Below are 106292 nucleotides of genomic sequence, written 5' to 3' on the forward strand. Positions count from 1 at the left end.
GTTTTTTTCATCTAACTATGAAATTTTTTTTATCTTTAGAGAATGTGTTTCTTCTGTTAATGCAATAGAGACGATCTTCACTATGTCTAAGGAATTTGCACCAGTGCCTGGGCAGAGGTTCATTAACATAGGCAATTCTGAGTCTTACATGTCTCTCATTTCCGGTGCTCGGTTCAAACTCTCTCAACAAAACTGACAGAAATTCTTGTTTGAAATAATCAGTAACAATTTGTCCAGGAAAAGCATGAAAAAGATAAATTCTATTTGAGGAACATGATTTCATTACTTAGTGTTGCAGCTAGGTTTTAAATTATGCTAAGTTTAGCTGGATACTTTTCTCACTCATAAGATCTCGTTTTGCCTTTTGACTTGCACAAACCATATTAAAGTTCTTAAGCTCGAGGCATTTCTGGGCTATATTGCAACACCAGGAACTGTGGTTTCTTTTTGTCACGTTAGGGTGACATACTCTCCCCTTTAGGAAGCGGAAGGAAGAAGCAGGATGGGTGAGAATGGGATTTTATAACAAATGTAGACTGATATGATGTAACAATATTGATGAGCTTCTTTTTTGTTAATCCTCACCTGAGGATATTTTTTCCATTGACATTTAGCAAGAGTGGAAGGAAGGGAGGGAGGAAGGGGGAGAGAGAGAGAGAGAGAGAGAGCCCTGGACATGCTTTGCTGGGAAAGTTTTTGCTCCAAAGCTTGGTCCTTGGGGAATGTTCCTCCACCACAACATAGGTACAGTGGTCAATGAGTCTGGGTAATGTTTCACACTACCTAACTCCTCTTGGACTTTCAAATGCACATTTATACCAGTATATTAAAGACTGAGAAGTTCTACAGTAAGCCTGCTAAACTTTGTAACAGTTGTCCACGACTCTTTATATTTTCCATGGAACACAGCTCTGGCCAAGGGAGTTAGGAATGCTGCCATGAGTCTATGCAATTGACCATTTTCTGCTCATAAGTTGCCGGTTTGACTCTGCTGGATTTGGATACAACTGCCGATCAAGGTCTTGCAGGGCTAAGATGATCAAACTAACATATAAGCGAGTTTCTTGGTCCAAATAGTCTATGGAGAAGTGATGGTCCATGAGGAGGAATAAGCTTTTCCTTAGCTGAAAGGTTGCAAGAATAGTATTTAAAAAACAAACAAACTCCTATATCCTTCATCCAGAGTCCTCAATTGTTATCATTTTACCATATTTGAATTATCATACTCTCTTTGTAGACAGACAATAGATAGATATAGATTGAATTCTTTTCTAAAATCTTTGAGAATAATTTGAACAAGTTGAAGACATCTAACAATATTCATCAAAATTCTCAAATATTTATAATTATTAAATAAAAATTCTCAAAAATATACAATTATTACATCTGTAATTGCACTTATGGTAACTTATTGTGAGGGGCTATTTATAGGTATGAAACAGTTTTAATTATAAGAATGTTAATCATAGCAATGTTTATCATATTGAAAAACTGGAAATGGCCAGTATAGCCAACAATAAGCATTTGGTTGAGCAAATTGTATCAGGCAACTAGATACCGCTTGTAAACATCCTCCTGTCTGCCACTCCTCACTGGCCGCTGTAGCCATTAGGAGAAAGTTCAAAACCCCGAATACGTCTGCCGCTGTTGACTGTACCACTCCTCTCACTCCCAGGACTCCTCTGATCCTGGTTGATACTCTTCAGAGAAACTGATCACTCAAGACACCCTTAACCTCACAGGGCCTTGAAGAATATTGGTTTCATCACACATAGGTCTCTCCCACCCTACCTGCTTTAACAATCACACTGCGGACCATTGTATGAGGAGACTCCATTTTCCCTCAGGACCCAGGCACTCCCAGCCCAGGACAGATCATGTGACTTGATCCGGGGCAGCAATGACAAACCTGGGCTGTTCAGGAAGGTCTTTCAATGTAAGAGCAAACTAACGTAGAATATAATCAGAATCCTACCCAGTCTTCAATAGATAACCTATTCCAATTTCAAATAGAGTCAATTTCTCAAAATTATATATATTCATAAAATTTGTAGCAGAACAATGTCAGCTTTATTCTTAGTAACATCAACTGAAAAAATAGATTCCCATTTCTCCAAAATTGCAAGTCTCCAAAAGCTGTGTATCCTTTTTTAGCCAGTATGTTTTTACCTTCTTCACCAAGAACAATGAAAACAGATAATATTACATAATTTCCAAAGGAAATCATTTTACTTTGACATCTCAGATTCAGATGTCCTGAAGGAAAAATAAACATAAAATTTCAGATAGGGAATGTCTGGGATTATCATATTTCTTATATAAATATTTGTATGGAAAAATAATAAAGGCTGATATAGCAGTTATGAAATAAAAAGAAGAAAAGCTAACTATAATATATACCTCATAAATATTACAGACATTTCATTATGTGGACAAAAGTCTTAGAATCAGGAAGGAAACACACCAAAACATAGCATTTATTTAAAAGACAATATAGTTAGTATTGAAGACATTGTTTGCTGGGGAGAAAGGGCTTAAACACAGGATAGAAAATGCAAAGTGCTGAATTGATTTGACTGGAAACATCAGTACAGAATCACTTCTCTCAAGGAGTGTACAAGTTGCCACACAAAAATTTACTTTCATTTGGTTTATTCGTAGGATCCAAACGTAAGAAATGAGGAAAGGACACTTAACAAGATTTAGCTGAACTATACAAAGAGAACCCAAAAACTCACAAGATTTTCATTTGGTAGCAATTGTATTATGGAAAGTTAGTCTGTTACTTAATATAAAAATAAATCTACAATAGCAAGTGTGACTCGAATTGAGCCAATAGGCAACATTTGTGACCCCGACCGTGGCCAGTGAGGTGCTACGTGGACCTCACACCCTCCTCGGCTGGCTCACACTGTCTGGCCTTTGACCTGGAACCCCAAAAAGGGCTCCTGACAGCACAGGGTTGCAGCCAACTACATTTTTTTCCTCAGCCTACAATCAGTTAGGTACCATTTCTCTGTTTCCCATAGCCTCATTCTTTTCTTTCTTTTTAGTGCCAGAGCTCACGAAAACACTCACCTGGCCAGGACTGAGCAGGATGCAGAAGTACTCTGAGATGGGTTAGGGGTTGTACCAATAGACTCAGATAGATGAAGAGATGAAAATGGGCATCATCAAAAAGCACAGAGGTATGGGACCCTCGGGGAATTCACAGAAAAAGACAGAACTGGGTAACACTGAAAGGTGGGGGACCGTTGTTTATGCTTGGGAAGTCACACCCAACGAGCAATAAAGAGGAAGGAAACTGGAGTGGAGAGTACTTCCTTTGACATCTTTACGAGGAAAGCGGTTTTAAAAAGGAATATAGAAGCCAAACCAACATTTAAACATTAAAATAGGCAATGACAAGTGTTTAAATAAAATGTAATGCAGAAGGAAATAAAGAATTCTTTTACTTCCACTTGACTTGGTCCACATTTTGATACAGGTTCTAAGTCAGGCCAGTTTTGCTTTATTGGTAATTGATACATTTTATCAGCCATTTCTGAGGAACAGAAGAGAACCCATGACATCTCTCAGGGAGACTGGGAGAGTGGGGAGGGAGGGAGTACATGAAAGGGAAGTCTCCGCGATCTTCACACTCCTCACGCCCGAAGTGTCTTTAACCTGCACATTAAACGAGTTTCCAATCACAGAAAACATCGTCACCGAGGACAACAGAACTAGGACCAGGAGTGCAGGCGGCTCAGGATGCTGCCCAGGCCTGGGAAGCACACCAGCAGCTGGAGAGAGAGGCTTGTGTGCAGGGAAGAGGAAGAAGAGGGGCACATCAAGGGTTCTGCTTTGTACGGTCTTTCTATATCTGGAGGCAAGGCCGTCATCCCTTGGATCTGAGAGTGAAAGAGCAGAAACGCCAATGAGTGTGTGATCAAGAGCAGACTGTGGCCACGCTTGCTCAGTCCCTGCACTTCTGCAGGAATCGAAGGGGCGGGGGCGGGGCACAGATCGCTGCTGAGGTTGTCAAACATGAGGACAGTCACAAGCTCAAGGATTCTGAGGGAAGTGGGGAAGCGGGCCAGGCAGGCCGCCGGGACAGGGGAGAAACAAAACAGGCTCCATCGCTTTTTGAAATTCTCATCTCATCCTGTTCCTGCTTCACTACAACTTGAGTGTTAGAATAAATCTCCTCTTTAAAAGGAAAGAAATCAGGAGTGTTTGGTCCACCCCAGGTAATCATTAAGCAAATTATCGGATGGGTCGTTGGATTTATAGGTATTCATCTGTTCCCTAGATTTCACCTGTTGTGGATTCAGGTAAAATGTAACATCTGGTTTTCCCCGAAGATGAAAACCAAGCAGGGCTTACCGACCACTCGGCATTATCAGTCTTGGAGCACCTCACGTTCACCGGCAGGCTCAGGACAAGCTTGTTGAAGGACAGACCTTCCTTTTTGGTCCACTTAAACTTATTCATCGCATCCATGAAGGAAAGGTTTTTATATTGCTTGGGGCTTTTGATAATGAAAGGCCAGGTCCTGAATTTAAAATTAAAAAAAAAAAACAACACAATTAGTAATATTCAGAATAAAGGCATTACATGTTTCCATTACTTTTCAGCAGACATCATACTTGTTCATTTTTACAAACAATGATGACCTAATGCAACACATTGATGAACTCATCAGCAGTTACTGGAGGAAATACATACCAAATAAGGAGGATGGCATTTTTAAAAAAATGAAATTCCTTGTTTTATTGGCAGATGGGTATTACTTTTAAACAATTTTAGCTCTGAAAGCTTCCCCAGAGTCTCACAATTCCTCATTTATTTGTTTTGGCTCTAGTTAACAATATAACTGCTAAGCCAACAGTTCTAAATATTGAAATGCTAATCGTGAAATAAAGAAATGTGTTGGGCCCGGCCAGCATGGCTCAGTGATTGAATGTTGACCTATGAACCGGGAGGTCACTGTTCGATTCCCCGTCAGGGTACAGGCGGACTTGTGGGTTCCATCCCCCAGTGGGGGTTGTGCAGGAGGCAGCCTATCAATGATTCTCTCTCATCATTGATGTTTCTGTCTCTCTCTCCCTCTCCCTTCCTCTCTGAAATCAATAGATTTGAAAGGAAGGAAGGAAGGAAGGAAGGAAGGAAGGAAGGAAGGAAGGAAGGAAGAAAGAAAGAAAGAAAGAAAGAAAGAAAGAAAGAAAGAAAGAAAGAAAGAAAGAAAGAAAGAAAGAAAGATGTGTAGGATCTTAAAACGTCCTGTAACTGAGATGGACATTTCAGTTCCATACAATTGAGAAGCCTGACCCCTAGTGGCTGCCCTATTCTGGCTTGCTGACATGGAGATAAATTCAAAAGATTTGAAATTGAAACGTTTTTACAGTTTTACTGAGAAAAGAAATATTCTTCAGACTATGAGCTTTGCTTCTACTTGCTGCTCTAATAAAACAAACCTGTTAAGTGTCCAAGAAAGAAAGAACAAATCACAGAAGAATGACAAGACCTGCTTGAAAAATTACTCTTCGTTAAATATTATTGATTCCTGAAAAAAGGAAAAGTATAAGTGCTGATATATATAAAAATTTACGTAAATGAATCCATGGGCCTTCCAGTAGATTATCATGGTAACCATCAGGTATCTGGCTCCCATGAGACACCAAGATGTTCCAATAATTACCAAATAATTAACCTCTGAGGAATCTATATTTTCATATTTTATCTTCACAATTTCTTCTTTTAAACACATAACATATTTAGGCACATTGGATATTCTCTTATTAAGTAAATTAAACATCTTTTATTAATTTTTTAGATTTATAAAGATAAATTCTTAATGTCTAAATTAAAATTATTTCCTCCATACTCTAGTAAATTATACAATAAAAAACAACGCATACCATACAATGATGTTTCTATTCTTCAGTCCTAACTTCCTTTTTACCTTTAATTAAAGTCAATATAACTTTGTTGAGTTTTAAATGCACTATTTTGTAGAGACTCTAAGGTTAAATGCTATAAAGGAAAAGCAGTCAGCATCACTCTACATTAAGCATATCTATCAATGACCTAGAATCCATTGCATTTTAATATTTAAACATGCTGTGAAGATTTGTAGAGCTGCAATTCAGAATCAGTATAAAGTAAAGACTTGAAAGGTGCTATGGTGTTTATGTACAATGTCCTTTTAAATACAACATAGGTTTCATTAAATATATAATAATTTTTAAATCAAATACTGAAAATGAAATTTACTCTTCAGAAAAGTAAGGTATCTAGCTGGAAAAAAAGAAAATCACCTTCATAGCTAGGGAAATACTGGGAGGAGAAGGGAAATCATCAGCCTGTGGTCACCTAACACACCACAAGGTGGCACTGGAATCTCTGCTAACGATCTGAGGTGGCCTAAACCCTCCGTTTCCAGCAGACTTGCTGATGAGAATGAATACTGTATTATTGTACGTAGATAAAATCTTAAAAAGCTTTGCTGCTAGACTATATCAGCAAACTAGTATTTTTTGACATGATGTATAAACACATCTGTTAACTTACTATTAATAAGTGAAAAGGGTTTTAAAGGAAAAGCCCAGTGGTTCATATGTGGGAAACAGCATAGCCTGACTGAGGAACCTGGGGATGGAGTCACCCACCTCTCTGAGATGGCATCCCTGGCTCATGTTTACTGTCTCCTTTCCATTCCTACTAACTGTGTTCAGGCCCCTACTCTATGACAACATCACACCGTCACTTTCAGCCTATCCTACACCACACTTTCAGGTTACCTCTGGAGAAAAGAGGACAAAGCAGAAAGAGAAGAAATCCTGAAAAAGTGAACATTTATCTTGAGTACTTTTCCTTATAAGACTAAGCTTTAAACCAGAAATAGTTGACCTTGAAATAGCAAGTTCTTCTGCTATCACTGGGACTGGGAATTAGTTAGGAAGACTAGGAATGTTCTAGAAATTAAAACAATTACATTTCTACACATCTAGGCATACTGCAAATGTCTACCTGGATAAACATTTTTAAAAGGGTATTATTTATATATTACTGTAGTTGATAAAAATAAATCATGTTAATATTGTATAATAATGAGTAATTTTTCTTCGTAAGTTTAATCTAATTGATAAGTTGATTAAAAATATATACAAAAAAGAAATAAACTTAGACTATCCATAACAATTTGGAGGAAGAAAAAAATGACAATGTTTAGGGATTTACATCCTCTTATTTAAAGATATACTATTATAAAACTATAATAATTGAATGTGATATTATATGAAGGCTAAACATGTACAACCATGATACAGAATTCAGAGTCCAGAAATAGTCAGTTCATGGTCAAATGATTTTCAACAAACATTCCAGTGTAATTCAATGGGAAACGGGTGGGTTTTTTCATCAAATGGTTCTTAACTTGATATCCATAGGAAAAACAATAAACCTCAGCATTTAACTCATACCACACACAGATATTTATTTAAAATATATCATCAACCAAAATGTAAAACCTAAAACTATAAACTTCTTAGGGAAATAAAACACAGGAGAAAATCTTCATGACCTTGGGTAGGCAAAGATTTCTTACACAGGATACCAAAAGCACAAAACAAACCATAAATGATTAAATTGACTTCAAAAATAGAGCTAAAAAAAAGGAAAATCAAACCACAGAATGGGGGATATTACTTGCAAAAATATATCTGACGAAGGACTTATATCCAAAGTATAAAGAACTCTTTAAAAATACAAAAAATTCTTACAAGTCAATAATAAAATAAATAACCCAACTAAACAATAGACAAAAATTTGAAAAATTAAAGAGGATCATATATAAAAGACCAATAATCATGTGAAAAGAGGCTTAACGTTGTTAGTCACGAGGGAAATGGAAAATAAAACCACAATAAGATATCACACTACATGCACATTAAAATAGATGAAATTTAAAATATTGTAAATATAAAACATTGAAAGAATGTTAAGCCATAGGAGTTCTTGTATATTACTGGTGAGAACGTAAAAAGGTCCACCATTTTGGAGAAAATGATGAAGGTCTTATTAAATAAGTGTAAACTTTGTATACAATCCAGTGGTTCCACCACTAGGTATTAACTCAGAAAATTGAAGACATATGTCCATGCAAAGATGAATACAATAAGGTTCACAGCAGCTTTCTTCATAATAGCCACAAACAGGAAACAATACAAATGTCTTTTAACTGCTGAACTGATAAACAAACTTGGGTGTTTCCACACAGGGGAATACTGCTCAGCCACAAACAGGAATGGACTGCTGATACATGTACCAGCATAGATGAATCTCAGAGACCTCTAGGTCAAAACAACAACAACAACAAACAAACAAAACACAGGCATAAAAGAGCACATACTATATGATCACATTTTCATAAAATCTAGAAAAGATCAAACTAGTATAGTGACATAAAGCATATTCACAGTTCCATGGGATTGTCTCCACACGGGCCTAGGAGAACCGATGGGCGTGATGGAAATCACTATATCTTATTTGTGATGGGGTTACATAGGTGTACGCAGCTGAGAAAACTTCCTAACAAAAATGGGTGCATTTTATTGCATGTAAGTTTGGCCCCAAGCAATTTGACTTTTAAAATAAAGAATAAAAAAGAAATAAGAATATACCAACAAGCGAATGAAAAAGGATACAACATAATGCCACAAACTTTGCAATCTAACTGTTAAAGACTAAAGCCAGGACATTTGACTGGACAAGGTTCAAGTCCTAACCCTCTTGGCACTCTCTAGGGAAATGCATGTTGGGAAGTACCCCGTGAGGCAGTCTCCCTAGTAAGAAGTGAAGGCTTTGGGGCTGCAGCCGCTTTGACAACATGATGGAAGGCCTGGGACATTCCTCCAGGGAGAGGGATGCAGTCCTTACCAGTTAGAAAACTTCCTCAAATAGATTTTTAACAAAATCTGAGGGAGGGTGAATCCATGCATTGTAATATAGAGTATACCCACAGCCCTTTACCATCAAAATATATAAAAGTAGGCACATAAAATATATCACCTAAACCTCTAACTGTGGTGTGGCAAGAAAGAAAGCTACTCTCAGATTTTCTTAGAAGAAAGTCAAGAATTCACCTACATTGTGTCAAAGACAAGTTTTAAGAAAAACTGACTCCTCAAAAGTAAGAAATGACATAACCATGCAAACACAGGGAGAAAAGGGAAGTATTTCACACTTCATGTAAAGAGACAGGAAAAAAACTGACACTAGAAGAAAATATAAACCGATTATACTGGAGAGAATTCCCACACGTGTTTCATGTTATTAGCTCAGTTAACAAGAACATGAATTCGATTAAACAAGAGCTCAAATAAAAGATGAAACAACAGAGTGAGATGAACAGGAAGATAGCAGAACAAAGGAAATAAATTTAGGACAAAACAACTTTTGTAGCAAATACATTTTTAAAAAGCAAGATGCGAAAGATCACTTCTGAAAAATTATAAAATTCTTGAAAAAAATCTAAAGTAAATCTAATCTAAAGATTAGAAAAAAATGTGTAGCTACACTAAAACTTCCCTGAAATGCAAAAAAAAAAAAAAAAAAAAAAGGGGGTGGGGAGTGAATGTATGTACTGAAAGAACACTTTGTGTCTCAGGAAAATTTGATTCAGATGCTCAACACTGGAATATGTTCAAGTTAACTTACATGTTCTACAGGTAAAGGACGAATGCTCCCATTCATTCCAAGAGATCTTCTAAGGGGGAGAGAAGTGAACCCAAAATATCTCCACCCAAATGCTGTCTAAATATAAGTGCAGGAATTCAAAAAATGTAAAAGAACTCAAGGCACAAAGCACCTGGAAACCCTTCTTGATTAAACATCTTGAGAAAAAAATATGATGAATCAAATTAAAGAACTCATAAATGTAGAATGATATAAAGGTTTTGAATTATCACTGACTCTTATTTTAAAAGTATAGTTGCCTTAAATGTCATTAGAATTGGCTTTTAAAGTTAAATGTGAAAATTAAAAATCTTCAAAATACAAAAATTATAATATGAATAATAAATATTTGGAGTTATAGAAAAGGGTGGTCGGAGACAATGTGAAAGTATGAGTGTCCTTATTTTTTATGATCTACAATTAAAGCATGTAGTTTGAGGGAGAGGGAGAGAAAGAAAAAAAAAGAATAACAAAACAAATATAAGAAAATAATCAACAACAAAACTCAAAATTTAAACATAAGGAAAAAAATGTCAAAAGACCCAATCATGTAGTTTTTAAAAAGTGAGTGTGACATCTTAATGTTTTTACAATCTATTTTCTCAACATTTGTGAGCTCGTTTATTAAATACTGCCTCTTGTGGTTAAAAACAACAGCAACATTTATTTGAAGTTCAACAACTGTTCAGTATTTTTTTCTTCTGATAAATTAAAACAAAATTAAATGTTAATGTTTTGTTTAAAACACTGAAAAAGTTATAATCTTGATAATAATAATGTACTCATCTTTATATCAATACCTACATAGAAAGATTCTGCAATAATTTTCAATTAATGTTAGTATTTAGTGTGTTTTTTCTACCAGAAGTTGAGGTGATGGCTTTTATCTTCTTTTTGAAACTTTTTCTGCATTACCTAAACTCTTTATAATAAGCATTTGTGATTTTTACACTTTATAAACATAAAGTGATTTTTCCTATAAAGAAAAAGAGAAACACCTCTCTCGATTCTTTTACAGAAACAGAACAAATAACACAGGAACTTTCCATCACATGAACTTGCCTGGAACTGCATGGATGTGTGGTGTTGCAGAAAACAGAGAATTCATATAAACTCATTATCTATTCTGTTATCTAATCTTTGTAACTTTTTGTTCTTCTTTAAGCCTTGCCAGATCTGTAGGAGGCAAAGAAAAACTGCATCCTCCAGAACAGACAAATCCTGTAACAGGATATAGTTGTCTCTATTTTTCTACCAAGTCATCCTCTAATCTTAGGATTGCTATGGAATGTTTAAAATGAAATAGGGCACCTAATTATTATATTAAAAGCACAAAATAAAAGATTTGGGGTTACATGTTATATGATATTCCTTTTTAGTACTGTGTCCTAAAACCAAATTAGCAATTTTCTTTTAAGCAAAACAGAAAAATCACCCAGACCATTCCTCTCTTTCTGATCTTTTAACCAGTACCTTGTTAGTTTGGCCTTCAATAATATTTATATCACTGTGATGATGAAAAATACTTGAAAGTTTGATTTAAAGTCCAAACATGTATTTTATAACAGAGGCCTTTTTTCACTCAGATTTTTGAAGAATATTTAAAATGATTTTGTAGTTAAATGATTTTAGGTGGGCAATGACATCTCAAAAGTGGCCTTGCTCTGTGAAGCAATTTTCCTGTCTCTCTAAGTGATGAAAAACCCCACTTCCTGGGGGTAACCTAAGGCATGGGCATGACAGAGCTCACTGGTACATGGAAAGGGGGCATTTTCAGAGTCTTTACACAGATAAACACTAAAGAAAATATAAGACTATATCCCAGTGTTTTTATGTGTTGTTTTGATTTTTACTATATCATTTATATACTAGAGGCCCAGTGCACGAATTCGTGCATAGGTGGGATTTGTCTGGCCCACCCCAGTGGGGGGCCCATTGGGCTGGGCTGTGGGTTGTTGGCCAGCCGGCCTCACCCTAGATCTGGGTGTTAGGGGCTGATCAGGAGCTGGGCCAACTAAGGGGAGGGGCTACGGGCAGTTGGCCACCAGCCCCACCCTCAATCAGGGTGTTGGGGACTGATCGAGGGCCTGGCCAGCCAGGGGCGGGCAGCCGATTGGGGCCCAGATCAGGCTGGTTGGCTGCCACAGTGCACATCACAGCCACTGGTCATTCTGGTCATTCTGCCGTTCTGGTTGCTGGGCTTTTACATATACAGATATACTAGAGGCCCGGTGCACGAATTCCTGCACAGGTGGGGTCCCTCGGCATGGCCTGCGGGGATTGGGCTGAAACCGGCAGTCCAATGCCACCTGCCACTCCTGCCTGCCACCCCCGCTCATCCTGGCCCCACTGCACCTCCCATGGGCTTGCGCCCAGTCAGTCCTGATCAGGAGAGGCTTGCGCCGCCACAGCCATGCTCGCCAGCCAGGAGCCCTGTGTCTGGCACCCATCCCAAGGGGCTGGGGTGGAGGGAGGCCAGGATGCAATCAGCCCTCTGGGCAGTCAGTGGGATGCCCTTGCTGGCCTGGGATCTGGACCCATCCCTCTGACGTTCACGCAGGAGCCACCTGGCGACCACTTTTATATTGTTTCTTCCTTGTGGAGCATCTAGGGAGGAGAAGTGGCCATGGTGCCCGAGGTCAACTTCCAGGAGGCCGGCAGCACTGTTGGGAGCCTGCCGGCAGCACTGGTCCGTTGGTGCCTGGCCCGTTCTCCGAAGATTGGACTAGCAAGACTACTGGGGAAGTGAGTGGCTGCCGCCTGGCTGGTAGGCCACTGGGATGGGTCGGTCAGCTGAGTGGCATTCTCGCTGTGGGAACGCACTGACCACCAGGGGGCAGCTCCTGCATTGAGCCTCTGCCCCTTGGTGGTCAGCGTGTATCATAGTGACCGGTCAACCGGTCGTTTGGTCATTTAGTCATTCAGTCGCTTAGGCTTTTACATATATAAATTTCTTTTTAACAAAAGGTGATCCTATATAATAAAAGCCTAATATGCAAATAGACCAAATGGCAAAACGACCAGTGGAATGAAGGGGAGCGGGCCTAAGCCAGCAGTCGGACATCCCCCAAGGGCTCCCGGACTGTGAGAGGGTGCAGGCCTGTAGTGGGCCCCCTGGGAAGGCACATGGGCATTTCTTTAATTATTTTCAGCTGAACTCAGGGCGACAGGCAGAGCCACGCCCTGGGAACATGCTTCCCCAAAAAGGCTGGACATGTTATCAGTACTGACTTTTAACCTTGCCCAGGTGTCGGTGATTGTGACTTTGATATGTAAATCCAGTCAAGCACCAGGAATGCTCGGGCCTACTCAAGAATGCAAATAATCTCCTTTGATCCTAACTTTTGGTGAAACCCCCTGGTATTTGGAGGTATAAATAAACACACTGCATCCGCTCTGGGTCTCTGTCCCTCCATCAGAGGAGGCAGCATCCCACCCAGCTCCCAGCTTTATAAAGCTATCTCTGTGTCTTCTTGCTTTCTTGCTTGCTTGCTTTCTTTCTTTCTTGCTTTCTTGCTTTCTTGCTTTCTTTTACTTCTCAATCCCTGGCTGCCTCCACTCAGAACCGGTTCATCTCTCTTTCCGTGCTGGATGCAGAAAAGGGAGATCCCCGCCATATCTGGCCCCTGCCACACAGGCCGGGCTGAGGGACCACCTGAGTGCATGAATTTCATGCAATGGGCCTCTAGTATATACACTGAGTGGCCAGATTATTATGATCTCTGAATGCATAATAATCTGGCCACTCAGTGTATATCCTATATAATAAAAGGCTAATATGCAAAATGTCCCCTCAACCAGGAGTTTGACCAGCAGGCAGGCCGGCCAACTGCCCATGTTCCCTCCCCCTGGCCAGGCTGGCTGGACCCCACCCATGCACGAATTCATGCACCGGGCCTCTAATATATATATACTGAGTGGCCAGATATTATACATTCAGAGATCATAATAATCTGGCCACTCAGTGTATATAAAATCATAGACCACAATACAAACCATTTATTGTGAATTACAAAATGTCTTAATCTCTCAGTTTCCATTTCCTGCTCTATAAAACTAGGATTGCCAAGTCCTGCTCTACCTATTGGAATTGTATGAAAATAACTTACATGAAATCATGCATTTAAAAATATTTCATAGCTACAAACTAATTTAAATAAGCATTTTGTTATTTGTATTTTAGTAGATCCAGATTTCTGTTTTGATGGTCACTGGGTTAGGTAGATAGGAACTCAGTACAACACATCTACAAATGATAAGTTTAATTTTTAAAACAAGAGTCTTTTTAGTTCATAATTTCTAATCCCTATAATACTTAGAAACAAAAAGTAGATCATAATTGTCGTCTTCATCAGCATCTGAATTGTACCACATCTTCATTGTTTTTTTACCCTCTTCTTAACTATACCCCCTAAAAATCTATGCATAACTTTTGCCTAATTATATCAGTCTCTTTTGAAAAGTCCTAATCATTAGAAAATCCTTCCTTATATTTAATAAATTATACACTCCAAAATTTCCACTAGGCACCCTAATTCTTTTCCATTATTTTTTTCTACATCTACCTTAATATACCCAAAACAAAATTTTCAATTTTTTCTTCAAACAAGTTTCCCTACACCTATACCAAGACACCATTCACACATCATCATGTTTCCTTCACTCTTCTCTTTCTCTAACCAATTCCTTGTGATGCAATCAATCAATTCCAGTGAGTGCTACCTTCAAAAGGTAATCTGAAGGTAACCATTTCTCACTAACTCCCAGTACTTTGGTCCAAGGTACCCTTACCTCTCACCTGAACAATCACAATAGTCCCTTGATTGGTATTATTCTTTACAATCTTTTCTCAACACAGTAGCCAACTTCACTTTTTAAAAACACACTGCAATGGCTTCTTTTTGCACTTAAGACCTTAAGTTCTTACGTTGCCTATAAAGTCCTACATGATCTGGTCCCACTTGCTGTCAGACCTCCTCACTCTTTCCCTACCATATATCATCCGCTCCAGCCAAACCCACCTTCTCATTGCTCTTTGAACATGTTAGCTTCATACCCACCATAAGGTCATTACACTGACAATTCTCTTTGCATAGAGTATACTTGGGTATCTTTGCATGGCTGGTTTCCCATCACTTAGGTTTCTGCTCAAATATCACTTCCAACCATAGATTGAATGTGTGTGTCCACCCAAAATCCATATGTTGAAATCCTAACACCCAAGGTGATGTTATTAGGAGATGAGGCCTTTGGAGTCTCTGCCCTCATTTATGGGATTAGTGCCCCTATAAAAGCAGCCTGAGAAAGCCCTCTTGCTCCTGCTGCCCCATGAGGTTCCTATGAGAGGATGACTGTCCATGAGGAAGTGGGGCTTCACCAGACACCGATTCTGCCCCAGCTTTGATCTTGGACTTCCCAGCTTCCTGAACTGTGAGAAATCAATTTCTGGAGTTGATAAGCCACCCTATTCAGACCTAGACTGCTTGTTCAAATGGTGTAGTTTATATTGAACACTGTTTTCCTCCTGGGAGTCTGGAATTTAGGTAATTTGCTAAGGAGTCTAGCCCCGAATAAAAACTCTGAGCACCGAGTCTCTAGTGAGCATACATGTTGTCATAATTTTTTTTTGTTAATCCTCATCCAAGGATATTTTTCCATTGACTTTTTAGAGAGAGTGGAAGGGAGAGAGAAAGAGACAGAGAGAAACATTGATGTGAGAGAGACACATCGGTTGGTTGCCTTCTGCATGCACCCTGACCAGAGCCAGGGAACCTGCAATCAAAGTACGTGCTCTTGACCAGAATAGAACCCGGGACCCTTCAGTCCACGGGCCGTGTTGTCATAATTTGATGCTGGTGGAATTAAGCACATTCTGTGTGACTCTACTGGGAGGAGTTTCTTGGGAACTTGCTCCTGTTTTCCTGTTGACTTTGCCCCATATGCCTTTTTCCTTTTGTTAACTTTCCTTTATACGATTTCACTGTAATTAATATTAGCCATGAGTACAACTATAAATATCTCTGAACCTGGGGGTAGTCTTGGGGACCCTGGACAAAGCAACCAAGAAGCTCACCTGGTTTTCCCAGTTGAAAACACTCAAATAGAACAACACGTAAAGGAATTCCATAACGTGGTGATAGATCCAGTATAAAATAATGTCATCCTGTTCTGACCTGTCATATTGCCCCAACCATGAACTTCATTTATTACTTACGTGACTGGCCTATAGATCTCCTTAACACCAATGAACTGAAGTTGCTCCATAATGTCTGGAATACTTGCACATCGAGCAAGATTAATTCTTGGGTAATAAAGAAGGTATGAAAGACACATTTCATTCCTGGTGCTTAGTCCTCCCTGCAAATGGAGATGTTTTATTTAGAAAAGTATTCGACTAATAGACACTTAGAGCACACAAACCACCAAGGTCATACAGTTCCTTCCAGTGTTAAAATGTAATAAATCTTAAAGCTAAAAAATAATCTAAGTGACAATTTACTTATAAATTAATGTAGTGGCTAATATACAATGACTTTACAAATTGCAAAAATATAATGTCTTACTTGAGGAGCAAGGCAGGATTGAGTAAAGGGAGAAGCCATTCTACAAGGGAGGCTGCAACTGATGCCTCAGTAAATATCATATTTAAATTATTCTTGAGCTGAGGTGACTATTCAGAGTTTTACCAAATTGTAGGAAGAAAGCTGGGTCTTTGTAACTTCACATCAACCAGTCATTAGCTGCTGGCCGCCCCACTGGAGGGAGTGTAACTTTAAGTGAGGCATTCCCTGACACCGAGGGCAAGGCCCAATGAGGGATACAGTCGTGAGCTCTTATCATCTGATAATTTCAGTGGCTGAGGTGTAGCTATCTTGGCCCTGAAAAGGGAGAGTATCTAAGCAGAGCACCAAAATATACACTAAAATAATAATGTATTATATACTTAGTAAAATATGTTATGAAAACAAAATTATATACAAGGAATACCTTCTGTATGCTAATCTTCAATTCTCCTCTTCCCCACACTAAACAAAGATATGATCATCTTGATATTTTGTTTATTATTTTATTGCTTTTCATCACACTTTACATTCAGTTCACTGATGTATGCATCCCAAACAATATAATGTTTACTTTCGTATGTTCTTGAACTTTAGATACATGATATCATAACTACAGATAGTCTGGTGCAAATTTGCTCTTTTCAAGCAACATTATGTCCTTCAGAATGGTTTTAGTTCATTAATTTTCATAACTATATACTATTCATATATTATATAAACATATAATATATTCCTTTGTTTTCCTTTTGATAAATAACTAAGCTGTTCCCCAGTTTTTGTTCCTGGGTTGTTGCATGTTACTATGAATATTTTATATATTCTTCTCCTGTAACACTTCCCACAAAAGTAACCTCAAGGTTAAGTCCACATAGGAATGGAACTGGTTAGAGCATATAACAATCTTCAATTTTACTAGAGAATGCCATGTTTTTCCCCAAAGTGGTTTTATAAATTTATATTCATCAGCATATGAGGGTCCAGTTTCAGTACATTGGAATTACAATTTTAAATATTGCCAAACTGGTAAGTATAAAATATCTCATTCTGGTTTATATTTGCATGACCTTGGTTTCAAATGCAATAGAGGATCCTTTCATATGTTTATTATCTGTTTGAGCTTTTATTTTTTTGTTTTTTTTCTATTGTATATTTGTTTTATGTTACAGATTAATGAAATTCCTTTCAAATGCTGGATAGTAATGCTGTTTTAATCTATGTATTGTAAATACTTTTTTTTCAGTTTAAAACGTCTTTTAACTTACTTAACCATGTTTTTTATAACCAAAAGCTTTAATGTAGTCAAATTAATCAATGTTTTAATTCATAGTTTGTGCTTTTTATGTTTTGTTAAAGAGTTCTTACCTACACCAAAGTCATAATGATATCCTACCTAATAATAGACAAATATGCAAATTGACCATACCTTCGCTATGCCCGCGATTGGCCAGGAGGCACGGGGGTGTGGGACTAGGGGTGGCCGGGGTGGCCGATTGGGCTGGCGGGACGCTGAGCTCGTGTTGCCAGCAGCAGCTCGAGCTCAGCGTCTGCTCCATGGCTGTGCTGCGGCACAGAAGGGGCCTCTGGGGCAGCGAGCTCACGTCCCACCGAGGACCATCAAAAGCGGGGGAGCTGGGTGCCTGTCCGCTCAGGCACCAGGCCTTTCAGAAGCCTCTGGCGGGGCAGAGGCTTCTGAAAGGCCTGGTACACCAGCGGACAGGCACCCAGCTCCCCCACGATCGAAAGCAAAAGTGTGGGAGCTGGGTGCCTGTCCACTCAGGCACCAGGCCTTCCAGAAGCCTCCAGTGGGTGCCTGTCCACTCAGGCACCAGGCCTTTCAGAAGCCTTCGCCACGCCGGAGGCTTCTGAAAGGCCTGGTGCACCAGCGGACAGGCACCCAGCTCCCCCACGATCGAAAGCAAAAGTGTGGGAGCTGGGTGCCTGTCCACTCAGGCACCAGGCCTTCCAGAAGCCTTTGCCATGTCGGAGGCTTCTGAAAGGCCTGGTGCACCAGTGGACAGATACCCAGCTCCCCTGTGATCGAAAGCAAAAGCGTGGGAGCTGGGTGCCTGTCTGCTCAGGCACCAGGCCTTTCAGAAGCCTCCAGTGGGTGCCTGTCCACTCAGGCACCAGGCCTTTCAGAAGCCTTCGCCACGCCAGAGGCTTCTGAAAGGCCTGGTGCACCAGCGGACAGGCACCCAGCTCCCCCACGATCGAAAGCGAAAGCGTGTAGGAGACCCTACACGTGCATGATTCAATCATGCACTGGGCCTCTAGTATTTATATATTTTTCTCCTAAAGGTTTTTAAATTTTGCTCTTCACATTTAAATATTTTTAATCTACCCAGAATTGATTTTCTGTGTATTGTGCAAGACAAAGACATAATTTTATTTTTGTCATTTGGATACCTAATTGTGTCAGTATTCTTTAGTGAGAAGTCCATCCTTTTTCACTTACCTGGATGCCATGTCTATCTTAAACCAAGTTTCCATATAAAGGATTTGTAGGTCTGTTTCCAGGACCCCTACTCTGTTCCACTCTTCTAACTCTGGACCCAAAACACATTACGAGTCACCATAGCTTTAAAATACACCTTCGTCTCCAGTAGTTTGTTTCTCATCTTGTTCTTTTCAGTACTGTCCTGCCTGTTATTAACACTTTGCTATTCTATGTAGATTTTAGAATCAACTTTCTTCATGTAAATGCTAAAACTGTAAAATATTTAGAAAATGAAACTATAGGAGAATAACTTTGCTGCTATGGCTAGTTGAAGATTTCTTAATACCAAAATCCCAAATCATAAAATCTCTCTGAACTTTTTATTGAAATTATGTCAAATTTATAGACAAATTAGAAGAATTATTTTTATTTTTAAAGGGATGATGTTCTTTAAAAAAATATTTTTATTGACTTCTGAGAGGAAGGGAGAGGGAGAGAGAGAGAGAGAAACACCAATGAAAAGAGGTAAGAGAGAACCATTGTTTGGCTGCCTCCTGCATGCCCCCTCCACCCCTTCGGGGTCGAGCCCACCACCCAGGCATGTGCCCTGACCAGGAATTGGATTGTGACCTCCTGGTTCATAGGTCAACAATCAACCACGGAGCCACCGAGGATGGGAAAGAATTATTTTTATTTTACTAAGTTTTTCTATCCATGGACACAGTACCTCTTAATTTCTTTAGGTGTTTCTTTAATGTCTTGCAATACAGATTTACAATTTTTTCCATAGTGATCAAACATAGCTAATGTTAGATCTTATTTCTATAGAACTTAAGAGTTTTTAATCATATTTTCTTATATACTAAAGTATAATTAATTTTAGATATTACTAAGTTTGAGATTTTTTATGTAGAAAATTACATATCTGTGAATAAAGTGTTTTCACCTCTTGGCTTCTTTTCTAGCCTTGTCTCTCTTTTTTTTCTTTCTTAGTGCAATTTTGAATAGAAACAGTGATAATGAATATCCTTGTCTTCCTGATTTGCAACAAATACTTCATCTAATACTTCATTTAGTTTGGTATTTGCTATATATTTTTCATAACCAATTTTTATCTTAAGAAAATTCTCTCTTACTCTTGGTTTGCTAAATGTTCCTCTCTCCCCCAGGGTTGACTTAAATTTTAAACTGAGGCATCTTTTTCCTTCAATATCTTAATTGAAGCATGGCACTAATACGTTTTCTAATTTAAAACAATTTGATATTTGTTAGCAAAACCCAAATTGGTCCTAACATTATATTTTTATATAATGCATTTTTTATAATGCAAGATTTGACAATACTTTGTCAAAGAGATTTCCATCAGGTGCATATTGTTGACCTCATACTGCCATTCTTAGGTTTAAGTTTAAGATTATGCTAACTTCATAAAATGAGTTGGTGAGAGATGATTCCCCAGAAAAGATAAGTAAACCATGAATGATCTAATTATATAATGTTTAGCAGAACTCCCCAGTAAATCTGTTGGGATGAAATTTCTCTTTGTGTCAGAAACCCCAAGGTCATGCAATTCGTTCTTACTTTCAAAGTCTTGATTCATCTAAGTCCAGACTCATGTAGATGGCCATTAGTAACCACAGGACTTTTATTAATAATATTTGGTGAGGAAAAACGAAAAGACTAAGGGTAGCTTTTCATGAAAGAATCAATAAATTACAATACAAATATTACCATAGTATCATTAGTTATTCTGATAAAATGCTAAAACAAGTCTGATTTCGCTTTTATGATGTTTCATGTTTAAGACATTCAGGAATTTTGCTTCCCAATGGGAATGTTTTTAGCTCTTTTCCTTCTAAAACCAAAGTTTATTTCTCCCTCTCTCTCCACAGATAAATTTTAATAATAAAAATTTTCTTACCCAAGTCATCCGGGCTCTATCTTTTGTGTTGTACCGACATTCGGTAATTAGATTATCTCCCTAAAACATAAAAGTATGAGCTTTCAGATTGCAGTTTTAGGCTGTTTCATTTATCTAATACATTTGTAGGCCAACAGTTTAATTTGCTATATGAAGGGATGCATTAAATAATTTGATTCAAAAGAAGACCCTTGATTATTAAATTCTAGAATAATAAGCAAGCAAACAAGCAAGGTACTCTGGGTTCAGGCCGGGCTCCCCCATGTTCTAGCTGCATGATGATCTTAGGTCAGGAAATGAGTCACTGGGTATAATGTGCTCATCTAAAAAATAATAATAAAAATAGCACTTGTTTTGCACAGCTGTTGCAAGGGGATTAAATGACAAAATACACATTTAATTCTTAGTAGAGATTAAACACTTCATAAGTGTTAGCTATAGCTACTAGCTATGGTGATTATCTCTTCATTTACATTATTTTCTTTAAAGGTCTTTAGTCATATACTTCCTTACAACAGAATTATGAGGCAAATTAATAGTAATTTACTTTTCCAGCGTTTTTCAATCTTTTGGACAATTCAGCACACATGGAAAAGAGTAATTTTTTAGGCCGCCCACTCAGCTAAGTGAACAGGCTATTTATGAACCAAACACAGCTAGCTCTGTGTGCTGGCCCTCAGGTCTGCTCTCCTCGCCCTGCTCCTCAGAAGGACCAGGGATCAGTATTCCAACACACTTATACCCTACTCCCAGCACACCAGTTGGGAAGCTCTGAGACAACACAGTAAAACTGGTTGGAAAATCCTGAGACAAAACAACACAATAAGGGCGTGTAGGATCCTGATAATATCAGTGTTTCTCACACTGCATCCTTCTATCTTCAGGGTGTATGTAGCAAGGAATCTCTGCATGCAGAAATCTCTCATTTCAAAAATAGTATATAAGAACTTGTACTTTCAAGAATGAAATAAGGGTAGAAAATTCTATGATGATCTTGATGGTCACGGGTTAAAAATTTTTTTTAAAAAAATGAAGGATTGCAAAAAAAAAAATTTTTTTTTAAGCCTTCATTATTGTAGGGCATAAAATTCTCTTCTGTGTCCTCCCGCCATGACCCCAAGTATTATTGCAAGCAGATTACACAGCACAGCATAATTAGCTATGTCCAAACACCTTTGCCAAATGAATTATCCTTATGATGATGTTTACTAAAATGAAAATTCTAAAAAAAATATCCTATGGGGTAAGGAAACCCCTGATTTTCTCTTCACCATAATTGCAGCCAAAAGATTCAACTGGGGAGTCAAATAAGAAAAGAGCAACGCTAATGCTCAAAACCTGCTTTTTATATTCTTTTTAAATCAACTTGAAGCGCCCCTGGGAATAGTAAGAAAAATGAGTTTTAATTTTGGAAAACAGATCAAACACATTCCATCCGGGTTGTGCAACACCCGTGGTGGGTGGCTTTAGGACTAAGGATACCATGCACAATTCATTTCACCACTAGAAACCTTGCTAATTCTCAGCAGATATATGTCTCATGACTTTTATAACATTCAGTGAAAAAGAAAAAGCATTCATACTGGTAAGATGGTTCGTTCTTCCTTTAGGTACTGAAACTCCTGGAAATTGAAGTCAAAATTGTCATCATAAGCAAGTAATTTCATTTCTTCTCCTTTGCGGAAGTGACGGAGCCTGATGCCTCTGCCAGCCAGGTGAGCGTGGAGCAGAACAGCAAACACGTGGATCCCGCTTGGCTTTTCAGCTTCCAGAGCCTGTGGGGTGGGGAGTGAGGAGTGGGGAGAGTGGAAGACTTGATTAGCCCAAATAAGTGTGTATCCAGACAGTTCTCATTCAACGAGACTTGGAGGGACAACTGAGAAGAAAAGCTAAAACAATGTAAGTGAATGCTTGAGCCACCAAACATGTTGAATTTGGATTTTTCATGACATTCCTATCAGTATTGTCATTATGAAGCAATATTTGCTGGAAGAAAAGTAAAGCTGCCCGGCTGGCATAGCTCAGTGGTTGAGTGTTGACCTATGAACTAGGAGGTCACAGTTCGATTCCCAGTCAGGGCACATGTCCAGGTTATGGGCTTGATCTTCAGTGTGGGGCATGCAAGAGGCAGCCCATCAGTGATTCTCTCTCACCATTGATGTTTCTATTTCTCTTTCCCTCTCTAAAATCAATAAAAATATCCTATATAATAAAATGCTAATATGCAAATCAACCGAACGGCGGAATGACCGGTCTCTATGATGTGCACTGACCACCAGGCGGCAGATGTTCAACGCAGGAGCTACCCCCTTGTGGTCAGTGAGCTCCCACAGGGGATGCGTTGCTCAGCCAGAAGCTGGGCTCATGGCTGGCGAGAGCAGCAGCGATGGCGGGAGCCTCTCCCGCCTCCATGGCAAAGCTAAGGACCCCTCGGCGGGGCCCCGGGACTGCAAGAGGGTGCAGGCTGGGCTGAGGGACCACCCCCACCCCCTAGTGCATGAATGTTGTGCACTGGGCCTCTAGTATTTAATAACAAAAAGAACTAATGCTGAATGAGGATTTACTGGATGACTCCTAAATGTTATCTTTCTTTTTCCTTCTTTTAGGAGGTAAAGAGGAAGTCAAGGCTCCTGGCAAAAATATCCCAGTATGTTAGTAGCCTGAAAATTCAAACTCTTAAAAGAAGAAATTATTCCACACTAACAGATAAGAAAACCAAGCGGGAAAGGGCCATTAAATGACTTGCCCATGGTCCTACAGCTAGTAAGTGATGCCATGGCTATCTGAATTCTAGTCAAAATAACTCAGAAGAGTATGTTTTGACTTCACCAGCCTGCCACACTCCCTACAACCATGCCAGCTTTTAATTCATAAAGAATACGATCCATCTTGAAAACTTTCATTGAAAAGAACTATACATGGAAGCAACCATTGTTAAATATTTATACACTAGAGGCCTAGTGCATGAAATTTGTGCACAGGTAGGGTCCCTAGCGGCTGCCAGCTGCCGGCCAGGGCCTCCCTTCATTCCGCGCTGCCCCCTGGTGGTCAGTGCACATCATAGCGAGCGATCGAACTCCTGGTCAGTCAAACTCCCGAGGTGTGCTTTTCATATTAGGCTTTTATATATAAAGATGTACTTATCTTGTCCAATATGTATTTTATATTAGTTATTCTTGCTCTTTGGATAAAGAAGGGAAGAAAACTATGAAGCAAAGAAAAGGAGAAAAAAATTGAAAATGGATAATGAAAAAACAAATAGAGATGAAAGGTGAAGTTGACAAAGGAAACTACACAAATGGAGAAAGAAATTTTAAAGGATAAAGTAAAGTGTCCAATATTAAAGAAACAAAGGAGGTGGGGCTAGGAAGGAAAACATGCTGAAAGTTATTCTTGTCTTTAGAATTCTACTCCTGTAGCCTTCAAGATTTAAAAAAAGCAATCAAAGGTCTTGCTAGAATGGTAAGTAAATGGTTTTACAGTGTGACAACAAGAAAAACATTAATAATGAACAAGCATGGAATTTTCCAGTTTTCTAAGAGCATCGATTAATCTGTAAATAGCAGCACATAGATGGAGATGAAGCATACCTCTTCCAGGCATTCCAGAGTGCAGTGACCCTCGGACTGGAACTCGGGCATGCCGGGAGGGATGGTGTGGAAGAGGCTTACCCAGAGGCCAGCTTCTATCACCCCGGCATCATATTTCCTTATATCTGTTGTGTGAAAAAACCTCAGTCCAGAATTATCTATTAAGCCTAGAACAAGAGCAAATAAATAAAAGTGAGTTTTTGTCCTTAAAAATAATTCTCTATATTCAGTTGAAGTGGTTCATTCATTTTCCCTAAAAATCTCACAAGGAAAAGGAATATAAGCAAAGGTTGATGGAAGACAACATTCAGCTTCACAAATGGAAGTTGAAAGTCAAGTTGCCATATTGCCTGCATACCACAGGAGAAATATTTGTGTTGTCTAGCTGACATATTCCACAATTATCTAACATGAAGACAGAATCCTAAAGTCATTCATTAAAATGTGGAAGAACTCAATAAAAGTCTTATATTGTTTTCAGGTACAGCTCAGTGATATTTACCTAAAGGTGAAAATCACTTGGTCCAGAAACCATCTGCTGATGGAGAAAATTATTAATTGCTAACTTTCTTTATAATGTGTCATCATTCAACAGTTATTCAATCAATATTAATGGAGACTTTACTATGTAAAAAGCACTACAATAAGCATTGTGGAATGAAAGATGAATAATGCACATTCCTTGCTGTGACATACTTATAAGGAGGGAAATTATGAATCCCAAACTTCATAAATCTGTTCCACTAATTTTGAAATTAGTTGACTCCTTTCTGTGGTGACAACTTACCTACCTATGAGTACTAAATTGACCCTTTGGATCAAATTAGCATATATGTAATTTAATATTAATTGGTATGATTATTTTATTATTTTTCTTTATACTATAATTTCCACAAATGAAAACAGTGTATGTTTTTCACAAACATTATATCATTAAGCACAGACCCAGCACATAGTTGGTGTTCAGTATTTGCTGAATAATTGCTGAATCAATGTAAAATGAAAACTTTATTATCTTTCATTTTTTGGTTTTGGAAAATTACATAAGTGAATTCAGAAATCAGATGTAAATAATTACTGCTCTTCATTTTGATATCCTATTACACAGTGTTTCTGTATAATTACTTTTTGAGTATACTTATGGTTTCCTATCACATAAAAAATACTATTTTCTAGTCTGATGAATGTTAGTTTTACATATGTATAGCTAGAAAATGTTTCATAAGTATCCTGTATTTGGAGCTAATTTACATGACAAAGGGGGGAAGGTCTTTTCTTCTACTTCCTGGTAAGCAGTATGAAAATGATTTTTTAAGATTAATGACCACAAGGCCCATCTGCCTTGTTCATCACTAGTAATGACTATTGTCGCAGTTTAATTATTAATAGTACCCCCTTTTACTCTAAAAAGTACGCTAATTGGAATCACAAACATATAGGTTAATTCTTTCTAACAATGGATGCTATTTTATTTCAACTCTAAGACAGAATTTACAAAACTTTGTAAAAATCATAGGTAGAATATATAAAAAGTAAACTCACCTTCCTCATATGTTGGATTGTCATAATGAACTTCCAGGAGCACATAACGAGGATCTAACGGAGTGCCGAGGGACAACCCAACATGAGGTGGATAGGAAAAAGCCTAAATTAGGAAAATTTCATGAGACAGTGCCCTGTGAAAGTCCCTGACAGTTCTACTCTTCTCAAAAATCAACCATTCCCAAAGAGATTTCAACATACCGAAACTCTAACAATCAATAGTTGATAAAATAAAATGGCTTAAGAAAAAAATTACTTTCCTTGGAAAGAAAAATAAGCCACCCTCATATCAAAAATAGTGTATAGAGCCCTAGCCAGTTTTGCTCAGGGGATAGAGCATCAGCCTGCAGACTGAAGGGTCCCGGGTTGGCGGGCTTGATCCCCAGTAGGGAATGTGCAGGAGACAGTCCATCAATGATTCTCTCTCATTATTGATGTTTCTATCTCTCTCCCCTTCTCCCTTCCTCTCTGAAATCAATAAAAATATATATTTAAAAAATAATAGTGTATAAAGCTTTAATTATAAGTATATATTGGAATCATAGGGGAAAAAATGATCACTTAAGTGTGTTACATCTCATTAATCATTAACCCCACCTCTCCACCAATGGCCCAGGCAAAAATCACGGTCTCGCAGGTGTGGAAGGCATCGGGCATGTTAGGGTGGTAGCACTCATGGCCGTAGTCCAGAACGCTGTCGTTCAAGTTGCTGTTGCACTGATAGAGCAGGATGTGATGGATCAGACTCTCATGGCCTCTCTGTATCACTGGCTCAACCTACACATGCACAAAGCAGAGGGAGGATGGGATGAATTAAATCTGTAGTACTACCAACAGTAAAAAGTATATACCATTTGCAACAGCACGGATGGAACTGGAGAGCATTATGTTAAGTGAAATAAGCCAGTCAGAGAAAGATAAATATCACATGATCTCACTCATTTGTGGATTATAATGAACAACATAAATTGATGAACAAAAACAGATCCAGAGACACAGAAGCATCGATCAGACCTTCAAACCTCAGAGGGAAGGTAGGGGAGGGTGGGGATAAGGGGGAGAGATCAACCAAAGGACTTGTATGCATGCATATAAGCCTAACCAATGGACACAAACACCAGGGGGGTGAGGGCATGAGTGGGGCGGTGGGGGGCAATGGGGGGATAAGGACACATATACAATACCTTAATCAATAAAGAAAAAAAAATAATAAAATAAAATAATAAAAAATATATGGAAACTCTCTGTACTTTCTGTGTAATTTTCTGTAAACCTAAGCTCTAAGAAATAAAGTCTATTAATTAAAGCAAAAAATAAATAAATAAATAAATAAATCTGCCTTCTACACCACACAAGCATCAAACTAGCATAAATGATTATCACTTTCCAAGAAATGGTTTTCTCAAGCATGTAAAGGTTATGTGGTTCAGGTATAATTTGTTGTGAAGATGATGATGACAATGATGATGATGATGATGACAACCATGGCAACAGCACAGAGGAGATAACCGTTTGTCCAAGAATCATAGGACTTGATTCATCTGTTGTTCTTTAACTCACTTTTGTTTCCCTTGCCATTCTGCATAACAGATGTTTCAAAACTTGCTTTCCCTCTTCTAGGTTATACTTTTTCCTGGCTCTTCTTCCCTCTTTTTTTTCAAGTAGAAAAAAAAAATCAAGGCTCTATAGGCATAAACTGCCTCAGCCTCCCTCTCTCCCACCTCAAAATGTTGTCTTCACTAATCCCTACTGGAGGTGATAGATGATATCTCATTCATCTATTTATCTATCTATCTTTCTGATGCTGAGCATAGAGCTGGACACAAAGTAAAGCTCAATAATGGATATTTTCATTTTAGGGTTTAGAAACAAATTCTATTTTCTCTAATAGTAAAGTTAGAATTTGGGAGAGAGGAAAAAGAAAACATTGTAGTGATGCGCTCCTGTGATACCTCTAGAAATAGAATAGGGGAGGTAGAAACCAGTGAAAGCACGGTCCATGAGAGCAGGCTCCTTCCATCCTCCCTTCTGTGAGTTCCCTTCATAACACTCTTCCACTGCAGTCCAGGAGCTGAGAGAGAGCTAAACATATCCTCCCATCACAAAGAGCCTTCTATCCAGAGCAAGTGCGTGACCCTGTACTTAGCCTAGCTGGGTCATTGGTGTTGCCATCGGTCACATGGTTCTTTAAACCTTCTGTGTATCTGACACAGAATCCCTGATGTGCTCCTAAATTTCCAAAAGGTTAGCTGTGTTAGGGCTCATCCACATTTATGCTTTTAGCCTCCACTACTCAAATGCAGGTAATGCATTTTGAAACTCTTGCTTGTTCTCTGCTTCAGATATGCATGCAAAGATGAAGTGTTTTCAGCTATTTTCTCCTAAGGCTTTCCATTTTTATTTTCTACAGAATTTTACCATTTTTTAAAAATAGTAAAATCTAAGCAGCAGAAGAGGGAAATGGTACATAGTAGGTAGAGATCTGAATAGGCAGTCAGGGACTTGAGTTTTTAAATTCAACTTTATTTTGTGTTGCAAGTGAGTCATGCCTTACTTACCATATGCACATTTTTAACATCACATACACAGGAATGACATTGCGCATGGCTTTGTCTGCACTTGTCTTTAAAACACTGTGTGCCCCGAAGGCAGAAACAATTTTTTTTGCTTGGAAATGACAGTTATGATTCAAGCATGGTTGCATAATATACAATGATTACACAAAAGGGTAACCCAGAATGTCTATTAGATTTTAGTTTCCGCATGTAGTTTAAGCTTTCTTGTGAGACTTGGTTTATTTGGGAACCTCAGTACTCCAAGGGGGACAGGGCACTGCTAATATGTACACAGTAAAATATTTAAGCACATGCGAGCTTTTTGCTAAGTCTCTTATAAGTTCAGGAAGAACCTGTAGGTTGTACTGAGCTCTACAAAGTAGGTCTTGGAAAGGAGTTGTTAGGACAAAATAGTTGGCTGTTGCCAAGGCACCCACAGAAACTAGTAGCCTTCATTGAAGCATAGCAAGAGTGAGCTAAGAGTGTGCATGCAGAAATGTGAGGATGGGTGTTGCCTGGCATTAACGTGCTTAAAAAATGGGCGAGGAACCTGAATAGGCACTTCTCCAAAGAGGACATACAGGTGGCCAATAGGCATATGAAAAGATGCTCAATGTCACTAATCATCAGAGAAATGCAAATTTAAAGCACAATGAGATACTACCTCATACCTGTCAGAATGGCTACCATCAATAAATCAACCAACAACAAGTACTGGCGAGAATGTGGAGAAAAGGGAACGCTTGTGCACTGTTGGTGGGAATGCAGATTGGTGTAGCCACTGTGGAAAGCAGTACAGAGTTACCTCAAAAAATTAAAAATGGAACCACCTTATGACCCAATGATTCCACTACTGGATATTTATCCTAAGAAACTCAAAACACTAATTCAAATTAATATATGCATCCCTATGTTCATTGCAGTGTTATCTACAATAACCAAGATTTGGAAGCAGCCCAAGCACCCATCAGCAGATGAGTGGATAAAAAAGCACCCATCAGCAGATGAGTGGATAAAAAAGCTATGGTACATCTGCACAGTGGAATGCTACTTGGCCATAAAAAGAAGGAAATCTTACCCTTTGCAATAGCAGGGATGGACCTGGAGAGCATTATGCTAAGTGAAATAAGCCAGTGAGAGAAAGACAAGTACCATATAATTTCACTCATATGTGGAATCTAATGAACAAAATGAACTAAGAAGACAAACAGTGACAGTCTCATAGAAGACAGGGTGACAGGTGTTGGGGGTTGGGGGCAGGCAAGCAGAGGGAAAGAGAGAGAGAAAAAAAGAGAAAATTCATGGACATGAATAACAGTGTGGTGATTTCCAGGGGGAAAAGGGGAGGAAGATGGAGGAGGTTATAGGGGGCTAAATGGTAGTGTATGGAGACTTGACTTGGGATGTTGAACACACAATACAGTGTACAGATGATGTGTTGTAGAATTGTGCACCTGAAACCTGTATAATTTTGTTAACCAATGCCCCCCCCCCGCCCCAGTAAATTCAAAGAAAAAAAAAGATGCCTCAAATAAACTTCTTCTTCTTCTTTTTTTTTTTTTTAAGAGAAAAGCTTCTCTTATTCATGAAAGATGGAGAAAACATAGATGAAATGTTCCATAAACACCAATAAAGAGGAAAAAAGTATTCTGTCCCTATTACGTTACTCTGGCTTCATCTCTTTTCTCTCATTACTCCGAATGACAGCTTGAATTTCACTGAACAATCATAATACAATGCTTGAAGATTAACATATACCATAGCTGCAAAATTAATACTTATTCATTTCAGCCCCAGGTAAAAAACTGCAAAAATACAAAGCAAACTTACATGTAATGACAGTGCAAGATAAGAGCTTCAACACCCTTTATAAGATCTTGCTAATTCTTTTAACTCTAAATAACTGCATAGAAGAGTAAATAAATTAAAGAGTAAATAAATTAAATTACATTTATATAAGAGACTATCTTAAGTGTTATCTAAACTTACATATATAGAGTTCAAATGTGTAAGACTATTTAATTTTGATTTATATAAATGCAAAAATAGTAAATATATTTGGGAGAAAAAGAAGCTTTCACTAAGTACCAACATAATGGACTAAATCAACCAGATTGCATATAAAAGAGTTTCTTAGAAAAGTTCCATTAAAAGTAAAGGCAGAAGTAACCTTATTAAATAAGAGGCATCCAATCCCACAGAGCTTCCTTCCATGCCTACAGCCTGGGGATGCCAGTGGATCACTCCCAGTCCCCAAATGATGGCTGCTAGTTACCTTCTGCTTCCTCAGCCAGTTCCACAAACATCGGAAGCAGTCCTGGCCCTGTGTGATATTCTTCTTCAGCTCAAGTAACGTTGAGCACTGTCTGAGGAAGGAGAGGTTGGCACACACATGCTCCCAACACATCCCACTCGTTGGCTGCATGCAGGTGTTAAACACTATTCTCTCTTGTCTATTCAGTAACTGTCTGTGGGAAACGGACTTTTCCTTTCACATCACTGTGGTGTTTGAAACAATGGCGCAGCTATGCATTTTTGTATTAAAAATATTTCTGAGAAAAATAAGGCTGCAACGAATCCTTGCTATAAGGAGCAGCACTTGGCTCACTTCGCAGATGTCACATTATTATCACAAGCAAGTATGAATGCCAAGGGTGACCTCTATTCAAAAAATACTAAACTTACAGAAATTGTCAAAGAAGGTATGGCAACATAAAGTATAAAAATATAGATAAACTGGTCTTTCTGAGGCTGAAATGCACATTTAAATTTTGTTTTAGGCTGCCTCTAGGATTGCAGAAGAAATAAAAACCAATGAATATAAAGCAGTGCATGTGGAAGTGGGTGTCAATGACACAAACACCTGATGACATATTAAAGCAGGTTACTCATCACTGTGTTCTTGATCACGTAAGTGGTATTTACAGACCCACCTTCATATGCAATAGACGCCAGGCGAGGATGGCCTGGTGGCTGGAGGTTAGCTATTAACCGCGGTGCATAGTAAAGGAACAGCCCAGGAAACAAAACACAGATGAAAGGAGAGAAAAGAAGAGCTGCTAAGCATAGCCACGGCCAAGGTGGAAATTAACAGTGACCATAAAACTGAGCCTGTAAAGTGAAAAGCTCCAATATGTATACTGTTCCCTGTGACCCGTCCTCTTCTCTTACCCTCTTTATCCAGGTCGAGTGTGTCTAGCACACTCCCTGCAACACAAACCCTGCTTAATAACTGTTATTGAATGGAAGTGAATAAATAATCCCCTTTCTCTGAAGCCTTCATCAATATGCCGAGTCATCAAATTCAAATTAATTCATTTCTTGATTGTCTCAATTCCTTAGACTGACCCTGCGTTGCACTTCAGCAACCCCACTGTCACTGTCCCACCTGGGGCTACACTCCCTCTGAAATCCTCTTTTCATCCCGCTTCCCTGCTCTTTTAGTTCTTTCACCCCTTCCAGTCACTCATCCCACCACTTTTCCCCAGGAGACAACTTGAACTACTTACTCACCAGGTCCTCACAATTGACCCAGGTGCTCACAACTGTCAATCAGTCCTGTAATCTGCCCCTTCTGAAGGGATACTAAAGATACTTTCACAACCATTCATCTAAGACCTCAAAATTCCTGACTCGAACCTTTGCCTCCATGCATCAGTCTTTCTTTCTTTTGCTCTGCATTCTGCTCCTTGGCTATGAATGGGCATAACCTGTTTGGTGCAGGGTACAATTTCCAGGAAATGGGAGAACTTTGTTCCCATTGCAAGCCTTTACAAATCTGTACATGCTTCCTAATAATGAATCAATTATTTTGGTGAGAGAGGAAGGGATGTCTATCTACTCTAGCTACATGAGACTAGTTGGGTCCGCAGGCCAATGCTCTAAACACTGAGCCAAACCAGCCAGTGCCAAATACGTACATTTTATACCTAGGTCATAACTGTCCCTCCATTTGTTTGTGACATGAACTTATCACAAATATCCATGCTCCCCTTTAAATGATTGAGATGAAGTAGGTTTCATTATCTATAGCTAAATACATGTGTACTAGTATTTTGCTTTTGTTTTTATTTTGTGGAACAAAAAAAAGGGAAAATCCCCTTCTTGACTTATTTAAATACACTAAGCTCAGCGTGAGAAAAACAGGAGGTTATTAGAGGTCTTACAAATAATTTCCCTATACTTATTTTCCCAGGTCTACCCATTTAAGATGTTGCTTGTTGAGACATGAGTGGAACATAGCTCTCTACAAACATCTTGCAATTCAATAACTTGAAGTTAAAACAAAAGAAGAGAAGCGATGGGTGGACTCTGTAATGAGCTGGAAATTTTGTAAATTCCCATCACTTTTATTCCTGTCTGTTCTTGTTCCTGGCATCAGGCTTTACACAGTCACCTGAGGCACAGGTTGCTGTCCAAGTAAGAGCCAGTAAACCATCTCCGACAGAGGTTATCCAAAGAGCAGCTGGCTCATAAAGAGATGCTGCCTCGGAGACATTTCAGCCAGAACTAGCAGTGTGGACAGATGATGATAAGACCATGCTGATGCATAGCAGGGTAGGGGTATCCAATTTATAAGAAGCAATCAAATTGAGTAAAAGAATGAGTGTCCCACAGCTAATCCACTCTGAAAAAAGTCAGGCTCCAAGTAAAACCTGACTTGCTGATTTGATGTCAGGGGCCACAGCTTGAGTGGATTTGGCAGCTACAGCTCAGGATGTGATGGTCAAGTGGGATAGAAATGAAGAAAAGGAATGAAGAAACGGGGAGAGCTGGGAGGGAGTTCATTATGCTGGGAAATAATTAACCCCCTGCTGCAACCCTGCGTTTTCCTGGGAGGTACCATCCACAAGCATGAGCAGGCCCTGCCAGCCACTATTGACCAGTTCAGGGATGGGGTCCCAGCACAAGGATCTTTTCTTGGGATTTTCAAACTATGAAAACAAAAATAAAACAAAACAAAAAAATCACCCTCCAGAAGCTGGAGACTGTAGAAGCCAGTGTGTAGTGAGATACAAGACAGCACACAGAAAAATTCCAAAGACAAGACAAGACAGTCCTGGCAGGGCTTGAGCACCTAAGTTGTCTCTGAAGCCAGCTGCATCTGCCATTCTGGGGCTTATTTAATCAATCTTTCCTCTTCTGTCATTAGTCGATACATCCCTTTCTATGCCCTAAGCTAGATCAGGTTGGGTTTCTGTTACTTGCAACCAAGAGCCCTCACTAATACCCAAACACAAGTAACTATCTAATCAATTCATCAAGCTGTATGTGTGATCTGAAATTACCCATTTTTTTCCTCAGGAAATTTGCCATATAAAACAGCTTTTGTTTTACTCGTCCATCTTAATTGGATCTGGATGAGTTAGTAACAACATTACTTCAATAAATGCCCTTGAAAAGCAATATGGGGTGAGGCGGGAAATCACCCCCTTTCACCCACACAAATGTCTTTCTCCCAGGCTTATGGATTCCTGAAGTTCCATTATAGGTACATAGTATAAATGCTGTTTTCTTTACAAATACGCAAGGACCGTCGAGAGAGGTAAAACATTATGATTTACAGTCATTTATTTGAAATGTAAGTTAATTTGGTTCTTTTGCTGAACACGTCAAGAATAGAAAAACAAACAGAACAGAACAGCAAATGATGTTTACGAAAGTGTATAACACAGTATGCTTACTGTATATATTGTTCTTTGAATTTTTAACAGACTACTCATGAACTCTAAGGTGGCTTCTGGGACTATTTTAACAAACACATTAATTTTCAGTTAACTGAGATATTCAGTAAACTGGAGATCACCTAGATACTCTTAAGAAATTTTAAATTAACACCTATATGGCCAGAAAGGAATAGTGGAAAGACCAGGCAGTCAGGAGACCTCGTTCACTTCTTAGCTGTGTCACTAACCAGCTGTGTGTTTGTGTCCACCCCAAAAAAATTTGTATTGAAATTCTAACCCTCAAGGTGATGGTATTAGAAGATGAAGCCAGTGGTAGGGCATGAAGGCAGATCCCTCATAAGTGGGGTTAGTATCTTTACAAAAGAGAGTCCAGAGAGCTCCCTCACCCCTTCTACCATGTGAGGAGCCGGTGAGAAGACAGCCATCCATGAAGAAGCAGTCCTCACTTGACACCAAATCTGCAGGTGCCTTGATCTTGGGCCCCAGTCTCCAGAGCTCTGAGAAATCAATTTCTGTTGTTTATAAGCCAAGTCTGTCCTACTCAGTTTTAGCAGCCTGAACAGACTAAGACAATGAGATTAGATTGAAGCCGAAACTACCATGCCATCACACCCTTGCTCTACATTCTTCCCTTCCCTGGCCTTTCCCTCCCCACAAGTATTTTCTCCTGGCACTTCCTTAATCAATCATTTGTACATAAATCCTTGTCTCGAGGGACCGTATCTGGGAACCCAACCTGAGACAAGTAACTTCATGAAAAAGCATTTTTTTAATGACATTTTCTTGGGTTTCAATCTTGCTCCATTTCATTCATTCATTCACTCACTCATTTAAGCATTTATATGTTCTCAAGAAATATGTCTGCAAATATTATTATTACAAGTTGGATTCTGGATTTATTAATACATTTTTGTAGCACTGTGTGCATATAGATAACAAACACGTCTAGACAAGTAATCCATTCACAAGTTCCAGTGTTTAAAAATCTAATGTTAAGGTATGAATGTTACATTCAGACAAAAAAAAAATATTGCCATGATCAAATATTTTATTGCCAAACATGAAATATATATTTATGTGTGCCATGTCAATTTATTTCAGATTTGATTTTCAAATTTGTATGTATAAGACTGAGATATATTTTCCCTAGAGATCTTTTCCTGAATATGACCCTTTCTCCAAAAGAAATTTAGCTACATTGACACTTCTTATGCGTGTGTACAATTCTAAATATCTCCTTATCGTTTTGATCTGAAAATATTCTCTCTCAGTAAATGTCATTCATTCATGCACTCAACTAACAAATAAAAAACAAAACAAACAGTAACACCTATATATGTACCTACAATGTGTTCTTTGTTAGGTGCCAAGGGGGGAAACAAAAATGCATCCACCTGACAGTCATACAGTTCACATTCTAGAAGAGTAGAAAAGCTAATGGTAGTTTCTGGTCGCCTTTCAGCATCAATTCCCCTAGAAAGCCTTCCTACCAGGATCCCAAATTTCTTAGTCATATCATTTGACTAAGCATGATTCCCCCTTTTCTTGATTGGCCTAAACCCATCGATGTGAGTCCATTCTTGACATGAACTTAAATTGGTCCAATCACAGGACTTTTACGTGGTGGCTCACAGGAGAGCTGCCCTCTCCTGGCCCCCTGGATGTGAAAGATAGTTGGGGCTGCCATTTCTCTACCATGAGAGAAGACAAATTAACGGTGAAGAAAACACAATGTGAAGGGCAAAGCTGAAAATGAACTTGCAGCTCTTGAAATATGTAAACCTCTGGACAAATAGATTTGTTTGAAATAAACCCAAGCAACACTCAGGTGAAATAAAAATGGGTTTGATGCTGATAGTAATTACCAACAATTATCTTCTTTAGTCACCTTTTGCTTCTTTCATCTCTTTAGACAAATAATGAAAACTGAGATAAGTACCCAAATTTGGATCATGTTAAAAGCTTTGTTATTTCAGACTTTTGAAAATAATATAAAAAGGAGTTCCCAAAAGAATAAATACCTAAGTTCTATAATGTGTTTCAACACTGAATTTTTTTTCTTGAGAACACTGACTATTTAGAACATGCCAAAGCAATATGACTCATTCTGTTTCATACTTTTCACCTTCAAAATGTCCTCAGGTTACTCTCCAGTCATAGCAATCAACTAGTCCACACCTCCTATTCATCCTACCTGAATCATACTAAGAGCCACCTGCTTATCTCCTTGGGTGTTTAGATGCTCCATTTGGACAATACTCCATATTCCAAACAGACAACTTCCCCAAATCAGCACTTTTCACCTTGTTAATCTGACTGGTAATATTCAATGGCTCCACACCACACATCCTGTAGTTAATCAAGTCCATACTTTTTTCTGAGACTCAGGACCCCCTGCCACTGGCTGTGTGTAACCTACACAGTCCCATATGCATGAATTCTCAGTCACAGGGATCCTTTCCCTTTATGCACCATGTTCAGTCTGACCTCCATGATTTCTTTCACACTGTTTCTCCACCCAATACATCCTCTTATTCAACTATGCTTATTAAAATCCTACTCATTCTTGAAATCCCAGGTTTTGTTTTCACTGGATGCCCTCTCTGATTATTTTGGCTCACATTTGCCTTGCTTCTCTGAACTTCTTTCAGGAGGCAGTACTATGTGGTAGCTTGAAACCACAGACTTGGTTTGGAATCCAACCTCTGGTGCTCACAAGCTGTGTGACCTGAGGCAAATTGCTTAACCTTACTGAAACTCTGTTGTTCTTTAAAATTTATAAGATGGAAATACAAATCAACTCAATCTATTATAAAAAATAAAGGAGAAAATGTGTCCAGCATGTAATAATTTATAGTAAGCAGTTGAAAACTATACTTAGTTCTATACAAGTTAGCACATATATATTTTTTATTGAACGCAATTATTTCATATGTGAATTTTTTCTCCTTAATTGGAATAGCAACTCATTGTTTCACCACTTGCTGACAACTCATTATATGAAGCAGACTTTTTCAAAGCCTTTATTATTTGTGTGTTATAATTAGGAATATAGAATATCAAGACTAGATCTTGCTCGTTATTCTTTGGCATGCAATTGCTTACATCTTTATAGTTGCAAGCTGTTTTTAAATTAAAAATTGAATTATTTTTGCCCAGCCTCGGTGGCTCAGTGGTTGAGCATCAACCTAAGAACCAAGAGGTCAAAGTTTGATTCCTGGTCAGGGCATATGCCTGGGTTGCGGGCTCAATCAGTAGACAACCAATCAATGATTCTCTCTCATCACTGATGTCTCTCTTTCTCTCTCTTTCACTCCCTCTCTCTCTCTCTTTCTCCCCTCTCTGAAATCAATAAAAATATATTTTAAAAATTTCAATTCTTTTTAAGGTTAACCTGCATGTCAAAATCTGGTAACTCGTGGCATTAGAAGTACATACAGTTCAAAAGCATATAAAGTATGCATGACTTTGCTGTTTCATACTGCAGAGAAATGGTTCAGAGAACTTCCCCAATAGTTTTATTGGTCACATGCTCTTTAATCCAACAACACCTACCTCAAAGGCGTAAGTATATCTGGATTTCTGCCAGTCCTATGCAAGGTACAGAGACTGCATGGACCAACATGTTTTATGGAGAATAAAAACTGCAGAAATGGGAAACATCTTACAGGATTATTGTTCCACATCTCAGAATAACAGGCAAGACAGACTGTGCAGTAAAATGCCTGCACACTTCAACTTCATTTTATGTGACCCATTCTCCTATCCTAGAGAAGTGATATAAAAGTTAATAGAGAAAAGAACTAGAAGCAACACTCTGCTGAGCTAAGAAAAGTAAATACTAAATTACCAAAACAGTGGAGAAAATATTTGCAATATTTTTGTCAAACAAAGGGCTAATACCCTTACTACAAAAAAACCAACAGTGAAAATGGACAAAGTACATGAACAAAAAGCTCATAGCAAAGAGATTACAGAGAAAAGGATGTTAAAAGTCATTCATAATCAAATAAATGAAAATGAAAAGGACTTGGCATTTTTCCACTTATCAGATTGACAACATTTTAAAAGTTTGTTAATAGGCAATGTTGGCTATTGTTATGGACAGAAGGTTGTATCCCTCAGATTTATATATTGAATTCCCAACCATTTACAAGCCAAGAGAAGAGACCTCAAAATGAAACGTATCTTACTGGCACGTTGAGCTTGGACTTCCCAGCCTCCAAAACCATGGGAAATAAATTTCTGTTGTTTAAAGCCACCTAGTCTTTGGGATTTTGTTACGGCAGCCTAAGCAAACTAACAGAGAGAGAAAGTATGTATTGGCATAAAACTTGAAATTAAGGGGTGCTGGTTAAATTATGCTTACATTCAGATAACGGACTACCACACAATCATAAAAGAATAAGATAGATCTATACATAATGAAGTAGAACATTTTCCAAGAGATACTGCTAAGTAAAAGGAAGTATAAAAATATATAGTGTAATCCCATTATGGGTCTAAAAACCAAACAAGAAATAAACAGACATAGACATAAAGGTATGTGATTGCATATATATAGAAAATTTCAGAAAAAAAATATGTTTATGGGAAGTGAAATGTGAGTGCTGTTAGAGATATTTGCTTTTCGATTTGTGGCTGTCTATATTTGAATTTTTTTTACAGTGAAAAAATATTAATTTTAGAATATATTTTTAAATTCTGGTTTCATCACTTACTAGTTGACTGGCTCCTGACAAGTTAATTAAACATATGAGTCTCTATTTCCTACCTCACAGTGTGATCATAAGAATTACATGAGATATTGGAAAACCCCAAACAGTGCATGGTATATACGAAGCATTCATCAAATATAGTTCTTCTATTTCCCATCTATAATGATGCTATCATACTTAATTTTATAATACAGTCTCCAAAATCTTTGAAATTTTTTATTTCCCTATATAGTGTAACATGATCTCTTTTCTTTCATAATATTTTAAATTAAAATTTGTTATTTAGAGCAATCATTGACCAAGATGGATTTGGTACTAGGTTTCCAGAACAACATGTTGTTACTCTGAAAACTCAATTATATCCTTTGAGTTTTTAGGCCCTTAGAATAATTTTAAACGTTTTCTTCCCAAACTGCTCTCAAGACTTCACAGCCAATGGCAACGTCACCACGTGTGGCTTTACCCCTGAGCAGGCACAGCTCCTGCTGGGAGGGTCGCAGCAATGACACCCAGACCTTTCCTTGGTTCTGCATCAAACATTTTCTCTCTCTGGATTGTTTTTTGCTTTTTTTGGTCTCCTTTGAAGTTACAGTCTGCTTTTGTTGTTGTTGTGTATGAGGTTCTTCTTTTTTTATATGGTTTAAAGGCCTAATAATTCCATCTATGAAAGGACAGAAACTCAATTACTAACAGATGATCCTCATGATAAAACTCCACAGCCCAAATTTGAGAAAGAAAAAATAGTTTTTAATTTAGCCCAATACCACTTACATATAAAAATAGCCAATTTAATCTTGCGTATTTTAAAACTAACTTTATAAAACTTATTTTCACATCCTGAAACTTCTAGTGCCTGTGTTTACATATAATTTATCATAATAATTTTGGCAGTTTAAAATGAAGCATGTTACTTTAGCATTTATTCATTATAATTTAAGAGTTGTATTTCCTGATGAAATTTAATAAATGGGCCATCTTCTTTTTCTTCTGAGAGAAGGAAAATAATCATTCTCTAAGCCACAACATAGCATTGCTTTAGAACTGGTAATAAACCCAGGTCTTCAAATCATAATTTACTTCACTGAATTCTGTATCCTTCTATGAAGTGTCTACAAGTAGCACAGCAAAACTATTCTGTTCAGTCCTTGAATTAGACACCTAATCCACAGTGCCACAAGTTCAAAGTTCATTTGTTCCAGGGATAAGTTAGATGTTTCTGAACATTGTTTACAACTCACCATCATTGACTTGAGTCTAGATTTGAGTCATTCATTCAACAAACATTCAGTAAGCAGTACTGTTAGGAACTGTGCCCAGGGCTGAAGACCCAAGGCTGAGTGGGACACAAGTGTAAGGGGGCTTAAGTTTTATGGTCAGGTAGAAAGATGAGTCCCATGGAAAATGTAGGGGTGCTATGGTATCAGTAAGTATATTTGATGAATGCTTCGTATATACCATTTGTATTTATATGTACCATGCCCGTTACACATGCTATTACATTTCATTTCATCTCATCTTTATACACTCCTAAGGCAGGTATCACTGCCTTCTTTTCACAGACAAGAAAATTGAAACACAGTTAAGTACACTGAGCATACTCACACAGCTGCGAGTAGCAGACTTGAGTTTGCACTTACAGCTAACTGGCTTCAGTCCCATTCTCTGGGCAACTTTCTTATCTGTACCAGCTATCGTGGGAGTATAAAGATGGGAGGTATGATTAAAAAAGGATTGGAATAAGGCTCAAAATAACTTGGCACTTTAATGATATAGTGTTTTTACGGGAGTTTTGCCCTCTGGTTGGAAAAGGAATGATAAAGAGATGAGAAAAACTATGCTTGATCTCACAGAATTTGTGACTAACCGTTACTCCAGTTAAGAAATACTGTCTTTTAGCGCTGCCCACGTGGCTCAGTGGTTGAGCGTTGACCTATGGTTCAATTCCCAGTTAGGGCACATGCCCGGGTTGCAGGCTCAATCCCCAAGATTGCAGGAGGCAGCTGATCAATGATTCTCTCTCATCATTGATATTTCTAACTCTCTCTCCTTCTCCCTTCCTCTCTGAAATCAATAAAAATATATTATTTAAAATTTATATATATAAAAAAATAAATAATGTCTTTTATACTTCAGGAAAGTTAAACAAATAAATGAATACTAGTAGATGGCTTTTGTAATTCTATCTCCACTCTTTTTATCTGTATATTTAAACACTAAGCGGCACAGTGCATGAATTCATGCATGGGTGGGGTCCAGCCGGCCCAGCCCCAAGCAGGGAGGATCAGGGCTAGGCCTGTTGGGAGGAGGAGATGGCGGGAGGTTGGCCGACTGGCCCGCCCTGATAGGGGCCCAATTAGGGCTGGGATGACTGGGAGGAAGGGCCAAGGGCAATTGGCCAGCAGGCCCTGCCCCCAATTGGGGCTGGGGGCAATTGGGGGTGGGGCCATCCATAGGGAGGGGCTGGCAGTAGGTCGGCCAGCCCCTCCCCTGAATGGAGTGGGGGTTGCTGATCGGGGCCAGTGGCCTGGGGGAGGGGCCATGGGTGGTTGGCCAGCTGGCCCTGTCCCTGATCGGGGTGGGGTGGCTGATCTGGGGTGGGGCCAGATGGGGGAGGTGCTTCAGGAGATTGGCTGACTGGCCCTGCCCCCTATTGGGGTGGGAGGGCGATCAGGGGTGGGCTGGCCAGTGGGAAGGGCGTTTGGCTGGCTGGCCCCACCCTTCATTGGGTGGGAGAGTCTGATCAAGGGCGGGCAGGCCAGGGGGAGGGGCTGTGGGAGGTTGGCCGGCCAGCCCCACCCCCTGATCGGGCAGGTTCGCTGGCCACAGTGGGTGTCATAGCGACCGGTTGTTCCGGTAGTTACGGTGTTATGGTCACTGGCTTTTTATATATATAGATGAGGCCTCCATAAAAAGAAGACCTCATTTGTAAGGCAATTCCATGAAAAAGTGCAAACAATAAACTGAACTCTGTCTGAGGCTATGACTGAGTTAAACCCTGGTCTTCTGTGGGTGAATCTCATTATCGGTGGATAACCCCATTCAAGGAAGCCTTTACTTGGCTTCATAAACAGGTTCACATCTAATTCACCTTTCTAAGCCCTAGTCTCCTGCTGCCTTCCAGCTATTTGAATAAGTAAGTCTTCTCTAGATGTAGGTTTCTGGAGAACAAAGCAAATGTCTTATTAAGCATTGGGGTTATTTGTTTGCTTTTGATTTAATTTGAAAAGTCCACAGCAAGAGAAAATAACATAACACCATATATCAACTGCACAGAATTAATTAGCATCTTGTCCTTTTTACTCTGTTTTTCAACTTTGCCCCCACTAACCCAGCACATTTCTCTGTTCCCACTAGGTACTCAATGGTGACCAGAATTGCCAAACTCCTACATGAAGGTGGGTCTCAAGGACAAACTCATGGGTCATTAGTCTGAATAGGTTTAATCTGTTATTGCTTTTCCCTAAATATGTCAGCCATCACCTCTAAATTAAACTTCAAATGACTTTTGTGATTAATATTTTTTATCAGAGTTTAAATACTGAGAATATGCAGTCACAGAAATCACACTAAAAATGGATTTACTTATGAAGGAAATATAAGAAACATGGATGATTTATTTCAGATTTTTCTCCATCAGATAAAAGTTACACTCAATCTAAACTTTCTAATTTACAACCTTCATAGGTATTCAAAGAGAAATTTGCAGTTTCCGAAATGTGGCCAATCTCTTTTCTTGGCAGTTGAAAGAAGAAACCTACAGATGATCTGATAAATTGAGTTATGAAATGGTTCCAAAAGAGACCTCATCATCCTCTCTACTCCATGAACCATTACTTCTTTTAGATTTTTATTAAAGTCCTAACCCCTAAAATCAAATGTTTGCCAAGTGTTTGAACTTCTACCTCCAGAACAACCCTGTGTGCATTCTCTCCTTTCTTCCAAGGCCACTGTTCTAGTTGAGACTGCCTTTTCCTCTCACACTGTCCTAATATGTTCTGGCTAACGTCTTGGCTCTAATTTTCTGTACCCTTAACTCTGCAATGAATCATGCCATTCCTCCCACAAAACCCAATAGTTCTACTTTGCCTCAAGAGAAACTTACTTTTTGGCCTACTATCCATGCTTTCAGCAATCCTGTCACAAGACCCCTTCATCCCCCCCTCCCCAAACACACACACACACACACACACACACACACACACACACACACACACACCCCAAATTAACAAGAGTATCTGTTCTCTGTGCCTTTGGTCATGGCATTCCAGGCTTCTCAGGTCTGAATGTGGCAAAACTAAACTGTCTGTATCAGAACTTGAGCTGTCACCAGAAGGATAGCTAGATGTTCTGAACGCCCCTTACTTGGAAAACACCTGGATTCTCAAAACTTAAAACAAATATGCCTTGAAATGTATTGATCAGTTCAGTAAGAAAGTAAGTAAAATTTCCCGAACTAAAAATAAAAATATATATAAAATTGAAATCAAAGTGATAAACAAAAACAAAAATTAATAAGGCTCCTGTGAGAATGTGTTATCTACTGGTCACAAGGATAGGTTAATCCAATGATGCGGGGGAGACTTAACTTGACACACATCCCTTCTCCCTGCACCCTTCATTTACACATAGAACCTGGGTCCTCCAAGTTGATACAACTCCAGTGAAGTGGTGGACTAAACAACAACAAAAAATACACAACTGCTAGTAAAGGTAACCAATGAAAAAAATCTGTCTGTCTCTGCCACAGTTCTCAGTTACTGTGGACTGAATATTTATGCCCCCTCCCCTAATCCATATGTTGAAGCCCTAGCTTCCAATGTGATAGTATTTAAAGATGGAGGAAAATAAATAAAGATGGGGCCTTTGAGAGGTAATTAAGATTAGATGAGGTCATAAGGGTGGGGCCCTCATGATGGGATTTATGCCTTAATAAGAAACCAGACAGCTTGCTCTCCCTACTCCCGGCCCTCCACTCTCACACAAAGAGGTCATATAGGCACACAGTGAAATGGCAGCCTGTGAAGAGGCCTCAGAATGAAACCTATCTGGCCAGCACCTTGATCTTGGTTCCAACATAGGTTAATCTGAAAATAATTATGCTGAATGAAACCAGCCAGACAATACAAAGTATATATAATATTATTTCACTTTTTAAATAAAATTCTGTCTAGCCTACAGAACAGTAAGATATATTTTCTGTTGTTTACCAGTCTATGGTATTTTGTTATGGTAACCAAGCTGACTAAGAGCTGGGTAGAAAAAAATAATAACAAAATTCTCCCCTGGAGATGTGTAAACATAGGTCCACCCTATGTGACAGTAGGATTTGAATTCATAGGCCTGAAAGGTTAGGGAAATTCAAACCAAGAAAATAAAGAATCCCTCATGGGTTACCTCCCCTGGCTTCTGGCAAAAGTATATACAAATATAATACTTCCTGGAAGAAGCATTCTCAGTCCAGTACCTTGTGATCCCCATAATTTAGGTTAATTTGGTAAAATGTATCAAGCACTTGGAGAAACTGGAGACTATCTACAACATATTTAAATTCCCAAGGACTTGAGTTATTGAAATTATCAAACATAAAATAGACAATAACTATGTATATATTATAAATGTTCTTTTCTTTAAATGTTTTTAAAAAGGTGGATTTGGAAAGATAAGCAAGAAATATGAAGACTGACGGCATATTTTAAAAAAAACAGAATATAATTTCTAGAAATACAAAATGATTGAAATGTAAAACTCTATGAGTTGAATATCATATTAAAAGCAATTTCAGGAAAAATTAGTGGATACGAAAGTAGCATTCTGACCTCAAAGTTCTCCAAGACAGTAGAACTAGCAGAATGGCTAAAATTTTAGAAGACTGACTATTCCAAGTGTTGAGGAGAACAAAAGCACCTGAAACAACCCTACATCATTGCTGGGAATGTAAAATGGTGCGACTACTTTGGAAAACAGTTTGGCAGTTTTTAAAAATGTTAAAAACATTGAATACCCTATGACCCAGCAGTTCTATTCCTAGGTATACGCCCAAGAGAAAAGAAAGCATACAGTCATAGAAAGACTTGTACACAAATGTTCACAGCAGCTTTATTATAATAGCTCCAAAGTAAAAACCACATATTCAGTCCAAAGTAAAAACCAAGTGAATGGATAAACAAATTGTGCTATATCCATATAATGGAATGCTACTCAACAATAAAAGAATAAACTATTAAAACATATGAGCATGCTGTTACATTGTTTTGAATAAACTTCAAAACAATTATACTGAGTAAAAGGAAGCAGACTAGACAAAGTACATTATGATTCTATTATATAAAATTATACAAAACTAATCTATAGTGACAGAAAGCAGATATATGGTTATGTGGGAATAGAGGGAGGGAAGGAATGAGAGAGATTACAGAGCCATGGTGAAATTTGGGGGACATGCTTACATTTTTAGTGTGATGATAATTTCAGAAGTGAGCACATAGATCAGAATTTATCAATTATACATTTAAATATGTACAATTTGTAATCCATATACTTTAACAAAACTGTTAAAAAATAACACTGTATACTAACACTATGCTCCCTTTAGAATGCCTAAAATATAAAATACTGATAATATCAAGGACAGGGCAACTCAAACTGTTGGAAAACTCTATTGTTTCTGGGCTTGAACTGTTTCTTGAGCCAATCCCAAGACCAGGCCTCAATCGGCCTCATAGTTTCTATCCTCTCATTTGGAACCTTGCTACCACCATTTGAACGAGCTCAATCTAGGCTTCTGGAAAATGAGATACTATACAGGAGAACCCACTTCCCAGGGAGGCCTCCTAGACCAGCTTACAAAGGGCTGACTCCCAACCATATGACAGAGCTCAGCCATCAGTAAAGAGCTGCCTACACAACCCAAGTTGATTACAGACCTACTAGAGGCCAGGTGCATGAAATTCGAGCATGGGGGTGGGGGAAGGCGTCTGTCAGCCCGGCCTGCACCCTCTTGAAATCCGGGACCCCTTGGGAGATGTCTGACTGCCGGTTTAGGCCCAATTTCGCAGGGATCCCTGCAGATCAGGCCTAAACCCGCAGTTGGTCATCCCTCTCACAATCCGGGACACTGGCCCCTAACTGCTCGCCTGCCTGCCTGATCACCCCTACCCACTCACCTGCCTGCCTGATCGCCCCTAACCACCTCTGCCTGCCTAATTGTTCCTAACTGCCTCTGCCTGCCTGTTTACCCCTAACCACTCTGCCTGCCTGATCACCCCTAAATGCCTCTGCCTGCCTGATCTCCCCTAATAGCCTCTGCCTGCTTGATTGTTCCCAAGCACTCTGCCTGCCTGCCTAATTGCCCTTAACCACTCTGTCTGCCTCCCTGATCACCCCTAACTGCTCGCTGGAGGGCTGCTGGCCAGGATGAGGGGCCGTGGTCATTCTGGTCTCTGGTTGTTCCCCCGTTTCGGTCGCTGGGCTTTTATTATATAGTATGAGTAAGCAAAGCAATAAACAGAACCCCCTGGCCAATCTGTAAACTATAATACATGTGCATTTACTTAAAGCCTTTAAATTTGGGGTGGTTTGGTACATAGCAATAACTCACTGATATAAATGAATAAAAAATTATGGTATAATCATTATACAAAGATGAAAATGCACACAAAAGAGCACTACTGTCTGATTCTCTCTATTTAAAGTTCACAACTGGCAAAATTAATAAAAGGATTTTTTTAAAATGAATTGGTAAAGGATTAACAGTAAATTCTCCAAAGAGGAAATATAAATGAAAAGAGCCCCAGTCTCACTGGCAGTCTGCAAAAACCAAAACTACTTTAAATATTTGTTTCACCTATCAGTAAGCAATAAGTTGAAAATACTGAAATATTCAGTATTTGAGAGGGAATGAGGAAATATGTACACATTTGCTAGAGTGTGAGTTTTAGAAAGTAATCTGATGAATACATTAAAATTTGGAATGTATATAACCTTTACTCAATGCATTTATGAATCTATCCTACAGAAATGAAACCACTAATACATTAGAGCATACATACAAGAATATTTACTGTTTACAGAAGCAAAAAAATAAAATCACCAATATGTGTATCAGTGTGGATGGCTGCTAAAATTGTGCTTTTTATACATAATAAGGGATTTAATTATGCAAATATTAAAATAAATGTGTTATTATGTTTTGACCTATAATGATAGGAGTGGTAATTTGAAAAAGCAAATTTCAAAGTAATGTATGTAGTGATCTTACTTTTGTTTTTTTAAAAAGAATGGAGATTTACTCAATAAAATTTTATAAATGTTTTCTTGAGCGTAAAGTTGTAAAAGATTACAAATACATCTGTTGACATTGGTTACCTCAGGGAAGGAGGATGCCATAATTTATTTTATACACTTTTTACTTTTTTTCTTGTAGCAAGTACCTATTACATTGAAAATTAAAGAAAAACACGTTACCAAGTGCTTTTTAAAAATTCCCAGCATTTTAAATAAAATAAAAATAAGAATATCAACCACTTGATTAAACAGTTTTCAAATCTTATGTCAAATCAGCACAGGTAGACACACACATCATACAAAATAGACCAAAGAAAAGGAGGGAAAAAATAAGCGTTCTCTTGAGAAACAGTGTTCAGAACAAATTCCTTAATCTCTCAAATGATGAGACAGACAAATTTAACCGCTGTGATCTCTTTTCAAGATAATTGAAAGCCAGGTCAGGAGCCTATCATATCACATATGAATTTCATGATTATAAATTCAAGCTGAAGAAGAAATGAATTATTACATAAAATAATTTTTAGCACTTGGAATAAATATACTTTAAAATTATGTGGCCAAACCAACAATCTGTTGGAAAATTTAATCTGCTATATGAGTGGAAAATATTACTCAGAGTACTGACATTTCCTGTTTATCATAAAAAAAGAACTTAGTTCTCTAACCCTATAAATTTAATTCAATTGTGTCTCTTATGACTTCTTGCAATGAGAGCTTGCCTTACATAACAAATAAGACAAATTTGGCAAGTCAGCTTAAAAGAACTAAAGCTTTATCTTAAAGGTGAATCTTATCTAATAAAGAGGGAATATGCTAATTGACTGCCACACCCTCACAAAGATGGCGGTGCCCACAGCCACAAGATGGCAGCACCCAGTCCCCTCAGCCCCGCTGGGGCGGCAGGCACGTGGAGTCCTCCAGTCTCCTCAGTCCCCCAGCTGCCCAGGGCCAGCCCTAGGTGCAGGCAAGCCTCAGATGGCAGCTGCCCAGCCAATGCCCAAGGCACAGGCAAGCCTCGGATGGTGGCTGCCCAGCTGCCCAGGGCCGCCCGAGGCTCAGGTAACCAGGCCAGCCAAGGCTTGTGCTGTCAGCAGTGGCAGCAGCAGAGGTGTGATGGGGGCGTTGCCTTCCCCTGATTGCCAGGTCACCTCCCGCCCCTAAGGGCTCCCGCACTGTGAGAGGGGGCAGGCCGGGCTGAGGGACCCCCCATCCAGTGCATGAATTTTCATGCACCGGGCCTCTAGTATAGAAATTAAAAGCTAAGGTAGTGAAAATAGTTAAAGTTATAAAGGAACTATTATGGCATATAAAACCCTGTTGGATATAAACAAATATATTTCTATGTTTCCCTCTCTTTAATGTCTCAAAAAAAAATCAATGAAATCAAAGTGAGTTTCACAACTGCTTTAAATTACTAGATAATTACAAAAACTCTAAACATTCTTTCATTGTAGATTATTAGAAGATGACAGAGTAGAAAGGATATAAAGTTTGTGTAAGTTATTTGCCTTGATATTGCTTTACATTTCATATGTTGTAAGAGAGGTACAGACAGGTAACAGCAACTTGGAATTTATGACCTAAACTTGAATCCCAATTTTAATTAATTAACTGGATAAAAAGGGCAGTTTTTTCAATAGCCCTCATTTTCTGTAGCAATGGAATCAAGTTGACAAAAGCAAACAGAAGGTTTAGAGTATCAGAGTAAAAACAAAAAAAGTTACTATTGAATGATAATATTTCACATCTATCTTGCCTCGGTGCCTTATAACCATTTTCAAATAATTTTCACAGTAATCTTATGAATGGAATAGATAGTATCTCCATTTTGCCAATAAGAAAATAGAGAATCCAAGTTATACTGAGTATTTAAGTTGCTCAAGGTCAAATATGTGGTAAATGACAGAGCCAGGATTTACTAGTAAAACCAGCTCTAAGTGACCAGAAAGACAGGGCTCTCCGAACTTAGGCTCATGGAAGTTAAGTAAATTGTGCAAGTCCCCACTGCTAGACTAAGAAAATGATGTTTTATAATACTAAATCCTCTGTGGCATGAGGAAAGACTTAATTTTCTGAGCCTCCGTTTCCTCATCTGCGAAATGGCATTAGTAGTGAATAAAGCACATACATAATGAGCAATCAGCAAATATTTGCTTTCTAAAATTCAAATTTTTAAACTATTTTCAGAGTAATTTTGTTATTTCCATTTTCTGTGGATATATGCTGATACCAAGATCACAACTATCAATACCTGTTATTGAATGTGCATTGTTATGATCAAAACCCTGTGTTCAGTTTCCACCCAAAAGAACTGATTTTTGCCTTGAAGTCAAAATTGGCTATTATGGAGAAGATGCCCAATTTCATTAATAAAGATGGTTTTAGAAAACCTATGGAATTGTTTTGTAATTACAAAAGCCATACATCTTTGGAGGGTGGTTTTTAAAGCAGCTTTTTTTTTTTTTTTCAAATCTTGGGCCATAAATAAATGATATCTTGAGATAGATCTTTATTAGGTCCGTGATTCAATAAACCGAAAAGCTACATGATACAAACCTCTTCTATAAAGAATCCCACATACATTACATATATTTAAACTATTAAGAAAACATGACTGACATTGACAATGGGAATGGACATCCAACAAACTCAACAGTCAAATCACTTCTAGAGAAGACACCTTCATTGCCACCAGGACTGTGAGGCCATCTCTCTCTTCGGAGGAACTGCTTGCAGCTTTTCTTTAAAGAACTAAATGGTTACATGCATATGTGTGCAATTAAGAGGTAGCCTGGATTTCTATTTCGGACAGTATGACGCAACTTGCCAGAGTATTAACGTGAAGGAAAACTGGTAAATTCATGTCTAGGGATAAAGCTACACAATGGTATCATTCAAGATAAAAATCAGTGACCCCATTTAGGTACTAAACGCCACAGTCTGCAGTCCCTTTCAATATTTCACACTAGGGGCTTTGGTATGGATAAGGCATTCTCCCATCAAAAAATGCAGTTGCCCTGACAACAAGTCACTGCAGGGATTCTGCATTCTCATCTGACATAACTAGACTGTGGATTTAAAGTCCAGCCGGCAGCTGCTGGCTGGCTCTAGCACGAGCAGATGCTGGTCGTAGCATCAAGTATTCTTTGCCACATGTGCGACCAGATGGAACTTCCGCACACACCAATGTGTAATACTTCCGAACTTTAACAAGGAAGCCAGATTCCTATTTGTTCATGTTTTCCACGTACCTGAAAGTCATATTTTGAGGTTAAGCCAGCAAACATGCTCATTTGTGTTTATTTTTTAAATATGCAACATTCCTTGGGGAAAAGTATACAAACAAGAAACTACCAACATTGGGCAAGTGACTTAACCTCCCTGGGCTTCAGTGTCCTTGTCTGCAAAGTGAGGATAATACCACCTGCTTCCTGTGGGTTTTATCAAGATCGACGGTGCACAAAACATACAGGGCTCTCAATAAACGTTGTCTTATCATGTAATTTTACTTTTGCACTTAAGTGCATAAACAGAGAGTTTGCCTCCTAGCCACCCTCACCGCACGCCTCAGATCCATCTAGTAGTACTTTTCCCAAATTATTTTTTCCATGTGGCACGGGACTGCCTTTCACTGTTCTCTCCTTTCTTTTTGCCTATACTATGTACTTTCATGCCACTGTCTGCTCTCTAGCTTTAGGGTTTCTCTGTTATTTGGTGTACCTCTTCTCCCCATCTAGATTAAAAGGTCCTCAGGGGCGAAAGCCTATGTCTTATATTGCCTTATATACGACAAAAGACATAGCACTGAGCACTCTCCAAAGCAGGCCCTCACTAGACCCTGATTCACTCTTCCTTGTCATTTAGAGGTAGTGTGAGGGGATATTTCCAGCAGCTTTAGCTAAATAGTGTATTAAGTGCACATCTGATTTCTGAAACATACCACAAAGCAAGTGCTTTTCCTATAGTCTCAGGATTCCCTCACCCTAAGCTAAAGGCTGAGAGGCTATGGGTAGCATTTATATTCTGATGAACAGTTATTTACATGGTTTTGCCTTCACTTAATATTTAAAATTCCACACAGAGCAATTCAGTGAGACTCTTTATTGGTAATGGAATGCATTTAAAGTGAGCAAGGTGGCCTTCAGTATACAATTTCTAAAATGGGTCCATTACATTATAAGCATTAACGTATAGAGTTAACTTTGATGTATATATTTCACCAGAACACAAATCTTTTTCCTTTCATAAAAGAAAGTATCCCTTATATCTGAATTAGTTCATGGTGAAATTTTATAATGAAAGTCAGCTGCAGCTCCAGGAAACAGCTGGTGTTTTGCCTCTTCACTTCCACAAAGAAATATGCAATGCATCAAGGAATAAATTGCCTCAAAACCATAAATTGCTTAAATCTTCTTCACGTGCAGACAACTAACAGTGAATCTTATGGTCGATGTTCAATTTTACAATATTTGTTAAAAAAAAAAAACACAATGTATTACTCAAAAAATGTGTATTCATGCTACTAAAAATATAAACAGTGTTTTTCTAGATGCTATAAAATAGAACTTAAATTCAGTATCCTGGGAAATTTTAGTAAATATAAAACAGTGATTCTCAACAAGGGTGTTCGTAATAAAATCACTTGGGGAACTTTTCCAAAAGACAGCAACAACCAACACCAATAGAAGGGCTTTGACCTCACTCCTAAAGATTCTTTTCAGATGAGTGTGATGTGCATCCTAGGTTAAGAATCAAGAAAAATAGCCTGGCTGTCATGGCTCAGTGGTTGAGCATTGGGCTATGAACCAAAAGGTCTCGGTTCGATTCCCGGTCAGGGCTCATTCCTGGGTTGCGCTCCATCCCCAGAAGGGGACGTGCAGGAGGCAGCTGGTCAATGATTCTCTCTCATCACTTATGTTTCTATCTCTCTCTCCCGCTCCCTTCCTATCTGAAATCAATAAAAATGTATTTAAAAAAAGAATCAAGAAAAATACAATGACTCAAAAAAGCAAGACTCAACCATAACATTTTTGACATGTGAGTGTAATATTTCTCTTCATAAAATAGATATCCAAGGTGTCCCCCCAAAAAATGTTTTCACACTTAACAGCTGATGGCTCAATTGATGTTTATTTTCAGATTTAACCCATTGGAATTAATAATTATTCAAAGTGTGTTTACATTGGGGACACCTGTATTGTTAAATTCACATATAATATGAACTTTTTATGTAGAAATCCATTCATTTTAAATGCACCAAGATAGGCTTGATATTCTAAAAATTACAACTTTTCAGCTTTATGTAACTTGACTAGGGCGTATAAAACTATCCTTTGATTTATGAGTTCTATAAACTTGAATAGTAATCATCTTTTATTTCAAGTGAGTTTCTACTACATCCATATTTTCTGCCAATTACTGAAATATCCATTCATAAAAACTATTAAGTATTTCATCGTTGCAACAAACAGGAAACAATGGATGTCATCTTGTTTTAATAAGTATATATATTTTTACCTTGAAAACAGACATCAAAATAAAATTGGCGCATTATATCCTATGGGAACACACACCAAAGTGATCTTCATTTCTCTTACAACTTTATAGAACAGACTTTTATTATGGTTTATTTTATAAATGTTATAAATTTCTAGTTTTGTCCATTCCCATATTTAACTAAAGTCATGAAATTTTAAGGGTTAAAGATCACTTAGAACAGCCTCTCAGTTATACAGATTTGTAGTCTGAACTGTGTTATTAACATAAATTGAATTCAATCTCCCGAGAAGCGCTATGGAGGGGACACATTCATGTTGGGCAGACCAATGGTCAGTGTAAGATTAGAACCCGCACCCTCAGTCTGGTTCTTTGGCCACTCTGAGATGCCAACACTTCTAGTTCCCTTTCCAACAACATGGTTCTTGTTTTTATGGTACTTTCTCAGGAATTTTGCCAAAAAATAACTTCCAAGTGAAAATGCTAGTATGTCTTCTCAAAATTCCCTTTTTATAGACCCTTATGGTGAAGGGGAACAAAATAGGTCATGACTATTATTTTCACTTAACTCCAAAGAGGATTATAATTCAGTTTAAATAGAAGGCTATGGATTGTTTCCAATGACATGTCCAATACAAGACGTGTTTTTAGCAGGCTACCTTCTTGCCACTGAAATTATTTCCAAATCCTTTCTCCCTCATGTCTTCTCTGAGATTTAACATTTTGTAGCCATATGTATAATTTTTGGCCTAATCGTCCTAATTCTAATTGTATTTAACTGACTTTCTAAATCACAAATGAAACAGTATGTATCATCCCTTGTTAACAAGCATTTTCTATCCCCAAGAGTGAAGACAGCAGGTCTCTGTGTACTCAAATGCCATCTGACTAGATTTAAGTTTAATTCCCAGTATCTCTGAACTGGATATATCCCTGCAAGGATCTGTTCATGTAGCCATTGGTCTATGTGTAGGACACACAGCAGCCTGGATTCTGAGAAGCATATTCAAAGGGCCAGTGGCTGTATATACTAGTAAGCTGTCAGACATTTCTCACATAAATTATTTTTCATTGTAGTATATATCATATGGAAAAATCATAAGGCTTGAGCTAGTAGAAATTGTATAGAGAAAGGTCCAGCAGTTTTGCTAAGAAGATCTGTGTCCACTCTTAGCTCTGCTTCACATAATTTGTGTAATACTAAGCAATTCACTTACTCATGCCATGTCTCAGTGTGGGCATCTGGAAAGTGGTGGTAATTCAACTGACCTCATGGGAGGCTGTGAAAATCTAACAAGATAATGTATTAAAGTAGCAAAAAATGGGTATTTTACCTATATACGTCCCTGTACAAAAGTAAAAGTCATTCATATCTTAATATTACCAAACTTCTCTATTACACCATCAATATCTAGAATTCAACATAAATGTCTTAGTACTCTTTCAATAAAATTGTTAATAAAATTATTTACCAATTTTTATACTTAATAATTATTAATAAATGTGCTAATGCTTTTCAATATTGTCATCCAACCTTTGGACTACTTTAAAAAGATGTACTAAATTAGGGAGAAAGTTCAATGGTAAAAGAAGAACAAACAAAAGTAAATATATTTTTATGTCTGTTGAAAATGGCATTATGAAAGGCCATAGAATGGAAGGCTAATGGGTGATCTTGGAATGAAAAAGAATATTTCCCAGAGGATAGTCACCAGCTGGGTTTTATCCTCACTTAGACAAGAACAGGAGGAAATTAGCTTAAATTTCATTTGGTTTATAACAATGGACGCAAGCTATGAAATCTAATTCCCAGGGAATCGTTTCTTCAAAATAAAATAGAGACTTACTGCCTACCATAGTTTGAGTGCAGTCCTACTCAAAGTATGAGAAAATACTAGATGGAGTTTAAGTTGTCCATCTCTATAATCCCCATCAAGAGAAGAAAACAAGCAATTACAAGCCTATTATGTAACAGGTGTTTTCACTTGTATTCATTTCATCTTCACTAGAAATTATTTTTCATACTTCACAAAGGAACACACAAACTCTGAGAATTTAGCTTGCCCAGGGTAATTGAGCTAATAGAAAGCAGAGTTAGACTACAACCCCTACCTATCTCCAGAGCTCATCCTGGACACTGTACCAACCTGGAAGCCTTGCTCACCCTGGCACTCTTAATTTCTATCCAATTAAAATTACATTATTTTGAAGATTTAGATTATTTACTTATTTATTTAGATTTATGTTATTTAAATTATTTCCAATATTTAGAGGTACATGAAGCCAACATAAATTGGGAATATGGCTACTGCTTATTGAGCTATCTAATAATATATGCCAAACATAGAACTCTACAAGCTATCTCATTTAATGATGACTGCCACCAGTTGAGACAAGTTATTACTATTATTATTATTCCCATTTTCAGGTGGAAACAAAAGCCTCAGAACATATGCTAAGAAAGCCCATGCCCAAGAGACTAAAGAAGGGGGCCTTTTAACTCAAGGGAGGCAGTGGGGTCCTATGCGTTTTACCCTGCCATGCCCTGGGACAGTGAAAAGCAAGCATATCAGGAACTCAGACCACAGGGCATCCAAACCCCAGCGCAGAGTTCACTTCTAGTTTGTAGCAAGTCGTAAATATTTACAAGTAAAAAGAGCCAATGGAAATCATCTGGTCCAGTCCCTTTATTTTACAGACAGGGAATTTGAGAACCAGTGTGAGGTTAAGCACTTTCTCTAAGGTCAGAAAGATAATTAGTGACAGAGTTAACAATAAATCACTTCCATGAAAAGACATGCTTTCAAAGTGAATTCAATTACCTTGTACCCTCAAGTGGTTATTAAGAACACCCATGTAGCTAGACAATCTCCAGTATTTCTGTGAAGTAGATGTAACCCAAGAGGATCTGAAAAGAACTTTGCAAAACTGAGCAAGCTAAGTCAACCATTTTTAAAATGTGCTAATTTGAGTCAAACCAAAGTTACAGTATTAGCCATGTAAATGCCCAAGTATTTTCATCTCTTGTCTAGAAGATAAAAGAAATATAAAATTTCATACACACTTGGATATAAGGGTATAATTATTTTTGTTTTTATAAACTGTGGATGACAAATTCCCACAGAAGAGGATTCTTTTGCATTTATAGCATAACTTTTCCTAGAGGTCAAGAATGACAAAATCACAGGTGCCAGTGGTAATGAACTGGTATTAAGAATTCAATAACCAAATAGAGTGTTACAAAATGCTTAAAAGGAGTGGAAAGTATTTTCACATGGGTCCTCTTTGAAAGTTAATTTCTTTCAACAAACTAAATAAATCTGCCTAAAGATTCACAGATTTGCTTTTAGGAAATACTAAATTAGTAAAAGACAGAGAGGAAATGTCAGTAAGCCAAAAGAAGTTATACAAAGTTAGAATGGAAATGGGTAAAAATACAAACAACCATTCAGCCAATAGTCAATAGAAAACACCTACTAATCTGCCACATAATAAAGTGAAACAGAAGGTGAACACATGAAAAAACAATGAGAACTAAAGAGGAGAGTCTGTGGAAATGCATCCTGATGACAAACCAAAAAGCTATTTCCATCAGGGGAAAAGCACATCAATTAAAATATATTTTGCAGAGTTTCATGGGGGTGGGGAGGAAGAAGATATACTGACAGAGAAGAGATAATTCTAACAGTTGTCAAATCATGTAGTCTGAAATTTAGAATTCCCACAACTTACTAAGTTTAACCCTGAAATCTTACACATTTTCAGAAATAGAAACCCTCTCTCATACTTGACATTTCAGAATGTGTCAATGCTAAAATTTGGCATTTGATGGTGTCATTTTAGTAAAAAGAAGAGAAACTGGGCAAGGCTGCAATGCCCATTTAACATAGCATATAAAGTCAACTGTTCATACTATGAGTCTAGTATAGGAAAATCAATTTTTGAATGACTATTTCATGGATATACAGTACCCTGCTTCAAGGACATTTCATGGTTATTCAATGACAATTATGCTTAGATTTCCTTGTCCTAGGAACCATTCCCCAATTAAATCATTCAGATTTATGAATGCCACCAACAGAAAAGAATAGTAGCATCTAATTTCGTGGCAAGAAAGATGTTCTGTTCAGTAGCAAGTAGAAAGCATAGCAATTTCTTTCCTTCCTGCATCTATTGATGAGGATCATTGACAGTATTTGTTCACTTCAACTTCAGATTTCTCCACAACAGGCCATTCTCAAGATGATCTCCCTAAATGAAATGAGTGACATTCTAGGTTTTATTTGAAACTCTGACTGTCTGGAAAGTGTTGGCTTGTTTGGGATTCCTCAGCAACCAGAGACCTAACAAGATGATCAACAGATTAACAATTGTGCGTTGTTAGTGATTTAGATAAATTTATTTAATTACTTTATTTAACCAACACTGTGTACCAGACACTGTTCTAAATACTTACAAACATTAAACTCCTTTGATTCATTAGTAGTCATAAGAACTCTATTGGGTAAGAACTATTATGCCCATTTTCCAGATGAGAAAAACTGAGGTTCAGGGAAGTAAATAATTTTCCCGAGAGCACAACAGATAAAAGTAACCCAGTCTTAAAACTCAGTAATGGTCAACCTTTTTGCATGATGCTCTATCCTTTTCTGGGCCTCCTCACTAAATAGTAGCTCTCAATGAAAAATCATTCAGCATGCAACACTGAAAACAAATGGCCTAATAATAATAGTTGGAATTATTAAGAGCTTTCTATGTGTCAGATAATGTGCTTAGTGTTAACAATTTTAAAAAAAGAACTGATGTTTATTTTTCAGTATAAACAATCATATAAGGAAGGTACCATTACCCATTTAAATGACAAAGTTAAGCTGTGGATGACAGTTAACTTTCCACAGTTAAACAACTAATAAAGGGAAGGATTCAAACCTGGCCCTTTGGGATGAAGAACCCACCTACTTACCATGAATCTGGTCCGTTAAGAAGAAATGACTAAGAAATGATGATTCAGTCTGGCTATTTTTCCTTTTTTCCTCTTTAACATCATAGGCCATGAACAACTATTTATTATTATTGAATAGGACATATCATGTTTAAACAGATGAGTTAGGTGTTTAATTTATCTATGAGAATTTCCTGACAATTATCTTCAAAAAAAGGAGTGTGTTAAACAAATTGATAACTCCAGCTTCTATCAGAGTATACCCAATCCTTACTGGTAGGTGATAACAATAATACTATTACTAAAGAAAGTGGAAATAATCACTTCCCCCCTAAAATTTTAAATTTAGGGTAAAGTCCCCTATTTGGCAAAGGTAACTAGGGTCATGTTTATTGTGTATGAAGAGATCAGCTGGATAGTGGGTCTCAAGACAGAGAGACAGAGATGAGCTCTTATGAGAAGTGTGGTTTTAATATAAATTACCAAGAATTTTCTTTTTTATATCTACATCTGTGTGCAAGTGGTCTGTGCTGTCATTTGATGATACAAACATTTTCAAGTCACAATTTTAAACATTTGTACAAGATCAAAATACAAATCAAAAACTGGAATCACAAGTAAATAGAAACCACCAATAATTTTTATTATAATACTATCTTTAGTGAAGATGAAAGTATTTATCTTTGTCATTTTGTAATTTTAGATATTATTTACCATATATCATACTTTTAGTAGTAAATATTTATATCATTACATGATTAAAATTTAAATTAATAATGTAACGAATATTTTGAATTTCAGTCATTTAATTAAATATATTCATGATCAAGGCACTGATTTTTTAAATCTGCTTAGCTTTATAATTTTTATTACAACTACAAAGTGTACTATCAACATTAAACTGCAATTATAAACTTTTCCTTGGTTTGAAATAGAGTGCAGACAATAAAATTGATTTCTCACAATACTACTCTAATGAGAATGTTCTTAAAACTCACTTCAAATGACATACAACATAATACAATATGAAAACAATATTCTTTTTTCTGAGAAAGTACCTTGGTTTGTATCAGAGAAGGACGGAGGCTTTTGGATATAGCGATTTGTAAGACATAAGCTAAGAAATAATTAGCATTTAGCGAATGGCTTTTCAAAACATAGGAGTCTTTGATTCTATGAAAAAGATATACTTTTCTTATATTTTAGAAATCATCTCTGCTAAGGAAAAGAGATTGAAAACGAGATGTTCTTAAGATAAGTTCTAAGTCTATGAATGCTACTATAGAAATTCATTAAAATTATTGTCAACTGCCATATGCTACAAGTTAAAACTCAAAAGTTACACAACCTAAATGTTGGAATTTACTTTTCCAGTAAACCTTCTTGGTCTTTTTGTATATTAGCCTACTTGAATTCATTTTTAAGTTAAATGTTTCATAATACTTAATGAACTTTAAGATATTTTAGGGTTTAACAAGCTCAGGAATTTATTATAAGTAGTATTCTTGGATAATAGTAGAATTTTAAAATCTGGCCACCAACCCTCTGCCCTGCAAAAATGAAAGCTCGTCTCTGACCTGTTGCCCTCCCCTCAAATCCCCTTTGCTGGGGTAAAGAACTTCTGCCCTTTTATAGACTTCCAAACACTGCAAAAGATGCTCCAAAGCCTTTCAAGTCACTGAGAGCCCTCTTGATACCTAGTAAAGACAGCAATGTAGACCAAAACATACTTAATTCTAAGCACACCCTTTGATAGAGATGCCCACACATCTATTACTAGGATGTGCTTGTCAAGGGAAATCTAAGAATTCTTAGATGAGATACCAAGCAAATGTCCTACGTGGAGGGTCAGAACACATGCTCCTTTAAATGTAGACAATTATTTTTATTTCATTCAACTTAATCATTAGCATTAATAAGGAAAGGATAAAAAATGAATTAGTATAAGTGATTAAGGGCTTTGCATCCTATCAAATGAATCAAGGACCTAGTTTGTGAAACATTTGTTCTTATTTCTGAACCTATGGTTTTTTATATGTCCCTTAAGCCAGGTTCCAGTTAAATTTACTGCAAATGACACACAGTAGTATATGCTCAGTTTATAAAGAGTGGGGCAAAAATAAGTTTATAGTCATTCATATGGAAAATAACACAATAATTAATAAATAATAATATAAGAATACATCTGTGTTTTGTATATTCACAACTATAAGCCTACTTTCGCCCCACACTGCATAACTATAGCATTCTCTTTTCTGAGAAAGACTTTTCCTTGGTGTCAGGAAAGAACTTATGCACTGTATTTATATGTAAAGCTAGAATCTGCATTTCCTTTTTACAAGTAAGAAACAGAAAATTACATTGCACAGAGGTAAATGACTCATCTGCAGTCATATTAATGCTGTCTTCTGATTGCAAAAATATTCTACAAATATTTAGATCAACTTACTAATTCAGTAAACATTTCTCAACCTGCTCCTCTTGCTTCTCTAAGTAGTTATGAATCATTCTGTAAATGAAAAGCAGGTATGTGCCACTGGAATATATTAGAAAATGACAAATTCATGTCATTTCTTAGAATACACTCAGTATTTCCATTTCTACCAAAATGCTTTGAGGTTGGTAGGGAAAGTGTTAGGACTGACCACCTTTTGCAGATGAAGAAATCAGGTCCTACAACGCACATTACCTCAGGGCGAATTACCTGAGACACAGTTAATTAAAGAGTCGACCTGCGAATCCTACCTATATATTTCCCTCTAGATTCCAGAATCGACAAGTTTGGTCCTTTCTCACATCCACACTATTTCATTACCCAGTCTGAGGGCTGGCAAAAAGTTGGCAATGTCTGGCCTCCCAAATGTTTACAGTGTTTGATATGCATTATTTTATTCTATCTTATTCCTTCCTATGTCTTGGTCCTGACTCCTACAATCTCATTTCGGTTGAGACCATGGATATCTTCAGCCACCGTGGAACAGCCAAATAGTTACCTAGCACAGAGCCAAGGACCTGTGAGGGTTTTTAAATACTTGTTCATTCACCAACTACAGGCAAAAGTTTTGGGAGATCTATCCCTGAGGGAGTGGGGGGAATTATATGCCACAGGCAAACTGGGCTTATTTACTACACAATTCTGTATTTTTTATCTTCTGTATAAATTCACTAATTTTCTTGTTTTCCTAGTTTCAAAAATAGTGTAACTATTATCTTTATGAGAATATTCAGTATTTTCAATGACAGATATTCTCAAACAATTTTGGTGGGGAATGTAACCTTCCTGGATATAATTCACCAATGCATAAATATATTATTTTAAATTGTAATTCCAACAATTCAAATTTTAGAAGTGTTGTCTAAGATAAACTAGAGCTGTTCAAATGCATCCAAAAACTTTTACCTTTAACATGTAAAACTAGGGACAAAAATCCAGAAGACTAGCTACAATCCAAGCATTCTCCTTAAATTCGGTGTCTCTCAAGACAGTATGTGTGTCAGATAAGCCAGTTCTTGTTCTCTAAATAACTTTCATAAAATGGAAAATCATTTCTATGTATGTTTTACCATTTTCATTTTTAGAACAAGTTCTAGTCCATTCAAACAAATTAAGTTTAGCCTGTGAGTGAGTCACATACCTTTATTACATGTTGCTTTTCCTGAAACACAGGAATCTTAAACATTTGGCACCAATATGTTGTACCTTTGTTTGGGACGGGGACCTGTCTTAATAAAAAGGGGAGGAGAACACAAAGTCACATTCTCTTGACAAGAGATTAAGTACAAGTAAAAACTCTTATACACTTTCAATAATCGCACTCCTGCAGTCCTAAAACCTGAAGAAACTTACGTTCTGATTTACCAGCTCAAAGTATGGTATGGCTGTAGGCAACACATTGGTTTTCTCAGGATTCAGCAGCCGCAGGCTCTTGGTGCCACGATTGGAGTTGTGGTACTTGGGACCGTCTTCTCCCACGTCTTCATGGTGGTAGGCCCAGATCACTTTCACAGTGCTCTCCTGGTGATCAGACATGGACACAATTATCTCAGGAGAAGTGAAGAAAAGAGAACAATAACATTTGGAATTCTCTAACATTAATTGTGTAAATCTGATTTGATCATTAAGTATCCAAATAGACAAGTTTGTGTGTGTGTGTGTGTGTGTGTGTGTGTGTGTGTGTGTGTGTGGTGCGTTTCGGGTGGCGGGGGAGGCAGAAATTGTCTCTCTCAACAGGCAAGATTATGTGTTCCAAAGCACAGTGAAGGACAACTGACAAATAGGTATGCTTTCACGCATTCAAAAACAACAAATCATTGTCATACTAAACCTCCAAACCAGCAACTGGTAGTTACCCAGCAAATATTCTTGTTAAACAGCAGAGATTTTGGAAAATTAAAAGCTGTTTTGATGACACAGACATTTTAGGGAAAATAAATAAGTAGAATGGAAATTAAAATTATTTTCCAGATCAGAAGTTTTTCCTTTCATATGCACTAAGGAAGGAAATCCCAATTCAATCCCAGTTATATGTGTGAATTTACATAAAATGCAAATACAGGAGGAACTTCTGATTCTGGGTTTGTTTGTTAACCTTGAATCTATTTAATAGTCACTTTATGAATCTTGGGACTTTCTAAGGAATCAGTCCATTATTCATTTTGATTTTAGAAGTTCACGAAGGTGAATCAGTTACAAATCAGATGAACTGCTGTCTTCCAACTAGGGGAAGTACTGTCATATGACATTGGTTTCCATTTAGCAACCAAGAGAGATTGCCCAAAAAGTGGTAGGACTGGAGGGAGGGTTTGCTGGGTATAAAGGAATTGTTTAGTCCCCTCATAGATAAAGGTGTCTTTGTCAGATCTTCGTAATAAGAACTTTTAAAATAAATAATACAGTAAATGCTATTTATTTTAAAAGTTATATTCTTGCGCTAGCCGCTTTGCCTCAGAGATAGAACATCCGTCTGCAGACTGAAGGGCCCCGGGTTCGATTCCAGTCAAGGGCATATACCTCAGTTGCAGGCTTAATCCCAGGCCCTGGTGGGGTACCTGGGCACCTGCAGGAGGCAACCAATCTATGTGTCTCTCTCACATCGATGTTTCTCTTTCTGTCTCTCCCACTCTCTTCCAGTCTCTCTAGAAATCAACAGAAAAATATCCTTGGGTGAGGATAAATAAAAAGCTATATTCTTTCTTAGTAAGTCAAATGACTATAGTAGTTATTCCATTAAAGTACAAAAAGTGATCCATGTCTTTGCATGTGTTTTTTCTTCCTCTTTTACTCTGTAAGCTGGATGTTAATCAAAACAGCTTCAGATCTTAACATTCCTATTTTAAAAGCTTTGATTTACCAAATAAAAGAGATAATTTTACTGGTCCTTACAAAGTGAAATTGATCTAAGATATTTGTGGAAACTCCCAAAGTACCACATGAATTATATAGCCTCTAAATATTTAATTTGCATATGTATAAAGATATTACTTTTTGCATGAGGTCTGCCAATAAGAAATCTGGTATAATATGTTGATAGACAATTTTAATCAGTTTACTATTCATCTTGATTTTAGAAGTTTACTAAGATGAACCAATTACAAATCAGAGGAATTATATTCAGGATCATACTTCTCTCTCCTGTAATACATTTCTCACAATCTTTATTGTCTATTTTCAAAGCAAAAACTCTTTTGAAAGTCAGTACACTATACAGCTCTTCAATGTTTGCGATTCACACAAAAATTGCCTTTATTGATATTTATAGTCTTAGATTGTTTTTTGTGGCTTAGAAAGAGAATTCAAGAACATTCCCCCAAAGACGATGTGACTTTGTTATCAAATATAATTTTTAAATACTTGTTCCTTTTATTCTGTAAAGGGTTTTACAACTGTAAGTGTACAATTTATTCATGCATGCATTCCCTTGGAGACTCCTTACCGTTATGGTCTTGTCATTGATGTCACATGTATGCAGTTCTCTGGTAAATTCAATTACTGTGTGTGTGCTATTTTCCATGGCATAGTCTAGGTGGTAATCTTGCTGTGCATCTTTTTTCAACTCTCTATTTTCATTTGTAAAATAATCCTGTAGAAAATATGGAGGGAAAGTCAGTATATCCTAACTTCAGAAGGAAACGAGTTTAGATTAAGAGGACCTTAAAAAACTGATTCTGGGTTTGCTTATTACATAATCCTGTATTTCTAGTCATTTTGTAAGCCCTGGAATTTTCTAAGCGTCTGGGGGTCCCAGTTAAGAGAATCAATTCCCTAGGGAATTGGCCCATTTTCAGCTTCTGGACCTTCAGGAAAAGGCAGTGTGGATGTATAATACCATAAAGCATCCAAAGAGATGGAACATTTGAGATCACTAAGTGTGAAATTGTTTGCCTCAAAGTGAAATAACTAGTTTGTGGCAAAGCAAGAACTAGCCTCACTATTTTCCTGGATGGAGTATCCCTTCTGCACTTAAGCAAGGAGACCCATCCTTACAGTGTTTTAGTATGAGCTTTAACGGTATATGCTTATTAAAATGAAATATAATAAAAGTAAGAAAAGAAACTAACTGAATTATAAGATATAGAAAAACTAGGGAAGTTTTGTTTTTGTGGATCAGCTGTAACTTTTGTACTAAACTTCTTCAATGGTATACAGTTCACTTCTAGGAGGCAGACAGATGCATCAGAGAGGGCATGAACTTTGAAAACAAATTACTAGGAGTTGACCCCAGGCCTCCCCTAAATGCCCTGAAGAACTGTTGAAGTCTAACTGTGGGCTTTTATTCTAACATTAGTAAAATGGGGATAATATAGAATATACCCTACTTTATGGATTTTGAAAGATAAATAAATGAAATAGCATATGGGGGTGTATGTGAATGCCTACCATGGTTAGTGCTCATTTAATGACATTTCCTTCCCTCTTCTAAATTGTAATTTTTTCCAAAATATTTCCCTATGCCTTTTACCATTAGCTTACTATATTGAGAGTTATGAAGATCATGTTTTTAATTTTCATCATTTATAGACACAAATTTTGCCTTAACTATTCTGGTTTTTCAGTACATAATGATTATTTTTGGTAAATCGCAAAGAATTTTTTTAGAATATACATGCTAAAACATAATTATACTAACCTTAGAAACACTAAAATTACATTTGAAGAAATGATTGCTATGTTTGGGAGAGAAGATACAGTATACAAAAAAAAAAAACACACCTTAAACCACCAATAAATGTCATACTTAAATGGATGGCATTTGGAACTTTTATTCCTAGTACCTTATAATCATGTGTGTGTGTGTGTAAATTTGACATCCAGGATCCCAGATCTAGACATTGTTCAAATCCCACATTATTGGCAATGCTCAGAGCCTAACTTTTTCACTCTAGTAACAACTACAATTTATTGAGAACATACTATGCCCTAAGCCCACTTTAAGCATTTTACATGTATTAACTCATTTAATCTTCATATCAAGTCTATAAGATAAAACTCTATTTCACAAACGAAGACACTGAAGCACAAAGAGGTGAAGCATCTTGCCCAGGACCACATGGCGGGTAAGTGGTAGTAAAGCCAGTATTCAAACACAGGCAGCCTGTTCTAACTGTAGTAACCACTTTAGGAAAAGTATGACTTAGTTCATTTTTCTATGAAAAAAAAAATGTATACATCAGGTTTTTCACATAAAATCTTACTTTTCCTACTGTTAAAGTTGGGGTTTGTAAAAAAAATATATTTTGAGAACTAGTTGTAATTGTGAAAGCAATTCAAATGAAATATTTCTATAAAACTGTGATTTCTCCCAATTTTAATTACACAGATTTTCAACATGTAAATGAAACAACAGTGTCAATAGGCAACAGGGAATTTAGATAAATGAACTGTGCTTTATACTAAGCTCACATTTCATTACATGAATCAAGCAATCACAGTTTCGCAAACAAAAAGAATACAGTACAAAATGTAATCAGTTCGAAGAGTAGAATAATTACCCTAGTCTTACAGACATGTTTCCAAAACCATTAGTCTCTCTAACTATCCAGCTGGCTTGCCAGTTCTCCATTCGTTCTATTTCCATTCACCAAGACCAATTCCTTCCAGCTATTCTACTTTTTCTGGCTTTTCAGATAACCTAGCTCTGAGAAAGAAAATGGAAGAAACTTCCCTCGGGACTCACTAAAAATCCTACGGTTCATCTGCCCTGTGTACACTGCTAAGTTTACATTTTTTGTAAATGTTCAATATATAGAAAAGACAGCTGCCAATTATGTTGAGATTCCAGATCCTGGAAAAAATGTGATTGTCTAAAAGAGCTAATATCTCTAACCTTCATGAGGGAAAACATGAATGGATTTGATTAACACTAAAATTGAAATGCAAAACATTCCCATTACAATTTTGTTCCCATTTTTCAAATTTTAAGGCTTATTTGGAAACATATCTTCAGATTAGCTGTCCAACTAGTATTATTAGTTACATGTCTACTTCAGTGGGGCCCTTATTAATGAGGAAATCCATGTTACTCTCTTGCTGTTCTCTCAGGAAACCGCCCAAGACAAATATCATAAACCTTCTCTATATCAGATGCCAACACTTCCCCACCCTCAGTTTATGATCAAACATCTCATTTTATTGAGAGAATTTCGGTGAGAACACACAGCGTACCTTCTTTCTATCCTAAGTAATATCTACTTTATGAAATCATAAAACATACTTAATCTAAATGAAATCCTGCCCAGCTGACGTGGTTCAGTGGTTGACCAACAACCTATGAACCAGGAGGTCACGGTTCAATTCCCAATAAAGGCATATGTCCAGGTTGTGGGCTTGGTCCGCAGTGTGGGGCCTGCAGGAGGGAAATGATCAATGATTTGCTCTCATCATTGATGTCTCTACCTTTCTCTCCCTTTCTCTCTGAAATCAGTAAAAATATATTTTAAAAAATAATAAGAAGAAAAGAAATCCTAAATAGAGAAAATTAAAACAAGGAGCAGATGGGACAAGTAGAAAACAAATAGATGTAAATGAAATGAAAAAGAAACATTAAAATAGATCCTACATACATAAAAAAGTTAATAATATTATGCACACCTTGATACATAAAACTTGGATAATTTAGATGAGAAACAAACTCCGCAAAAGACGCAAACCAGCAACTTAATCAGAAAAAGAGATACTCTAAATAGCCCTATAATCTACTCATGAGTAAAAGCCTTCCTACAAAGAAAATTCTAAGCCAAAGTGCTTTTACTTGATATTTTAACCAAATATTATTTAAGGAAGCGATAATATCAATCCTTCACAAACTCTTCTAGGAAATAAAAAGGAAAGGGCACTTCTCAACTCATTTTTTGATGCTAGCATTACCCTGATACCAGAACAAAAGCGTTACAGGAAAATTTACAGATCACTTTCTTTCATGAGCCTACCTGCACATTTTTTAAAAATGTATATTAGCAAATAGTTATATATAAAAAAGGATACTATATCATGACCATGCAGAGTTGGTTCAACATTAGAAAATGAATCAATGCAACTCATTGTATCAAAAGTCTAAAAAAGAAAACCATATGATCATCTTGATAATGCAGAAAAGCCATTTGAAACATTCATCCATGGTTAAATCTCTCAGTAAACTACCAACAGAAGGTAGTTTAAACTTATAGATGCCCTTAAACTTACAAAGGGCATCTATAAAAACCTTACAGCTAACATTATACATAATGATGAAAGACTGAATTCTTCCCCCTCTAAATTTGGGACAAGTAAATCCTAGAAACAAGGTAAGAATGTCCACATTCTCCACTTCTAGAAGCCTCTACTGTTGATTGCCCACCTCTGATATCTGTCTCTGTCATTCCCATCCCCTAACTTGGACATTAAAGTTCTCTCTTTGACATTATACTCGTCTGTGTTCATATTCTACTCCAAGAGTTTCACATCATCACCTTTATTTAATCACATTTCCAAAAGTCTATTAGAGACCTTCACCTAGAAGTCTTTTTGTCATCTCAAATGCAATATATCCAAAATTATATTCACCTTCAATCTGTAAGCTTATTTTCTTTATTTATACTGCTCTTCTCCCAGCCATCCAAATTCAAAACCACAGTCTTCTTTAACTTCTTCCTCTTTACAACTTCACGGATAGCCCCTGCTCCTATCATGCCTTCCTTTGAAAAAATAACCCACCTTTTACTTCCACTCCATTACAGCTTCTCCTGTCTCAGTTCAGACTCTACTACCTACATATTTCTGTCAGGTTCTTCCTTCAAACTCATTCTCAGTGTGTCAATAGATCTAATTCGACAGTATATAGTACAAAGTCCTATAACTTAGATGAAGTTTCTCTAAAATTTAGTCTCACCTGATTTTCCAGGATGACTATCACTAATCTTACCACATGATCTTTATTATCTATTTTTTATTCCCCTTAAATACCGTATTTTCCGGCGTATAAGACGACTGGGCATATAGAAGATTTTCCTGGGTTAAAAAGTCGTCTTATACGCCAGAAAATACGGTACTCTGCCTTTCCCCAGCTCTTTGTTTTGTTCACATTGTTCCTCTCTATCTCCCCTGCTCTCCTCCCCCCACTGAGATTGCTCTCCACTAACTCCACCCACTGAAGTACTTGCTTCTCTTGAGACCCATGACTCTATCTCCTCTATAAAGTTTTCTTTGATCATTCCAACTGGAAGTGACCATTCCTTCTCTGAATCCCTATTCTTCTACCTGCACTCCCATGTAGGATGCAATATATTCTAGACACAGCACTATCTTCTCAGCCATGAGACAACTACCCAGAAATAGATACCTAATCTTGTTAACCCAGTTACTAATTTGTAACTTTAGAGTAGTTGTTTACATTGTAAATAGAACAAAAAGAGGGAGACAACAGATTATTTTTTCACTTGCTTTCAATTATATTTACATATGGTTAAGATCTGAAGTGGAATGTGTTTAACCAGATGCTAGAATGAGTTTGGGTCTGCATGATCTGCCATGCAAACACATCTGGCACTGAACTCTGGGGATCTTGTTACAACCTTTTAGGCCCTAAATGAACATGAATCTTATGAGACTGACATCAGCATTTAGGAATAAAAAAGTTCATGCATGCAAACAGTCTTTGAAATACTTTTACACTGAATGGCATTCCCTACTTATTGTAAAGGAAAGAAAAAATAGATCTGAGAGAGAGAAACCATGTTTTAGAATGTTTTCTAATGTTAATTTATATCCTCAGTGCCTAACAGAGTGACTTGCACAGAGCAGAGGCTAATTAAATATGCATGATTTTAAAAGGAGTATCCTGCCTTTCCTTTTGCTAATTGTAAATGAAAATAAAAAATAAGCACCATATTCCAATATTCACATCTTTGTGATAAAGGAATAACTTGGTGGGAGCAAAATGTTCCCCAGTAGCACCTCTTTTCTTCCTTCACTCTGTATTAATAAAATACATGGTCTATAATCAAACACAGTCTTAAGGAAGTCCATATTATACAATAAAAAATGGCATATTGGCAAACCTTAGAAGAACAATTAAGTGAGGCAAGAGGAGAGAAAAAAAGCCAGGTCCCAAATTTCCTATCATTCAACTATTATTGCTTGGAGGAAGAAAAGAAGTAGGGGAGGGAGGGGAAGAAGGGAAAAGAAAATAAGTCACTCAAAGACCTGTCAATCTTAAAAATCCTCATGCAAACTGGCTAAACCTTCAAAAGTATGTTTAGTGAGCTTAAGAGTTTCCTGACAGTGTGACAAAGGGATAAAGTTAGTCAAATAAATCATTAAGTGGAATAGTTATTTGTAACTATCATCCTGTAAGGTGAAAAAATAGAGAATGAATTGACAGTAAAACATCAACCAACTAAGAGTTTGAATATCGATAACATCACCTATAAATTTATATTCACAAAACCATACTAGTACTTATGAAATATTTTTTTAAAAATCTCCCAAGTCAGTTTTACTGATTTTCACCTTTAGAATTAGAACCGAATAGTGTCTCTCACCCCCACTTTCAGTCCCATTTAGCAAATGGACCCAGATGCAGCTCTACTGTAAATCCATGGTGAAGGCCATTCCTCTGCTATCTTCCTATTGTGCTTGATTCTCCAGGACTTTTCACATAAAAATAGGAATTTAATCACAGTGAACTCTCATTGTCATGGCACAGCAGCCATTATAAAAATCCAATTGTATGATATATGTATTAAATATATTGTATATTTTATAAATATCACATAAAACACTGATACATAAAAGTAGGCTCCAATAAAGTGCCATTAAAAAACAAACTCTGAAGGCAAGAGCATTGAGGAGGAGTTGGAAAGTCATGATTCTGTAGGGATTTTGTAAGAGTTTAAGATACTTTAATTATGTAAATATAAAAGCTGGTACACAGAAGCCCTTCTTCTTTGTACTTATTCAGTTGTAATGTTCTGTGAAGTGGAATGTGAAGTAATACTACCCGAGATCAATGGCTTTTATGTGGAGGTCAATCATTCCAACACAAATATCTGCATTAAGATCAGCTTCAATATGAATCATCATTGAGATAGTTTTGTTTTTATTGTGGATTATCACATTAATTAAAAAGTATAAGTGCTGTTTATACTTTTTAAAGATAAACTATTACCTATTACCCTTGAAAATCTGAGTTAATAATTAAAATCTGGCAATAAAGTTAGTCTATAGTTGTGTCATAAAAAATGTTACTCCTGAAACATGTTCTCACAGGATATTTTTTTTCTTTTGAACATTTTGTGCTTTGAAAAAATTATGAAATATATCATTAAGGTTTCAAACTGCTGGGTGGCAACTGTAAAGTCGGCATTAGCAGAAGTTGGCATTTATCATTAAGCATGAGAGCACTACTACTGGCTGCCACTTTCCAGCTAACATAACAGCCCCCCAAAAGCTAGCTTTTATATTCTACAAGATTGCTATGACCTCTTGTTAAAAAAAAACACATGATTGCACAGATGTTAAATGATTCTCACTCATTGTCAGTCTTTTTTTCTCTCTTGAATACAATCTCTGTAACAGAAGAGAGCTTTGACTGGTGCTATGTTAAACAACATAAAGTGAAAACTCAATGGTGTAATAAAAGATAGGAATAAACTGCTGGTCAGCCTGGAGAACTGAGTGTAAGCACAGCTGCGGGGAAAACCTTGAGAAAAATGTTGCCATCTGTCATCATTTTCTTCAACAGGTGCTTGCAGTTTTTCTTCTTTTTCTACGTCTCAAAAGCCTGTTCCTTCAAACATTTGCTTGTTTAATAGCAATTTCTATAATAAGTATCATGGTGATTCAATAATATTGATAGTAAAATGATAAATATTTTTGTGCTAGAGGGAATCTTTGGTCCTAAAAAATCATAAGACTATAAACAAACTATACACCAGTAGACAATCTTCAGAATTTCAAGATCAACTGATTTTAATAAGTTATTTCTTCACTAATCTTAGAAATTTGGGAAAAAAAAGTCAAAATGGAAGGGGCTTGCCTCCTAAAACCACTTCAGATAAAACTGATCAGTTAAACAGCTACCAGAATGCCAAAACCTGAGCACTGTTAGCTTGCGTTCCATGCAGGGGCCCACCTGAGCAATCTGTTTGTTCTGTAAGTGCCACCTTTGAAAATACACATCCTTACTTCTCTCCCACAATAATCTCATCTTCATTTTATTGTAACTTGATATTGTTCTAAAATTATAGAAGTATCAGAGACACAGTGAAAAATTAAAATTTGACTCTTTAACAGTAAACTTCAATGAAAAAGCAACTTCAGACCTTACTATTGAAGTAAAATATTATTTTACCTTCGTCCTATCCTATCACCATATTTTTTAGAAAATTTTAGATGACATCTCTTAATTGTCTATGACCAGTTTATGTGAGGAATAAATTTTGAGAAGAAAGCTCTTCTCTTCCTTCATCACTCCTTCCCTCTTCTTTCTTCCAACACATATTTTATTGAGTGACTACTATTCCTCAGCCTGTTTTGTAAGGCTAAAGGCACATGATTGTACAGGATAGTAGACAAAGTCCCTACCATAATAAAACATATTGTTTAGTTGGGGGAGAGTGCAGGTTAAGAACAAGACAGTTTCACAGCTCCTAATGTCTTCCCTTCTATTAATTTATTGAATAACCTAAAAGCATGAATGTGGAGTAAAATTATTTTCAGCATCATACTCAAGTTGGAAGACAACCTGAAGGCTACCTAAATCTTAGCTCCCACCAAAGGAGGATTTCTCTCAAAAATATTTCTTTTTTTTAATATATTTTATTGTTTGTTTACAGAGAGGAAGGGAGAGGGATAGAAAGTCAGAAACATCGATGAGAGAGAAACATCGATCAGCTGCCTCCTGCACACCCCCTACTGGGGATGTGCCCGCAACCAAGGTACATGCCCTTGACTGGAATCGAACCTGGGACCCTTCAGTCCACAGGTCGCCCTCTATCCACTGAGCCAAACCAGTCAGGGCTCAAAAATATTTCTTAAGAGATGATCACAGTATTTAATGCCTCCAGTGACGAAGTTCATAAACTTACAATCTCGCAAAGCAAATCCTTTAAGTTAAATACCTCTGATTGTCAGAAATGTATTTCTCATATAAAGCTAATATCTTCTACTCTTTCGTGTATATTAACTGGGTCTTTTTTCTTCCTTGTAGGCTTAAGGAAAACTGTCCACTCTTTCAAACAATCATCGTGTCTTTCCTAATTGTTATTTCTCCAGGTACAACATTGCCAGCCTTTTCCCATTACTCAGGTACCTAATTTCCAGAGATTTCAACCACCCTTGTAACCCCCCTATAGACTTCTCCAGTTCACCCACACATCCTTTAAAAATGTTATTCTAGAAGGTTTCTTCTGGTGTGATTAACCTGGTACAGAATCAATATTATCAGTATTATAGTATCAATATTACTTCCCTTGATATAAGAAGTAGAGTTTACAGGCTAATATTGCATCTCTGGGTTTAGCATGCACATCTTTTGACTTTAAAATGAACTAATAGTTATTTCTTTTTCATATAAAAAATGAATTCCAATTAAGTCCAATTTTACACTTTCTGTACATACACAACCATTTTTAACCAAGTGTTTAACTTCATTTGTATTCTCATTGTAACTTAGTTGCCTTTCATTATTTTAATATATTATTTTCTTTTTGGTCCTCATTCTGTAGCCTAATGTAGCCAGGTTGTTATCAACATATTTGGGGTATGCATGTTTAAATACCTATGATTGTAACTAATTCAACTTTATTAGTCCATCTTCTACAAGGACATCATTAGAAACCCTGATAATTATCTATCATTAGATGCACCATTTATTTAATACCCAATTATTGGCCCCGCAAATCAAATGCAAAAGAAAGTGCAATCTTGTCAGTATAATCTATGATTACTGAAACTCTAGTTGTTAGAGATTGCAAAGTATTCACAAACCAATTGCTTAAAGTTAGTCCTCAAATTTTCCCCAAATTTTCTATCAATCTCCCCCATGTATACATTTAACAGACACCTTTCCCCATGTTGAAAAGCTGGAACACTTGTCTCCATGTTATCACTTTTACTAAGTGATTGATTCATTATATTATATCTTGTATTTATTGAGTACTCTCAATGTGCCAATATTTCATTTATTTTATTTCATTTATTCCTCACAAATCCCCCATGCATGATGTTACATTATCTCCCCAGTTATTAAATAACTGGAACTACACAGGGAATATAGTCAATGTTATTGTAATAACTTTGGTCATTGATAGCTTTTAGACCTATGGTGATTGCATTGTAAGCTATATACATGTTGAATCACTATGTTGTACACCGGAAACCAATATAACATTGTATGTCAACTATACTTTAATAAATAAGAAAATAAAATGGGCAAGAGGGTCAGGTTTAAAACAACAACAACAAAAACCATGCATTAGATATCATGATTCCCTTCTTCATAAAGGAAACTGTCACTTATGGAGGTTAAGGAATTTGCTGAGGGCAACATAATGAATGAGCAGCAAGCTGTGCTGGGATTTCAACAACGACCTCCTGCTTTTAACCACTCAGTAGTTATCCAGCAGGTGTTTTGGGGGGACCTGCCAAGCACATGGACTTGTTCCTGGTACCTCGGAAGATGTGGCAGCCATCACCTTGTAAAAAATACTAATTATATACTGCTTCTGCTACTTTGCCTCTTTCTCCCTCCTGCAACTATAGCTGTGGGCATTTCGCTGCTTATTAGTAACCTTTAGAGAATGTGGGAAGGGAAAGGCTAGGTGTTTATATAACTGGAGAAACACTTGAGGAGAGTTTTTTCCAAATACAAATGGAGTCCATTTTGTTATTGTTAATTCTAATAAAAGATTTTAGAGCAGAACACTTTTCTTGGCTTCAATACAGGCTGAGAATTATCTGGGACATCCCTTTATTAATGTTCCACTGATGCCTTGTGATCATATATAACATATATTTTAGCCTCGGTGTGGGCAAATATTCCTGTTGCTTAGAAATACAGCAGCTTGTACCAACTGACTAAAGGTGTGCAAGAATGGTAGAGGGCTAGGAGGAGGAGAGAGATTTCTGGTTCAGCCTCTTTTGAAATACCTCACTACCCACAGTTCTTCCATCGCTACTCATTTATGTAGAATTATCAATCAATTCATTAAACTCATCTCACAATTATTTCCATTCTAGGAAAACCACTTTATTTTTGTTTTTACAAAATAATCTTAAATGCCAAATATTAGCTCTTGCTTCGAACATCAAATGGTCTCTCTGGCTTGCTTTGCATGGAGTCCTGCTTTGCATCCCCATGACCCATGCCTGGGATCTTCCAAGCTTCTCCACGTGGACCACAAAGGAATCACCTTATTCCTACCAAAGAGCCTGGCCACACAAGGTCAGTAGTTCCTGGACTTGTATGTACACTAGAATCACTGGGGAAACTTACAAATATATTAATGTCTGTGTCCTCCCCCGTAACAAGAGATTGTGATTTAATTGGCATGGGGGAGAGAAAGGATTTTCTGGACCTTAAAAAAGTTAAAAGACACCAAGTGATTCTAATGTGCAGACAAATTTCAGAGCACCTGACATAAGCAGTATCTTCCCCAGATCTCAGTTCACTGTTAGCTCTGACTACCCATCACTAGACTTGAATCTGCCACAGCATAAATCTATCTTGGCCTTGACCAAAGGTATCCAAAGTACCAGGAGGCCTAGCTTCTATAGGGTTTTATCTACCATGAGTTTCCTTGTATGAGTGAGTTTCAGTGCATGGACTTTGCCAGGGGAGGGGGAAAAAAGAAACTAGCAATTTATTTTTATCTAAGAAACTAATATTTGAAAATTTTAGTTTAAAAATGGCCTAAAAGATGGAAATCTTCCCCCAGACACATGTGGTTTTGTTGGTCTAGCTTCTCAAAATCTATAAGCTCTCTAAGATTATGGAAGATGAGAAAGAACACAGGGTAGAAGAGAAAAACATTCACACCTAGTATTAAAAACTTCTATAAAATCACCAAGTCTCTAGATCAAAGCTTGACAGACTCTCGCTGAGCTTACTAAACATTTGTGTAACAATGCCACAGAAATAGAAAAGAGAGCTCATGCGGTTCAGACACATTTGAAAAGTATTAATTATATTTCCTTCAGGTAGGCAGTTTCCTATATTCAAGGTCTACTGAGTTCTTTGATGCCCATGCCAGACAATCTTCTGCATAGTACATAACATTTTGAATTGTAAACACTATGGTTAATCTTGAAAATAACCTTAAAAACTCAGGATACTTATTTTCCTTCATGTTTTGATTATAAGCACCTTATCTGAAATAGCCACACTGGCCCTTAACATATTACCCTATTCTAATTCTTGGCACAGCACTTACCACTTTCTGATATTTTTGTTGCCCATTTATTTATTTGTTTGCCCCTACCCCCCACCAAAATATAAGCTCCACAATACCACTAACTTCATCTCACTCAATGCTATGTCTGCAGCATCTAGAACTTGTTCAATAAACCTTCAGTAAATATTGATGAAATAAACGAATGAGCATTCCAACATTCATTGTCTATAGGTGAGTACTTTACTGAAATAGCAAAAGTCACAAATGATCGCCAAGCTGTGTGACCTAGAGGCTAAGGATTATACATCTACAAAATGGAAGAAATAAGACATCACAGGGCTACTGTGAGAATTACATGAGATAACACACTTTAAGGACTTACCATCATGTTTGGTTGGTTACATTAAGAACTCAATGATGAAAAATTGTATCATAGAAATGTACATCTATGACATTTATAGTGAAACAAAAGTAGCAAAAAATACTATGATTTTTTAATCAATCTCTTTAAAAATGTATTTTACTACACATGTTCTTTCACTATTCAAGAAGAAAATTGGGATATGTTTTTTGTAAGCTACAGTTTGCTTGCAGGAGAAGAAAGAACATTAAACTGGAACTCAGTGGGCAACAAGCCATTTACTTAATTGCTACCCTAAACTTGGTTTTGTCACCTTTAAAATGGGAGGGAGGTCATTGGGAGATTTGAGGGTAATATTTTATGGAACTCCAATCAACCAAACTCTGAGCTCTTGATAGGCAGTGAATCTTACTAATAAAAGCCTAGGTGGTCCTCATGCCATCATGCCGTGATGCCCTCGTGCTGTCACAAGATGGCTGTGCACAAAGCAGAGGCAGGGCCTGGTGGCCGCTCTGGCCTACCTCTTTGGGGCAATCCATCAAGGAGCCCCGGATGGGTGTGCGGGGCCTACCTCTTTGGGGCGATCAATCACAGGGTTCCCGCACTATGAGTGGCCACAGGCCAGGCTGGGGGACCGCCCCCCTCTGAGTGCACAAATTTTGTGCACCAGGCCTCTAGTAAATACATAAAACATCAATATTTTACCTGTAAAAGCAAGAACTGTTTGAAGGTTTTCTCATAATTTTTGCTTACATTAGATCAATAAGAAGACTTCAATAGTAAACTAAATTGGTCTATTCATTATTTGTATAGCACTCAGCTATATAATCCCAAATTTAGAATTAGCAAAAATCATCTACTTGAAATTATTTTGCAAAATTCTCTGCTTAATGTGCAATACACTGTCCTTAGGAGTAGCTTTTGTGTTTTTTGTCGACGCTAGAATTTAACAAGTTACAAAGACATGGGTTTGGAAGAGGCTTCCTGGAGAAATATTTTTCTTTTTAAATGTTCTGTATTGGTTATTGTTTTAAAGTTACAATAAACAGCATTGTGTGGCATCTGCAGGCAGTTTTTGTAACATATGGATCAAACATTTCCAGAAACATGATGATGTGTAATGAATTCGTCCCTTTTGCCAGCAACTTCATTTTAATGGGGCTCTATTACAAATGATGAATCAATAAACTACCATTTACTTTCTTTGAAGTGGAATCTTGCATCTCCTTTCAAGAATTCAAAAATTGCCGTTGGTTGCCCGAAGCCTTGAACTCTGCCAGTCAATGCAGGTGCATTGTTCCCTTGGCTCTTAGGTCTGCGGGTGTCCTCGGGCTGGCATGAAACCATCTGCTCTGCCAGGGAGAACCACACGCTGAAGACCATCGCCCTGTGTCAAGCATTGCGCTAGCCATGTGTCCATATTACTAATGCACAAAGCACGAGGTCGGGAGAAGTCCCTTTGTCACCTGGTTGTTTGGAGGGCGGCGGGGGCATAATCCAAAGACTTACAAATATCTCTTTACAAAGCACCCCCCGACCCCCTGAGCTGTGGCAGGGTTGCACACTCTCTTCATCTTTCCCTACAGCTTTTCAATTTGCTTTCGAAACATTTCTTTGTTGCCCTTGGCTGGGGCGCACTTAAAAGAAGCACATCGTTAATCACAAAGAGCGCTCACTGTTTTCTGTGATTTCAAATCAGTTCCAAGCACTTCCTCAAGCCCCTCAGCGAACAGCCGGGCAGCAATTACCCTGCTGCTGAATGAAGACTTACTTCTCATCACAGAGAGGCTTCAGTGTGAGACACAGCCAACAAGCAAGGCTGTAACAAATGATGACACATATTTCGGCCTCCATACCGATGTACCCCCCCAAAGGAAGAGTGAATCAATTTTTGTGCAAATTCAATAGCACATCCGACAATGCTGCCCTCTTCTCTAACTCGCACAAACTGGGCATTCATCAACCCAGATCACTTGCCTCAAACGGGAACTTACAGTTGCTAAGTGGCTCCGGTGGGTGGGATTGCTCTGTGTCAAAGAGGGGCAAAGTACACGGAAAGGACACCATCCATCAGGGAAGTGAGCACTGAGTTAACTCATTGAGACAAAATCGTGAGGTTTTCAAGAGCCAATGCCAAAAGAAGGACTGCTTCCCTCCCCCACCCCCGGCGATTCTGTGAAAGATGGTGCAGAAAGTGACCTCAGCAGCAGCCCAGGAGTAACGTTTCCCCAAGTGTAAGCCGCTCCAGAACAATTTATCTGATAGCATACACTGAGACAGGCTTCCCTTCACAGCCACATTTCTCTCTTCTCTTCCCCATTCTGATAGGACCCGGTTATACACCATTTCAGGAAATATCTCCAGACAGGGTCCGAGGGTTACAAAATGGGCAGGGCAAATTCTCATAATGTCTCCTCTCTGGGGATAGTTAAGTCTGTTACCCTTTAAGGAATTTACTAAATCTGGGTTTTCATCCCACCAACCCACAAGCAAATGTCACACTGCCCTCTGGAGGTGGTTTCATTGGGTGATTGGCAACCATTGAACTAGATGGGTTGTGGAGATTCAGAACTCATTTGGGGGGTGCGGTGTGGGGGGTGAGTGGAAGGAGTATGGAACAGAAGGACAATGGAGAAATTATCAACTGTTCACTAATTTCTTATAGTAGTGGAGTAGTGTGTGGGTGGGAGGGTGGTGGGGGAGAGGCAGAGAGAGAGAGATAGGAAAAGGAAAAAAGGTGAATAAGTAAACATTGCCTCCAAATCTCGGCAGTGTCAAGAGAGTACATACATGTAGACAGGTGGCAAGTCTGTAGGATGGGTGTGGGAGAATGTCTATCCCAAAGATGGCCACACTCATATGTTTCATTCCCATGTGACCTCCATACAATGTGATGTTGAGATGGAGTCTCTGTCCCCTCTTGAATCCTGTAGGACTGTGACTACAGCAGAAGACACTCTACAGGACTCAAAGAGTAAGTTGAAAAGGCTGTACAGTTTCCACAGGGCCTCTAGGGATGCTCACTCTTGTGACCCAGCCCCTGTGCTGTGAGGAAGCCCAGAAGCTGCACGCAGAGGCACGTTCCCACCATGGTACCGGCTGACAATAGCCAACATCAACTGCCAGTCAAGCAAGCGAGTGAAGCAAGCCTTCAGATGATTCCAACCACTCACTTGGAGGTGACACCAAGTGGAGCAGAGATCTGTCCCCACTAAAACCTGCTCACGCTGCAGATCTGTGAGCAAAGTAAGTGTTATCCTTGGATTAAGCCAGTATTTTAGGGTGGTTTGTTATACACCAATAAATAACCAACACAATAGGTGAGGGCCCCTCTGACATTGGACAGAATGTTCTTAGAACAGAATAAACCTGGCCTGAAAGGAAATGGAACCCACCTCTTTGCCTCTCATGGAATCTCCTAATTGAGGCTGATTCTTTATTAACATTAGCTTTTTCCTCGTGGTCGCAGACTAAGTTGTCCACAGGATCTATCTGAATGGAAACCATGTATGCATATGAACATTACATGGTGCTTTGTGCAAACTTGAATTGTGGCCAGTATTTAGCAGTCAGAAGATTTTATTGCACAGACACACAATTAAATTTATGTCTTGTCTCAAAAAAAAAAAATAACATAAAACAAACCAACAACCCAGTAGAACTAGCAATACTTTATTTGCATTCACACATAACAGTAATTTGCTTGCAAAAACTCTGGTTTCCTCAATCACTTCTACTCTGTGGCATTACATCCTGCTTGTTCCATTCAAGCCCATCACTCTTCTACATTTGCTCTCTGACCTCTACAGGCATTTGGATTTGTAACATCTACTTAGCCAACAATTCTTTACCTGGTTGGTTGGAATTTATTCTTATGCAGTTACCATTCCACTGAAAAGAAGTTAAAATAATCAGAAAAATAAAATTCAGAATAATAAAAGAACAAAAAAAAATCTAAAAGTCAAGTCTGTAAAACTTGACAGCATGGCCCTGGCTGTGTTGCTCAGTGAGTTGAGAATCGTTCCATGGACCAAAAGGTTGCTGGTTTGATTCCCAGTTAGGCACATACTCAGGTTGCTGATTCAATACCTGGTCAAGGTGTGTGTACAGGAGGCAACTAACAATGTTTCTCTCTCTCTCTCTCTTCCTCTCTCTCTCTCTTTCTGTCTCTCTAAAATCGAGTTTAAAAAGCATATTTAAAAAAAATAAAGGATGAAATCAAATAATAAGCCACAAGGGGAGGTGACTGGGATGTCATCTTAGGTTAACATACAGCCTGATACCATCTCCCACTACCAGTAGCTGCTGCACATGCAAAGATGCCCCAAAAGCCAGTGATTTTGTTTCATTGTTTCACATAAAGTCTGTTCTTCCTGGAAGTAATATTACACAAAATCCAAAGTCTACTATTGGAATTGCATATATTATGATTAGGAACACTATTTACCTTGAGTATAGTTACAAAGAATACCCTTATCACACGTCTGCATGAAGACTCAAATAATTTATACAGAGTAGATTTAATGCCAACTGTTAGAAAATGGAATCACCCAGCTTGGTCTTTAATGTCTTTAATTTTATTAGAGGTTTTTAATAAATTGTCTTTGAACTTAATTGATTAGCATAATTCTATTGTAACTTATATGTCCTAAAATGATTAGGTTGTTTAAAGAAATGAAATAGTAAAAAATGTCAGGCAACTAAGAAAATTATTATCTTTATACATGAAAATAAAGATTTTTTTCCCCTTAGGAATAAAAATGGAGGGAAAAAATCCTATTTCTTGCTCATTAAATATATTGGAAAAGTGTTCATTTTGTTTATCTCACAGTGATACGTATTCACTAATTATTTTAAGTAAAGTTCTATGGTTCAAAATCAACCTAAATAGCACTTAATTAATTCTTATGCAATCTTTATAAAAGAACCACCAGCAGTGTGAAAATACTCTTTAGTTTAACAAAGTCTATGCTTGTGGTGGGCCCATTATGGCATGTTGAAACAGGATTCTACTCTTGGCCTTTCATTTAATATCTAATTGAGTGGGTTTTCTAGAAATGCTACTCATTTGAGAAAAACAATATCAAGTTATCTTTGATAGTACATCCTGTTTTATATTAACTTAGTAAGATTTACTATGTCCCCTTGAATAAAACATGCAAGGATAATTAAGGGGCCTTTAAACCCTTATCGCCCTGAAAAAAAACACACACAACAACATAAAGCTTTGACTCAGATAGCATATCGGGTACCATCTCTCTACTCCTATTATAAGAGAGTTAAGTTATTCAGCTAGTGAAGCCTGTGTTTGGGGTCAAATTTGTGGTTTACAAATTTAATGTCTGAGATGCTGCAGCAGAAGAAAATTTATACATCAATGACTTCAACAGCGTGTAGTCCTCATAAAACTTTATTTTATTGGCGCTGTAGAGTACTTAGTTTGGGAAGAAAGGATTAATTTATGGGGAAAAAATTAGAGAAGAGGGTGGTTATGAAGTTTTAATTGCTATCATTTTCTTTATTTCCGGCCAACGTGAGTAGCTCAGCGCCAGAATTAGGGTTCAAATTTGATGGCATGTCGGTCAGAACATTGTAGAACTCAAACTTAGAAGCCAGGAATCCGATTACTGAGAAACGCACATTGAAATTTATGGGGTGCATTGATTTTTAACATCATCAAAGCTTAACACAATGCCAAAACAACCAGGAGTTTTTTATCTGAATCAAGAGACTTTTAGCAAAGGGCAGTATCTTCGGATAAACTTTGATAAGTAACAACGGGTGTGTATATTCACTACGCTGTTAGGTCATCGTGGAAAAATGTCCACTTGTTGGTCAAGATCAAATAAACAAAGATTTCCAGAGAACCTAACTTAACTACGTACTCACTCCAGTCATCTCACAATTCTTTCCTCCTGTTTATAAAGACATCCATGAACAGGCAACGTCTCCCCGTGGGCTCTTTGGAAACAATTCGCCAGTTGTCGAATTAGCTTTATTAGCTACTTAAGTAAGCGGAAAAAAAGTTTTGCCACTTAACAGGGGGTTTCGCCTGGGGCTCCAGGTTGTGCAGATCTTTAAAAGCGGCTCTCAGACTAGCAAGATCCTAAAGGAATCTTGGAGACGTACCTTCATCCCTCCGAAGAAGCAGCTGGCACCACGCCGCGCCCGGGATTTCCCAAATAGCCCTGATTTGGGAAGTTCTCTCAGACACCCCGACCCCAGGCAGCGAGTCAGCCAAGTGCTTCAAACCCTCTGGCCCCCCCTAACCCTGAGCGCCGTCAGTGAGGTCCCCCAAGCCGGGGTCCCTCTCCTTTCCCCATCAGCAATAGAGGGGGGGTGCGCGGCAGGTGGCATGTGCAGGTCTACTCGGTGGGGCGCTGGGGACAGGGACGTGTTCCGAAACGGAAAACTGCCCGGAGTCACCCGCGCTCAGCTCCGCGGGGCGAAAGCCGGGAGCCGGCGGCGGAGGCGGGGAGCGGGGCGGCGGGCTTGGGCTCCGGGGTGCGGGAGCTGAGCGCGACGGGGGGCGTGCGCGGGGCTGCGCGGCCGTCTCGGTGGCCCGGGTGGTCCCGGCACCCGCGCCCGCTCCGGGGACGGGACGGGACGGGGCGGGGATCGGGAGGCGCGCTTACCTGGCGGGGGCGGGGGGGGGCGCTTACCTGGAGGTAGGGTCGCCCCTGGGCTACCCCGCCCACCACGATGTCGGCCGCGGCCATGGCCCCAGTGGGCGAGAAGCCGAAGCCCACGTAGCCGGCTGTGCGCACCTCGAGGCGGAAGGCGAGCCGGTCGTCCCGCGGGCCCCAGCTCAGCCAGTACTTGCCCTCCGAGTCGAGGAGGGTGCGGTGCGGGAAGGTCCTGCCCGAGCCCCCCGCGGCCGCGCCGGGGAGCAGCGCCCACAGCAGGAGTAGCCAGCGGCCGCACATCCTCCGCGCTCCCGTCCCGCAGGCACCTGGGCTCCCGCCGACTGGCGAGCGGGGAGGAGGCACGAGGGGTGGCGGCCAGCGGGAGCCTGGGACTGGGACTGGGACCGCCCTCCGCCCGCGCCCCCCGCGCGCGGGGAGGGGCAGGACCCGCGCTCCCGCCCTGGCCGTCGGGCCGGGTCCTGCCAGTTCTCGCCCTGTCTCTCCCTGGCCACCAGGCCACCTGCCGCCCCGCACCCCCGATGGGGTCCCCGAGGTCTGGATTTGGTGGGAAGGGAAGCGAGGGGCGTCCTGGAAGGAGAGGAGGAGGCAGAGGGAGAGGAGGAGGGAGTCCCTTCCAGGGTAACTGTTTAACACCTTTCCATCCATTGCTGTTGACTTTCAGGAGCCATTGTACCCAGCGATGGTGACCCTACCCCATGGAGGGACAGGACTCACCTCCAGCACATTTCCCTCGCCCTTTCATCCTGCTGGGCCCCCAAGTCCGGGGAAGTCTTCTTGACCTCAGTACTCAGCATCCTGATGCTTGCCTTGCACCTGGGTTCTGTGTGGTTGGGATGGATGGGTATTCTGCCTGACTACTTTGCCATCTGCAGAGCAGGTCGTGATTAAAGCACCATTTGGCAGTTAGCTGTTAATTTGAAATCCCCTTTTCCTGCTGTTTCAAGTTCTGGCCATCGTTGTGTTTATCAAAAAAGTGTTTTTGCCTCTACCTTTGACCACAGCGCTCCTGTCTTCAGAAGGCTAATTACTCAACGTGTAAGTGTCAGTTACCTCTACTTATTCACTTATACTCTGCCACGTTTCCAAAATAGTCCCAAAGTGGCTTACAAAAATACAAACAATACAAAATGGAAAAATAATGTGAGAGGATAGATGAAAAAAAAAATGTGGGTAAGAAGAATACTACAAATATGCACCATTTACTCTGGATTCAGAGGCTCCACACATGCCACCTATTCTTCTCATTTTCTTCAGGACATCTTTCAGTGGATTCTTTTTTTTTTTTTTCTCCTGTTTTTTTGTTTCCATTTCTTTCCCCACCCCATAACTTTTCCAGCATGGATTAACTCTGTGTTATCCCAAAGATTCCAGCATATTTGAGTGTCTGGAAGACAACCATCAAGTGGATCTGCTGACCAGGAAGTTCCAAGAGTTACCGAGGGGTTTAGTTTTAGCCAGGGACAATAGGCCGACATCAGAGAAGAGTGATGTTGAAACCTTGGGAAAGGGCAAGAAATAAAAGAGTCTGGGAAGCCTTAAAAGAACGGAGGCATTGAGAATATGAACTATCAACAACCACCGGCCCCCTGGACAGACATTAGGACAGCAGCATCAATTGCTGCAACCTAAGAGCTACAACCTTAGAACTGAGTGTCTGCAGGTACCAGGGACTCGGCTACTATTGCTGGCTCCAGCCATGAAGAGAAGAATATATAGAGAGAAACAAATGGTGGACATGGAGGCCAAGAAGAATGCTCACCATGGGGAGGAGGGGGGGGGCGGGGGGGGCAGGATTTCAGGGAATTAAGTGACTCCAAAGTGATCGAAGGTGAACTTCTTGTTTTGTGACCCTACTTTTGTTCTTAGCATAGAGGAGCCTGGAACACATGGCTAGATCTGCTTCCTGGGGTTCATTATGCAAATCCCAAATTCACATCTAGACGCTACCCTCATTTACTGTTCTAGTTTCACCTTCTTCTTATGTCCTTCACCCATTGCCCTCCAGAACACGACAACTACTTTGAGAATTCTCAAAGGAGAGTCCTGCTCTTTCATTTGCATCACCGCACCTTTTCAGATTGTGCGCTCTGTCAGGATTGCCTCTTCTCCCCTCTGTTCTTTGAAGTATTTTCCCATCCTCCTCCCACCCTTCCTGGTGGTGCCTGCGGAAGGGTCTGTGCAGGCATCACGTGCACCCTAACACTTCAGTGTTTGTCTGTGTGCTCCTTTCCCTCCAGTAGCCTCTTTAGGTCAGGAACAGCTTCTGGTTCCTTGTTTTAAACCCATTGCCAAGACTAGGGACCAGCATGCAAGAGCGGCTTAATAACAGTTGTAGGAAGAGTGAATGCATTTCCTGATCCTCCTGGAAGAGGAGGATTATGGGGAGAAATCTTGGCCCCCAGATATGATTGAATATTCTTTTCTTCATTTGTATGAGGCAAAAATATGAAAGAAGATGATATATAAATATACAAAAGAGAAAGTTGTAATGGTTTTTATTCTTTCTTTAGGAAAAATTAGGTCATTGAGTGTGAAGGGATTGTCTTTTGTTGGTCTATGACTGGAATTGCATCTAAAATACCCTGAGTGCTCAAGAAATATTAAAGTTATATAATCATTTTAAGAACTGGTCAACAAACAGAATATTATTAGCATAATTCATACTCAAGAGACACACTCTACTTTGGTTTAAATTACCACAGTAAATGAAAACAAAAGGACATGTTTTCTAAATATGCTTCATAAGCTGCCTGGCTTCCCTAAATCAAAACCAACTCCCCACTCAATTGCATAGTGGTCTCAGGTTCCCAATTTGAAGTTAATTTCTATATAACTACTTTGTCTTAAATCTGTAAGGAAAGCATAGATCCACTAAAAGCTTGGGGTACAATGAGGGGGGAAAGAGGGACAGGTGTAATAATTTCAACAATAAAGAATTTAAAAAAAAAAAAAGCTTGGGGTATATGGCAGAGAAAAGAAATCAGTGGTAAGGGTTTTCAATGTGTTTGTTTTTTTTAACAAACATTGCTGCTTGTTAATTAAATTGTTTTTTAAGTATTAATAAGAAAGTAAACTAAAAAAAATCACCTTAAATTCCACCATCCAATAATAACTGTGAGAGTATTCTGAGAACATCCTTCGAGAACCTAGGTCCATCAAAGCCTTGGACCAAACAGGTGAATTAATTTTGTAAGATTCCACTGGAAACAGAGTGGAGTTACAATTCCAGTTACAATATTTTTTGTGGATTTTTTTCTCTCCACGTGTATCTAAAAAAGAAACAGAGTAGGCAAAACTAGATATTCAGTGAGTTTTTATTTAAATTCCAAACATTCAACCAAATTACTCATTCTTAAAATGAATCATTTTCTCACACTTTTCGATTAGGAACTTTGAATGTAACGTTTATTTTGAATCTTCACCCATTCTGATACACAGCTTTGGATCAGCCAGTGTGACTGCGTCCATGCTGAGCTTCTTCACCTTGGTTTATTTATGTTTCCACAGTCATCAACTGCAAGGGGAGGGCGGGGGGAGAAAGAAAGCCCAGCAGACAGTAACAAGCCAATGCACAGTTGCTTGGTATGAATGAACTAAGATTGTCTGAAATAAGTTACTTCTTGTGTAAATAGGGGAGTATCATAATTTTCTGTCTACTTGTACCTACGGTGCAACAATAATACTAAATATTTATAAAGTTCCTGTCTTCTAGGGAGCTCAAAGAGAAATATTTATATAAGTGATCTCAGCAGGTCTCCAACATTAAAATAGGAAAGCTGAGGCATTTTCTCACTTTCTCCTCTTTTAACTGTGCTTCTTGTGTGGATAGGTGACTGGTTCAAGTTAATGCTATGAGTCAGTGGCAGAAAAGCCAAAAATAGAAGTTTGGTTTCTTTCCTTTTTTTTTTTTAAAACTGCATATTTTCTCTAGCTCTCACCTCATCTCCAATAAAAAAAATATATAAATTTTAAAGCCACCAGGTCATCACCATGAAACATTCTTTCAGTAGGGCTGATTTTTTCACATGAGCAAGATGCTATGATGCACTAGTAACCCAATGTTATATTCCTCATTTTACTGATGGATGATACTAATGATGATGATGGTGTGGATAAAGGTGAGGCTATCTATCGTACATTGATGTTTATTAGCCGAAAAGTGAGATGGGCTTAACTGAGTTCTTGAAATTATTCTGAAATTGAATGCCAGTTGACATTGAAAATCACTTAGTCTCTTTCATCTATACTTATAATAGGGTAATATGCAAATTAGTCAGGACGACATCACTAAATGACCGATCAACAGGAGAATGGGGCAGCGAGCTACGAGCACGGAGAACTATAGGGGGGCGGGCAGTGAGCAGAGAGCTACGAGCAGCAGAGGGCAGGGTGGGGCAGCCAGCTGAGGCAAGCGAGCTACTCTTGCACGGATTCATGCACAGGGCTACTAGTATGAAAATAACAGCAAGATCCCTAGCCGGTTTGGCTCACTGGATAGAGCATCAGCCTGCAGACTGAAGGGTCCTGAGTTTGATTCTGGCTAAGGGCACATGCCCGGGTTGTAGTCTCAATCCCCAGTAGGGGGTGTGCAGGAGGCAGCCAATCAATGATTCTCTCTCATCATTGATGTTTCTATCTCTCTTTCTCTCTCCCTTCCTCTCTGAAATCAATAAAGAAATGTATATTTTTTAAAAGTAACAGCAAGCAAATGTGTGTGCTTATTTCTTATGCAAACCACTTTCTCTGTGCAAAAGCTATACTTTTGTATTATCTGTAAGGTATGTTCCAAAATAAAGCTGTTTGAACATAAATTAAGTATGGGAAAGAAAAATAATACTTTTTAAAATCATTAATGATCATTTGTTAGAATTTTCTTTTTTAAGGAGCCATGATGTATATGGATAACATGGTAGGAAAGAAACTGATATATAGCAGTAGTCAGCCTATATTATTGTAAATCCATGTTTATAAAATTGCTTGGGTATTGATGAGAGCAATAGGCCCTAGCATTGTGCTCTTTATCAGAGTGATGTTTATGAAAAATAACCAGGTCCCCAACATTTTGACAAATTTCTCTTCAATGGGGATGAGGCAACTGCAGCTGTCAGTGATTCTGAGAGAAGAAGTGAGGAGTGATATAATAATGCTGAGTTGGTCCCAGGAAATGTCAGCCTTGAAAGGAATCTTAGGGACCCTCTCTCTAGTCCATGCTTTCATCTTGCAGATGAGGAAAGCAAGTCCTGGAGAGAAGTGAATTGTTCAAAATTATTATAATTTTTAAATAGATACAAGGAAGAAGGTTGGTTGCCTAGCGCAATTAACAACAATGTCTGGCTCCTTCCACTTCCTCCTCTTAACATTTATTCTTTTGGATGTCTCTTGTTCACCATTGGTATTTGGTGAAAGCAAGTTTTAACTTACATAAACATTTTGGGAGAAAGATAGAGTGGAAGAACGCATTGTGAATACAGTGATATTCTCCCCAATCGTAGGACTCCCTACACATTACCATTCTGGTTATGAAGTTGATTTGGCATTTAACCACATGTGCTTCAATGAGTTTATACTTCTACTAGAGGCCTGCTGCACAAAATCATGCAAGAGTAGGCCTTCCTTCCCACAGCTGCCGGCACCAGCTTCCCTCCAGCACCTGGGACCTGGGCTTCCCTCACAGCCCCAGCTTCGTCCAGAAGGACATCTGTTCTAATTAGCATATTATGCTTTTATTATTATAGATGTTTATCAATTTAAAGAAAAGTCTACGTGCTTAGTTGAAATGAGCAACCAGCATCAGAACTGAATACAAATTTAGCTCCACACTTAGATGATTCAGTACTACCTGATTCTAATATTCCACAAATGGTTTTGGAAAAATTTAAAGCAATTATGTACTATAATTTTAAAAAACACACATAAAAATTAGAAATATAAATATAAAAATTTAATTACCTAAAACATAATTAAAGTCATTACAATTATTACTAGGCTTAATACATAATGAAAAGAGGTTCCCTTAAGTGGAAAACTGGAATAATTAGCAATTGTTTTTCCATATGGAAACTGGCAAATATAATAAGACATAGTCTGAGAATAAGTGTTAAACAGGGCAATGGAACTTTCTAATCAATACTAGGATAAGGAAGAAAAACAAGTGTACTCATTTCTTATGCTGCTAGATTTTTCTTCCTCTCATTTTAAAATCTACACTCTAGTCTCAACTCTTTGGAAATTTCCACATTTAAAAATCCAAATTAAAAATTAAAGATTAATTAAACTAGCCGTACATAAATGTAATTTGGTTCCTAAAAGGCATCTTTTACCTTACTCTAGATAATTAAACAAAAGACTACATTTTAAACTAAATAATTAGATTGACTGCCACTGCTAAAATTAACCAGACAATAGCTGTCACCTCTCTTACAGTAGAGTTTGCCCAAACAGTCTGTCAAAACCCCAGGCTATTATAAAATTAGCCTTAGGAGTAAAACTATCAATAATAATAATACAAGAGCATGACAGGTGGGTAATTTCTAGGGATCCCTGAACTTGGGGGAGAATATCAGTGTATGTTTTCTTCCTCCTGACTCCTTTCTCCAACATGTTTACTGAAGTCAATATTTGATAAAACCAATTCTAATGGTGAGCTTGATGAGACACCAAAGGAATAAAGAATAACTGTTGCGGATATACGAGGAGACAGATATTGCTAGTCTTAGGAGTAAAAAACCATAATGATAATGATAATCAGAATAATAATATACTTATTGAGTATGGAAGGTATGTTACATGAATTGTCTCATTTAATCTTTACAAAACTTTATGAGGTCAGTGGCATCTTCTCTCCATTTGGAGGAACAAGAAGAAAATTGCTTTTCAATTATGTAAGAGCAAAAGCAGCAGGATCTTCTCTCAACTATAAAGGAAGAAATTTCTTGTAATATTAAATAATTAATACCATAAACATATATTTTGGAAAAAAATTTTACATCTCCTATCAAGCAACTCTATTTGTAGTATTTTTATTGAATACAAATAAATAAACAAACAAAAACACAGAAAGCCAAATTGCTACAGAAGTTTGGACCTTTTCTTGATACAAATTTCAAAAATTGTGTGTGGTTACTGAGTTCCCATAGAGTGGCTATATACTGAATTTGGTCCTATGGCAATGGAACATAAAAATTTAATGTTAAAAAGGTCATGACGGGGATTTCATGGGAAGAGGGGAAATGGGTTTGAGTGAAATTGAATAAAGTGAGTCATCATTTTAAATAAATCTTTATTGTTCAGATTATTATAGTTGTTCCTCTTCCCCCCCCCCCATAGCTCCCCTCCACCTGGTTCCTACCCCATCCCATGCCCTTACCCCCCCTCCACTGTCCTCGTCCATAGGTGTAAGATTTTTGTCCAATCTCTTCCCATACCCCCCACACCCCCTTCCCCCCAAGAATTGTCAGTCCACTCCCTTTCTATGCCCTGATTCTATTATATTCACCAGTTTATTCTGTTCATCAGATTTTTTATTCACTTGATTTTTAGATTCACTTGTTGATAGATATGTATTTGTTGTCACTTTGTTGTTCATAATTTTTATCTTTCCATTTTCTTCTTCTTCCTCTTTTTAAAGAATACCCTTCAGCATTTCATATAATACTGATTTGGTGGTGATGAACTCCTTTAGCTTTTTCTTATCTGTGAAGCTCTTTATCTGACCTTCAATTCTAAATGATAGCTTTGGTGGGTAGATTAATCTTGGTTGTAGGTTTGCTATTCATCACTTTGAATATTTCTTGCCACTCCCTTCTGGCCTGCATAGTTTCTGTTGAGAAATCAGCTGACAGTCATATGGGTTCTTCCTTGTAGGTAACTAAATGTTTTTCATTTGCTGCTATTAATATTCTCTCTTTTTCTTTTGCTCTTGGCATTTTAATTATGATGTGTCTTGGTGTGGTCCTCTTTGGATTCCTCTTGTTTGGGGTTCTCTGCGCTTCCTGGACTTGTAAGTCTATTTCTTTCACCAGGTAGGGGAAGTTTTCTGTCATTATTTCTTCAAATAGGTTTTCAATATCTTGCTCTCTCTCTTCTTCTGGCACCCCCATAATTTGGATATTGGTATGCTTGAAGTTGCCCCAGAGGCTCCTTACACTATCTTCATATTTTTGGATTCTTTTTTCTTTTTGCTTTTCCGGTAGGGTGTTTTTTGCTTCTTTGTATTTCAAATCTTTGACTTGATTCTTGGGATCCTCTAGTCTGCTGTTGGATCTCTGTATATTATTCTTTATTTCAGTCAGTGTATGCTTAATTTATGATTGGTCATTTTTCATATCCTTGAGGGTCTCACTAAATTTCTCAGAGGTTTCTAGAAGATTCTTGAGTAACCTTATAACCGTGGTTTTGAACTCTATATCCAGTAGTTTGCTTTCCTCCATTTCTTTCATTTGTGACATGTTTCTTTGTCTCCATATTTTGGCTGCTTCCCTGTGTTAATAGAGTGGTTTTGTGTGCTAGGTGTCCTATAGGGCCCAGTGGCTCAGCCTCCCCAATCACCTGAAGTGGACACTCTTGGTGCACCCCTTTGTGGGCTGGGTGCACAGTCTTGTTGTAGTTAAGCCTTGATTGCTATTGGTATCACTGAGAGGAATTGACCTGCAGGCCAATTGGTTGTGAGGACCAGCTATGTCTACAACAGAAGAACTGCTGTGCTGGAGATACCCTTGTAGGGCAGGACTTGCTTCAGTGGGGCTTTGGTGCTCACTGAGTCTGTCCCTTGAGTGTGTCACTTCTGGATGTGAAGAGTTGTAATCTTGTATGGTCTCACACTGACCACTGGGTACACTGGCTCTTGGATCTCCAACGAGGTGCAAAGTCAGCCACTGCCTGAGGCCACCTAGCAGTAGCTACAGAGAGATCTGCAGATTCCTCCTCTTTGTATGGGGTTTGGAAGTGCCCAGATGAGGCCCAGCTGTGAAGCAATGCAGCCTGCTGCTGCTGGGCCTTGGGCCTTCTTTTGGAAGCTTTGGAGCTCTCTGACCCAGCTGCAGTTTGTTAGGTTTTAGGTATTCTCAATGCGCTTTTTTTTCTTTCCTTCTAGTTGTAGAACTTCCACTCAGCCAGCTTTCCCATGGTTCTGGATGATATTTGTTTTATCTTTTAGTTGTAATTTTGATGTGGTTGTGAGAGGCAGCAAGTATAGGTGTTTACCTATGCTGCCATCTTGGTTGTCTCCCGTGAGTCATCTTTTTAAAAAATGTTTCTGTTATTCTCTCTCTCTCTCTCTCTCTCTCTCTCTCTCTCTCTCTCTCTCACACACACACACACACACACACACTAAAGTTAGTGAATAATTCTCGTTAAGGGGAATAGTAATTATAGTAATTATTAATCCATTTTTCTTTCAGATGGGAGGGAAAGGAGAGCTAGACATGTTGAAAATTTAAACTTCATGCAACATAAAATGAGAAATGTCTTATAAAAAAAATAAGAAATTAGCTCCCTTTCTTAAGTGTATAATCTTTGCTGAGCATTCCAAGCAGAATAAAGTTATGGAGAAAATTGCCAGGATCATATTCATTCAGACTGCAGGTTTATTATGTGACTCCTAGTGACATTACAGAGTGAAAGCATCTAGATAATTCACCCTGTGACTACAGTATTAACTACAGTATTAACCAATAAAATATTTTGAAAACCTAATTTTAAAAAGGAAACATGTTCTTAAAAAAAATAGGCAAATGATGTTTTATTGTTGCTACTTACATCGCAGGACTGATCTAAAAAAATCTAAGGGAGTACTAGTAAAACATATCATGATTTGGGTTATAAACCAGAGAAATCAAAACATTATTTCTATGACTCCAATACTGCTAAATAGCTTTTTTGACTAGCATAAAGAATGTATTGGTTTGAAAATATTTCAAAAATAATCCTCGTGAGGTAAGATTATCCATATAGGAGGCCTAAATATTCCAGAGAAGGTAACTGGCCTAACCTAGGGATCTCTTTGCCTCCCACAAAGAGGAGTCAGGAAATCAGAACCATCTGCTGCGCTGTTCTTCCTTCCTCTTTAAAGGTGATGCCTTAATTCAGTCTTGTAGAAATTCCTGGATCAATATATTTGCCAAGGAAATAATAAGCAATACTGAGTAAAGAACATTAATTTTCATTCCCTAATTCATTGTGAGAGTAAACACCATGTGATGAAATGCATGTTATTTGAGGGCAGCAAAGTTAGGCAAACTGACAAGTCACTTGGTAATGATTTCTTAAAGTACTAGAGGCCTGGTGCACAAATATTCATGCACTCGGGGGGGGGGGGGGGGTCCCTCAGCCTGGCCTGCACCCTCTCACAGTCTGGAACCCCTCGAGGAATGTTCAACTTAGGGATTGGGCCTAAGCTGGCAGTCAGACTTTCCTCTGGCAGCCCAGGAGCCCTCGGGGGATGTCCGACTAATGGCTTAGACCTGCTCCCCATGTGGGCCTAAGCCGTTAGTCGGACATCCTTAGTGCTGCCGCAGAGGCAGGAGAGGCTCCTGCCACAGCCGCTGCTCTGGCCAGCCATGAACCTGCTTCTGGCTGAGCAGCACTTCCCCTGTGGAAGTGCACTGACCACCAGGGGGCAGCTCCTATGCTGTGTGTCTGCCCCCTGGTGGTCAATGCACATCATAGTGATGTCATTCCTGGTCATTCAGCAGTTAGGGTCAATTTGCATATTATCCTTTTATTATATAGAATATTTATTATCAATTCTGAATGACCTATGACCCCTCTAATATGAAGAACTTACCTTAAATGTGTTAGTCATCTTACCTAATAATAGGCAAACATGTAAATTGACCGTACCTCCGCTACACTCACAGCCAATCAGAGTGCATATGCAAATTAGAAGGCCAAAGATGGCGGCTGCCCAGCTGCTCCAGGCGCGGAGTGGCCAGGCAGGGCAGGACGCCTGCTATGAGAGGGAGGGTGGGGGGCAAAGGGATCTATAGGAGCAGAGTGCTGCAGCGAAGACAAGACTGCAGACTCCGGAGTCTGCAGCAAAGACGAAGACGGCAGACTCCAGCCGGAGTCTGCAGTGAAGCAGCGAAGACAAAGATGGCAGACTCTGGCCTGAGTCTGCAGCAAAGACAAAGAAGGCAGACTCTGGCTGGAGTGAAGGCCTGGGTCCCGGGTGCCAGAGGAAAACCGGTGCTGGAAGCCAACGGAAGGAAGGCCTATTGCACAAATCACTTCATGCAACAGGCCTCTAGTCCTATATAATAAAAGCCTAATATGCTAAGTGTCTGGTTGTCTGGTCAGCTATTCAACCAATCAAAGCATAATATGCTAATGATATGCTAAGACTGCTCAACTGCTTGCTAAGACATGCACTGACCACCAGGGGGCAGACAGTTGACTGGTTGACCAGTTGCTATGATGTGCACTGACCACCAGGGGGCAGACGCTCCGACCGGTAGGTTAGCTTATTGCTGGGGTCTGGCCGATCAGGACTGAGCAAGAGGGCTGGACATGCCTTGGAGCCCTCCCGTGGTCCCTTCCTGGCTGGCCAATCTCCTGCATCCCTCCCTGGCCCTGATCTTGCACTGGTGGGGTCCCTTGGCCTGGCCTGCACCCTCTCGCAATCTGGGACCTCTCAGGAAATGTTGGAGAGCCGGTTTCGACCCAATCCCACAGGCCAGGCCGAGGGACCCCACTGGTGCACGAATTTGTGCACCGGGCCTCTAGTTGGTAAAAATACAGAAGCTTGAAAATAGTGGTAGCGCTTCACAAAAGGCTGGATAAAGCAAACTTTTCCATTATAGAATGTATGCTGTGAACATTTCTATGAAATATTTGAATAGCATTTTTACATTTTAAATTATTTAAAACAATTTCAAGCTGTCTAAATTAGTGTGGATTCTGTATGTTCCTTTGGTGGCCAAGAATGAAAAAAGAGAGAACTAGGAAGAAGCAACAGATTGAACTCCACTGAATGAGTCAGAAGAGTGGGAGATGTGTAAAAATGAGAGGGACAAGAGTGACAGCAGGCTGCCAGAATCCTGTCAACATCAAGCACATGGCCTCAACCCACAGTATCTCTCCCTCTTCCAGACAGCTGGGGTCCAGGAAACTCTCCATTGCTTATGGCCATCGCCTTAACTTGGCTCATTTTTGGTGTTTCACAATAGAGCTTGGAAATCAAGAGAGTAGAAGCTTGGGATGTTCCAACAGAAAACAGAAACTTAAATAGATTAACCAAGACAGCTCTACACAACTAACATAGATATTATGAGAGGGAAGACAAGCTAGTACAAAGAGATGATATAGTAGAGTTTATCTAAAGATCCATCCTGAAAAGAAAAGTTAATGATTAGAATAAAATTTTAATGCATATGTGAGATATATCTGATATGTAAGGCACCCTCTGTGTAATTTTGTTTAGAAGAAAGATCAGCATCTTTGGGACAAATTTTAGGGTGGGGAACAACAGAACTTTAAAATCAGAAAATCTAAGAAACTTGTAATTTTTATAGAAAAGAACAGTTTACAATTAAGAAAAATTACTCAACTATTTAATAGAAATGTTTGCAGTATATATTCTATAATGAATATTTTTATTCAGCCTTTTGTGAGTAACTAGCAGTATTTACAAGCTTCTATATTTTAACCGATAATTATTAGAGCAGTTGATTTTCATGAAAGCTTCTAAACAAGTAAACAGAAAACAATTTGACATGTATTCTGAAGCAAAACCTTTCTAAGAAACCATCATGTTTACACAGCCCTATAAATATTAATCCCTTTAAATATTTTTGCTTGAAATTTGTATTTACATTTAAATTGCATTCCAGGATGTTATTTTATTCATTTATTCACAAGTCCTTTTGATAACCTATTCTGTGTCCATACTTCTAGACACTGGGGATATCTTGCTGAACAAAACTCATTAAAAAAAAATCTTTTCTATCATGGACCTTGAATTTTAGTGACTTAAGTAACTCAAGAAGTATTAGATACAGAATCAAATTATAGGTACTCAAAACTTGACACGTTTTTTTCCCTTTTGAGTTGGACATAGGACACATTTTTCTTCAATATAAAACCATTTTGAAATACTATCACTTTCTTATTTTGAGTTCTTTCAAAAGAAAGAACACAATATGGGCCTACATCCGCCTAAATAAATAGTGTTGCTCCATGTGGTAAGAATTATCGGAACATGGAGAGTAACTAAAACAAAGCAAAAATTTTGGGGAAGAGTATTTATATAAGAGAGAACAGCATCAAGTACTTTCAGCAGAGCCAAGACACAAAGTTTAAACCACCATAAAGAAATAATGTGTCCAAGCACTAAAGAAACAAATGGGAAAAAAAATAATAAAAGTATGTACAACATTATTGAGTAAAAACAAAACAAATGGAGATGTCTCATTCTAAGCAGGACTAGAGTTTAACGTTCACAGAGGTCTGAAATGCTGATGCATTTTGTTGTGATACCCTGAAGCATAGGTTTTAAATTATTATGTTAATTTATTAGGAAGCAAATTTTCAATCATCCAAATGAATGTTGGGTATGACCTTTACTATTAGCTTTGTTATATAAAATTTTCATCTCCTGTTTTATATTTACTCAAATAGCTTCACACACAATTATCACAATTATTCCTTCTCTCTCTCTCTCTCTCTCTCTCTCTCCCCCTTCCTTCCTGTTTACTTTCTACATGCAGATTATACCAATAGGTAACAAGATACAGGTTCAAATTGTTTTTTAAAGTTGCAACATCGATTTTGGAGCAGTGAATGACCAGGAGCTGAATCTCAACCCTGCCATTTGCCATCTATGCAAACTTAGGAAAGTTAGCTAACTTTGTGCCTCATTGTTTCATCGCTTATAAAATGTGGATAAAATTAATAGTTATAGGATTGTTATGATTACATGAACTTATACTTACAAAGGTCAGGATGTGCTATATAAGTACATACTAAACAAGATAAATAAAAACCTAAAGGTAAAACTGTACTTCACTCCTAGAAATAACTCCTCTAGAACATAACCATGGAAATTAGTCTAGCCACCTGTTCCTGAACAACAAATATATTCCATTTCAGGAAATTGAAATTGATTCCTTTTGTCCATTTAGTTCACATTTGTAAATGAAAATTCCAAAATGTATCCATTGTTTACATTCCATTTGTCATTAGTAAAAGGCAGGATTGTTTCTGAAATTAGCTATCAGCAGAGAAGTGGAAGGAAAGAAAAGTAAAGAAGTGACTATGAGTGACATACAGGAAAGCAGACGAAAACATTTCAAAACCCTATGAGAAGCATGCAAAGAGTCCTGTTGGCCTTAGCTGACTCCAATAAGAGAAGTAGTCTACTCCAGCATGTCGCTAACCGTAAACACAGAGGTACAGAGTCCAGGACAAATAACATCAAAGGCAAAGGGAAAGTGCGATGGGGTGAAGGGGCCCCACCCACCCTTCCTGGATGAGCTGGGTTTAACATCATTTTCCAGCAGACTAGCCAAACCAGCAGCTTTAACCCTAAGTGTAAATTTTCACCAACTCTGGCAGACACGCCTGCAAGTACAGTTACAGGCAGTTACTCTTGGGGATCAAGGAGCGCACTGAAATGAGAGACAGACCTTTCATTCCCTTGTCTCCTTGAGTGGTGACTTGAGTTTGGCTTGGATGAATAAAGCCCCTCTCAGACTTGCAGACTACCCCCAAGGCTTTGACACCACTGGCAAAGCATTCGCTGCATCACGTTGCCCTCTGACCTAATGGGAAAATCTGAAAGAGTTCTGAGATGACTATCCCATCTGTAAGCAAGTTAAAGCACAAGTCTATGGCCCTAAGGAATCATTTGGAACTGGTCATTAATGTTTGAAATTTAAAAAGTGAATGTCTTGGGTTATTTTTATTGATCCTTAATTGTTAGATTTACTAAATCACTTTTTGATATCTACTCTCAAAAAATAAATAAATGGATAAGTAAAATGTGTAGCAAGAAAAAAAGTCTAAGTGTTTTTAGTTACAGTTACCAAGAAGAGGCTAGTAATTTCCTTTGAGATCAAGAGAAATGGAGCTTCTTGTTGTGGTACAGAAAGGTAGTTCCATTTGTCTACGATGACACCACAGGATCACTCTTGGGATACATAACTCTCCCTGCCAATGGTCAACCAGCAGCCTTGCCTTGAATGTACCCATTTCTGAACATGAAGTCTTTCTAATCAATTAATTTAAATTGTGAAAACTTCCTGGCACACACATATTTTAGGGCAAGTTTGTCAATTTCTGCAATAGAGAATTTGGAGAGAATTGCCATCCTAATATTGAGCCTTCCAATTCATAAACATAAAATGCCTCTCCATCTATTTAGATCTATATATCTATAAGTTTTCTGTGTATATATCTTGCACTTCTTTTGTGAAATTTGTTCCTAAGTATTTAATTCTTATTAATGAAATTTTAAGTGGAACTGTTTTTATTTTTGTTCAGATTGTTGTAGTATACAGACACAACATTAATTTCTGTATATTAATCTTGCATCCAACCTGGCTGAACTTGTTTATTAGTTCTAATAAAATCCTTGTGGTTTTCTGAATACCTGATCATATCATCTGAATAAATACAATTGTACTCTTCCTTTCCAAACCAGATACCTTTTACTTCTTGCTAGAACCTCTAATACAATGTTGAAAGAAGTAACGGGTGGATATCCTTGCCTTGTTCCTAATTTCAGGATAGAAATACATGCAGTCTTTCATCATTAAGTTCCATGTTAGATATAGGTATTTTATAGATGCCCTTTATCAAGTTTTGGAAGTCTTTTTCTATTTCTAATTTGTTGAGATTTTTTTTTAAATCATAAATAGCATTGACTTTGTCAAGCACTTTTTCTGTGTCTACTGAAATGATCACATGGTGTCTTGTCCAGCTCTGTGGTTGTTTTTTAGGGAGAGGATTTACCTACCTCCTCGCTCTGACATGCCACCATACGAGGCCCTTATGGGATTGTAATTTTGATTATTATATATCATTTATTTCTAGTTTGTGGTTGTTTATTATTCATTTCAAATCTGACTTATCATTTTTATATGTTTATTTTTCTTTTTTTCTTTTTAAAAATATATATTTTATTGATTTCAGAGAGGAAGGGAGAGGGGAGAGAGAGAGAAACATTAATGATGATAGAGAATCAGGAGAGAGAGAAGATAGAAATATCAATGATGAGAGAGAATCATTGATTGGCTACCTTCTACAGGTATGGGACTGGGCCTGCAACCCAGGCATGTGCCCTTGACCGGAATCAAACCTGGGACCCTTCAGTCTGCAGGCCAATGCTCTAGCCACTGAACCAAACCAGCCAGGGCTGTTTATTTTTCTTTTACTATTTTACTACATTAGATTTTGATTTTCATAATCCTTTAGTGTGAAATCCTAAGTGTTCAATTCTATAGTTTATGGCTTTCTTTAAATTCTCACTCATAATGTCTTGTTTCCTTGAATGCTTTATAATTTTCTAGTGTATGCTCATACATATTAAGCATATACTACATAGGAGCAATTTTTTTTCCCCACCTGAACTCAGGCCAATAAAGATGGAACTTATTGTTTTCCTTTCTCAGTGAGCAGATTTTTTTCTAGTCCCACTTTTGCTAAGGGTGTAACTGTTTCAGGGTTCCAGCTATACCATTAGGTTTTTATTCCAAATCCCCATCTTTTGGGGATCTAAGCCTTAGTTATTAATAGCTACTATAGTTGGAAGATTGTGCCACAGACCCAGAAAGATGAAGACTAGCAAATCCCTTGGGGGTTAACTATCAATTTCATGATGTTTAGCACTAATGTATTTCTTAGTTTCCTCTGTTTTCCCTTATTTCTTGAGTATACACCTATGTGTATACAGCAGTGCTGTATCTAGTTTTCAAAGTGGCCTTCAATGATATTCAGTTCTTGGCATGCACATCCTTGTGAGTTTCCTCCCACACTGAATCATGGTCGACTCTTGCACCCATTAGGATAATGTGGAAATGACATGTGTATTGTCCAAGGGTAGGTCATAACACTTGGCAGCTCCCATCTTGGCCTCTCTTAAGGATTGCGTGCTGTAGGGGAACCAGCCTCATGTTGTAGGGACGTTCAACCAGCCTGCAGAGGGGCCCATACAGGGAACACGGAGGCTTCCCACCTACAAGCAGCATCAGCTTCCCAGCTCTGTGAGGGAGTCACCCTGGAAGCAGATCTCAGTGATGCCGCTTCTGAATTCCTGATCTACAAAAACTGAGAGACGGTTAATGTTTCCTGTTGTTTTAATCCACTAAGTAATTTGTTCTACAGAAATAGAAATCAAATGCAGGTGGATTTAGCATATCTACATTTAAAAATATGTTCTAAAGGGAATGTTCACAATTTTTAGCCCATCAGAGTCCCAGAAACAGAAGTATTGGCTGTGAAATAAACACAGATACTCTTCTGCCTCAAGGTTTTTTCACTTTCTAGTCCCTTCCTTGGTCATCTTCTCTACATTTTTCAAGCCTTTCTCTCATATTTCTTACCCTCTTTCCCAGCTTCCCCACCCCTCCTTAGCACTTACCACTACTAAACATACTAATAATTTTATTTTTAAAATCTTTATTATTCGAAGTATTACATAGGTCCTCCTTTTTCCCCTCATTAACCTCTTCCAGCCCCTTCCACAGGCCCTCACTACCCCATTGTCTATGTTCATGGGTTATGCATATATGCATGCCAGCTCATTGGTTGATCTCTTCCTACCCACCCTCCCCTGCCTTCCCTCTGAGATTCAACAGTTTGTTCATGCTTTTATGTCTCTGGGTCTATTTTTGATCATCAGTTTATTTGATTCATTAGAGTCCACATATGAGGGAGATCATATGATACTTATCTTTCTCAGCATAATACTCTCCAGGTCCATCCATGTTGTTGCAAATGGTAAGAGTTCTTTCTTTTTTTATTGTCTCATAGTATTCCTTTGTGTAAATGTACCCAGTTTTCTAATCCACTCATCTGCTGATGGGCACTTAGGCTATTTCCAAATCTTAGCTATTTAAATTGTGCTGCTATGAACATAGGGGTTTTGGGTTTCTTAGCATATATTCCTAGAAGTGGGATCACTGGGTCAAATGGCAGTTCCATATTTAATTTTTTGAGGAAACTCCATACTGTTTTCCACAGTGGCTGCACCAGTCTGCATTCCCACCAGCAATGTACTAGGGTTCCCTTTTCTCCACAATCTCACCAACACTTGTCTTTTGCTGATTTGTTTATGACAGCCACTCTGACAGGTGTAAGGTAATATCTCATTGTCATTTTGATTTGCATCTCTCAGATGATTAGTGACTTTGAGCATTTTTTCATATGTCTCTTGACTTTCTGTATGTCCACTTTGGAGAAGTATCTATTTAGGTCCTTTGCCCATTTTTAAATTGGATTCTCTTCCTTTTGTTAAGTTGTATGAGTTTCCTACATATTTTGGAGATTAACCCCTTATTGGATGTATCATTGGCAAATATGTTCTCCCATGTAGTGGGCTCTCTTGTTATTTTGTTGATGGTTTCTTTTACAGTGCAGAAGCTTTTTATTTTAATGTAGTCCCATTTGTTTATTTTCTCCTTAGTTTCCATTGTCCTAGGAGATGTATCAGTAAACATATTGCTATGAGAGATGTCTGAGATTCTGGTGCCTATGGTTTTCTGAGACTTTTATGGTTTCATGCCTTACATTTAAGTCTTTTATCCATTTTGAGTTTATTGTTGTGTATGAGGTAAGTTGGTGGTTGCATGAAAAGTTCTTAACACAATGCCTGGTCCTTAGTAAGTACAGTTATAAATGTTAGTTATTAAAGATGATGTGCATCATCACAATAATTATGAATAATTGTCATAAATACCACAGGGCCAAGAACTAAAACCAAGAAAAAGTTAAATGCAAGGAGCTAAATGCATAGTATGAGCAAGGGTTGATTTCTGTATATTCTTCAAAAGCCCAAATCTTTAGTAAAGTTTAATGTACCACAAAGTATCTAAGTAAAACTTTGGAAAACGAGGAGATGAGGTGGTGTTCAGGTATTGAGGAAAAGAAAACTAGAGAAAAGCTATAGCAATCAGTAGAGCAAAGAGGCAGTAACACAAATCAATAAGCAATTAAGTTTGCTCAGGAATCAATGAAATAACTGGAGAAAATACTGGATTTCCAAAACTACCTAGAATGGAGATTCAAGCTATTTTACTTGGATATTATTGTAAAACATGGCCCCAATATCCTGAAAAACGGGAAAATTTGAGTTGCATATGTATAGCAATGGATGTTTATATCTATACTAGAGGCCCGGGGCATAAAATTCGTGCACTCAGGGGTAGGGGCGGGGGAGATTCCTTAGCCCGGCCTGTGCTCTCTCGCAGTCCAGGACTCCTCAGGGGATGTCTGCCTGCCAGCTTGGGATGTCCCACGGGGATTGGGCCTAAGCCGGCAGGCAGACATCCCTCTCGCAGTCCGGACCCCTGGCTCCTTACCGCCCGCCTGCTCGCTACCTCTTACCACTCAGCTTGCTGCTCCTTAGCACTGCCACGGAGGTGGGAGAGGCTCCCTCCACCTCTGTTGTGCTCTCCAGCCATGAGCCCAACTTCTGGCTGAGTGGTGCTCCTGCTGTGGGAATACACTGACCACCAGGGGGCAACTCTTACGCTGAGCATCGGCCTCCTGGTGGTCAGTGTGCATCATAGCGACTGGCCAACCAGTCGTTCTGGTTGTTCTGCTGTTTGGTCGCTGGGCTTTTATTATATAGGATAGAAAAAATTGAGGGAGGATATAAATCAAACTGTTAAACAATATCTATTGGGATAGGGATAACTGGGAACCTTCAGTTGTCTATTTTCTATATTTTTACATTGTTTAAAATTAAGCATGGGCTATCTTTATGAACCTGAAAATTAATAAAGATATTTTCATGATCATTATTTGTATGTATTGCTATAAAATCTTAACCTAGGGGTTATTTAGTTTACATTGTTGTTTAGAAGGTATAAACTTTATCATTCTTACTCCCCCTGCTGGCTGACCAAGAGAGCAAGGAAGCAACATTAACTCTGGTGTGGAACAGAACAATAGCACACCACCTTTACAGGCTGTTGATTGCAGAATGAGGACCATATTGCTGGTCATTTCTTAGTCTGAAGGAAACCAGGTGACTCTTAGTGTAGGTCGTTTTTCCTGGAGAATTTTAAATATAAAGACAGTTCAGAACACGTCACCTGATGTTACCCTAAATCCCACCAATGGTATTTTAGGTATGGTGATTTTTATTTTTAAATTTGATAGGTAGATTGATAGCTTCCATTTATCAAGTGAGAATATCTCTTTCTTTCTTGTGTCTGTCTGGATTTTTCCAGGAAACAGAGTGTATTGCACAAGCAAAGCCTCTGGTCACTTTGCACCAATAGATGTTCTGCCTTCAAGGAAAGCCATTGTCTCCTGGATCCACAGCATCTTAAACACATGCCCACAGGCATGCCAGGAGAGCGAGGGTTAATGATGACTCCAGTGTGCTCTCCTGGGGCCCATTTCCCCCCCCAAGCTGCCAGAGCTCTTCCTTCCTGCCCCAGGTCCCTGGATTTTAAATGGTGCTGGCTGCCTCACCTAAGGTATGCCCATGGCCCTGCTGATTAAGACTTGGCCTGTGCTCCCCGAGACACCGTACATGCTCTCATTTCTGCTGTCCCCTGCCTGAGATCCTCACTGTGCAATATGCCGCCTCACCCCCAGCATCGTCTTCTTTCTCAGACAATTAGAAAGCATTGTCCTCTCTGTGTCCAGCTTCCAAAGATAAGTTTTCACAGCAGACCAATAGCCCGGTGGCAATTCAATCTGGTCTTCCCTTTCCTTTCTAGTGCAACCTCATGTTCTAAAATGAACCACTGAAGCCCTGCTGATGAGTCTGTCAGACTGTTGAATTATTGCTGGGGATTTTCCCCCAAAGTGCCTCTTGTTCCTCCTTGAAATCTGTCTTCATTTCTACATTTACAATCCTGCTCACCCTTCTCAGTCTGCCCATTGGCATATCTCCTTTTGAAGAAACCAAAACTCTGAACTGATTTCAAGATCATTTATAGGGATGTTATGCTAATTGCCTTCTAACATTCTGTGACAGAGATGCTTTCATGGTCTGTTTGGCAATGTACATAGACACCCTTCAAAAGATGTCAGCTGTGGTCAGAGGAGGGCTTATGAATTACCATGTTGTTAATGAAGCTTAATTTTTAGGGGCTCTCACTTGCTCCTATTCTAAGACTTGCTGTGTTCTCCGGGTAGCTAGGGAAGAAGAAGTGGCTGTGTCTATGAGCAGGAGGCAGGAAGTACTGCCTACCTTGGTGGCCAACCTCTACAATCTGGGCGTGGTACTGGGACTGCAATGGGACTAGCAAGCTGCCAGCAATACTTCCATATCATCCTAGGCCCTCAGATACAACTTCAGATTCTTGGAGCCTATCTATGACCACAAGGAGAAAGACCAAGGAGATATCTCCTTGACCGCGGGCTACTATGACCCAGGATTCAAGATTATTTTCTGTCCCAAATCTCAATTACTACTTCCCAGAGGGAAGCAGGGACAGCAAAGACCTAACAAAGTGGACCATCTGCGGTGGCAGGAGCCATACCCAGTGTTATCGACAGGCTGGAGTTTCCCAGGATTTTCCTGATCACTGCCTGAGTAAGATTCCAATGTGGCATCACCAGTAATGTAGGATGAAATTGCAAGAAAGCTTTCTGATCCCTCAGTTTCCATCTATCATGATAGATGGAATGTTTAATTATATTTCTAGTCTTTCTAGAAAAAAAATTACAAGATTGTTTTATAGAGAGAGATAATCTAAGTGTGTGCAGCCCAAAAATGTAGGGAAAAAAAAATTGTTAGAGAGGTATTAGGCAGATCATCATCGTCATCGTCATCATCACATTATTTTTCTAGATTTTGAGATGTTTCTGCTATTTAACCTGCCCAATGCAATATTTTTTTTTTTACAGTATGATGGTTATTATGAGGAGAAAGGAGCAAAAATGAAAGCATGTAAGGTTCCTCTGGTGGTTTCAGTGTAAAATTGAAGTCACTACCCACTAAAGAGAATCTTAATAAAAGAGAATTGCCTCTTTGCTGGTCAAAGGGAGTGGCCTAGGGAATAGGTGAGAGAACGTCAGTGTACACTGTATTCAATTATAGTGTTCTCATTCTTTCTGAGATCCTCCAGTTGTGTATTATAATTTAAGTGGAGACAACTACTTAGCTTTATTCCCTTAAAATATTGCTATTGGAAAGCTATTTGTAAAAAAAGAAGCCTACTTATCCTCTTCCTGTTAACTACTTTCTTAACAGCCCTCATTAGTTTAAAGAAATTACAAGGGCAAAGAAGCTGAGTCTGGAGAACTTAGTATAATTGATGACTCACGTAAAAGCAGGGACTTGAATGCTATTCAACAGATAAAATTGTGCCACTGTAGTGTGTTTGCCTGTGTGTGTCCCTGTGTGTTGTTTCTCCTCAATAATTGTTTGAGTAAAAAAAAAAAAAAAAAAGAAAAAAAGAATGCCTTCCAAATAGTATTGTCCTTATATAAAAGACAATTACACCATTAAATTAGATAATTTGGAAATAATCTTAAGCAGAGAAACAAAAAGTATTTTGCCCTAGCCAGTTTTTCTCAGTGGTTAGAGTGAAGGGTCCCAAGTTCAAGGCTCAATTCCTGCTGCATGTGGGAGGCAACCAATCAATGTGTCTTTCTCACATTGATGTTTCTCTCTGTCTCTCGCCCTATCTTCCAGTCTCTCTAAAAAATAAAAATAAAAAAAATCAATGGAAAAATATCATCCAGTGAGGATTAACAATAACAACAACAAAAAAGTATTGAAAGTAAGGAACTGAGATTTCTTTTGTTTACTGATGATTCATCCAACAACAAAAAAGTCACTTTCTCTTTGCTCTATTCCACAGAGCTCAAGGAGGATTTTTAAAAAGAAGAATATAAATGTCATATTGGAATCATTAAGTGGGATCTGTTCGCCTTTTAATTTGCTTTTAATACAATTTTTTAAACAAGATTAAGTATTACTGATGCCACTGTAATAACCTGGTTATTATTTTTTTTAAAAAAAAGGAGCAAAAAGGGTGACCAAATACTATAACCATGTAATTTATACAGTTTTGCCAAAAGCTACATTTAATATTCTCCAAGTGTGTCCCCCGTTGATCGATGGGGGAAGGGACTGGAGAAAGGCAGTTTAGATGCATGTCCACTGGTCTAAGTGGCATGGGAAAATGCTTACCTGTCAATCACACCTGGAAACAGGTAATTGGACAGGATGAGCATGGCCGCTGCAGTCAAGCAAAATCTAAACATATAAACTTCTAGACAAAGGAGCCACACTCTCTTGTCTCCAGGGCATCTGGCTCCTGGGACTTCTGTTGCAGGGGGGCACACTCCCCTGCACCCTGCATGGCTCAAGGACAGGTGGGGCACCACAGATGGACTAACGGACTTTAATCTGGCCTGAATGCCAAGCCACACCTGGCTTCAACATGGAACGAAAACTCTGGACATTTGCCCTGTTTCTGACTCTGCTGAACTCCTAGCTGCCCCTCTTTCAGGACTGGCTTAGGGGAAATGGGACATTGCAACCCAGGGAATGGTAACTCCATGCAAATAAAGCCTTCTTTTTTTGTTGTTAATCCTTACCTGAGGATATTTCCCATTGATTTTCAGAGAGAATGGAAGAGACAGGGAAAGACAGAAATATCGATGTGAGAGAAACACATTGATTGGTTGCCTCCTGCACTCATCCCAAGCAGGGCCCGGGCTGGGGAGGAGCCTGCAACCAAGGTATGTGCCCTTGACCGGAATTGAACCCGGGACCCTTTGGTCCACAGGATGAGACTCTATTCGCTGAGCCAACCTGGCTAGGGCATCAAGCCTT

At 38.4% G+C, this 106292-nt stretch overlaps 1 protein-coding gene across 1 annotated transcript; it reads right to left on the reverse strand.

Moving 5' to 3' along the window:
• Positions 1 to 2140: 2140 nt before the first annotated feature.
• MOXD1 (monooxygenase DBH like 1) lies at positions 2141 to 82682 on the reverse strand. Its single transcript, XM_079781470.1, has 12 exons — positions 82346 to 82682; positions 63388 to 63534; positions 61302 to 61469; positions 61090 to 61173; positions 26368 to 26547; positions 25771 to 25873; positions 24229 to 24395; positions 22222 to 22413; positions 20639 to 20698; positions 15932 to 16074; positions 4366 to 4534; positions 2141 to 3890 (listed from the first exon to the last, which is right to left on the reverse strand). Exons 1-12 carry the CDS (start codon positions 82607 to 82609, stop codon positions 3723 to 3725), a joined length of 1845 nt encoding a protein of 614 aa, XP_079637596.1. The 5' UTR covers positions 82610 to 82682; the 3' UTR covers positions 2141 to 3722.
• Between the last annotated feature and the right edge of the window lie 23610 nt (positions 82683 to 106292).

Source organism: Cnephaeus nilssonii (genome assembly GCF_951640355.1).
Source record: "Cnephaeus nilssonii genome assembly, chromosome: 9".
NCBI classification, from domain to species: Eukaryota; Metazoa; Chordata; class Mammalia; order Chiroptera; family Vespertilionidae; genus Cnephaeus; species Cnephaeus nilssonii.

Excerpts from the sequence above, each read along its gene's own strand:
- MOXD1 (XM_079781470.1), bottom strand. The coding sequence starts at position 82,609 with ATGTGCGGCCGCTGGCTACTCCTGCTGTGGGCGCTGCTCCCCGGCGCG. Across the intron at positions 61,470-63,387 it reads TCAATGACAAGACCATAACG|GAGAGCACTGTGAAAGTGAT; the intron begins GTAAGGAGTCTC and ends TCTGATCACCAG. Across the intron at positions 22,414-24,228 it reads CTCTGGAATGCCTGGAAGAG|GCTCTGGAAGCTGAAAAGCC; the intron begins GTATGCTTCATC and ends CCCACCCCACAG.